The 141,931-nt window shown below is 39.7% G+C and overlaps 5 protein-coding genes and 1 pseudogene across 9 annotated transcripts in view; 3 read left to right on the forward strand and 3 right to left on the reverse strand.

Moving 5' to 3' along the window:
• Positions 1-257: 257 nt before the first annotated feature.
• LOC129728140 (multidrug resistance-associated protein 1-like) lies at positions 258-12,081 on the reverse strand (annotated as a pseudogene).
• Positions 12,082-12,688: 607 nt separating this feature from the next.
• On the forward strand, positions 12,689-13,543 carry LOC129728141 (uncharacterized). The gene has a single exon (XM_055686557.1). It carries the CDS (start codon positions 12,689-12,691, stop codon positions 13,541-13,543), a length of 855 nt encoding a protein of 284 aa, XP_055542532.1.
• A 92-nt stretch (positions 13,544-13,635) lies between these two features.
• On the forward strand, positions 13,636-16,543 carry LOC129728142 (uncharacterized). Its single transcript, XM_055686558.1, has 2 exons — positions 13,636-13,820; positions 15,802-16,543. Exons 1-2 carry the CDS (start codon positions 13,636-13,638, stop codon positions 16,541-16,543), a joined length of 927 nt encoding a protein of 308 aa, XP_055542533.1.
• Positions 16,544-18,428: 1,885 nt separating this feature from the next.
• Positions 18,429-25,280, reverse strand: LOC129731995 (multidrug resistance-associated protein 1-like). The gene is made up of 7 exons (XM_055692441.1): positions 25,173-25,280; positions 23,582-23,881; positions 22,859-23,514; positions 21,228-22,801; positions 19,792-21,160; positions 19,353-19,734; positions 18,429-19,297 (listed from the first exon to the last, which is right to left on the reverse strand). The coding sequence occupies exons 1-7, from the start codon at positions 25,206-25,208 to the stop codon at positions 19,103-19,105; spliced, it is 4,512 nt and encodes a 1,503-aa protein (XP_055548416.1). The 5' UTR covers positions 25,209-25,280; the 3' UTR covers positions 18,429-19,102.
• Positions 25,281-30,878: 5,598 nt separating this feature from the next.
• On the forward strand, positions 30,879-110,056 carry LOC129727027 (uncharacterized). 4 transcript variants are annotated; one of them, XM_055684393.1, is made up of 3 exons: positions 30,903-32,348; positions 82,972-83,143; positions 101,256-110,056. In XM_055684393.1, exon 3 carries the CDS (start codon positions 101,341-101,343, stop codon positions 107,170-107,172), a length of 5,832 nt encoding a protein of 1,943 aa, XP_055540368.1. In that variant the 5' UTR covers positions 30,903-32,348; positions 82,972-83,143; positions 101,256-101,340; the 3' UTR covers positions 107,173-110,056. The 4 variants fall into 4 exon arrangements, with proteins under 4 accessions (XP_055540371.1, XP_055540368.1, XP_055540370.1 ...); XM_055684394.1 differs by having other exon boundaries at positions 30,969-30,991; XM_055684396.1 differs by lacking the exon at positions 82,972-83,143 and having other exon boundaries at positions 30,879-30,991.
• Positions 110,057-133,926: 23,870 nt separating this feature from the next.
• The window catches only part of LOC129730283 (uncharacterized protein Rv2082-like), a 15,800-nt gene continuing 7,795 nt past the window's right edge, over positions 133,927-141,931 (reverse strand). For both annotated transcript variants that reach the window (XM_055689483.1, XM_055689484.1), the window contains exon 2: positions 133,927-135,908. In XM_055689483.1, the coding sequence (XP_055545458.1) occupies positions 134,190-135,461 (1,272 nt within the window). In that variant the 5' untranslated portion in view covers positions 135,462-135,908 and the 3' untranslated portion in view covers positions 133,927-134,189. The remainder of the gene's footprint in view (positions 135,909-141,931) is intronic.

The raw sequence follows: 141,931 nt of genomic DNA on the forward strand, positions 1-141,931 counted from the left end.
ATGATTTCCAATGCTCCATTTATGTGCATTTGAAGAAATGTAATTTTTTTTCACTGTGTAGGGCAATATTTGTCACTTTTGTCGACAAGTTTTATCATGCTCTTCCTTCATAGAATGAAAACATTAGGGTTGAAAGGTTGCAAAAAGCCAACCTCAAATTCAAAAATCAATAACATTAACAAAAGAGCAGTATTCACAAACAAATTTTATTCACTCTAACGAACTTTAGCAATAATTTATTGTTAAAAAGTAAGTAACTAACTAACGATGCCCGCATTTTTGGCCATTTCGTAGAAGACTGACTGCTTGTTGGCAAGCAAGTTCTGCGGTGTATCACATTCCGCTACTAGACCTTTGTCCAGTACCAACACCCGATCCGAGTCCAGAATGGTGTTCAAACGATGCGCAATGGTGAGTATTGTACAGTCGGCGAACTCCGTTCGAATAGTTTTCTGCAAAGAGACGTGAGTTTGAATAGAGCTAATTATTTTACACTCGGCTTAACACCTGAATTAAATCATCCGTCTCTAAATCAACAGCTGCAGTGGCCTCGTCCAGGATTAGTACCTTAGTTTTTCGTAAGACCGCTCTAGCTAAACAAACCAGTTGCCGTTGACCGACGGTCAGATTTTCGCCGTTTTCCGCAATTTCATGTTCCAGTCCTGCCGGCAAGCCTTTCACGAACGTTTTCAAATGAGACAACTCTAACGCCTTCCATACTTGATCGTCTGTATAGATTCCGAAGGGATCTATGTTCATTCGTAGACTACCGGAGAATAAAACAGGGTCCTGGGGAATGATCGTCAGTCGGCCACGTACTTGATGCAAACCAATTTTCGCAATATCAACTCCATCGATGATAATCTGTCCTCCAGCAGCTTCCACAAGTCTAGAAATTTACATCTAATTTAAAATCTGGATCGCGTTTGATCCATCAAACTTACCTAAACAACCCTATTGTTAAGCTGGATTTTCCGGCTCCAGTTCTTTCAACGATGCCCACCTTCTCCCCTCCATTAACGTGCAGGGAAATTCCTCTGATGACAAGATCCAGTCCTTCGCGATACCGCATTTGCAAATCCTTAAACTCGACGGTACCCTCGGATGGCCAGTCTTTGCTCACTGATCCTTTCTGCCATCCCGCCTCCCGAGGTAGCTGCGTGTATTCTTCCAACCGCTCAACCGCCACAATGTTCGTTTCAACCTCGGCAGTCATCCTGACCATGAAACTCAAGGTGGCGGATATCGTAGCGCGTAGGAAATCGAAAGTCCAACCGTGGCTGGTCCAATCGTTTCGCGCGCCAGCACGGCGAACAATGCAGCAAACAGCACCACTAAGCTGCCAACAATTTCCAGCCGAACTGAGAGCCAACGATTTGCTAGAATGGTCGGATACGACACTTTTTGGTTGTAGTCAACTTTATCCTCCGATTTTTTGGTGAAACGGTTTTGCTCATTGTAGGCGCGGATGGTGGACTGACCGTTAATGCTTTCACCGAAGTGTGAATATATGGGACTTCTAGTGACTGATTCCAACCGCTTCAGTTGTCGGGATGTTGCAATGTAGATCTTCTGGATGAAGTAGTAAATTACAGTTATGCTGGTGGCTTTAGTAGTAAATGGCTACTGCAAAACACTTAAATTGCTGGAATTCTGGACGGACTAACCAAAAAACAACAACATAATCGGCAACTGGCACCTTTTGGTGCCTCGAAATTTTGGTACAGAAGCGGCTAATTTTATTTTCTGTTTTACCAAATGCTGCTGCTAGCGGAAAAAACCTTGCAAAAATGCATGTTTGTGTTGGTGTTAATTTTACGACAGCGGCCGGCGCAGCTTTCAAGAAACATTTGTCTCTACCATTCCATCATCTAGGTAGCCCCTCCTTCTTTCTAATTATCTGACGAAGCCTTGGTATAAAACGTATTGTTCGAACATTTCACCCCATCAGTTTCATTAACCGTACCGGATACATACGGACGCTCGGTGTTAGCAGCTGAAAGGAGGAAAAACAAAATAGTACCGGTCATCTCGTGCCGGTTTCACCCGTGATGCTGGTGGCTGTTAGTAATAAATAGCTACTGCAAAATACTAAAATGGCTGGAATTCTGGACGGACTACCAGTAAACGAGAATAATCGGCAACTGGTACCTTTTGGTGCCTCGCAGTTTTATAATAGAAGCGGTTAGTTGAATTTTATGTTTTACAAAATGCTGCTGCTAGCGGAAAAAACCTTGCAAAATTGCATGTTTGTGTTGATGTTAATTTCACGACAGCCCTAGGTGTTAGCAGCTGAAAGGAGGAAAGACAAAATAGTACCAGTCATCTCGTGCCGGTTTCACCCGTTATGCTGGTGGCTGTTAGTAATAAATGGCTACTGCAAAATACAAAAATGGCTGGAATTCTGGACGGACTAACCAGTAAACGAGAATAATCGGCAACTGGTACCTTTTGGTGCCTCGAAATTTTGTTACAGAAGTTTTGTAAAAGAAGCGTTGCAATTCCCTCTACTATTTGCTTCAATGGAATATGTTTTTTTTTTATAAGAATACGGTAGTCAACGTCATGCGGTCGTGTCTTGTATACCACCCTCCTACTTTTTACCAGCGCTTAGCCTAGACTCTTGTCGGTTGATTTGCTTCTGTGGTTTGTGTTCATCGGATTGGCTGGATTGAGCTGAGATAGTCCGTTGTACGAGTTGACGAGCCGATTCATCCGTCAGCACTTCCTGCAGCAGTTTCATTTCTGGAAGAGGGATAGAAAAAATATTCGAGTATGATTTACGGAAATGTAAATACAACCTTTATCTTCTTCGTCCAACTCTTGAATGTGTTGAGTAAGGAATTCGGCAAACGCTCCTTCCTGATCCAGCAGCCTTTGGTAGGAACCACTTTCTGAAATCTCTCCATCCTTGACAACGAAAATTTCCCCCACAAACGGTAGGAAGGATATACCACATGTCACCAGCAGTTTTGATTTTCCCACTAGCATTCCATCCGGTCCAATCACTTTCTCGAAAATGTGCTTACCAACATGCGCATCGACGGCACTGAGCGGATCATCGAAAAGGTAGATATCAGCGTCAGCGTAGACAGCCCGGGCTAGTGCAACCCGCTGCTTCTGACCACCAGAAAGATTGATACCTTTCTCGCCAATTTCGGTAAGATCTCCTCTCGGGAGCATGTCTAAATCAGGCTTCAAAGCGCAAGATTCGATGACTTTGTCGTACTTTTTCTGATCGAAGCGCTTTCCAAAGAGGATATTTTCCTTGAGAGTCGCATTTTGGATCCACGCCTGCTGAGGAACGTACGCGATCGATCCATCGGTATTCACCGATCCGCTGATCTTCTCCATCTCTCCCAGCAGAGCCGATATGATTGAACTTTTACCCGTTCCAACACTTCCAACAATTGCCGACAATTGACCTTTCTTTAAAGACAGGTTGATAGATTTCAGTGTAGGTGCCTCATCACCCCAAGAAAATGTTCCATCTTCGATGTTCAGTGCATATTCACTTTTCTTGTGACTAACATTATTTGGGTCCAGCTCGGCACTGTTCATGAACTTATTGATACGTTTAATTGAAACCCAAGCTTGCATCGAGAAGGTCACCATCATAGGGAGCCATCCAAGAGGAAACCGTAAAATATTAAACAAAGCCAACGAAACAAACGCGGTCTGCGAATCCAGATGGTTGCTCTCGTCCATCAGAACATACACCGCAAAAGAAATAAGTGTGACCAGGAATGGGGTCATCGTGAAGGTGAAATAAACTCCCGCTCCGTAGTATGCCATCTTCTTAAGTATTCCGATTTCTTCACTGCGAACCTGTAGTATCGAATCCTGGAAGCTCTTCTCCCAAGCTTACAGTTTCAATACTTTGATGCCACCGAGAATTTCATTCATTTGCTTCACTCTGTCGTCCTTGATTTTCATTTGCTTAACTTGTAGATCACATAGCTGTGTAGCCATAACACCGGATATCGGTGTCATCAATAACATCACAGCCAAGCCGGCAAAAACAGCCACTCCAAGAATTTCATATAGCAGATAAAAACAGAGCGCGATAATTAGTGGTCCATTCCGCGTCGAACACTCGACAGAAACGGACGTGCAAAGTGGTCGTTCTATTACAATCCGGTCCGTGTGTACGAATAGCCAAACAAAAGAGTGTATTATTCGCGCTAAAGGCCAACTAGATGGTGAGTTGTGTCGCTACGTTCTGTACCCGGCTCGCAACTTTGGCTGTATTGGTGCAAAATACCAGCTGCAGTTTTGATCTGTGCTCAGTGAATAGATCTTTCTAATTCAAGGCCATCAGTTGACAGTCGAGTCGTGTCGCTGTGCTGAGTGATCTCACACCCAGCTCACTGCTGGTGGCTGTATTGGTGCTGCTGTACTGGTGCTGCTGGCTGCTTTGGGTGCAGCTTCGAACGATCGGACAACCACTGCTGGAAGGAAGAAGTAAATAGGTACGTGTTCTTGTCGGCGCTAGTGCGCTACATTTAGCGCGATGGATATAGATCCCTCGCCTCCCGTGCCACCATCCCCTAACCCCCCTGACCCTGACCCTTCTGTTACCCCCTCCCCTGTTCATTCTCCAGTCCCCCTCGCCACACGCTTTACCCGGACGGGTCTCAACAGGGCAGCTATACTCTTTATTTTCGTCCAAAGGCAGGAGTGAATTCAAAGCGTTTAAACATACTGCAAATTTCTAGGGGTACAAGGCCGTGACCGAAATTTCCAAGGTCCGACCTAACAAGCTCCGTGTCGTGGTCAGTGATCTGGCACAGGCCAATGCTATGTGTTAATGCTATCGCGTTTACATACCCGCACGACACGTGGAGATCGACGGTGTCATAACCGATTCGAGTCTGTCTGTCGAGTGTATCCTAATAAGCGCAACCGGTTGCTTCAAAAATACCGAAACACAGGCGAAGATTTTGGATTGTAAGCAACTGCGGTCCATGTCTCTCGTCGGCGATAAAAAAGTTTACACTCCGTCAGACTCGTTTCGCGTTACGTTTGCCGGATCTGCACTCCCTAGCCACGTCTCGATCGACCGGGTTCGTCTGCCTGTGCGATTGTATGTACCCCGTGTTATGAATTGCACCAATTGCAAGCAGTTAGGCCACACAGCCGCCTACTGCTGCAATAAGCCACGATGTAGCAAGTGTGGGGAGACTCATGCGGAAGATTCTTGCAGTGTTAATGCTGAAAAATGTATTCACTGTGGGGAAAACCAGCATGAGCTCTCCACATGCCCGGTGTACATGCAGCGCAGAGATAAAATCAAGCGGTCACTTAAGGAGCGTTCAAAGCGATCTTACGCTGAGATGCTGAAGAAGACCGTGACCACTTCTACCATAACATCGAACCCCTTTGATCTGTTGTCCTCTGATGAAACCGATTCTGACGATTCATCAGCGGGAACATCTTATGCCAATCCTGGGGAGTCTAGGAAGAGGAAAAATGTTTCTTCTCCTAAACTTCCCCGTAAAGGTCCTAAGATTTCCCAAAGTGCAATGAAAAGTACGAACAAACCAAACAGTGCTGCGGAAAAACCGAAGCAAACTCCTCCTGGGCTTGCAAATTTAAAGTCACAGAAGGAGTTCCCAGCACTGCCAGGAACATCAAAAACCCCAGTTGTTCCTTTTGCACATCCAGTTGATGAAACAAACTCTGGATTAGTGAAATTTTCTGACATTGTGGACTAGATTTTTGAAACTTTCAATGTACCCGATCCAATTAAAATTTTTCTTACAGCATTCCTCCCAACAGCTAGATCATTTTTGAAGCAGTTGACTGCCCAATGGCCCCTCCTTGCAGCGATTGTATCCTTCGATGCCTAATTCATCTGCGTATACGAAGGATTCTATCTCTGTCTTACAGTGGAATTGTAGAAGTATTTTACCAAAAATTGATTCGTTTAAAGTTTTGATAAATAAAAACAAATGCGATGCATTTTCCCTTTGTGAAACTTGCCTTACTTCAAATATTGATCTCAACTTCCATGATTTTAATATAATTCGCCTTGATCGAGACACCCCCTATGGAGGAGTACTTTTAGGGATTAAAAAGTGCTATTCTTTCTATCGTATTAACCTCCCCTCGATTCCAGGCATCGAAGTTGTCGCATGTATTGCCTCAATATATATTCCTCCCAGAGCACAGGTTGGGCAACGGCTGCTCTTTGATTTAATAGAACTTCTTCCCTCGCCACGTTTGATTTTGGGAGACTTCAACTCGCATGGTGTGGCTTGGGGTTCCCCTTACAATGATAACCGCTCCTCTTTGATCTATAACCTTTGCGATGACTTCGACATGACTATTTTGAACAACGGTGAAATGACACGTATCCCGAAACCTCCAGCGCCCCCAAGCGCTTTGGATCTATCCTTATGTTCGACGTCGCTACGGTTGGATTGCACATGGAAGGTAATCCTCGATCCTCACGGTAGCGACCATCTGCCTATTCTTATTTTAATTAATAACGGGTCAACTCGCATGCGACCAATTGACATTCCGTATGACCTCACACGGAATGTCGATTGGAAGTTATACGAGGAAATGATTTCAAAAGCGGTCGAGTCGATTCAACATCATCACCCACTTGAAGAATACAACCTCCTCGCGGGCTTGATTCTCGACGCCGCGTTGCAAGCCCAAACGAAGAAATACCCCGGCGTAACGATCAAAGAACGGCCTCCCACTCCGTGGTGAGACCAAGAGTGCTCCGATGTCTACACGCAAAGATCCGACGCGTTTTTGGCCTTCCAGAAGGAAGGTATACATGGCGACTATTTACGGTATTCGGAGCTTAATACCAAGCTTAAAAGTTTGGCTAAAGCAAAGAAACGCGGATATTGGCATCGGTTCGTGAACGAGACGTCGAGGGAGACATCGATGAGCACTCTTTGGAACACAGCCCGAAGAATGCGGAATCGCGTAACGGTCAACGAAAGCGAGGAGTCTTCTAGTCGGTGGATATTTGATTTTGCCAGGAAAGTATGTCCGGACTCTGTTCCTGAGCAAAACATTGTTCGCGATGCGTCTCCGGGCCACGACGCGATAGAATCACCTTTTACGATGGCAGAATTTTCAGTTGCCCTCCTGTCCTGTAACAATAACGCGCCTGGGTTAGATGGAATCAAATTCAACTTGTTGAAGAATCTACCCGGCAATGCCAAGAGGCGCTTGTTGAACTTGTTCAATAAGTTCCTGGAGCAAAACATTGTACCGCAGGATTGGAGGCAAGTGAAGGTGATCGCCATCCAAAAACCAGGGAAACCAGCTTCTGATCACAACTCTTATAGGCCGATTGCAATGCTATCCTGTATCCGGAAATTGATGGAAAAAATGATACTCCGTCGTTTAGACCATTGGGTAGAATCAAATGGTCTACTATCAGATACTCAATTTGGCTTCCGCCGTGCCAAAGGGACGAATGATTGTCTTGCGTTGCTTTCAACAGATATTCAGCTGGCGTATGCTCGCAAAAAACAAATGGCGTCTGCGTTCTTGGTCATTAAGGGGGCTTTTGATTCCGTTTCTATTGACATTCTTTCGGGTAAACTTCACCGACAAGGATTTTCTCCAATTTTGAACAATTTTTTGCACAATTTGTTGTCCGAAAAGCACATGCATTTTACGCACGGCGATTTGGCAACTTTTCGCATTAGCTACATGGGTCTTCCCCAGGGCTCATGTTCAAGCCCCCTTCTTTACAACTTTTATGTAAATGACATCGACGAATGTCTGGCAAATTCATGCACGATAAGACAACTTGCAGACGACAGTGTAATCTCTGTTACAGGAGCCAAAGCTGCCGATTTGCAAGGACCATTGCAAGATACCTTGGACAATTTGTCTGCTTGGGCTTTACAGCTAGGTATCGAATTCTCTCCGGAGAAGACTGAGATAGTAGTTTTTTCTAGGAAGCATGAACCTGCTCAGCTTCAAACACAATTAATGGGTAAAACGATTTCTCAGGTTTCGGTACACAAATATCTTGGTGTCTGGTTCGACTCTAAAGGCACCTGAGGTTGTCACGTGAGGTATCTGATGAAAAAATGTCAACAAAGAGTGAATTTTCTTCGTACAATAACCGGACAATGGTGGGGAGCCCACCCAGGAGACCTTATAAGGCTTTACCAAACAACGATATTGTCTGTCATTGAGTACGGGTGTTTCTGCTTCCGCTCCGCAGCAAACACACATTTGATCAAACTGGAGCGAATACAATATCGTTGTTTGCGTATCGCCTTGGGTTGCATGCAATCGACCCATACGATGAGTTTGGAGATCTTAGCTGGAGTACTACCATTGAAAACCCGCTTCTGGAGCCTGTCTTCTCGTATTCTAATCAAATGTGAGGTCTTGAACCGTCCCGTGATTGAAAATTTTGAAAGGTTAATCGAACTTAATTCTCAAACCCGTTTTATGACATTGTATTTCAATCACATGTCCCAAAATATTAACCCTTCTCCGAATATTCCAAATCGTGTCAAATTATTAAATACTTCTGATTCTACTGTGTTTTTCGATACATCCGTGATAGAAGAAATTCGTGGAATCCCGGATCATTTACGCGTGCAGCAGATCCCTAAAAATTTTTCCAATAAATATTGAAACATCAACTGCGACAATATGTACTACACTGACGGATCACTTCTTGATGGGTCCACTGGCTTCGGTATCTTCAATAACAATTTAACCGTCTCCCATAAGCTCGATAATCCTGCTTCTGTTTACGTCGCAGAATTAGCTGCAATTCAGTACACCCTAGGGATTATCGAAAAAATGCCCACGGACCATTATTTCATCTTTACGGACAGTCTCAGTTCTATTGAGGCTCTCCGATCGATGAAAGATGTTAAGCACTCTCCGTATTTCCTGGGGAAAATACGGGAACATCTGAGTGCTTTATCCGAAAAATCTACTCAGATTACCTTAGCGTGGGTCCCTTCTCACTGCTCGATACCGGGTAATGAGAAAGCGGACTCTTTGGCTAAGGTGGGCGCAACAAACGGTGATATTTATGTAAGACCAATTGCCTTTAATGAATTTTTCGCATTTGTACGTCAGAATACGATCATCAGTTGGCAAAATTCTTGGACCAAGGGGGAACTGGGAAGGTGGTTACATTCCATAATCCCCAAGGTATCGACGAACCCGTGGTTCAAGGGGTTGGATGTAGGTCGGGATTTCATTTGCGTGATGTCCCGGCTTATGTCCAATCACTATAGATTTGACGCGCATCTCCGTCGTGTTGGGCTCGGGGAGAGTGGTATCTGTGCCTGTGGTGAAGGTTATCACGACATAGAGCACGTTGTTTGGTCATGCCCTGTACACCGTGACGCCAGGTCTAGATTAATAGCTTCCCTGCAGGCCGATGGTAGGCAGCCGGCTGTTCCTGTTCGTGATGTCTTGGCGAGCCGTGACCTATCCTACATGTCCCTTATATACGTTTTCCTGAAATCCATCCACGCCCCAGTTTAATCCTATTCCCTTCCGCCTACATCCAACCAAACGACAAGAACACGTTAAGACCCCGGATCCGGAAACAGCAATCAGACCCGCACGATACTCTCAAGGCCCGATGGAAACAACCCAATATGCCAGTCCGTAATATCTTGGCCCAGCAGCGGAACAAATTCAATATGCTGCTTACCTATGGCAATGAAAACCATCAAACAGCAAACCTGTGCTTTTAATGCAAAATATTCTAGCTTTAAGTTAGATTTAGTTTCAGCTCGTAGTCGGCAGCGAGGATAAAAAATTTGCTTTTAGTTATTAAGATACTTTAGAAAGTAAGCTACCAGATATAATTGGCGCCGTTAAACATTGAGTTGTATTTGTGCCGTGTCAAATAAACTATAGATGAAGAAAAAAAAAGCTATCGTTGTAAATCTGGAGTTTTGTTCAGTTGCCAAATCACGTTGAAATGAACAGGCTCGGAAGCTTGTTCATTGTGATGGCCAAGACCTCTTCCAGTGTCTCTGCAGAACTTACTTAGCCCTGGAAAGATAATCTTATTTTGACGTAAAATTGATGCATAAATTTCGAATCATTTAAAATGCAAGTTTTTGTTTAAAATTTAAAATCGAGTGATCATTATGGTGTTAACAAATCGATACATAACAAATACCAGAATTCAGTTTTTTGAAAAACGTGAACATATTCGCACTATTTGAAAACGGAGAGGGTAATGTCACTAAAGCGAGGAGTCAAGTTCGCAGACTATCTTTCTAGGGTTTTTTTTTTCTTTTCTTTTTTCCTGTATGGACTTCCTCATTGCGACCAGAAACATAGATCTATTGTGAGATATGCCCGGGTGTCTGCTGTAACCCACACTTCTGTTAATAGCAATACCGCTATTGAGAAGTGGCATGCTTATTATTATTGTTCATCAGTGCTCGTGTGTAATGTGATACGCTTCCTTATACGCTTACTGTTCTACTATACCGATACTCTTCCTCTTGCCAAATATCACCAATTATAATTCCCTGGAGAAGTTTCGTCGTGCGTCCTTCTGGCCAGTTTTATTGATAAGAGGGACTTATTTTTTGTTAAGAGGAAGTCACGCAAAGGTATTGTAGATTACAGCGTGAAGGAAGGGTAAGTGGTGCGGAGCCTGAGAATAAACCCATGCTTAAGTCCTTTTGACATCGGATGACCTGGTTCTACTAAGATTCGAACCCACGACCATCCGCTTGACAAAGCGGACTCTGTAACCTTGCGGCTACGCAGCTCCCCTCCTTCTTTCTAGGGTTAGTGATGTGGTATTTTAAAAGGAACGGAAGTTGTAGCTTTTCTCAGCTGCTGACAAAATCAGAAATTGTCTCTTTGAACCCGTGCTCGAGACAAAAAGAAAACCAGCGGGGCACCACCGTGGGAGTGGATTGGAGGTGATTGAAGCAATGACGTGAACCGATACATTGGGGCGTGTATCCATTGTGCATATGTGAAGGGGAAAGTGGGTGCAAAAGAAGACCTACTACAACCAATTGAAAAAAAAACCCTGTGCCATTTGATATAATGCATCTCGACCACCTGGGCCCGTTCATTCGTTCCAAACTTCAGAACGAATATCTGGTGGTGTTAGTGGATGGCTTTACGAAATATGTAGTGATCAAGGCAGTAAGAAATACGAAGCCGGAAATTGGAACCATGATTTAAAGGGTCATACGTTATCCAGAAAGTGCTAGGAAACGATCGGTACTTAATAACCGACGTTGCTGGGGTACAACTAACACAGCGGCGAACGTCGACAGTTTTCGCCGCAGAAAGAATGAAGCCATGGTCAGTGAACGCATTAGTCGAAGACGGTAACGATGATCAGAATCAATCGGATGTTTCAAATAAAGAATAGGTTATCGCCGGGTGGGATAATATCTATGGTGTCCGTTGTTGAAGTAATTAAAATTTCATATTATGAGAAGGACCACCCGAGCTTACAATTTACTACTACTACAATAAATACAAGATGGGCAATGGATTGGGGAATAGAAGAAATAATCAGCAATTGAAATTCTATAGTCGATCTGTGCGTTTGATGTTTCTGATCAGTGCGATCCGAAAGCAAATCCCTCTTACAGTCGTAACACTGTTAACAGTCTATATAATGTTACGTAACAATGTTGACCGGGTCATACGTATGGCTACTATCATTATAAGCCAAATTACACCCTCAGCTGATAAGATTACCCTACTCCGCCAATCGATGGGCTCGGAAATGGCAAAACTCAATGAATCAACCGATCGAATAGCATAAACTAAGTATGTAAAAAATCATGTATTTTCTCTTGTAATACAGCATCATCTACCCATACCCATACCTTCAACGATACACACCCAGAAAGGACTTCCGCAAAACTCCTCGAAAGCCATGGACAACTCTCTAGGCTGCTGATTTACTAACACTACACTGGAAACTTCGTACACTCCGTAGTATCACTGAAAACTGAAACGCGCGACTGAGCCCTCACCACCTGTCGGTGGTTTCTTATGTAGATCGCCGGCCGTTATCAGGAGGACCCCGAAGTGTTGAATTGATAACCAATCCGCCGTGCTCTCCATTCTCGCCTTTCTCTCTTTCACAATATTGACAATGTGCCGATAGGAAGCACTATTGTTGATTATCTGCACCGATTGACTGAATAAATTATAAAATGGATTATAATATCTAGCAATGGATACTACTGATTGCTATATCTTATAAATTATGAAGGCATGCATCAGCTGGTCTAGAATTTGGGAGAGTAAATACTAATTACTGAGTAACAATTGCGAAATGATATCAAAAGATAGCTTATTTGACGTTAATTTGAACGGGGGCCAATGAATCATTGGATCATTGGACAGGTACAGCATTGAAAACCCTTGCTCTGGACCAAGTGAAGTCTTTTAGAAAACAATTGATTTGAAAAATGAATCGAATTAGTTGAAAGTGTTGCAGTGTACAACGCTGCAAGCAATGCAAATCGAAGTAATCGCTACATATAGCATAGAGTTAAAAAGCATTTAGTTCAAATCAAACAACCGTTGAATAAAGACATACTTATAAATTGTTCTTCAAGATATTTTAAGTCCAGTCCGATTATTCCACTTTATCAGCCAATAGGTTATGGGCTTTTGCGACCGGAGTCGGAACTGGTGAAGAAAATTCAGAAGTTTGGAAGTCAAGATGGCAGAAAAACTGGTGTCGTTTCCGAAACTCAATGGTTCCAACTACGATAATTGGAGTTTCAGAATGAAACTGTTACTGACGAAAGAGGGCAATTGGATTGCTGTAGCGGGCACGAAGCCAGAACCGGTCACGGAAGTATGGAAGTTAAAGGACGAGCAAGCGCTGGCATCAATAGGATTGGCCGTGGAAGACAACCAGTTAATCCACATAAGGAAGGCCAAATCGGCAGCTGAGGCGTGGAAAGCTCTTGAAAACTTTCATGTGAAGAGGACGTTGACGACGATGGTATCCGTGATGCGGAAAATCTGCAGTCTACGCCTGGAAAAACACGGTGACATGGAAGCACACGTTTCGAAGCTGGCGGAGTTGTTTGAGAAGCTTCACAATCTGCAACCGGGAAAAATCCTTGACGACGAGTGGTTGGTTGCTATTTTGTTTAGCAGTCTACCGGAGGAGTACGAGACGTTGGTAACCGCTCTCGAAGCCCGTCCAGAAGAAGATTTGACCCTCGACATGGTAAAGGGTAAGCTTATCGATGAATGGCATAAAAAGAAACAGCGCAATGGCGACGAAGACGACTCTGAGGCCGTGCTGTATGCTGATTCGAAAACCGAAACGGATCGGTGTTTCTTCTGCAAAAAGTTGGGGCACCAGAAAGCAAATTGTGAAAAATTCCGAGTATGGAGAGCTGCGAAGGAAAGTGTTAGCGTAACCAAGCAGCCGAAAGCTGGGACTAAGCAACCAAAAGTGGTAACCAAGCAGCATAAAGCCAACAACGTGTCGCAGCGCAACGAAGATCACTCTCGTTCCTTACTGGTTGCGGCAATCAAACGGAAAAACTGTGGATATTAGATTCCGGTGCGACTTGTCATATTGCAAATTACCGGGATTTCTTCGTAGAACTGGATGATGCAGTTACAGAAGACGTTTGGGTCGCTAATGGAATGAAAATTCGTTCAAAGGGCCGCGGTGCTGGGCGGATCAATGTCATCGATGGCACTGGTCGAGAGCGTGATGTGCCGATAGAATGTGCCTTGTTCGTTCCGGAAATGAAGTCCAATTTGCTTTATGTGAAAAAAATCGTGCGAAAAGGATTCGTTGTAATATTCGATGCCATCGGAGCGAAAAGGTTTGTGCAACGACGGAGTCCGTTGGAAATTTGTTTATGATGCGTCAATCAGAGCGTGTATCCATGACAACGACGAGCAGGGATGCCACATGTACAGATTAATCTGTATTTTACAGATTTTTGGCCGAAGTAACGATACAGTATTTGTATATACAGATATACAGATTTTCGTCGAAAAGTACAGATTTCTCGAAATTGACATGATTTTAATAATAATAAATATTAAGCAAATTGAACATATTTTCAACTCCTCACACGTTTTAAGCTGAAAATTTTGTTTATGTACCATAAAAACTTGAAAAATACAAAGTTCTTAATGTTTAAACAATACAGATTTTTTTTACAGATATTTTTGTTCCAGATACAGATGCTTAGATTTTTTCAAGGGGAAAACACAGATTTAAATGTGGCAACCCTGACGACGAGTGATGAGTGCGTTCATGTTTGGCACAGGCGGCTGGGTCATAGAGACTGCGAGGCCGTGTTGAAATTGCAAACGGTAGCTGATGGTGTGAAGGTGAAAAGATGCAGTTGCACCGATACGTGTGAAGTATGCATTGAAGGAAAAATGTATAGGGCACCATTTCCAAAGGCATCCGAAAGTGTGACATCATCAGTAATGGATTTAGTGCACACTGACATTTGAGGGCCAATGCGTACAAAAACTATGCACGCAAAAGTTCAAGCTTCAATCATCCAATGTGTCCTTTCAATTCGCACAGAATTAGCTCTGACTTCGCACAACCAATGCGTAACGCAAAAGTTGTACAAGGAATACATTGACAGAGATCAAAATCAAAAATCGTAATGTCTCGGTAAACTTCGGCTTCGGGCGAACGATCAGTTTCGAGGCGCTCGAAAAACCGTTCTTTACTTTCGCGAGCCGGTGCGTATCAACGGCTCGTGCATCCCTAAAAATCGTCAGCAGCCGAAACAGCCTAAAGCGAGTCTTGTTGCCGCGGAAGTTATTGACGCTGGTGCCAGTAACGCAGAACCGAATGCATGTGAATGAAACCAGAGTCATAATTAAATGCAAAATGTCAGACAATAATGATCAACAAAAAATTTCTTCAATGGAGTCAGTACCCAACTTATCAGTATTGATTGCTGGTTGCACTGTTTTAACGATGCCAACCTTCTGAACATCGGCTGATGCTTTATAAGTGTAGTGGTTTGGAGCTGCGCAATACTTTCAAAATACGCTAGAGCATCAAATGCGTTATGCCCAACGCACATGCGTTGTACTGGTTCCAATTTTAATCAGTAAATTCGCTAATTTCGCTCATAAATGATCTGGTTACGCACACTTCAACTTTTGCGTGTGGGCGGCAGGCGATACTTTATAACATTTATCGACGATCACAGCAAGTACACGGTGGTATATCTCTTACGTGAGAAATCAGAAGCGCTCCAGAAATTCAAAAAGTACGTTGAACTGGTCAATACTGGGCATCGAAGGCATACCGCCTGGTGGAACAGGGAAAGTGACAATTAGCCGTGATGTGAAATTTTTAGCGACTTGCGATCCTGAGCCAGGGCAAGTGGCAGAAAATTTGGTTATTCCATCTATCAGTTTCCAGCAAGTGGATTCATTAAATGAGAAAGAGTCAACGGATTCTGATGACGATGATGTCTGGGACGATCCTGAGGTAGCAGCGAATGAGGCGCAGTCCGATGCCGAAGAGGTGCATATTACTTTACCTCGCAGGTCAACAAGGTCCAATTTTGGTATTTTTCAAAACCGTTACGCGTGTGCGGCAGAAACTTTGGTTCAGGAGGAGCCGAAAACATTGCAGCAAGCGTTACACAGTCCAGACAGCAACGAGTGGCGAAGTGAGGCAGATCCGTGCCTGTATACTAAACAAGCTCATGGCAGGTGGTGCTATGTTTTGGTATACGTAGACGATTTAATTGTGGCCAGTAAGGATGAACGTTAGATCAGTGCATTAGAGCAAACACTTGCTAAGAATTTCCAAATCAGTAGTTTTGGGGATATCAAGTTTTACTTGGACATTGAAGTCGAGCGAGATAATTATGGAGATTTCTTCATCAGTCAGCGGAAGTACATTGATGATGTCGTACGTTCTGTTGGTTTACAGGATGCAAAAGTTTCAACCGTGCCAATTGATCCTGGATATGGCAATACAGAAGAAGATGAGCTCTTGTTACCTAGCAATCAACAATATCAAAAGGTGGTTGGTCAATTGTTGTACATTGCAGTCAACAGCAGACCAGATATCGCAGCGGCCATTTCCATCCTTAGTCGTAAGGTAAGTTGCCCGACCCAAAGAGACCGGAACGAGCTGAAAAGAATGGTTCGCTACCTGAAGGGGACTAGTGGTCTGAAGCTTAGACTGAGCAGCAGAGGTGACTCTTCTGCCCTGATTGGATTTGCTGACGTCGACTGGGCAGAATGTCGTAGCGATCGAAAATCTAACAGTGGATATATCTTCAAGTACAGCGGCGGCACTATTTCATGGGCTTGCCGGAAACAATCTTGCGTTTTATTGTCTACAGCAGAAGCAGAATTTGTAGCGCTTTCAGAAGCATCCCAAGAGGCAGTTTGGCTGCAGAGACTGTTACATGATCTGGGAGAGAAAACCGAAGTTGCGTTGTTCGAAGATAACCAGAGTTGTTTGAAGATGCTGGAATCCGACAAGTTCAGTAACCGTACAAAACACATTCCGACGAAAATCCATTTTGCCAAAGATTTACAGAATTAGGGTGTTGTTGAATACAAATACTGTCCCACGGAGCAGATGGCAGCAGATCTTCTGACAAAACCACTATCACGAGTACGTTTGGAAGTACTTCGACAGCAGTGTGGCTTACAATAGCTGCAGCGTTGAGGAGGAGTATTGCAGTGTACAACGCTGCAAGCAATGCAAATCGAAGTAATCGCTACATATAGCATAGACTTAAAAAGCATTTAGTTCAAATCAAACAACCGTTGAATAAAGACATACTTTTAAATTGTTCTTCAAGATATTTTAAGTCCAGTCCGATTATTCCACTTTGTCAGCCAATAGAAAGAATATTAGTATTAGAGTATTCTAGTGCTGTTTCTTTTGAGGGATATTATCCACCAAATGCTCAAAAAACAAGGCTTTTTTCATGATTTCTTTTAAAGGACCTTTGAGATGTAAGGTATATAAATAATATATCATTGGATTGAGCAACTCATGCAGAATAGAAAAAATGTTTTTGTTGCTATTTTTGTTACAAAATGGCGGCAAATGGATTGCCGTGAACTGCTTTATTTTTGAACTGTTCCGCAGCGAGCAGAAGAAGTCGTGCCCAATTCCACCTTTAACCACAACTATTTTTTTAATTAGGCGACATCCATAAATTACGTAACGCAAAAAAACCCAATTTTTGGACCCCCACCCCCCCGTGTGTAACGAAACGTAACGCCAACACCTTCCCCCCCATAAAAATTACGTAGCGCTGCAGAAGGATTTGATTAAAATGCTCGTTTTTGAGAGTCTCTCCAGAGATTTTTCGTTTCGTAACGCTGAACTCACCTCCCCCCATCCCCTCTGTAACAAATCGTAACGCCCAAGCATACTCCCCCTCCCCCCTATGAGCGTTACGTAATTTACGGATGCCGCATGATTATATTTTTAGAATTTTTCTTCGCAAAATGGCAACGATTTGAAAAGTTTCAAATTGCTATAAATTTTAAGAATCGCAACAGTAAACCCCTAATAATTTTTTACCCTCAGTCAGCTATCCCTGCGCCGTAAAGTTATCCTTCCTGGGCCTTATTTTCCTTTTCTTCCTTTTTTTTTGTCTGATGTAAGGTTGCGCCTAGCCTCTTTCGCGTCATTGGACATGCGTTGCTCAGCGACTTTGACGCAGTTGGTGTCCGATCCCACGCAAAACTCGTACATGTTCGGTCCAACGGTTAACCCAAGAGAAGGACAGTTAAAAATATCGGCATCACCGCAGTTCGAACAAGACACGAGAATCTTGAAGTCTAGTCCACGCTTGCTCGACTGTAGGGACAGTGGTAAATCGCGATTTCGTGGAAGCCGCGAATTCCGCGAAATCTAGCTTCGACCGCGAAATTCACGAAAACCCACGAAATGCCGCGAAAGTAATAAAAAAACAGCAACATTCTATGACAATCATGAAACATTTCGATTTGCAACCTACGAAATTCATGAAAACCAGCATCAAGGACAAAGCTAAAGATTAATGGACAACTAGATGGCAATGAAAGGTCGTTTTCTACGTAACCAATCATGGAACAATACTACAACCGCTCTCTCGCAACGCGATTTTGTCAGTCCTAATTGAATTTTGCGATTGGTGACCTGCATTCCTGAGAATTCCTGAGAGTGCAGCCATAAAGTCTAAGTTGCAAGATGAATGAGAGAGGCGTACAAGCCAGCATCTTTTTTAAATTAAGGACGTTTTCCTGCTTTTTCCCGGTTGGCAATTTAATGTTTATCGATTTCCGGAACTCGGTAGATACGGAACGCAGCGTGAGCCAGTATAACATGAATAATGCGTGCCTACAGAAATTATAGATTGTGTGGTTAAATTACCGTACATTTAATTAAATAAAACAGTTGTTTCTTGTTCTTGCCAGAGAAAAAAATACTTTATTCAGTATTTTCGGAAGAAAAAGTGTGCCGCGAAACTACCGCGAAATTTGAATATTGTTGAACGCTTGGCGGTTAGGATGGTGTCGATTACTAATTTCACTCCGGGTTGTTCTGGTACTTTTTCTTTTGTTGCTATTGAGGCCACTGTACACCTTGTCACTCATATTTAAGTACTTTTGAATATGACTCGCAATTAAAAAGTATAGAAAAACTCAAACAGAGAACGTACATAATGAGAACGGCTTATCGGCTAAACCCAGTGAAATTGTGAGTAAACTCGTGCTGTAGAGACGCTGTAACGGTCTAAACTTGATGTAGCGACCTCTATACTTGAAATTTGAAACACGATATCGATTATAGGTAGCAGAAGTTTACAAAGCCTAGAAATAAAAATAAAAACGAGCATCGCCAAAAAAAAAGAAAAATGTTATTTTGGAGCATAAAAGTTGTTCGGTAAAAATTGATTTAAGCGAACTTTGAGTTTAGATCTGTACTTGAGCGATGTAGAGTTTGATTCTAGGATATTTTTAGCATGATTTTGGCCAATGAAAAAAATGGCGAAAAGAAAATTAGTAGATATTACCCCTTAACAAATGAGCAGCATTCACACAACAAATTCTATTAACTGTAACGAATCTTAAAAATACTTTTATGCCAAAAAGTAAATCTCTAGCTAACGATGCCCGCGTTTTTGGCCATTCCGTAGAAGACTGACTGCTTATCGGCGAGCAAGTTCTGCGGTGTATCGCATTCCGCTACTAGACCTTTGTCTAGCACTAACACCCGATCTGAGTCTAGTATGGTGTTCAAACGATGCGCAATGGTGAGTATTGTACAGTCGGCGAACTCCGTTCGAATAGTTTTCTGCAAATAGAGATGAGTTTGAATCAAGGAAATTTTTTCACACCTGGCTCAATACCTGAATTAAATCATCTGTCTCTAAATCAACAGCTGCAGTGGCTTCGTCCAGGATTAGTACCTTCGTTTTTCGTAAGACCGCCCGAGCTAAACAAACCAGTTGTCGTTGACCAACGGACAGGTTTTCGCCGTTTTCCGCAATTTCATGTTCCAATCCTGCCGGCAAGCCTTTCACGAACGTTTTCAAATGTGACAACTCTAACGCCTTCCATACTTGATCGTCTGTATAGCTTCCGAAGGGATCTATGTTCATCCGTAGACTGCCAGAGAACAATACTGGGTCTTGAGGAATGATCGTCAGTCGGCCACGTACCTGATGCAAACCAATTTTTGCAATATCAACACCGTCGATGATGATCTGTCCTCCAGCAGCTTCCACAATTCTAGAAATTGACTTCTAATTTAAAATCTGGACTGCGTTTCATCCATAAAATACACACCTGAACAACCCTAATGTTAAGCTAGATTTTCCAGCTCCTGTTCTTCCAACGATGCCCACCTTCTCACCACCATTAACGTGCAGGGAAATTCCTCTGATGACAAGATCCAGTCCTTCGCGATACCGCATTTGCAAATCCTTAAACTCGACGGTACCCTCGGATGGCCAGTCTTTGCTCACTGATCCTTTCTGCCATTCCGCCTCCCGAGGTAGCTGCGTGTATTCTTCCAACCGCTCAACCGCCACAATGTTCGTTTCAACCTCGGCAGTCATCCTGACCATGAAACTCAAGGTGGCGGATATCTGTAGCGCGTAGGAAATCGAAAGTCCAACCGTGGCTGGTCCAATCGTTTCGCGCGCCAGGACGGCGAACAATGCAGCAAACAGCACCACTAAGCTGCCGACAATTTCCAGCCGAACTGAGAGCCAACGATTTGCTAGAATGGTCGGATAGGACACTTTTTGGTTGTAGTCAACTTTTTCCTCCGATTCTTTGGTGAAACGGTTTTGCTCATTGTAGGCGCGGATGGTGGACTGACCGTTAATGCTTTCACCGAAGTGTGAATAGATGGGACTTCTGGTGACCGATTCCAATCGTTTCAGTTGTCGTGATGTTGCAATGTAAATTTTCTGTATAAAGTAGTAAATTACTGCTAACGGAGGTACAACGGCTAAGAAAATGGGCGTGGAAATGCCTATCACAACAAATACGCCGATTACGCTGAGGAAGAAGTATAACCACGCACGAATCGTCGCAGGTAAAACATTATCCATGACGTCCACGTCCTTTGAAAAGCGGTTGATAATTCTACCAAGTGGTGTAGTGTCAAAAAAGGACATGGGCATACGCATCGAACTCTCCAGCAGTTTGTCGTGTAGTTCTTTGGCCGCTTTCAGACAACCCAAGCCGAGAGCGACTGAACTGATGAAAAGTGCGATCGATTGGAATCCACCGAGTGCACCGTACACTCCCAAGTATACATCTCGCACCGAAGTATCAGTGATTGCCTTCGGATCCTCTGACCAATCTGTTAACCAAAGACTAGCGTATATACCGCTGCCCTGAGTAAGAACGCTAAAAATGATCGACCAAAGTCCGAGCGATAATCCGATTGCTTTGATGTATTTCAGGTACACTGTTAATGTTACGGCTCCCGTTGCAGACTCTTCCTTTTCGATGAGCGTTGATTTATCTGCTTGGGTGGCTAATGCGGTAGGTTTCTCTTTACCAGCACTTAGCCTAGACTCTTGTCGACTGATTCGTTTCTTTGGCTTGCGTTCATCGGATTGGCTGGACTGAGCTGAGATAGTCCGCTGTACGAGTTGACGGGCCGATTCGTCAGTTAGCACTTCCTGCAGCAGTTTCATTTCTGGAAGGGGGATAGATAAATACAGATTTTCAACTTTGTGTATAATTTGTAAAATGGCGAATACAACCTTCATCTTCTTCATCCAACTCTTGAATGTGTTGAGTAAGGAATTCGGCAAACGCTCCCTTCTGATCCAGCAGCCTTTGGTAGGAACCGCTTTCTGAAATCTCTCCATCCTTGACTACGAAAATTTCCTCCACAAACGGTAGGAAGGATATACCATGTGTTACCAGCAATCTCGATTTACCCACTAGCATCCCATCTGGTCCAATCACTTTCTCGAAGATGTGTTTACCAACATGCGCATCGACGGCACTAAGCGGATCATCGAATAGATAGGTATCAGCGTCAGCGTAGACAGCCCGGGCTAGCGCAACCCGCTGCTTCTGACCGCCAGAAAGATTGATACCCTTTTCGCCAATTTCGGTAAGATCTCCTCCCGGGAGCATGTCTAAATCAAGCTTCAAAGCGCAAGACTCGATGACTTTGTCGTACTTTTTCTGATCGAAGCGCTTTCCAAATAGGATATTTTCCTTGAGAGTCGCATTTTGGATCCACGCCTGCTGAGGAACGTACGCGATCGATCCATCGGTATTCACCGATCCGCTGATCTTCTCCATCTCTCCCAGCAGAGCCGATATGATTGAACTTTTACCCGTTCCAACACTTCCAACAATTGCCGACAATTGACCTTTCTTTAAAGACAGGTTGATAGATTTCAGTGTAGGTGCCTCATCACCCCAAGAAAATGTTCCATCTTCGATGTTCAGTGCATATTCACTTTTCTTGTGACTAACATTATTTGGGTCCAGCTCGGCACTGTTCATGAACTTATTGATACGTTTAATTGAAACCCAAGCTTGCATCGAGAAGGTCACCATCATAGGGAGCCATCCAAGAGGAAACCGTAAAATATTAAACAAAGCCAACGAAACAAACGCGGTCTGCGGATCCAGATGGTTGTTCTCGTCCATCAGAACATACACCGCAAAAGAAATAAGTGTGACCAGGAATGGAGCCATAGTAAAGGTGAAATAAACTCCCGCTCCGTAGTATGCCATCTTCTTAAGTATTCCGATTTCTTCACTGCGAACCTTAAGAATCGAATCCTGGAAGCTCTTCTCCCAAGCGTAGAGTTTCAATACTTTGATGCCACCGAGAATTTCATTCATTTGCTTCACTCTGTCGTCCTTGATCTTCATTTGCTCTACCTGTAGATCACGTAACTGTGTCGCCATAACACCGGATATCGGTGTCATCAATATCATCACGGCCAACCCAGCAAAAACAGCCACTCCAAGAATTTCATACAGCAGGTATAAACAGAGCGCGATAATTAGTGGTCCAGACCACAAAATATGCAGGTAGGAGGTGAGTTCAAAGAATCGCTGGGCGTCAACTGCCATCAAGTTTACGATTTCTCCCACCGTCGTATCCTTCTTCGCTGAGCTGGATATCCTCAGAGCTTTGCGGTAGATCCCACTAATAAGTCCAGTTCGAATGCGGAATCCGGTGAGGAATGTGTTGTAAAAGTATTGTCCGTTCAATAGTGCAATCAACATAGAAGTACCAAACAATCCAAAGGTCAATATAATTCCTTGCCAATCTGGACCTTGAAGAGCGATCCACGCCATTAGCTCCCTAAAAAGTAGGTTTGAACTATCAAATTTGAAAATTGATAATGTCACTCAGACTTACTGCATCAAATACGGTGAGGCGAATTGCAATCCCGAAATGGCCAACTGAAATATACCAGCAAACCAGAATGGGCCTCCGTAGGCTTTGACAATAGCTGGCAGCACGGATCCGTTTGTTTGTCCATACGGTTTAAACTCTGACGTTGGCTTCCCGGCCTTCTTATCCGCTGCCTGCTGTTTACGATGACCCTTCTCCACACTCTCGTACCAGTATTTATCAAACGGCGGGACCAACTCCTTGGAAGCATCCTGTGGATTGATGTCATGCATATCTTCGATCTCCAGAGGATTCCGAAAGCCCTTCCACGTGTAGGAATCGAAATAGAAGAAAAACAGCCGCACGAAAAAGCTTGACCGCAGCTCCGGATTGGGGTGTTTGGTCTCCGGGAAGTCACTGTATTCCGGTTCCTGATCCGGGAACAATTCCATCACAAAAATAAGGCATATGAATGCGTACTGGATGATGTAGCTGATGTATTGGTACTCCCAGAAGTTCACCGTATCACCGGAAACCTCTCCACGAATTTCTTTGTTCTGCACTTCGGTACGCAGTTGAATAATGCCGAAGAACAGTCGCATAAACCAGAAGATGAAGATTGTTCCCGAGCTTCGGATGCCATATTTTCTTTGGAAGAAGTAGAGCGCTAGAGTAGCTAACTGAAAAATTGAAACAAAAAATTAGCTTTGAAGCGCAGTGTTCAACAAACGGGTTCAGTATGCTCACATAGGTAACGGCATTCAGGACAGCGGTCACGATTTGAACATCAAACAGTCCTTGTTCGTGTTTATAGTTCACCACCATACCCAGATCGATCCAATTCATGCACATTAGCGTAAAAACGATCAGCATCTTGCTGAGATTGTACCAATTCCATGGGATGTCTCGAAACCGAGACGTTCGGTACTTGTGAATTTCATAGATGGAAAAAATGAACAGGAACAGACACGGAATCCACTGGAAAATCACTCGCTGGAAGCAGAACGTCAGGTCCGGATTGCTCTCGCGCCATTCTAGCGTGCCGTCCTGAGGAAGAGTGATAAATAGGATAACCGTATGGATATTTGCTGTTAATAGGTATTAGGAGATTGAAGATTAAAACATTTTCTTTGTGATTCTCTAAGCTTTCAAACGCTAACGATTTGCTTGCAGTTTAAGGTGATTCAATCGGGATTTTGTTTTTTTCTCATTTGTCATCGTTAGCTACTGCCGATAACATTCCTGTGTGATGCTTTGAGTGAATGCGATAAGCTGTCAATTGTTTTCATTCTGCAGAGACCATTTTGCTAAAAGTGTGAAAGTAGGCAGCGCAGTGACAAGCGCGGTATCTGCATTTGAAGTGTTTATTTTTTTTGCCTTCCATTCTTCCGCAGCTGTGAGTTAACGCATTTGAAAAATACGCATGAAAGAGGTTAAGGTTGTTTAATCCTTTTTACACTTATCTGTCAAAGTCTGTACGCAGACAACTGATGAGCTTGCAGAATTTTAACTGCGTATCTGAAAAGATCGTTTTGGTTTAGGTCTCTAGGTTCAGGTTAGAAGATAGATCTCTCATAATCAACCGTTCTGAAAGTTACTACTAATGGTAAATATTTTGTTATTGTAGAGGTTTTTTGCATCATAGCTAAGACACACCATTGTCTTTTAGAATTGCTGTTCGTTCATGTTTATGATACCATTTCTTGTTCTTTTGTCCCGTTTTATTCACTACGTTCCAATACTACGCTTATGGGCAATTATCCTGCAACTGTATCACACTCTGGGACAACATAAGTAATTTCACTAGACAACATGACCGATAATCGCGATGTAAATCACTATTGTAGAATTGCTAATCACTGATAACCATCGACAGAGACATCGAAAATCGTCTGTTTATTGCACCAGGAAAAGTGCCAGTTGTTCTTTTTTATGAGTTTGTATGGCGCACCAAATTGGCAAATCATCCTCTATCAACAAGGTGACAGTTTTCGAAGCGATTAAATTGATTACACCAAGCATGTTTTCACGTGGCTCAGTTTGTTTCAGTCTTTTTCAAATATAGATATTTTCACGATACTTTGATTAACACATAACACGATTTTTCTAATATAACGAGTTTATGAAAGCACGCGTTTTTATGTAACACCCGTGCAAAAACCCATGTGAATACCCTCATACGTATGGCAAATATCATTATAAGCCAAATTACACCCTCAACTGATAAGATTACACTACTCCGCCAATCGATGGGCTCGGAAATGGCAAAACTCAAAATCATGTATTTCCTCTTCTGATACAGCATCATCTACCACCCACTATTTTCAACGATACACACCCAGAAGGGACTTCCGCAAAACTCCTCGAAAGCCATGGACAACTCTCCAGGCTGATGATTCAGTACAGCAAACTGGAAACTTCGTACACTCCGTAATATCACCGAAACCTGAAACGCGCGACTAAACCCTCACGACCTGTCGGTCGTTTCTTATATAGATTGCCGGCCGTTATCAGGAGGACCCCGAAGTGTTGATTTGATAACCAATCCGCCGTGCTCTCCGTTCGCGCGTTTCTCTCTTTCACAATATTGACAATGTGCCGATAGGAAGCACTATTGTTGATTATCTGCACCGATTGACTGAATAAATGGATTATGATATCTAGCAATGGATATTACTGATTGCTATATCTTATAAATTACATCATTTCTATTGGAGGCATGCATCAGCTGGTCTAGAATTTTGGGAGAGTAAATACTAAATACTGAGTAACAATTGCGAAATGATATCAAATGATAGCCTATTTGACGTCAATATGAACGGTGGCCAATGAATCATTGGATGTAGAAGCAGGTACAGCATAGAAAACTCCTGGACCAATGATTCGAAAAATGAATCGAATTGATTGCAAGAACAATAATATTAGAATTTTCTAGTGCTCCTGCTTTTAATCACGTTTTCAAGCGTCTCATGAGACCGATAACAGAATAACAGTTTGCATAACAGATAACGGCTAGTAGATTTATCTAGCCATTTCAGCGTTTGTTTAACAACATCGTCTGTCGAAAAAAATTATATCATTAAATTTATCCAAAATCTGCAGGGAGTAGGTAATCAAATGTTGGAAAAGAATAATAGGAAGAAGAACAATAACTAATCTTATTTTGACTTCTTTTAAATCGTATAGATACATTACAATAAAATAGATACCTAACAGCATTCTAAAGTATGATGTAACAAAAGTATGTAGCAATCCCAAAGCGTTACCGTACAAAATATTTTATTACATTGTATAACGCCTCCACAACGATGTTTTAAATTACTCAGATGAAAAATCGTTTCTTTTAGCAAAATTGCCGTTTACTAATATCTGCCAGCATGCTGTGAGTGTTATAAACCCAACAATAAAATATGTTTAATGGTTTCCACTTTCCTACACACGGTCGGTACATATTCGTAACATACCGTAACGCACAGAGCTAGCAAAGGAAACAAACACAGTAGCGAATTCGATCAGAAGCTCTTCCCAGCAAGCTTTCGTTTTGGCTGTGTGAGGAACAGGGGCAGGCAGTCAACGCACACTAGCAGAGCGAGAGCTTTGCCTTCATACAGCAGAACTCACGTGCTGATATGATAAAGCAAAACCAATTCAAAACAGAAAAGAAGGAAAAAACACAAATAAACAGTAGACCACGTTGTCGTTAGCAGAGACGCGTGCTCAAAAGGGAGAGAAAGAGCAACCGAATACAGAGAGAATTTGTTTTGATTATGTTGAAAACAGAAAGTGTTCGGCGAAGGAGTAGAGGCGGGTAAGTGGAATTACAATAAACCTATTTTTTATTTTAATATGTTTTTTGCTAGAAATTGCTATGGTCGGCGATATGAAATCACGTCAAAGTAAATCGAAAACTATTCCACGACATATAACAAACAAGATCGATGCATGAGTTTTACATTTTTCAATCGTTTTACGAAATTTTTAGATTTTTGAGGACTATTATTTTTGCTGAAGATTGTAAAACGCTATCTTTAAAAATAACAAAGTTATTTGAAAAGCACGAGTCTTCATGCAAAATATTTTTCTTTATTAAAATAATCGTAAGGACTCTATTAGATCTGGACCGGTAGTTGATGTGGATAGTATGGGTAACAGTACTCACTCGAAATATGTCCCTGTGGGTATTTACCCACGGTAAATTATCGTACAAAATAAAAAAAAATGTAATGTTGAGCGAGAAATAAAGCAACAAATTAATGTACAGTTGAAAAGTTTCTCAGGAAAAAGGATTATTTTTCAAATCGTTCCCAAATTGTTTTTTTCTGATTAGTCATGACAATACCAGGCTTGTTGTAACGAAAGAAGGGTTTTTCGTGCCGAATTAAAAATTATTTTATAACTGCAATTGTTTAGAATCGACTCAATCACGTAGCGATTCTCTATTCATATCCAGGTTTTCAAAACTGTAGACGCAAAATAGAAATTAATATTTTACGCTTTTTAGGCGAGGGATACGTCATGCGTACGAATATCCGCATGAAAAATAATGCGACGATTTTGAAATCCACGTAAACACATTCAATGGTAACAATTTTTATTATACCTGCCAAATTCTATTAAAACAGGTTCCTTTCCTAATCTTAATTTTTTTTCTTCACATCCGACTTTTTCTAAACAATAAAATATTTTGAATGTTGACTCCTAGAAAAGATATAATGTAGTTACCGTTTGGTGGCAATTTTTTATTCTTAGATTCAATATATTTTAAGTTTTGTACAAATCTGAATAATTTTTATTTTCAACATTTTTTTATTCTTAATACGGGTTTTCAAGAAGATCGACTTTGCGAATTTCATTCAAGATAGGGTTCTAAAGTCTTTTTTTTTATTCTCGTTCATTTTCTGTCGGTCTAGTTCCGCCACTGTTGTGGCCAATCACCGACGCCCAGGGAGGCGACTCCACACCCAGGACCCTAACTCACGACCCGTTTATTAACGGACCGGCGCCAACGGCTTTACTTCCTCATGCGATGGAAGGCGTGATCCCAGAGATTTTTCGCCTCAGAAAATCTCCCGGTGTCGGCTAGGATTGAATCTAGACCAGTTGGGTTGGTTGTGAGTGGATCACGCCACCTCACAACCATCGACACCTATGTCGGCGGTGGGATTCGAACCCAGGCGTCGAGCGTGGTTGACGGAGACGTTACCAACCACACTAGGCCCCCGCTCGGGTTCTAAAGTCTTGTCTTCTTGTAAAAATTTCCCATGCAAATTTTGAGCTTAGTCGGATTTCGGAAAGTAGAGCCTCAAAGCGGTCGAAGTTTTAGTTTCTTGATTGATGAAAAAAGGGGCAGGAAACTGGAAACTCTATTTAATCCCATATATCTTGGAAATTTTTTCAGCTCTGCGATTTAGGCAACGTTCGAGCTTGAAAGAGTCTTCTATGTGTTCTGGTGTAAAGCTATTCCGTTCAGAAGCGTGCGCGCCCAAAGAACGTTACCCCGTTGCATCGAAAACGAAAAAACGTGTGCAAAAAAGACGCCAGATACGCCCGTTCCGGCAACTACAACATCCTTGCATTATTGGACCTCAATCAGAGCGTCAAAAGAAAGCCCAGTTCCGGTCGGCCGACGACCCTGAACGACAAGAAGCTCCACAGGATGCTAAAAAGGAAGACCGAGGGAAAAGCGGCTACAATGCGGCATCGCTTAACCGGGAGGTCGGTACAACCGGCCAAACAGTTAAAAAGTACGTGGCAAACATGGTCATGCATGTCACGAAGCGGCAGTACTATTCACTGGTCTCGAAACCGCAGGCCGCAGCGACTGAATAAGATGGTCAAGTCGATTTTCCCAGAGAATCGCGACGTAGTGATTGACGATGAGACCTATCTCACCCTGGATGGCAACGACTGGCAGGGCACTTCCCCCATTAAGGAAGTGAGGTCCGAGATGAACTTCATCTCACACACCAAGTTCCCTAAGGTGTGGCTGATATACAGCGTGAAGGGGATGTCTAAGCCGGCCTCTGGCTTCGGCCCACTACTCGAAGCGATTGTGGGAGGAGAATATCGCCCAACGTGCCCTCGGTGTGCCCCATTGAGAGTTCCAGGGCAAACCTGAAGAGTAAGATCTACTCCAACAATTTTGTCGCGAAAACTGAGGAGGAATTGATAAATAGAACGAAGAAAGAGCTCAAAAATATGCCTACACGCATGTTTTCGTCTACCATGGCGAATATTCCGGTTAACTGCCGGAAGGCAACTAGCAGGCACATTGAATTTTGAAAGCAAAAATGTTCAAAAGTAGTACAGTTTTAAAAGTATTTAAATGTTTTCTCACTAAAAACGTGGTTGACATCATAGTTTTTTGCTCAAATCAAACGTTTAAAACCGCTTTACAGTTCGTTTCTCATCACAAAATTTTTATCTGCTTCAATTCTTGAGCAATTACATAAGTGCTATATGTTTCATGAAAAAATAGTAAAAAAAAACTCCTTCAAATGGCTCGACATGTAATTTAATGTCATTTTAAGGAAAAGTATTCAAGAAACTCAAAAGTCAAAAAAAAAAGTTATAAACACTCAGTATAGCATTATTTTACTGAAAAAATTGGCATCCTTGGTATAGTTCAATTTAAAGGCAGATGGAAAAGCGCTTATTTTCTGCCTGCCTTTAATGCTGTAAAAATTTGGAATTTGTTCGCAAAAAAAACCTGGGTATACTCTTCAAAAAAGTTACGACATATTTTCTAGTTTGTTTGTGGAAAGAAAGCCTCTATGAAAAATGGTTTGCATTTAAAGTTGAAAACACTCCATCTAGTAAATTCGTTTTTACGCCAGATATAGCATGATAAACACTCCAAACAACGTCTCTACGAAAGCCGATTGCCAAAAAGTGTATTTGGAGAGGCCGCAAATGTCAAACGATTTTGGCTAATATCCAACATAATTGAGAAATTGTCTAATATCCATTGCCGTATATTGTTTTGTCAATGTTTCGAAATGGTCTGGTGGCCTGGTGGTCGTAAAATTCTCTTGCATTCAGCTTCTTTCCGAAAAATATTTGCTGCGACGAGAATATTATTCGGACCGCAAAACTAATGTTAATGTTCAAAAAATCGTTATTGTTCCATTGTGTTATGAATATTTATATTCTAAGACACGCTCTGACTCACCACTTTGAATAGAAAAAAATATTGAGTTGATAATATTATCATGAATTTATACTGTTATTGTTATTTTTATCGTTATAATTATTCAAATAATACATGACATGGTAATAAGAGGTCTCGTCGTCCTTCTCATCCTCACCTGCGCTTGCATACTGTTTCAAATGGTTTAAATCGATTTTAATCACAAACCAAGCACGATATAATTCTCAAAGTATCCACATTAGCCAAATTGCACACGGGCTCGTCAACTCTCCTTGTGTTTGTTATTTAAAAATGGATTACAGCGCTTAAAATACATGACGGATGGAATTTTGCTGCGGATTTTTCCGTTTCAACTTAACGGCATGGTTCCAGCATATATGAGGGGTAGACTAGACTAGACTAGACTAGACAGGAACAATAGAAATGCGTTTTTCTCGATTTCTTCTCTGTGACATATCTTCGATCATGGGCGGTAAACTTATCAAATCAATTTGATGTTTTGATTTCAGATAAACCACTTTTATTTCGATACATCTCCAATGTTAGGCTTAGTATTCTATATTATTCAATTACATTTTCAGGAAAAAACTTTGCGAATGCTGTCCCTAATAAATATCAGATTTTTCTCAATTAGGCATGCAATATTAGGTTAAATACAAAGAACAAATATTTACAAAGAACACTTTCACCAGGCATGCTTTTGCCCCACTCGGCGCCGCACGTTAAAAGTTCTTGTCTTTTACACACTGCACTAGATTGCACTGATTGCAAGAGCGGAAGCTTTCGCTCTAGCTTTTGCGCTCTAGCCGTCCGGAGAGAGAGAGAGAGAGAGTGATTGCTGAGAGTGGGTGGTAATTCTATTTTCCCAACCGAACGCCTCACAGAGCAGAGTAGGCTTCGCGCCGAACAGACCGAACGGTGTGCCACAAGTTTCAGCTATGGCGTTGTAGCGAGTGGACGTGTTTTTACGCCTTCGTCGGTTTCGCGGTTGGCCGTTTAGACGCGACGTAAGTACGTACGTTTGTTAACCACCTTGCACGGGCAGGCGTTTCAGTTGCCCTGTTTGTTATCTCCAATTGTGCCCTGCTACGTGTTAACAATTTGTGCTTTTGCCATTTCGTAACAGCACAGAATCGAAAGGTTTTGTATGTGTAAAAAATTGATAAAACGGCGACAGCAACGAATAGTGTGCCTTTTTTCCGGGTCCGGATGGTCTGTTATTATTGAGGTGAAGTTCGCCTACTGTGTACGTGGTGGTGTGATACTTATAGAACAACTAGACGCGACGCCGGGCTGATTGAGGGGAGCGAAGTTCTCTCCTGCTCTGCATACCGTGTGCACCGTGTCTCGCCCTTTCCGACCGTTTGGGTGGCGCGCACTTTTTACTACCACCCCACTTCCTGTTTATATGTGTATGACGGCAGCTTTTCGCCCCCTTTCAAGAGAGCGTACTCGACGGACGGGCTTGAGATTCTAGTGGACAGAAGCCTCACGCGGAAACACGCTCTACGGTGCTACGTCACCAAACTTCTTGTGCTTTTCTTCACAGTACGTGTTGAAAAAGTTACGAATACGGTTTACTAGTGCATGTCAGCAGCAACGATCAACAGTTTCCGCGGAAAGTGCACCTATGCCGTACTTCTGAAGTGAAACATTTTCACTTTTGTCCACGTTGGCAATTCTGAGCCGTCGACAGAATGTTGAGTTGGTCGAATTCTCCCGCTGGGTAATGATTTTTCATCAACCATATGGTAGCTTCAACGCAGTGAGTGATTTTGCTGAAAGTGTCGAAGACTAATAGAAAAACGGTTTTTAAATCGAAACAAACCGCAGTTTCGTTATCAAATCAAATGAGTATTAAACCCGATATTTCAGTGTACGGCGTTGGCCCTGTAGATGCTAATAGAGAAGGAAAATAAATTTGAATATTGTCTGTGTCTGTTTTCTCATACAATTTGCCGTGAAACGTCACCGCAGTTTCAGTTGAGCTGTTCGTGTGTTTTTTTTTCGGTGTGCTGCCGTGACTGTTTGCCCGTTGGGGGCCTCTTGTACGGGTGTTTTGTAAATAGGGCTTGAAAAAACGAGGTACTGAGGAAAAATGGAGCTTTCACTGTCGTTGTGCAGCTAGCTGTGAACCTTATGGTCTACATTGCTGTTGGTTCATGTGCCATTCAAGTCTGTCGCAACTGTCACAGTACTATCAAAACTTAAGTGACAACTAAGCACAGAACCGATGGTACGCAAGAACAGTAACAAAACACATCACCGAGGCAAAAAAAGGAAATTGTTAAACACTTGTGCATCACAAGCAACGCGGGAACGTTGATGTAGAGATTTGTATTTTTCTTGCTGCTGGAATTCAAGGTGAGTCTAACGAAGGGGTACTAATTGTAATGATTTAATTTAATAGCCTTTGCCGATCCACGGAAAAAAAGCTAGCGAATCGTTTGGCCTGTGCATGATCATTATGATATGTTTTTTGTGTATCCCATGAAACAGCGAAGTTAGTCGAATCGTCGGCATGTATTCGGTGTCTAAGTTTAGCCAAATAAAATTCTTAGTTATAAACTTTGGATATTTTGATACCCTGATTTTTTCGGTTAATCATATTATTCTTGATCGTTCATGACGGTTTCTACTCACTGCTCAGTTTATGTCTTAGAATTTCGAATATCGTGTGTGCCAGATCACAAATCCGATTTCCGTGTTTGCGAAAAAATCTGTAACCTCGCGTTAAGTTATTCGAAGAGGTAACAATGGTCACTACTAAATTGCAATCATCATGACTCATCTCAACTTTGTCCTTAAACCGTCAGAATACACTCTTTGAAATAGCCTTGCTGAAACAATTATCTTGGTAATTAGTAAGAATAGAAAAAAAACGTAAAAGGACCCGTAAATGGTTTTGGTAATACTTACTCTGTAACTTCGGTTAGAGCAAAAAAGCTAGCAAACATTGAATTTAATCGCACCGTAGCGCCTGGCTCACATGTATCTTAAGTCCGAGGTAAAACGCTTATAATTAAAAGCTTCACTGCATTCATTGCTCGACACTTGGCCGCAACCTGCCGACGATCGAAGAGAACCACCCCTTGCGTCACTATGTCACCACCCTTGCGCCCCCAGGGGTCGCTGCAATGTGGATGTATGCGCGGTTCGCTGCGACGCGAACACACAGCAGCCAACGACGGCATCTCGCAGGTTTGCCCGTACTTTAAAAGGTCGTAATCAAATTTGATGGCACGGTCATCAGCGTCATATCGTCGCTGTTGTCGAGTTGTCGTCTACTGTACCACCGTGAAGCGTGTACACTGCAAAAAACAGGCGCGCCCCAACTTCTTTTGCTTGCCATTTTTGTCTACTCAAGTGAAGCTTCAATGATGACGCAGAAATATCGTAACAGGAATTCGTTTATAAACAGTACGGTTAATTTATGTGTTTTATTGCATGAAGCTATATTGATTCAGGTTAAATTTTGGGTGCATATTCAGCTGAAAAAGAAATACAGGAGACTCTTCGTTGCAAGACTTGCTAGAGTAAGTGGTAGTATTTGCGGCACATTGAGTATCGCGCCGATCATTTAGTTTCCACCCGGAGATTCCCAACACAAAACATTATCAACTCATATGGATACATACAAATGTAGTTTTAAAATCTACGTTCGGCCTCTCTTCCCTGCTTAGAAAGACACACACGCACATACTTACTTGCACCAGCTCGTACACGCGGTGAGTCCCCGGATCGTTGGAGTGATGATGATTGCCAGCAGCACTTCATGATTGGCTTTAATTAGGAGCCAGGGTTCGCTGAGATTAGCTTTACCACCGCTCTCTGGTATGGGAAGAAAATTGTCATTTACAGTGTGGTTAGCAGTACGGAACTGAGCCACGTACGCGTTTGCGTAAGTCAAAATGGGTTTCGCTTAAATGATAAAAAACTTGGTATGACGATGCCTAAGCAAGACAATATTGAAAGCGCTGAGATTTTTTCATCTGCAGTTCCCAACTACAGTTGGAAATAATTGATTCAGGATCATAAATTGAATATTTTAACATGTTGCATAGTTCTTCAAGAGGAAAACGTACAAAATTTAATCTGATTCACAGCCATTCAGGAACATATTGAATCCAAATCAAAATCCATTTCAAATCCAATCCAAATCCAATCCAAATCCAATCTAAGTTTAATTCAAATCCAACCCACATTAATCCAAACCCAATCCAAATGCAATTAAAATCCAATTCAATCAAAATCCGATCCAATTCAAATCCAATCCAAAATCAATCCAAATCCAATCCAAACCTAATCCAAATCCAATCACGATCCAATCCAAATCCAATCCAAATCCAATCCAAATCAAATCCAATCCAATCCAAATCCAATCCAAATCCAATCCAAATCCAATCCAAATCCAATCCAAATCCAATCTAAATCCAATCCAAATCCTATCCAAAATCAATCCAAATCCAATCCAAATCCAATCAAAATCCAATCCAAATCCAATCCAAATCCAATCCAAATCCAATCCAAATTCAATCCAAATCCAATCCAAATCCAATCCAAATCCAATCCAAATCCCATCCAAATCCAATCCAAATCCAATCCAAATCCAATCCAAATCCAATCCAAATCCAATCCAAATCCAATCGAAATCCAATCCAAATCCAATCCAAAACCAATCCAATCCAAATCCAATCTAAATCCAATCCAAATCCAATACAATCCAAATCCAAACCAAATTCAATCCAAATCCAATCCAAATTTAATCCAAATCTTATCCAAATCCAAACCAAATCCAATCTAAATCCATTCCAAATCCATTGCAAGTCCAATCCAAATCCAATCTAAATCCAATCCAAATCCAATCCAAATCCAATTTAAAACCAATCCAAATCCAAATTTCAATCCAAACCAAATTTAATCCAAATTCAATCCAAATCCAATCCAAAAGTTAATCCAAATCCAATCAAAATCCAATACAGAACCAATCCAAATCCAATTCAACCCAATCCAAATTTAAGTCCAAACCAAATTCAATCCAAATTCAAACCAAATCCAATCCAAATCCAATCCAAATCTAATCAAAATCCAATACAAATCCAATCCAAATCCGAACCAAATTCAATCCAAATCCAATCCAAGTCCAATCCAAATCCAATCTAAATCCAAATCCTAACCAAATCCAATCAAAATCCAATCCTATCCAAATCCAATCCAAATCCAATCCAAATCCATTCCAATCCAAATCCAATCCAAATCATATCCAAATTCAATTCAAATCCATCCAAATTCAATCCAAAGCCAATCCAAATCCAATCCAAATCCAATCCAAATCCAATCCAAATCCAATCCAAATCCAATCCAATCCAAATCCAATCCAAATCCAATACAAATCCTATCCAAATCCAATCCAATCCAAATCCAATTTAAATCCAATCCAAATTCAATCCAAATCCAATCCAAATCCAATTCAAATCCAATCCAAATTTAATCCAAAGCCAATCCAAATTCAATCCAAATCCAATACAAATCCAATCCAAAACCAATCCAAATTCATTCTGAATCCAATCCAAATCCAATCCAAATCCAATCCAAATCCAATCCAAATCCAATCCAAATCCAATCCAAATCCAATCCAAATTCAATCCAAATCCAATCCAAATCCAATCCAAATCCTATCCAAATTCAATCCAAATTCAATCCAAATCCAATCCAAGTCCAATCCAAATCCAATCCAAATCCGATCAAAATCCAATCCAATCCAAATACAATCCAATCCAAATCATATCCAAATTCAATCCAAATCCAATCCAAATTCAATCCAAAGCCAATCCAAATCCAATCCAAATCTAATCCAAATCCAATCCAAATCCAATACAGAACCAATAAAACTCCAATACAAATCCAATCCAAATCCAATTTCAATCCAATCCAAATTCAATCCAAATCCAATCCAAATCCAATACAAATCCAATCCAAATCCAATCCAAATCCAATCCAAATCCAATCCGAATCCAATCCAAATCCAATCCAAATCCAATCCAAATCCAATCCAAATCCAATCCAAATCCAATCCAAATCCAATCTAAATCCAATCCAAATCCAATCCAAATTCAATCCAAATCCAATCCAAATCCAATCCAAATCCAATCCAAATTCAATCCAAATCCAAATCCGAATCCAATTCAAATCCAATCCAAATCCAATCCAAATCCAATCCAAATCCAATCCAAATCCAATCCAAATCCAATCCAAATCCAATACAAATCCAATCCAAATCCAATCCAAATTCAATCCAAATCCAATCCAATCAAAATCCAATCCATATCCAATCCAAATTCAATCCAAATCCAATTCAACCCAATCCAAACCAAATTTATTCCAAATTCTATCGAAATCCAATCTAAATTCAATCCAAATCCAATCAAAATCCAATCCAAGTACAATTATCTCAAGTTCACTTTTATTGATTCCGGCTTCCAATAATGAAATTATTAATGTCATATGCGAAATGAAAAGCTGGAATGCTAAAGTTATTGTTCTATAATTAACAACACTTCTAAATTTGTCAATGGAAAAAGGTGAATTTCCGGATAATCCTAAAAAAGTCAGAATAACACCGATTTTCAAGAAAGGTGCTAAATATCAAACTGATAATTACCAACCGATTTCCACCCTTTCCGCGTTGTCAAAACCTTTTGAAAAAATTTTACATAATCGATTAGCGAGCTTTTTTATCAATCACAAGTTAATACATAAAAATAAATTTGCATTCCAACCTCGATCAAATTCTACTAGTGCAACAGTTAGCTTAATTAACAATATCCAATTAAATATTGATCAAAGAAGAATGTGTTCTACTATTTTTGTCGATATTTCTAAAACATTCGATTGTGTACCTCATGATATGTTGTTATTGAAACTCAGTAGATACGGAGTACGAGGCAATTCACAAAAACTGATTAAGGCATATCTCTGTAATAGGAAGCAAATTGTTGAGATAAACGGTCAACAGAGTTCTGAGCAGAGCATAAAATATGGAGTACCACAAGGTTCCATATTAGGACCACTATTGTTCATTATTTATATCAATGATATTTTTGATATGCCATTACGAGGAACACTTCAGTTGTTTGTTGACGATGCTGCTCTTGTTTATAGTACAGATAATATGTATCAACTATTTATAGATATGCAACATGATTCAGATCTAATTAATAATTGGTTTTTTCATAATGGATTAACTGTCAATGCCTCTAAAACCAAATACATGATTTTGTCAAGTACCGATCGATTCAGCAATATAAACCATCAATTAAAATTAGGAAATGATCAAATAGAAAGAGTTGATTCCATTGTATATTTATCATTAACAATTCAGCAAAATCTCAAATGGAATATACATATTGAAAACATGCTCCTCAAAATAACTAAATTTCTTGGAATGCTTAGAAGACCTAGCTTTATGTTACCTTTTCAAGAAAGAAAAAAACTTTACTATGCTCATGTCCATTCACAAATCCCTTATCTCAACATAATTTGGCAGAACGCTTCAACTTACGTTATCAACGAAATTGATACAACACTAAATATGTTCATGCGCATAATTTTCTGGGAACAATACACCAGTCCAAACTTGAGAACCACCGATTTGTACAAGAATAATTATATGTTCAACTTTAAGCAAATCAAATACTATGAGTCAGTTATATTTGTATACAAAATGAAGAATTACCTACTCAAAAGCAATATAACTTTGCAAAGTAATGGTAATGTTCATAGGTATGAAACGCGATCAGTTGACCATTTACGAGTATTGACTCCAAAAACAAATTACCTACGGCTGGGCTGCATCTATACAGTCGTAGTTAACTTTAATAATCTTCCAATAAACATAAAATGCGTTTATTCTAGTCTATAAGGCCCTTGAATGCAAAATGATTATGATTGGAAGACTCAAAGATCAGTCAAATTTAACTGCAATGGGTCTATCATCTTTGAACACAACCGCATAAATAGGAAATCTCTGAATATGTATAAAAATAATTTAATTGTGAAATAGTTTAAAGATATATTGTATTGCATTTATATGAGGGGTTTTTATGCCTATGGGAACTGTGGCTTTTCCCCTTCCCGAAAAGAATAATGAAATAAAATAAATAACCATCAATCCAAATCCAATCCAAATCCAATCCAAATCCAATCCAAATCCAATCCAAATCCAATCCAAGTCCAATCCAAATCCAAATCCAATCCAAGTCCAATCCAAATCCAAATCCAAATCCAATCAGAATCCAAATCCAATCCAAATCCAATGCAAATCCAAACTTTATTCAAATCTCTCCGTTGCAATGTATGATTGGATTGGATTCAGCTTGCAGTGAAATGTTATTACGTTGCACTTCTGAACACTTAATGTTAATTAATACTACGTGTACCCTGCCTCGAACTCGTTGATCAAAAGTTGTATTTCCAGACAATCGGATAAGGCTTTGGTTATCGCGAATATTCTCACATCATCTGCGTAAAGTAAGCGACACCTAGGTGGTAGTAAAGTGGATACATCGTTGATGAGAAGTGTGAAAATTAGGGAACCTAAATTGCTTCCTTGTGGAACACCAAAGAGATTGGTAAATTATTCCGACTCTTTCGAAGTAGTTTTCACGCAGAGATTTCGGTCTGTCGGTCTGTGATGTCTTTCGTTTTATGAGATCAGCAGAAATCCTAAGTTTCTTAATATTAGTATTCCGTGGTCGACTCGATCGAAAGCAGCTTTCAGGCCTGTGTAAACAGTGTCGATTTGTTACCCGTCTCCCAGACGACTCAAACAAAATGAGATGAATTGAGTCAAATTTGTAATTTTTTGTGTACTGGATACATTACCGATTGCTTCTTCAACGAAATAATTGGTCACGTGAGAGATATTGAACTGAAGACGAACACGCGGATTGTTCGCGATAGTGGAGTTTATCTATGCGTCACTTTTTTCTTCGAAGTTACAAAATTAGAGATCACTGTAAACAATTTGGTGAATTTTTGTTATTTCTATTATGAGGCGGTACGTCAAACCCCAAAATGAAAAAAAGCGCACTCCAAGAGCTCAAACCGGGAAAAAATGAAAGATTATATTTATTCAACCATTTCTATTAATTTTGGTGCCACCAGCTATTATCAAAACTCGTCAACTCACGTGAGAGTGTCATATAGAAATTGCTCCCCGGGTTCGTTGCTTCAACGTTATAAACATAAACACGAGAAAACTCATTAAAGTCTCTGAAAAAAAGTTAGTGGCTAAGGACGCCAAAATTTACACGGTTGAATGGCTATAATTTTACATTTTTTTCCGGTTTGAGTGTCTGGAGTGCACTTGTGTTGACCAATGAAATGAACCAAATGTTTACCAACTGTAACTTTTCTCTCGAATAATTCTTTGCGAGGTTATAAGCAATCTTTAGAGATATGTACTCAAAATGGTGCTTGTCGGGTAGCGAATATACCACAATTTCTGAACCATTTTTTGTGTTTCCCATCAAATATTGCTTAGGGTATTTTATCTATCTGAACAGTTGTTAAGTTTGAATTATCATTCTTCTTTAGTTAGTATGAAACTAGAAATATTTACAAGCTTTTGTCACTCAATAACAATCGAACAATGGTTTTACGAGTCTAGAACTCGAATAAAGAATTGATCGCAAATTTTGCATCAAAACAATTTTTCCCTGGTTCTGGCATCAAGAACACTATCAATATATCTACATCTTGTAAACTAAGGAAAAACCAGCCATGAACATGAAAATCCAGTACAAACACGCAGCATAACTCGAGTTGTGTAGCAAGGAAAAACACACAATTTTACAAGACTTTCCATGCGAACTGTTTTCTCCGCGGATGCCGGTCTGTTCTAAGCCTCCCACCAAGCGTTAGATCGCAATGTGTAAAACGTGCTGTAAACATGTGCAAACCAGATTTTTCCCATTAAACAATCACTTTCCGAATGCGCACGGGACGATAAGGGTAAATAATTGCGTTCTACCTGTCTACCTGTTTGCCTGCCCAGCATGCCACTCATTTGTACACATAGTCTTAGAAGTAGCAGGTAGGCTAGTGTAAGGGCCATTCTGCCCGTGTATGTGGATTGTGCACGTTTGCCCATGCCTTCTCATTGCATAACCGGGACTCGTAGAAACTGTCGGAAATGATTTACGAATGTACAATTTAGTGGAATGTCAACCCGAAAGCACCGTCCGTTTAATCAGCTAGTAAACGTGACGTCTTAGAGCACTGAGCTAAATAGCAATTACTCTCTCTCTCTCTCAGTCTGTCGTTGTTGATTTCGCTGTTATTGTCGTTGTTGTTGTATTTGCTGTTGTCGTCAAGTGAGGCCCTTTTATACGTAATTGACCCTCAACTCATTGAGTAATAGCATGGCTGCAACCGGTAAACTTATTCGAAGATATGCGAGTCATTCATGATTAAATGAGAATTTAAATTTATTTCTCTTTATCAGCCGGCGGTTCGTGTGTTTATTTATGTAAATCACGACGGCCAGACCGGATAGCCAAACAATGAACTGATTGCATGCACATCGTTCACGAAACTTCAGCGACGAAACAAAAAACGCTCGAAATCGTCCGCAGTGTTTCGGTCCGTTCGTTCAGCGGCCGAAGTAATTGATTAATCACTTAATTAAATAACAACCCGCGCACTACGCGCAGTTGTTCGCGCAATCCGTTTGCAGCTGCACTACCACCGATCGACCGGGACAAACCGGCGCTGTTCAGTGTGCGCGTACTACAGAGATGCGTAAGTGAGCTTCCGGCTATGTGTGGTAGTCACAACGTTGGCAACTGATTGCCGACTCGTAAAGAATTAAAGTGCTTGCAGTGTAGGCCGTTGGACAAGCGAACCAATAGTCTGTACATAAGGCACATAAATAAAAAGTGGAATTTACCAGGCGTGGTTGCATAATCTGCCAGACACAGTGCCGAAATTAGTGTCAACACTTGTTTAAAAAAAAACGAAACCTTCAAAGTGAGAAAGAGACACTGCGAATGGGAAGGCATGGTCGAAGCAACGATAGCGCCGTTAGATTCTGGATTGTAGTGTGATTGACTCACCATCGCTATCTACAACTTTTATGACCATGCAACGCGTCCAATTCGATGCCGTACACGCATCATTAGTGCTCACACAAAACGCCCCCTGCTTTGAAAATCCGTCTCAGTAGTTAACGAGTTTGGCTGTAATTACATATTCATCACAAAATCCGGTACCAATTCGACACTGCAATACAGTATTTCCCCCTTTCCAGTGGAGTCAATTGTCAGAATAACTCGCCGTTTATAAAGCAATAATAGTACGTATGAATGTCGTTTTTGGAGCCCTTCGCAGCTCTAATCGACCTCCTGTTAGTTATTTCTCAATCTATGGGAGACATGATGGGGCGCGTGAAAAAAAAAATACCAGCAAAATAAAATTATCGACGATCATTAAAGCTCGATCGTTAAAATTCACTTACCAATAGAGTATGTATAAAGGACCAAATGTGGGAAAGGGGAGGGGTGGGTGGCTGCAATTGAAATGAATGAGTAGTCATTCGTATTGGCACTCAGTGGGATTGATCCAAACAATGGGGAACACCAGCTGTTCGCGAAGAAACTATTGGTTTAATTTTACACTAGTTCCAGGTTATTCAAATTTTGTTCTGTAGCACAAAATATGCTATCAAAGCAATTTCGAACTAAACATAAAACAATTCTCGTTAGGAAAAAACATATTTTCCAACAACATATTTTCCAGGTTTACCAGTACAGCGCCTTCAAATTTCGGTTAAAGATTACAGTCGTATTTATATTGTGTTCCTCGTAGAAAATTAGCAAATATTTGAACTTTCTTTCATTGCCATTTCCTGCCATGTCTAACACCCGATCGCTCACTCCTGGGTTGTGTATAATTCGTTCCGGCCTCCCCCGAAGTCGCGTGCTATCAATCTACATAATTACAGCCAACAGCGACGGCCGCCGGCTCTTACCTTTTAGTTTGCTTCGGCACTGACCCAGCGCTTAATTTACGACCTGATAGCGTTGTATTCTAATCGCCCCCTATTCGAGCACCAAAGTGGCAGCCAACAGGTAGGTTCGGTGTTTTCGTTTGCTGTCGCCGGTCGTCGTCGTCGTTTCGCAGTTCTTTCCGACCCCCGACCGACTGTACCGCACGGTATAGTGTTAATCGTTTGGAAGACGTGCGAAACCTGTTGCTACTGACTGCACACTCCACTCTGCCAGCCAGTCTCCGGCTGAGTGGGGAGTTGTAGTCAAGAGTATGTACGCGGAGCGAATTCGGGCTCCGGTTGCTCTCAGGTCGAAATAGAGATGTTTACGCAGTCGGATGCTGTGTCATGGGATGGGATGAGTAAGGGGATGTGAACCGTATCAAGTTCACGGACGTCAACAGGTTGCCACTGGGCGAACGAAACGTTAGGATTGATGGTATGAGTGCTCTCACGTATTCCACGGTAACTCGTGCTGTTATGTTTGGAATTGTGAAGTGCTCGAGAGATGGCTGCTCTCTGCTGCTAATATTTTACCAGAAAAAGGATCACAGCAGAACATACTCACAATGAAGAATTGCCAAAAATTCAACTTTACCAAAAGCTAATTTATCTATTTGCGACTGAATCTGCCTGAAAAATATCGGCCTAGAAACAACATCTTCGGATATTCTAGGCTTAGAGATGATGTCAGCTATACTTGAGATCAATTTGTTCTTCAGACATGCAAAAATTTCAGGTTCTTGTTAGTAGAAGTACTACTAGGTTTTCTTGGGCACAACTTGAACAACTTTGAAATATGATGTACGATAAACTTGCACTCCTTAAGTAATGCTACATGTTTGTCAAAGAAAGCAGTGCTCTAACTCTTATGCCTAAAGTGTGAAGGCCCATATTCAGTGTGCTCATAATATTCACCGCGAATATTGGCTGAATATTGCGCTGAATATGGGCTCTCACAATAGAGCATTGCACTATTCGTCTAACTTATAGTTGAGGACTACAAGTTTATCATATATCATTTCTCAAAATTGCACTTGTGGAACGAGCTATCAGCACGCGGCGAAAAAGCACCCCAAAATTTAATATGCAACCTTGGTCTCATCCATTTATGGAACCACTTTTATAGAATCAATTTCTGCTATGCTATTTCCTTTCATTTAGAAGCGTTCTTTAACCATTAGGTTGAAGTTGAATCTTTTTTCTTTTCGGCGTTCTTTTCTCTTTAAAATTACTGAATTGATTTGAACCACCATTGAAATCATTTTCTTTTACCTTTGTTATACTATTACCTTTGTTATACTAAACAAAGGTTATAAAATCGGTCGAAAAACGCAAAATAGATCCATGATCCGGAGGGCCGAATCGTATATACCATTCGACTCAGCTCGACGAACTGAGTAATGTCTGTTCGTGTGTATGTGTGTGTGTATGGGTGTATGTGTGTGTGTATGTATGTTGTTTGTATGTATGTGCCACAAAATACTAACGCACCTTTCTTACAGAACGCAATATCCGATTTTAATGATCTTATACGCAAACGTGCGCCACTGTGCTCCCCCAGAATGCTACCGAGTGGATTTTTGATTAGTGGCTTAAATTTTAAAACTTTTTAAATTTAAAAAAAAAACTCTCTTTACAGAACGCTTATTCCGATTTTGATGTTCGCATGCTCAAATGAAAGCCCCAGAGATCTTTGAAAATCATACTGAGTGCGATCTTTTATTGGTTGCTTGAACTGTAGAGTTTTGACCAAAGTATATTTTAGACTAATTTTTCTCTCTCACTGCTCTTTCCTTTTCTCTATCCCTTTTTTTTTCGTATCGCTATTTATTTCTCAAAGGAAATCAACAATTATGGACAACTTTTCATAATCTTCACACTCTTCGTAGTGCGTCTTAACTGGTGCTAATAAATTACCCTTAAGCTTTTTCTTGGAAATTTGAACCAAATTTTAGAAGAAATTGCAATGCTTACTTAGCTCCTTTTCTTTTGAAGCTCCCGTCCTCACTACTTAAAAAATATATACTAAATTGTACGTTGAACCTAGATTTGCGAAGAGTAAGAAACATTTACAGCTATCGGGAGCCAAGCATTGTAGCAAAATCTGATCTCACAGTTTGCACATGTAACACAATTAGCGATGCAGATATTTTGAAAAGCTTTACCAAAGATGTTAGCGGTGTTAGCGCCACCCGTTGAGAAAAACACAAATAAATCGCTGTTTTGTTTGCAATATTACTAAAAACTTGATGCTGATTCATAAATCTAGGTCCTGCGATTTCTAAAAATAAAGCGAATAAGGCGCATCCATAAATTACGTAACACAAAAAACTCAATTTTTGGACCCTCATCCCCCCCATATGTAACGAAACGTAACGTCAACACCTACCCCCCAAAAAAATTACGTAACGCTGCGAAAGGATTTCCTTGATAAAAATGCTCGTTTTTGGAGAGGCTCTCCAGAAATTTTTCGTTACGTAACGCTGAACCCACTCCCCTCCCTCCCCTGTGTAACAAATCGTAACGCTTAAGGATACCCCCTCTCCCCCCTATGAGCGTTACGTAATTTATGGATGCCACCTAAGTAGAACCGCATTAAACTAACATACATGTTTGCTGTTCTAGTGTGAAAATATCAGCATCATTGTTATCTATTTACCGTTTCCCCACGTTCGATTATCTCAAAAAAAAATCAATTACTTCTAACCAGCATTTAAAAATTGGTTTGTGATCGAAAAAATAAGACTCATGTACTCCAGTGATAACATTCATATTCTTTGCAAAAACCACGTCAAGCTTTAATTCAATGATCGTCTTTGGTTAACTCTCTGAAAACTATCTTTCAAATTCATTTCATTCATTATTGGAATAGGACTTATGATGGTATACGATTTGTAAGTGACTGGCCAAATATGTATAAAGTAATAGTTAGTTTAACAAAGGTTTCTGCACCTCTAGGTGGATCAATTTAGGTTTTTTTTTTGCTTCTAGAAACGTTCTCATGCAGATTTAGTCAATTCGGAATAGTTTTTTTTCTATCCAGGGAATTTTTTAAACATATTTTAGACGTATTTTCATTTTCAAAGTTTTTTTTTTGTATTTAGAAAGTATTTATTAGCTCTGTTTGGTTGAAATTTATTTTTATTTTGACCTTTTCTGTCCAATTAAAGCGTTTAAAAGTATAATTTCCATTATTGGCTTTTCCAAGCCTTCATAAACGTTATAAACCGAAGTGTTTTCGGATGTTTCAAGCTTTATTTACGAGTGTTTTTACGCATTTTGTATAAGGTTAAGTTTTGACGTAAGACTACGCCGTTTTTCATACTGTGATGCATTCTGTTAAGGTGAAACTGAAACCAGCCGAATGATACGTTAGCTTTTAAACGGTGATTACTGTTCATCCACACAATGGATTTGAATACAGTGCCGTTTTGATTTTATCACGGGCAAAAATACACTTTCCTGTGAATCTAGCGAGGCAGTGGACTAGAGTAAATTATGGTGGTTAGTAATTACTGTCGAATAGCATTGAAATCTAGCAAAAATACTGATTTTTATCATTTCACCAAGTCCACAGTTCCCTTGGATTCAGGGGAAGATGTTTTTCGACCGTGATAAAATCAAAAAAGCACTGTATTCAATATGTCGTTGGATATATAAAATGATGGACAGTTTTGAAACATGTCAGTTATCATTGTTCAACAGCGAGAATTGTAAAAAATTTTGAGGTTGAATTTCCACGAACAATGAACCAATCACGTGCAAACACGCTTGGCACGGACGCAACGGGCAGACTGGTGTCTTTCCGCTGTGATATCGTTTTCATCAGTAGGGGTTCCTAGGGTAAAACGCAGCATTTAACGAAAGCAGCGTATATTCTTGCTAAAGCTGAGAGATAAAACCAATGTTATATACTGATCAAAATATGAAAATCCTTATTTATTCGGTCAATCTCGTGTCTGATGCTGAAACGTAATAGACATGACATACATTTTTTTAAGTACCTAAGTGTAATAATTTATAAAAGTCGCCAATCGAGGCAAAATACACCCTTGCTGGGGTAAAATGCATCGCAACAAAGAGGCGAGAAGCACCATGCAAATGAGGTAAAATGCACCCCGTCTACGGGACAGAATGTACCACAAAATTGGGGCAGTACGGCTCATTTTGTCATCTAATAAATAATGACATAATGGTTTTCTTCGCTGCTCCATATTGTTGCATACTGTTCCATAGCTATTTAACGGTTCATGACCGCCGATTTGACTTCCAGATAATGCTGGAAACGAGGTGAAATGTGAGCCGAGCTACGGGAAGCATTATGCCCCGAACGTAACAAAAGCGTGTTTCTGGTTACATAACAGTAATTCTCATTGAAACTTACCGATATTTCATCAGAAATTCTCTGGTGGAAAACAACTACTGAAGAGCTAAAAACATTTAATTCAGCTGAGAAAAAAATTAGACCGTATGCAACGAAAAGTTTTTTTTTTGTATTTATTTACATTTTCTGACATTGTGGTGCTGCCAAATTGATAGGGTGACTATAGAAAACGTAGAATCCAATAATAGAATTATTGTTTTGTTATTAAAATGTTTCTCCATTGTAAATCGAAGGGGGTGCATCTTGCCTCAACGGTACTTATTACCCCAGGCACCCCAACCATGAACATATGTTTATGTCTCGAAGGAAAAGTTTTTCTGAAAAACTCGCAACAACCAAAGATCTGCCGTAAGACGTTATTCAAACTGATATCTTAAAAGGAAACATGCTGATACAGATACAGTGCTGTTTCCATTTTATCACGGTAAAAAAAAAACAACTTCCGGTTAATCTAGCAAGACTGTGGATTCGAGAAAATGATGAACGTTGGTATTTTTTGTTGAACAGCATTGAATTCTTACTAAAAATACTGATTTTTATCATTTCACCAAGTCCACAGTTTCGTTGGATTCACGGGAAAATGATTTTTCGACCGTGATAAAAACAAAACAGCGCTGTAACAGCGAACTTTATAAAGGGCACACAGTACTAAGAGTGGCGCGTGCTGCACCTAGGCGAGTATGAGGCAATCGGTGTCTGATGCTTGTCTCGGCTCGGCACGCAACGATTGAAGAACAGCACCATACACAGGTATGCTTCATTTTAATCTGTATATTCGACATTTTCTGGGAATGTTTTCCAACATAAACTTTTATATGCTTTATTTACACTTTTTAGAGACATCCAGTTTTTTAAAGTTAATTTTAAATACATTTTTGATAGCAGCTTTCGGTCTTTTCATGACGTAACATAATTTAGGTTAAATTTTTCCGATTTTCCTGTTCTTCTGAGAACTTGATGAATTGAAATTTGAATTTTATATTCGTTGTTACTTTTCCTTCAAAATGTTTTAAGTCAGTTTGCTTCTTGGAGTGCTCCCGTGCATTTTGAGTTCAACTTTTTTTTTAAATTTTTTCTAGCTTTTCCAAGAAAAGTACGGAATCTTCCAGCCATATTCCATATCTTTTGAACCTTTTTTGTTTGTGGTCTTCTATTTGGTTTCTTCGAGCGGTTTACAACTTTATTAGGAACTATCTGGACTCGGCAAGCGTTGTTTTGCCTCAAACGAAAAACGAAAGAAGCTTTAGGGATCGCAGCAAGCCAAGAGCGCGAATAGACGTAAATTTTTGACGTGGTTTTAATTTTACCATAAAAATTCGCAAATTATGTTCTTCGTGTTACATTTCCTTAATTACCAGTAGTGCCAGTGGTGTTTTATTGTTACGTGCTTGAGGTGTTGTCATTAAAGTGTTTCAGGAATAGAAAAAAATGCCATCCCAGATCGATCTGGCATAATTCAGCGAAATAGTTGAAACAGGCGTTCGTGGTAGCATCAGAGCCCCACGTTTGGTAGTATTTCTAGATCAGAGTCGAGTTGCTTTGGCACAAAAGCCATCCCAGAAAAAGTGAAAGTGACAACAGTTAAAAATTTGGAAATCAAAAAGATTGACCACCATCATTTCGTCGCTGTCGCTGCGGGCGTTCAAAGTCAAAGCATTTTTGATTTCGATTTCAGTGGCAGTTTGGGTCCGTCAAGGGTGAAAGTCGACAAGAACGGAATCCTGGATGGTGAGTTCGTTCCATTTGATCTAGGGAACCTGTATATTAGAGAAATGACAAGACACTTACCGTTAAGGCAACTGTTAACATCAAAACGGATAACGGCAATGCAAAACTATACAACTCGCCCGTTTTGATGTTGACAGTTGCCTTAACGGTGAGTGTCTTGGCGTCTCTCTGGTGTATAGGCTGACTAATTTGATCGTTCTCAAGCAAAGGGAGCCATAAATTTTGGCTTAAGAAACAGGGGATATACACACACTCTTAGCATATATTGAACTCAAATATATTTTCCAATTCATATTCCTTTTAGAGAGCGAGTAATGACGCTATAACCATAAGCTAAAAATGCTAGGACTAGAATTAGTACTCAAGTTCCGACCGTAACAGTTGAAGCGAGTACAGCCACTATATCCTTGGTTTCTAAACCCGAAAATAAGGAGTAAATACCTATGTTCCATCCCAGGAGATTCGTCAACAAAGGAGTGTACTTTCTTAGCTTTGTCACTGCCAACGAATTATATTACATACGGATCGGTTGGTACGGATTGTCCCCGTTCTTAGATGAAATTGTATTATATTGCGCTACACAGTAGGCCTGGCCGTTGACAAGAAAAATGTATGGAAACCATTTTTTTTAAATGGTGGATCATTTTTCAGGATCCTTTCAAGTACTGGCTGTGTTAGTGTAGACTAGACTAGACAAGACTAAACGAAAAACGAAATACCAAATGTGATCCGTGGTTACTTTTTGGTGATTATTCTCAATTAGCAAAGAAACAATTTGTGTTTCATTTGTACGGGACCCCTTCCATTCAGAGGAAGACGGGGTATCAAACCAGCATAACAACCTTCCCCGGTCCCAAAAATCCCTACATATGAATTTTCACGCCGATCCGCTGATCCGTTCCTAAACTTCTGGCATAAAAACAGCTTTGAATTTTTATTATATAACGTTTGCGGTAAAACAATGGACAAAAGTTGCCGATTTTTTATGGGTTCACCTTTAATCGCACTGACGAAACTACTCATGCATCATCAATCATAGTAACCCATGAGTTAGCAAAAAAATTTGACAGCTCTATCAGTCAAACTCTAACTGTGATGGCGAAAAAAGTGAAGCTACTCCGTTCAGAAGTGTGCGCGTTCAAAGAGCGGTACCCCGCCGCGTCAAAAACGGACATCGTGCGGCAGTTTGTGTACACCGGGTCTACCCGTTCCGGCATCTACAACATCTTGACACTATTGGACAACGATCAGAGCATCGAAAGGAATCCCGGTTCCGGACGGCCAACGACCCTGAGCGACAAGAAGCTTCAAAGGGTGCTGAAGAGGAAGACCGAGGGAAAAGTGGCTAAATCGCTGCGTGCACTTGGCCGGGAGGTTGGTGCATGCGGTAAAACAGTGAAAAAGTATCTGGAGAACCTGGACATACATGCCAGGAAGCGGCAGTCCCGTCCACTGGTCTCTGAGCTGCAGGCAATGACGCAACGACAGCGGTTGAATAAGATGGTCAAGTCGATTCTCCCGGTGAATCGCGACGTGGCAGTGGTGATGGACGACGAGACCTATCTCACCCTGGATGGCAACGACTGGCAGGGTACTTCGTATTTCACTTCTCCCATGAAGGAAGCGAGCTCCGAGGTGCAATTTATTTCACACTAAAAGTTCCCCGAGAAGGTGGTGCTGAGGCTTACAATCAGCGAGAAAAGGATGTCAAAGTTGCTCTTCTTTCGCTCCGGGCTGGCCGTTAACGGGAAATTTTATAGTACGAAGTGCCTGCCAGAAGTTGCGTTGGTCATCAAGAAATACCATAAGGGCGAAGACACGGTGCTCTGGCCAGATTTGGCGTGGGCCCACTGTTCGAAGCCGATCGTTGGAGTAGATGGAGAATATGTATTCCTTATGATTTGAACTCAAAAGACGTGTTGAACCTGTGAACGTCTATTCTAGTGGCAAAGAGCCGTTTTTCCATCGATTCGTGATGGATGAAGTCATGAGGAAGGAGGAAAAGAAAGTCATGAGGATTGCATGGCCAAGCTTCTACGTCGTCAGCCCGGCCGAATGTATACGCTGCGCAAGTTATGCTGTGTGGGACCAGCTTTTTAGTCTAGGTCTTTGCAGTCTGTTCCTTGTCGTATTTCTAATTTCATTGTTCGTGCTTAGGAGAGGTTTCGGAGACCCTTACCTGCGCGATACCTACATTCTGCTAATCGGGCTGCCAGCTTAGGTGTAGCGGGCGGGATACAGCATTTCATGATTCAGCTGCCCGCTCCAGGTCAGGCACTGTTCTGCCGTGGGCTGGGGTTTTGACGTAAGCGCCAGGAACACAAAATCGCTCCAGAAGCATCGCAGCACTCCTATCTCATCGTCATTTCTATATAAAATGGCGCTACCGTCACATCTTGTCTTTGATATTTCTCAGCTATTTTTCAATATTTTTAAAAACGGCATCTAGCATTTTGAAGTGGTCTATTTATATTATAGTATAACGTAAAAAAACGAAATTTGTAAATTTGGCGTTTTCGTCAAAATCCCAGCCCACGGCAGTGTTGTACGCCGCCCCTTTTGTTAGGGAATTAGAATAACGTTGTCCATTGATGTGAACTTTTGTGAACGCCGCCTCTGACATGGGGACACAGCCGTGTACGACCCTCCTTCCCAGTTGGCAGACGACCAAAGTTTTCACTTGATCTCCGCTAAGGTTACCCTCATCCCGGTCGGCACCTGGTGGAGGTTGGGATAGAAGTTCTTAGACAGAGGTGAATGATCACATTAGAGTCTCAAGTTACACATGTTTAACCTTAATGGGACCTGATCGGTGATATTTATTATAAACCATTGAAACGAGACGAGCCATCACTGGGAAACTTGAATTGAAGTGTTTAAGCCGAGCACTTCGCAAAAAAAAACAGCCACAATACGAGCAGAACAAGTGCTTCAACTGCATGACAACGCTCGGCATAATGCCAGAGTCATTACATTAAAACTTACATAGAAAGGCTCGAATTGATTAATGTCTTGTTTAGCCCGTCAAATTCTGCATTTTTATTTAAAAAACAGAGAGAATTGAATTGCGCACCCAATATGAATACGATTTGTTGAATTTAACTATTATCAAAGTATTAGCACGGTAATTATTATAAAAGTTAAACGTTAAAAGGTAATGTCATTATGTTAAATTTCATACTTTCATCTGAAATTCAAACCTGTTTCTTTCGAACGTCCTCTAAATCTGCTATGATCAATGAGAAATATATACAGTTCTTGTTACGACTTCTCAGTATGTGAGGTAAAACCCTTGGACACAAAAAAAATCTAAACACATTATACAGTTGGAAATCATTTTGTTTCCGTTGTAGATTTTTGATATTATTTCGATTGGAGCAACCAATGCTATGAACACACGGCGAAACCATAATTAATTTTGTCTGGAGCTCCATAATAAACCGTGACGGATTGGATTCCTCGCGTTTTCATTTATCCACGGAAATCCGTTTCTATATTGATTTACTGCGTGTTTATCAATCGATTGAATATTACTCCGTTTTCATCCTTAAGATATTATTTATTAATCGTATTAGCATTTAAAGACACATTTTGTCTCGAGTAAAGTAAAAGCTCCTTCTTATCTTGCATCCTCGGACGGCGATGGCTTTTTTCGCCACCTGAAACCGCAACCAATCCAATTTGTTCGCAACTTTCATCTGATTTTCCGGGCGGGATTACTTTCGCTTTTCCGCTCGCGATTTTATGCAACCGAACCGAATCGAAACAGATAGCAATATTGTAGTAGGTTTGGGCGCAACCGTACGAAAGGTTATGGCATTTCAGTCGGATTCTCGCATGTTCAATTCGTTTGCAGAGTTTACAGAATGCATTCTCCTTTCTACTTTAGTTTGCCCCCTATCCATGGTTGGTGATTCGGTCTCACCTGGCCATGCCCAATCAATCACGATCGAAATGCGAAATAAAATTGATTAATTAAATTGCCTTTCGCAGCTGCGATGGTTGATGTGCTTCCGATGGCGTGGCGATAATAAGGTGCACTACAGTAGCGGGCGAAGCGAGCGATCGTGCTACCAGTTATATTCTTTTAAAAGTTGTTACTCTAAAGAACCCAAGTTGTGTGTATATTTTCATATTCCAGCTACTGTAATTCCTGCTACGGCGCCACAACAAACGCGTTATTTTGGCTTATTTTTCGTGCGTCTCTAGCTATTTATCGCGGTTTCTTTTCGTGTTTTTTTTTTTTTTCAATTCAACCCAATCATGGTTCGTTCGCTTGGTAATCGATGCAGAAGTAAACAGGCAGGCGGACGGTGCAATAAAGAATCAGCCACAAATCGGACGAAATCGAAAGTGCGCCGCAACGCAAGTAAAAGTGTGATTGCGACGTGCTGGAGAAGGCGAAGCTTTATGCGGTGCGGTGGCTGCTGCTTAGCGGAGCGGAAATATTGGGTAAAATAACGGCTTCATGGCTTCATTGATAGCCATCGAAATTGAGTTGCACCGATAACGCGATTGCAAATTGACCCTCTCCAAGCTGCTACACGCGGCTTAGAGGCCTGCCTACCTCATTCATTAGATGGTTATTATTGTTTGTATTTTTCCTACAAAATCAGATGTTGCTGGTGTCTAAAATTATCTTATTTTCACTATGTACGCGGTACGCACAAACGTTCTTCCGGTACATTAATCAAACGACACGAACTCATGGAAGAATACAAAACAACCCAGTTTTTCTCCCTCTATTGTATGACGTCGATCTGAAACCCTACACAAAAAGGCGAAAGATTGCACTGGATACTCAACAACAATCCGACCATTTGCGACGTGTAATTCACCGCGATACGACTACAGTGCGCCAGAATGAGAGGCGGAATGGCAAATTGAGCCACCAAATAAGCAGCTACCAACAGCAAAAACAACAACAACCTGCACCTACTTGATGTGGTGAGTGGTGATAAAGAGCATCCTCGACGCGATCCCGCGATATCGTATCTCGCTCGGTGTGGTTTTTGTGCCAGACCACACGTTGATGGTACGACGAACACACTCTCGGTGTATGTGATATTTTTTACTGACGATAATGGCGTGAAATAAAAACAAAAAAACATTGTTTTATGTGCACTTAACTACCGCTTTCTTATCTGGGCGGACGAGAACTGATCGTAAGATACTATGAAAACAAATTGCTTGTAAGCGTTGGCGCTGCAGTGTGAAACAATACAAGCTGATAATAATGGCTTTATCGATGCTTACAATTACTTCTTGACCAATTGCCAAAGGAAATTCAGCGCGTAAACAACAATATCGCACGCTTAGCCTTGGGGCTAATAGCGGTCTCGATCAACTAGATTAGTTGAGAGAATTCGTTATCGATATTGTTTTTCGGCACATTTTGCATGTGTAGGATAAGTACAACGATACACCGTGCCCCAGTGCTGAGTCGAGAAAATTTCCAGCTCGAAAAGATCCTCGACTCGATCGGGAATCGAGCCCGATATCACAACCGTGTGGGAGAGCTAGTCGACCGACATCGCTAACCACAGAGCCACGGGGACCAAATTCAGCGCGTGTGTAACACAATTTAATTGGATTCGTGATGAAATAAGTTTTAATTTTTTTTTGTGTTGTTGAATTTATTGACCACCGGAAGCACATTTTCAATTAACATATTTTAGTTGCTTTAAAAACATATCGTTCACTGATGTCACTGTGACGTGATGATGAAAAAATCGAAGGAATCAATCAATGAAAAGCGGAAAATCATTTCAATCCTCACCCAACACAAGTCAGGTATGCGCACCATTCACGCCTTCCACCGCTGCTTCCCGCTGCCTGACGCAGGTCATCCGAACAACTATTTTCACAGAGAAGCTCGAGGAGGCAAGACGGGAAATCGCCGAACTAGAAAAAAATAACCTATCCATTTGTAGTATATCAAAACAAACAAACCCCTCTCGGGTGGCCTCCCCCGTTCATCACCCTGCTGCCGTCGACGAAGGCCTTATGTAAACTTTAAGGCCATCCGCAACTGTTCGATGCGCTGGTTGTGAGGTGGTTGTAGTGGTGGGTGGCACACTGGTGGTTGCTCGGCAGAGTACGGCAAAAAGTGCGAAAAGCAAAGTCAAGCGACGGAGCGCAGCGAAGAGAGGAGCAAAAAAAATCTGCGCTAGAAAATGAGCGCAAGCCTAGTCAAGGGTAACGAGAAAAGCAAAGCGGGCTTAACGCGTGGCTGTAAACAAATACTTATCTACAGGGCACACAGTAAATACGGCGGAGACACTGCCAGCATGCACTGTGCACATACAGGAATGCGTATACTAACTAGGCAACCCCTGTAGTATCTGTGTGTATATACAGGCTTGGCTTGATGAAGCCCCTCGACGATGTGAACGATTTTCCGATCCGAATGGTGATTATATACCTACCTACTGCCAACAAAGTATAAATCCTTCAGTGCAGCCTACGGAGAAAAGAAATTGTTTGTTGATGTATTAGTTTAGAGGCTGCAGTTTTATTTTAAACTTATTTAGGTATCAACACACAGTAATTCTGTAGCGGAATAAGTTTCCTGGTAGATTTTAAAATTGAACTCTATCGTTAATTTCAGTGAACCAACTTTTTGTGCTAAATTAAAGGCCTTTTTTCTTCTTTATGGACTCACAAATTACATAACAGTTTGTTCTTTAAACAATTTTAAAACTATTTTTTTTAACGGCTTGCGATAAGTTTTAAAAGTTTCTAAATTAAAAAGTCGAAAAAATGCCATTTTTGCATTCATAAGAATTAAAAATGTTTCAGATCTCAGCATTTCAGTGAAATTTTGGTACAATTATTTAAAAAGGAAGGATTTTATAAGTGTAACGTGCTTAAAATCCGATTTACCTAACAACGTATTTAAATATTTTCTCGGGTTTGGAGCTGGTTCCACGATTCAGACGCACTTACTCCAAATTGAAAGTGCTTTGAGCTTCTCCAATCTGGAGCTTCTAACCAAATGTTATGTTTCTTTAAATTGTCTGTTTGAACACCCATAACTCGTTCTCTGAATGTTTTTCCTCTCTTATGGTTTTAGATCTGCATTTTGTTTTCCTTACTGAGTAAATGTTGTAATAACGCATCACTAGTGAGATTTTTGGTTAGAAAGATATGTGTCACATTTAGCAATCGGCGCAGTTTTGTCAGCTGAGCAAATGTTTGTGTCTGTTCTCAATAAGATACAGAAATTTTTCAGTAACAGCTGAAACTATACGAGCGCTTACAATTGCTTCCAGGCGGGTTCCCAACCTAGTTCAACAGTATTGAAGGTTATAGAGATCGCCGGCTATTTTCAATAAGTACGTAAAATGTGTTGAATAAAATGGGAAACTAGTTTAATTCAATGGGAAACAAGCAACTCATTAGATTTTCTCAGCAATGACCCAAGTAATTTGAACAGTGAGTTAAAGTCAACAATCTTTGTTGAAAATAGTTATTTGAATAAAAGTGCAGTTTGAAAGTTAAAAGCAAAAATGTGGAATAATATCTCTTATGTATCATTTGTAGTTATTGTAGAGGCGCTCGAATATACAATAGATTCAGTAAGATAAGTACAAATTTTTGTTTCAAATTTGTTGTGTGTTGACACAAGAGCACATACCCAGTAAAAAAAATATTCGACGCCCCACCTTACCGCCAAACACACAGTGTAGGAGTAGATGTCGCAGTGTGAATTGCAATGTCGGGATTGTCGGGAGCCCGAGAATGGAACGTTTTTTTTTTTTTTTGCAAATCTGAAATTAAGTTTATCAATTAAAAGTAACAAAACCCGTCTAAATTTTGTTATCATTTCCTTTGAAAAACGATTCAAAAGAACATAATATATTCAAGTTTACATCAGAAATTCGCGATCGGTTTTTATTGCAAATTTTTTCGAAGCATGTGGGTAAGCGATTGAGTGCAACAACGATACTTTCGTAAGAAGTAGGTATATAAATTTAGATTGAATAACTGGAATGCTATTTCGGTTTTCTGTAAAACTCAATCCGGTAGAAAACGATTGTAAACTGAATAGTTACTGAAAACTAATTCTTACTGTGTGAAGGAAGAAAAAGAATTGTTTTTTTTTTGTTCAACACAAAAAAAAATTTATACGTACTGAAAATACCAGTTCGATACGATTTATAATAATTCAGCTTCAGAGCTTTTGAATGACTAGGAACTTCCCTGTGAAGATGATTTTTATAATGATATCGTGACAAATTTCAAGAACTATGAGTTATTAAATTATTTATTTCATGTCGAATTAATTTACGGGTTAAAAAAACATATTATTTTTTCAACATTGATCATAGACAAAATGCATCTTCCAAACAAAGGTTATACGAAAAATGACTTGTAAGTTGGTTTTAAATATTTTTTACGATTCAAGAAACCTTTACTAAATCGAAAACTTATCAGTTTCACTTATTCCAAAAACTCCAAGGTCTAGTCCGCGTTGTCAAGATTCCAAACAGTTGATTTAAAGTGATATACTGAATTTTTTTGCTGTAGTTCGCTCATACCAAATTTCAGTATGAACAAAAAAAAGTTCGCTCAGGAGAGAAAACAAGAAGGACAATAAATGAATCAAATATTTGCCAAATTTTTAGTTAGGCCAATTTTCTATCAAACATTGAAGCAAATAGCTTGATATTTCACACCGTCGTTTCAAGCAAACATTAGCTTCATAAAATGCCCGCTTTAGCGCTACCATACCGTTAGATGACGGCAGCTTTACGTTTCAATCGGGTATTTAGGTTGATTGCACTATTGTATAAGAAACTATGATAAATCATGAGGAATTCATGGGGAATTCGAGAGTCCCGGGATCTCTGAAATCAATATATTTGTTTGAAACCTAACCCCCATTAGTTACTAGATATGGTCGGGTTTGATGTTTTTCAAACCCGAACCCGACCCGAACCCGAATTTTTTTTTTTCGGTTGAAATCCGAACCCGACCCGAACCCGAAACTTTTATTTTCGATCAAACTGGAACCCGGGGATTTTCATTCGATGAAACCTGATTTTTTAGTCGAGTTTCGGGTTTTCAAATCTAAACCCAACCTGAACCCGACATTTTTTTTTAACCAAACCCGAACTTGACCCGTACCCGACATTTTCAAAAATTTTCGAACCCGAACCCGATTCAAACCCGGTGGGTATGGGTCGGGTTCGGGTTTCAGATTTGAAAACCCGAAAATCGGCCATCTACACCACTGAACCGCACAAAAAAGCACAAACCACGAGGTGATAAGTGTTTCTTACGTAAAGTTTTCCGAGGAACACGATGAAATTATCAAATTTAAAAATAAATAAGCTGCATTTGCTGAAAAACGCAAGTTTAGTTTTAAATGCAAATTATGTATCTGGCAACACTTCCGGTCAAATATATTATTTTTTCCTAGAGTTAACTTAACAATGTTATAACTTGAGACTGGCTCATATTAACTCGGGGTGATAAATGTTTTTCACGTAAAATTTTCCGAGGAACACGATGAAACAATCAAACTTTAAATTAAATACAGTGCCTCCACAATTAGGGTCACTTTCACGAAATTACGTCACGAAACTGATCAAATTTCATTAGCAGAGTGGTATTTTTATAACTCACTTGTAATCGTTTTTAAACGAATGAAATGATTTGGAGTTGAAAATGTCATAAAAAAATAATTCTGCTCGGTGCAATAAGTGAAGCGACCCATTTGTAGTAGTGTTACACTTTGTGGTGCTTAATTGTGGGTCAGACCATATTTGGCCTTTTTATAACTTTTGCATGATAATGCATCAAAACTGAATTGAATAACTCATTATCAAGTTTTTACAACAATAAAATTACTTTTGTAATGAATTTCGACGATTTTATACGACTAAATGATCTTGAATGCCAAAAGTGACCCATAATTGTTTCTCTGGCTATGCAAGTATTATTTTTCTTCTCAACCGATTGACACACATCAGCAGCAGTGAAACTTATTATCGATCGAAAGTATACATCAGAACACAGAAATAGATAGTAAAACATTCGTAGTAGATAATTTTTCCGATTTTATATTCATTTTTGAACATTCAGGCATCATGTTGACCGACCCATAATTGTAGAGGGACTGTAGCTGCATTTGCCGAGAAAGCGCAAATTAGTTTTTAAATACAAAAATTATTTATCTGGCAACACTTCCAGTCGAAAATAATATTTCTCCTGGATTTCTTGGTTAATTTCCCTCAAAAATTATCAATCAGTATTTTTCGGACGTCTTATGTCTATAAAATGCAAGAGAGCGTGGGGTATTCCATTCGACACCAGAATTAGGATTTTTCCAAAGTGACACTAGATGAATACACTTTGTATGGAACGACCCAGCGTATACCTTATATTTAGGTCCAATATCTTCGTTTGGTCCATATTTATATCGTCGAACTTTTGTTTTTTTTTTTTTTTGTTTTTTAATTCAAATCACATGTTTTGAAAAGCTCTAGAAAGTAGAGAAAACAAATAAGTCTTATTTTCTGAAATCCTTTGGCCTGTCGTGTCGAGTGAATAACAACTGTGAAAAGAGCGTTCTCAATATTGAAGAAAGTAAGGAATATCATTCAAAAAGTTGTACCCGGGGGGGTTGCAAATTTAGTTTAATTGATCCAGCCAAACCTTCGCTTGAAACGAGCAGTTTGATGTAACAAGCGGTTTACAAAATTTGCTTTTTTGAAATTGTATTACTAGTAGACCTATTTGCCTTTACAACACTGAAAGAACTGGAGAACTGGAAGAAATTCCGATGCAGATCTACGTTTTGAGCGTTATGCTGCCGTTTTTTTCTGTATACACAAATGTTACTATCAACAAGAGAGTAATCGCTTGTCACAAGAACACACGCGTCGAAATTTGGTGTTAGAATAGCAGCTGACATTGACTTAATTGTATTGACTTTATTGTACATATGGATAGGTATACATATGTTTATAGCTCCCGGCTTCAGTCAGTATTATTTGTTTATTTCTCACAATTATTTCTAAAACATTACAACATCAGAACACTATTGAGTTTCAACAAGAACGAAGAATGATAGAAGGTACAGCGCAGCTCTTTCCAACCACAGGGCCTACTATGTACAATCGACCCGCAAACAAGCTCGCGGTGCGTGTATGTTTATTAAACTTTCAATCTCGCTGGTAACAGAAACCAGCTTGTGCCTGATTTGTTTTGGCAGATACTCGATGTGCAAAGCAAACCGCTTGCCGGCTTTATCTAAACTACGGGTATAATTAAAACATAAAGAAACAGGCAAACAGAGGGAGAGAGAGAAAGATGTCGACAGTGGAATGGTGTTGCCATTGATAGTGAGATCATATTTTGAAAACATGACTGACTGGGCACAATGTCCCGACTGCTGACGCCATGAATAAATGTGAGAAGTAAGCGGTTGCTTTGCTTCCTAGGTCAGTTATCGCCTCCTGTGGTTTCACAACCGGGGTTGAAACTTGAAGTGTAATTTTTTCAACAAACCGAACCACAAAGAGATTATAAAATTAAAATTTTCCATCGAACCGAACATTTTCACGCGAATTAGATCCAAATTCGTCACAAATTATATATACATCAAATGATTATCTTCCTGTTCGTCGTTTGAACATGCAACCCAATCATCGCAATCAGCATCCGTAATTAGTGATAGACAGGTTTAATGATAGATAATGGGGCTCCCGAGCTTATTCGATATCCGCTGGCGGCTGAAAGCGGCCGGAGACAAGTTTTCGAGCTTGCCGCGCAATCTAGTTTTGCAACCTTAAATTACAAGGTTTCGTTACTGTAAGGTGTGACGACGGTGTATCCATGTCAACAATTCGCCTTATCCAGCGCGGGACAACATTTTGCTTACGTGCCAGCAGAGCCGACCGTGCAATTTATTCCCTTTGATGGCTGCTACCATGATATGACCGGCATTGTAAATCCCCCCAGACTGGTGGAGAAAAGGTTTGAAAAGAAGAAAAAAATGAAACAATGCAAATGACATACGCGAAAAAATAGCAGCATCCTTTTCATATTCAAACTCCCGCTGTGGCATGATAGTGACAGAAGAATGACGACGACCCAAGGTCAACTAAAGCTACCATGGAACATGTTTCGCGTCTGGATCTACATCATGTAGCAAAAGTGTGTAAGACGGGTCGGTTGAGAGCTTTCTTCATCCCAGCCAGTAAAATACGAAAGAGCATTTGTCGCCGAACCAAGCACAGCATCCCTGCTGACAAACAGGGTAGGGTAGAAAAAATCTTATTTTGTTTATCATTTCGCTTACTTCATCTCACAACTCATCACCAGCTTCCTATATCTTGGGTATAAATTATGAGCACATTCGTGAGTCTGTTTCGTGTGGCCGACAGCACAAACAGCCATTTACACTGTCCCCTTTATGAATGGCAGACAAAAAGATACCGGCGAGACGTGACGAGGGGTCAGTCAATAGAGCCACACAACCCCATCATCATTATCATTATCGTAGAGGCATGAACGGTCGCTTGTGTGTATGTACCTGCACCAAGTTGGTAACCGTTGTTTGAAGCGATGAACACGGTAGGAAAATGATCTGAGAAACAATCTAACCGGCTATTCAGCGGTGTTTACTCACTGCAATATGGAGTGGCTGCTTGAAAGAACGATGTTTGAGTTCAGGAAGTGGAACTGAGAAGTGCGGATCCGGCACACAGGTAGCACAGAAGAGTTAAAGTTTTCTACAACCCGCGTGAGTGGTCCGCTTGCGGAATATGCTGTGGTTGCTTCTAAGGATGTGTATAGCATGCAAAGAAACGTGCATGGTATACCTTTAAACTAGGAGGAGATGAACGATTTGATGAAAGCAAGTTGCGTTTTAGAGTTGTTTGCAAAAGTGCCATCGAAAGCTATTTTTGTACACCGGCGAATCACTCAGTGACTGATGACGTAAAAAATAAATTGGTTCTTGATATGAAAGATGCTTGAGTTATTTACTTGATTTTTATCGTAATACCGCAACCCATGTTACTAGAGATGTCTAGCTTGGTCGTAATATTTATAATGACTAATAGTAACATAGACTTTTATGTTTCTGAAATCAAATTAAAACGGAGGCAATTATCTTAGACAGTGATTTATTGGATTGGTATTTCTCAGGCATAAATCTTGAGATTCAAGATCCTTGTTGAAGTATAATACTCTGATCCCTTTTTCGATTGAACTTTGAAATGTCACATAGAATAAGATAACCTCTGCTGTTAACTGAAACAGTTACGACAAACGTATGGACAGTGTCCATTTCACTACTTTGGAAAAATCTTCTACAACCTTCCATCGTATAAAGTTATCGAAACAGAGCCTAAAGCCCGCTGACAACTAGGGTTTGCAATCCCGGTATTTCCTGCACAGAATTCGTCGATATGAATTGTGAAAATCTAAAAACAAATGCATAAAACTTCGCGACCTAGCGTTGTCCCAAGAAATTCTTCCGAAAATTTGTTTTAGAGAGAGAGCATCAGATCTCAACAATTGATACATTTCTGATGCATGTGGCATTGAAAAAATCGTTACCAAAAATTTCATGCATTTTTCATCAGTCAAAAAAGTGAAAAGTTGACAACTTTGAGGCGCGACTTCCGGAAGTCCGATTACAAAGGCTATGTTAATTTTCAAAATTTTTGCCATAGTTTTGTAATACATAAACCCCTTACGTGCGGAGAAAACAACAACCGCCCGGAATCAAGTCAAATTGATTTTATTGAACAAATTTTACTTAACCGTCTGAAACCCCGGTAAGAAACAACACTCTTTTCAGAGTTTTTTTTCGTTTTTCAATTCTTAGCTTTGTTTCTTTCACCTAAAGTTACCCAAAATGGAAACTTCATCACTACTCTATTTTTGTCGCCTACTTATGTCGCTACCATACGGCCGTCATTGTTTCTCCCATGAAACAAGGTGTCTAGGACCAGAACTTTATTTCTGCGAAGAAATATCGAACAAAAGGCTGCTTAGAATGTCTGTCTGTGGGAGTACAGTAAAGTTTTTTTTTACACGAGTGCAAAAAAAACCGTGTAAAAAAAACGCGTTATTTGGAAAATCGTCGTAAAAAAGAACCGTGTAAAATAAAACCGTGTAGAAAAACCGTGTAAAAAAAGACTATACTGTACCAATTTGTGACTATACCTGGCTCTGGGTAGGAGGCTACTGTGCGATGGAGCTGGAATTTTCATGGGACTTTTTTCTAGAAAATAAAACTTTTAATACGGAAAGTCGATTTCCATTGGAACCCTACTGTTTGTGTCATGCGATAAACAACAATTCTAATGTTGGTCATAGACTGAACTACGCTACGGTTTCTTCAAACAGCACGCGCGTTGCACGGTAAGCGGTATCGCTAAAGAAAGCAAGAAAACACTTCATGTTTTGCGTTGTTCTCTCTCTCCAATATTCTCACGCACTCTCCCGCACTATAATGCAACCCGTATTGAGAGTGAGTGATGCAAGCGCCAAACCACTGTTTTTTAAATCCCATTTTGTTACATGTCAGTCATTGATTTAGGTTACAAGATAAAATCTAAAAAATGTTTTTTTTTTAAAAATGCTCTTTTATAATAATCGCAAGGCATTTATCCATAATACTAATAACAAGTGGACAACAATTCAATGAAAGTAATATTTAGAAATCTTACAAATAATCTTAGCTTATAAAAAGTCCATCTTGGAATCCCAGGACCAAAAAAATTACTCTCAAAAATTTTAACGGATAAGAAAAGTTTACCAAACAAATACACCCACAAAATAAAAATTACTATTTGTTTTTTCATAACTTTTTGTACCCATAGCATAAATAACTTGGTATATTGATACTTATTACGGGAGTTGCTGCACGGTGGAATCAGAGTGAAGTGAATAAAGCCCTATCACGGGACTCATTTAAGGGGGAAAAACTTCGCAATGTGACATCTGCCGTGAAATCTGGGTTATTATAAGTGTCATATGAGTGAAGTGAAAACGGAAAAAGCGACGTTTTGCGTGGAATTATTTCACGACTATTTTGAACTGTTGAATGATTTCACGAAGATGGTATAGGTTTTGAAAATTGATATTCTAATATTTATTTATTTCGTCAAGCAAATGTACTACAATATTTCATTACAGTTGTTACTTAGAGTGTTTGCAATGCCCTTCTTACATGCTAAGCATTATTTTTAGTATATTTCAGACAGTTTTTAATTTGTTCTTTTGACATTGTTATGCCAATGCACAATGGTCCAGAAACCAAATTTAGGGGGAAATTTTGGTCTAGAGCTCTATAGCAACATTTCAGAGAAAAACTATCTTCTAAAAAGTTGTTACATATGATAAAGCGCTTTTTAAAAAATTATCAAAAATAAGGGTGACCAACATTTTCGATACAATCAAGTATCTAACTTTTTTATCTTTATAGATAGAAGAAAAATTTGTTCTACAATGTTATAGTTCTATTAATTTAAGTAACTTTGTAAAAGTTTTATCTGTTTTTGAAATCAACCGATTTATATTGAAAAACACATTTTGCGCTCTAACTTTTTTATTTCAAGTTCATCTCAAAACTTTCTTTGAACGACTTTTAGAGCTTTTTAAGAGAAACAATTTGCAATGCTGACATCGTACATATCTCTTTTTACTCAAAATTATTATTATTTTTCATAAAAAATATGCGTTTTTCATGTGTATGTCATTTTTTTTTTTTTGGGGCAAACATAAAAAATATCTCTTGGTCTCATTTTTAAACATATGTTATTTTTAAAATTTGAGTAAATTCAATTTAAAAACAAGACGAAAATTTCAATAATTTAATACATTATGCATATAAAAGCATCCAGATTTATTTTTCGGTATTTTTTCTTATAACTAGAAGTAAATACCTTTAGTTTGACCCAAAAAGATTGAAAATCGATCAACCGGTTCAAAAGTTATGAATTTTTTGGAATAAAATACATCGAATATAGCCGTTTTTTTTCGCCACCCTATTTCGGAGATAGTTTCCTTAGCAACGCAACGAAACAATACGGGTTTTATTATCTTCAACATAGATGCATCCCTGCGATTTTGAGCACAATTGAAGCCCTTTGCGTGACCAACTTCGAAATAGGGTGACCATAAAAAAGATTTTAAAAGTTACTTAAAAATAATGGACCTATAACATTGTAGAACAAATTTTTCTTCTATCTACAAAGATAAAAAAGTTGGATACTTGATTGCATCGAAAATGTTGGTCACCCTAATTTTTGATGATTTTTTAATAAGCGCTTTATCATATGTAACAACTTTTTAAAAGATAGTTTTTCTCTGAAATGTTTCTATAGAGCTCTAGACCCAAATTGCCCCCTAAATTTGGTTTCTAAACCATTGTGCAATGGTTTCACAATGTAGATTATACTGGGGCATCATTCAATTGGGACCATTTTCTGCATAATTTGTTCTGCACTGTTTTTCTGAAAAAAGTTTTTTTGTTCTACGATGCCGTGAAGGTGTATAAAAGCATAGTTGTGGTAGTAATGCAGATGAGTCTACACGGTGTGAAATAATGTCATTGACGAATAATAGCATTGCGAATTCGCGGCGTTGTTTAAGTCTTTGCAGTTTAATGAGCATGCAACGTGCTTCATACGATGGCAGAGGAAATGCAGTACAATTCAAGTTGCGGAGCGCGTATAGAAGAAATTGCTTTCGGACTGATTCTACACGTTCTTCGTGTGCGGCAGCATAAGGATATCGGTCAAACATGTAATATACAACAGTTTGATAGTTCACGGATCTAGAAAATTGTGGCAGAACCGCTTAGTAAAACCCAGTATACTTTTTGCTTTACTTATGATGGAGTTATATTGTTCTGTCACGGTTAGCTTGGTGCTTAGGATTACTCCTAAGTCTCTAAAAATCTTACATTGTTGTACAGTTTGGTTTCCTAGATATGTTACTATAAATAAATTAAATTGTTCGACTAAATGTTGTTGCGTTACATTACTTGACATTGAGTTGGAATAGGCTTTTATTGCACCAAGTGTAGAATAACTTGACTTCTTTATAGAATTCTTCTGCGTCGCTAGAGCTGCTGATTTCCATGAAGAGTTTCATGTCGTCCGCCGTAATTAATCTGTTTATTTTTTTATATAAGGGAAATGTCATTTACATACAAGATAAAAATAAGTGGACCCAAATGCGAACCCTGGGGCACCGCAGAGGTTACTGAAATGGGTTTTGAGAGTTTGTTTTGGAAGCGCACTATTTGTTTGCGGTTTGTTAGATATGACTGGAGCCAACTCAGAAGTTGAGGCGCCAATCCAATTTTTTGCAGTTTGAAGAGTAATAATGGTATGTCGATTCGGTCAAATGCTTTACTCAGTGTAAAGTCAGTGTAAAGGGCTTCTACGTGCCTACCATTATCCATTGCGTTGAGAATAAAAGTTACAAATTCCAAAAGGATTGATTTGAGATCTAATGATTAATATTGGATTTATTTTTCGGTTACAAAACGAATTAGAATTCGATCCGTGCCTCAAAGCGGTCGAAGCTTCAATTTTTTGACCGTTGAAAGAATGCGCAGTAGTTCATGAAATTGTCGAAACCGACAAAAAAATTATTTTGATGTCAAATATCTTAAAAATGCAGAAAACGTCATGATTTGGTGTTATCTAAAAAACGGAAAAATCGACTTTCTGGGACTTTTTGAGCTGGGAAAAATGCTCTTTTCATTTGTCCTATTCTCAATTTTACTTCACGAAGTTAATTTTCTTAACCTCACTTGAGGTGGAATCGGGTATAGGTCTCAAAAAAGTGAAGTGAGTATGAGAGTGAAATATATTTCACCGTGAAGTGACTCCCGTAATAAGCACTTTTTTCACAGATAGAGACTTTCCAGACATTACTCGAGGACAAAAATAGCATATCCTGAAAAATTTTACCACCTAAATCGATGGTTATCCCCACGAAGAAAAACTAAAAACATTTAGCGTCCAACCAAATTTCATGGAATAATTTCGCATTCATCTTTCTCTTCTCATTCGCACATACCGGTGCACTCTGAATTTGTGCATGTGGGAATAATCTTGCCACGCAGCTCCTGATAAGTGGGTGAAGTCACAAGCCTTTGCGATAATATAAACACGGTTTTCTGTGCGGTTGATAAGTGGATGCTGATGTTTGTATATAAACAAGGAGGTAGAGAAAAAATGCTGAGGTATTTATACACAATATTCGAGTTCTAATTTGGCAGAATGAGGAAGTTATAGTCCTGACTCAGGGATTTTTTTTGCATAGTAAATCAGCATTGAACTAAATGTAAAAGAGCAAAATAGAGAAGCAAAAAATGTAACCTCATATCACTCGAAGCATTCTTGGTGTAGTTCAGCAATGTTAATCAATTATTTGTCATGTCAGGTTCAATCACTTGCAGTGTTGTGAACATCTGCACTGCAAAGTAGTCAATAACGGGGGACATCAAGCCTAATAGAAATTGAAATTCACTTGTAGCACAGTATTTTGTACAAACGAGCAATTAGCGTAACCAGCAGCTAAATCGGTTACCTCTTGTTGACTTCGACCGATCCAGCAAAGAAACAGTAGACATACTTGTGCAGAGGCATTGCAGGTATACGCTTGCGTCGATGATTGGAAATTTATGGCTTCCCCGTGGCATGCGTACAGTCAGTCAGTCGTTGCACACACATCTTGGTTATCGATGGTGACATCGGCCGCGGGGGTGGCATGGTGTGTTCAACAGAACCGCAATACATGTTTGTTTCGAAAACCGAAACGTCACTAATCGTCTACCTTGTCTCATTCGAAATATAGATTTCTGTGCCTCTGTGGTGTGGTGCGGGTCAGACTAGCGAAGAAAAACGCGACGCCCTGACTGTATATAGAGCGTGCCGCAATAATGCTTCTGTCTGTCGCGTCCGCTCGAAACGAAGCACAGTAATATGACACTAGAATTGGTTCCGGCAACAGTTCACTCAGGATGGTTCGGAAGTGGCACAGGTAATGAATGAAGAACATCTATTCGATTTCATGTCCGCTACGTGGGGTGCGATCAACCGGCAACAAAATGTCGTTTGAAACTCATATTCATCATCAAATCCGGCCTGGGTCGTACAGTTTTCGTTACGGTTATTCTTTAACTTTACCTCAATTTGCATTGTTTATGTTGGTTTGTGATAAACGCTCCACTCGATACAATTGGTTTTTAAACGGTCATTCAAATTTATTGTAAATAATCACATGGAAGTTGCTTGTTTCCTTCGTACGGACTATCTTCAAATCAGAAGTTTTCACACTTATGGTTCTTCGCTTGTTCGTATACATGCAAATGAAGCATATCGCCAGTACAAAGTAAATAAATTATCCAGGCAACAACAAGACATAAAAAAAAACCGTCGACGTCTGCCGGGTGCTGAAAAAACGCGCTTTCGATTCGTGGTGTACCACAGTCGTCGGATTGGAATGCTTTCTGGGATCGGTACGCAACTTTTTTTTGGTTGTTATTTTCGTCTTTCGGTTCAACTAGGTTATGCTCCTTGACCTGTGAGGATATATGTTGACTGTGCGGTTTCGGAAACGGCTGTGAAGAATTTTCGAAGTTGTTAGCCACGGGGCGGATTATCTAAAGTAGTGAATCAGCAGTTTTTCTTCGTTGAAAAAAAATGTTCGCCATTCGTGAACCGATTGTCATAAAAAACAAAAAAAAAGCGTATTCAACAATACTTCACATATATTTCATTTTGTAGCAAATTGTCTTTCGATTTCTTATCAGTTCTTAGTCAAACAATAGAATAATTAAGGCTTAAGCGAAACAATTACCAGCCAAAAAAGCAATCGCAAAATAATTCCAGAAGCCTTGTTGGGATTATCACGATATTTTTTTCTACATCGTTTGAATAAAATAGAAAAATAGGTGCAAACCCCCGCAGAAAACAAAAAGACTTAGCAATCAAATCGAAAAGTACCTCTAGATATATACATGTATTGGTTTTCCTTGCAAACATTACGGGTTGAAGTGTTGCCTCAAAATCGAACCGATAAAACAAAACACAACAGATAACAGTCACTACAAATATACAATACAACCTAGCGAATGTCGCCACTGAGTCCGAAGTAAAATAATACTACTAATGACATGCGAACGGGTATAGAATGTTACAATTAACTCTAAGCTTGACAGATCATTACTTAAGCACATACTCTTTACACTGTCGAAGTATCAGTGATAACGCACCACGTTGCATCACTTTACCGTGACCTTAGACAACTCAATCCTCCAAGTGCGTTTTACATCAATATACCTGCTACTTCATCCGATTGTTGTAGATAAGAAGGTTAAAATTTTGTACATATTGATATTTTATTTTTACTCCAAGAATTGTAACAGTGCACATGTAGTTCAGTTGAAATCAATTAAATTCCGTTTGTCACCTCCAAAAAAAAATCTTCCATTCATTTACCAACTAAACACAAAACTTTTACGAAACAGTCATCGAGCGCGGTATGACGTCTATCGGCGTGTCAAACTGGTCTGGTATCTACTGTTTTGGACAGCACAGCTCAGATAGTCTGAGATAGTCTTATCAAGCTGCGAGCCAACGTTGCCCGCTTGCGAACTGGAACTTCGTATGGTTTCTCAGTAAAAACAAACAGAACCCTCAATTTAGCGTAAGACACGAGCAGAGTGCTTTGGTTCAATTAAACTGCTATCAGTATCAATTATCAGCGCGACGGCATGCTCTGCTGCCTGCAGCCGTCTAATCTCTAAAAAAAAGAAGGATGCAAAAAGAATCTGCTGTCGGTTATGTTTCACTTTCAGTTCTCAATAAAAATTTGATATGAATTGGTTCGACGGTTGGCGGGCGTCCCCTGGCTCGGGCGTACGAACGAACGAACGATAGGGCTAAACAGGGTAAGACCGCCCTGCGGGGTAAGACCGCCCATCGTAGTTTTACTACCAAGTTATAAAATAATTGAAAAATTTCTTTAACGTGTCTATTACAGTATAATTACATAAAATTTTGCACGTTTTTCTGTTTTGATAGTGCACGAACGGTCGCAGAAATAATCAAAAACAACCTTTCAGCTGGCAACCAGTCAATGCGCTATTGTTTTGCGGCAACGGGACTTTTTCAGTCTAAAAATCTATTGTTTTGTTCGTGAATATACGTTTAATCGCTTGCCTGAATCTATCTTCTTTCGGAAATATCGAAGGCTGTGAGTAATCTTGTAATTTTGACTACTTTTTCGGTCAAATATGAAAATGTTCCACTGGGGGTAAAGTCGCCCACTATACAAGGGGTAAAACCGCCACGAATCCAACTGCTTGTTGTTTTACTTCAAGACCCAAATGCCTCGACACTACAAAGGGAATATTTACAGGATCAGTAAAGCAACTTCAAGCCACATAAGACATCGATGTTAATCGACCATTTTCGATTTGGTTTAAGCTTTTCTAGTAATATATTTTAACAAGACTTATTTTTGAAAAAAGTAAACCTGTGTGAAAATGATGTTAATGAACCAAAACAATTTTAGAGCCAGGACGGTGTGTTTGATAGGTATGACGTCTCCGGCAGAATTGAAAATAGTAGTTTTTTACTTTCGAAAAAAGTACACACGCTAAAAAAAATTTAAAGAAAAAATATAGAAATAGAATTAAAAATATTTTTTTTTTTCAAATTTTTTTGAAAAAACATGTTTTTGCCTGTAAAATCTACAAAAGGTAAGCTAAAATTTTATGGTTGTTGGATCATGGAGTAATTGAAATATTAATAGCTCAATTTTTGTGAAGAATTTTTTTTTTGACGGTTTATTTGGTGTATAGAGTCGTTGGTAATTTTGTTCTTCAAAAAAAAAAAACATAGAAAATTGAAAATATGAATAAAAGAAATAATAATTATTAGTATTTTTCTATACATAATAAGTCTTCAAAGAATCATACAGATAGGTTTAATGAGTTTTAATTTTTATCTTAAAGAAAGGTATATTATGAATTCAATATCTTGAAAAACCCCAATTCTGAAAAATCTATTTATTTTGAAAACCAAAAAAGTTACCTAAACATTGATTTGAACATGAATAATCAGAAAACAAAATAAGTTGAAACCTAGAAAAAAAAATTTTTCAGATTTTTCACAGTGTATATTTTATTTAAAAAGAAAAAAAAATACCATCTACAACTTTGTCAGAGACACTATACCGATAGAATCAACCGTTTCGGCCCTGAAAATATTGTTTATCCTCAAAAAATGGTGGGCGATCTTACCCCGCTGGTGGGCGGGCTTACCCCGCATTAAAAAGATCTGCACATTTTCAATGATTTTTAAAAATTTAAAAAAAACCTGGAAAATAAACAAAAATATTTCAGTTCTTATTTTTTAAATGCGGGTATTGAATAGAAGAACCTCTTAGCGAAGAAAAAATGAAATTGCAGCCGCAACTTTTTTTTCTATAAACAGAATTGCTTAAGGGGGCGGTCTTACCCCGCTTACCCCTACTGTTGTTATTCGAGCAGTAGCATTATTGTAGGTTTTGTCATTTCACTACTTCTTCTCCCAGCGGAGGTTTCTGATTGTTTCGGTACTGGTTTCAATCAGCAATTAACGAATAACGTTACATAAACCCCTGTGGTATCGAGCCGGTATTGCGTGGTATTGTTTTCTATTAAATTTGTTAAAGGTGAATTTCTGCTGGCCGCAAATAATTGCAACTGGAGGTGGCTTTTGCATCTAGCGTTATGAGGTACTTTTCCGTACGAGTCTTTCTCCGGTAATTTTCCTCTGCAGAGGGGCAGTGGACTTACAACTTCACAATCGAGTGTGTGTTGTACGAAGTTCAGAAAGGTGCTAGTGTTTACTGTCGTGAGCTAGAACTGCAAGCATAACACTCGCTGAACAGGCACAGCATTCCAAATTTAGGCTCAGACAACCAACTGCCCTTGATACATGGTAGTCATATTTTGAAACATGTTTCGAGTTGTTGGTGAAAAAAGGGTCAGAAATTAAATTCATTGATTATTATATCGATGACTCATATTTTTAATAACTGGATAGTTTTAACCAGTTTTATCAGTACCATAGCATAGAATGTTCCTGCAAGAATTGTCCGTGATCAATCAGAATCAGTTTCAATATAAGCAATTCCAAAAAATGTCTCAATTTTAATTGTCATTTTCGATTTGGCTGAAACTTTGACCACATGTTTCTAGAAGCTAGTGACGAAATTCTGTGCTGTTAGTTCGTTTTTTAAATCACGAATTATTCTTGAGAAAAGCTTTTGTAAGAAGTTATTGATGGTTATATTTCCTGAGCCAGAACGGTTTCTTAAGTCAGTGTGACGTCTTCGACAAAATTGTAGACAATAATTGAAAAAAAAAATATGCACGTGAAAATATTTATTTTTTAAAAATATTTAAAACAAAATTGGGTGTCTCAAAAATCTCATTTTTTAAACATTCGATTTTTTATGAAAACTACAAAAGGTTAGCTAAACTTTGACCACCATAATCATGGTGAAATTAGAAAAAAATATTAAAATTTTGTAAAAATAAAGGAAAAATCGTCAGGGTTTTATTTTATTGCTTCAAATTAGTGTTTAGCACAAAGCATACTTTTTACTTAATGTTATCATGGTTTACACCTTTCACTAGACAAACTTGGCCCTCTCTACAGCAGCAAAAGGATTTACTGCTTCAACAGCTGGTGCCGCAGGACGAAGAAAGGTGCCCCCAAACCGGAACCGAAGAACGCAATAAGCAATATGTGAAGCCACGACCGCAAGGTTGATGTAGAGCTACTTGACAAATTTCAACAGCAGGTGCAAGCAATGTTTAATCTTCAATTCATTTATTTGGTTGCCCTAAAAAAGACAGTTTGTTGTTTAATTCAAAATCATATAAGATACTGATCGCACCTTTTTACTACCCCGACAGTGGGGATTAAGGCACCTTAACAACACAGTGGAAAGCCCGGATTCGGAATACTTGTGTTGCCAAAATGAGGCAACGCTTCACCGGAGAAAATGCCGATGCCGCCACTGATGCCACTGCTGGTTACCCGCTGCTGCTATAGCTGTAGCCACTCGCTAGCACTACCAAATTTTGTTCGACGGACGCACCATTCAAAAGCAACCAGCGGAGAAAGGACCGACTGTTGGGCCTAAAAGGCCAGGCATCGTAGGTTCGAGTCTCGGCTCGAGAGAGACTGGAACAATCGGCTTAGACCTAGGCAACGAAAACTGACTAACGATTGGAAACTCGGGTCATGGAACTGCAGGTCTCTTAATTTTTAGGAAAGTACCCGCATTCTTTCCGACTTATTGAGAGTCCGCAAATTTGACATTCTCGCACTACAGGAGGTATGTTGGAAGGCAGTATCATACATACGTACAGAGATGGTTACACCATCTACCAGAGCTGCGGCAACATACACAAACTGGACACAGTTTTGATTGTGATGAGCAAAATGCAGAAGCGCGAGATTGGCCTAGGAAGTAACGATGACAATAAGGACGCCTTTTACGAGAGCATCTAGAGTGTGTATACGATAGCTGCCCCTTCAATTCGATAATTGTCCAACCGAACAAAATTTAGATTTTCGCAAAACTGACTTCGACACTTGTTTAGTGTGTTCCTGTTCGCCGGCCAGTACCCAAGCCCCCATGGTCTTATACATGGCGTTCCGCAGGGTAGAAATTTAGGACCACTGCGCTTTGCGTTGTACATAAATGACGCATCTCTAATGTTGCCAGAAAATTGCCGAATGTTTTTTGCAGACGATGTCAAGTTATTCAAGACAATAAGAAACATTGCAGACTGCCTCGAACTCCATCCGCTAGTCGACGCTTTTCTAATGTGTTGCTCCATTAACCTGTGGACAATTAGTATCCAGAAATACAGTGTAATTTCGTTCCACAGGAAAAATGTTCCGAAAGCCTCGGATTTTCATGAACAACTGTGCCTTCGATCATTATACTACTCTCTGGTGCGATCTGTTCTTGGAACAAACTCCGTAGTATGGTGTCCATTCAACGCAAACTGGATTGCAAGAATTGAATCCGTGTAAAGGAAATTTGTACGGTCCGCTTTCGGCTTTCTTCCGTGGTGAGGCCCGCAGCAGCTGCTGGCGTACTCGGATCGCTGCCAGCTTTTGGGCAAGGCCACACTGCAGCAAAGACGTTTGGTTAGTAATTTATTTTATTATTAACCCATTCCCGGCGGGTGATGCCGTATGGCATTACCTGACCTAAACTTTGATTGAACCTTAACAATTATATTTGCAGTTTTGAACAACGTAACTGTTTGAAACGGTTAGAGAATAGATCGATCTACAATATGCAATACAGTTTGTGTCAATTGTGCATGTAGTTGCTAAGTAATACATGTTTGAAGATAATTTTTCGAGGTAATATCTGATTTCTCTTCACCGGGAATGGGTTGAGATCACCAATGTGTTAAATGATTTAACAACAACAATAAACAATATTCTTGGATATTATTGACGTCCGACCCTACCGTTCCGCAAACGTCGATTCTTACCACTTTCTCCTGATGGTCAAAATGCGCCAAAGACTTTCGGTTGTTAACAACATCTGCTACCGTCACCTGCCACGACGGCATGATCAGGACTTGAACTCCCCGAAGTTGCTACTAAGGCAGCGTTGCCGGTTGAAAGAGAACTCACCGAAGCCCTCTGGAGGACTGCTAGAGTACTGTGAAAGCAGCTATTAACAACGCAGTAGAAGGTGCTGTTGGATTCGTCGTGAGGAATCGACGTAACGACTGGTTTCGAGGAGTGTCGAACGATTCTAGACGAAAAGAATTCAGCGGGGGTATTGATGATGCAGCAAAGGACCCGCTAAAACGTAAGTCGATACAAACAAAAACGAAGACAGCAGACCCATTTTTTCCGGGACAAAAAGCGCTGCCTGGAAGAACTGGAGTGTGAAAAAATGGAGCAGCTGTAGACACGTAGATTCCACAAGAAACTAAACGCATCCCGTGCAGACTTTGTGCCGCAAGCTGAAATGTGTCGCGATGAAGATGAAGGAATCTTGATGAATGAACGTGAGGTGAGCGACAGGTGGAAGCAGCACTACAATGAACATCTGAATGGCGCAGAGGAAGAGGAACAAGACGGTAGGAGGAACGACTTCGTCAGTACAGCGGATGAGAAAGACATGCCGCCCCCACGAAAAGTGAAGTTAAGGATGCTATCAAGCAGCTCAAGAACACAAATCAGCTGGAAAGGATGGCATCGCAGCGGAGCTTATCGAGCTGGGTTCGGATAGGTTGGATTCCTGTCTGCATCAGCTGACAGTTAGGATCTGAGATACAAAACAGCTACCCAGTAGCGAGTGGAGTGGAAGTAGGGAGTAATATGCCCAATATACAAGAAGGGCGACAAGTTGGAATGTGAGAACTGGCGAGCGATCACGATTCTCAACGCAGCCTGCAAAGTGCTCTCCCAGCTCATCATCGCCGTTTATTGTCGCTATCACGAAGGCTTGTGGGAAGTTATCAAGCCGGTTTTGTAGATGGGTGATCAACAACGGACCAAATTTTTACGCTGCGGAAGATCCCCCAAAAATATACGATACTATTGACCGTGTAGAGCTATGGGAATTTATGGACGAATATGGCTTCCCTGCGAAACTAAGAAGACTGATTAGGACCACGATGGATGGTGTACAGTGCTGTGTGAAGATTTCGGATGGGTATCAAGCCCGTTTAAAACACGCAAGGGACCTCGAAAAGGTGACGGTCTTCCTGCCTCCTGTTTAATATTGCGCTTGAAGGTGTTATGAAACGTGCGGCCTTTAACATGCGGGGCAGCTTCGGGAGGACGTTCCAAGCGTTTGCTAAACAGTAGTACACCAAGCTGGAACGTCAAGCAGAAAAGGTTGGATTGAAGGTGAATACGTCGAAGACCAAGTATGTGCCACTAACAGGCAGGTAGTAGCGTAGTGATCGACGGAGATGAGTTCGAGGTAGTTGACGAATTTGTGTACCGTAAAGGCGGCTAGCTTTGATAGCTTTTTCAAGTATCACTTGAGTATATGTATCATCAAATTGAATATATGTATCATCAATTTCACTGGGTTTCGCATTTCTAAAACAAGAGCTGGATACAAATTTTTAACCGAGTGCTGGATTTAAAACAAGTGCTGCGGCAAACTAGAAAATGGTGTTAGGCGCAGACGCATGAACCATGAAGTGTACCAGGCATACATATCGGTGGATATAGTCAAGCGGATAAAACACGGCAGGCTTCAGTAGGCTGGGCATGTAGCGAGAATGCCGGATGAGCGTCAAGCGAAGGCTATATTTAGCACGAATCCCGATAGAGGTCGTCGACTTCAGGGTAGACCCGCTCTCGTTGGATGTGTGCTGTCGACGAGGATGCACGCAAAATAGGTGTTAGGGGCGATTGGAGGATAGCAGCCCAAGACCGAGGGACATGGATTCGGCACTGGATCGATAATCGGTCTCTCGCGTTAATAGTAAAGTAAGTAAGCTGGATACAAACAACAACAAAAGCGATCAATATTGATTTTTTTTGTAACCAGTGACTATTTTTTCGTGTTCGGGTAACTTTGTTAATGCTGAAATAATACAGGGAAAATGTATGAAATAAATCAATTTTTTTGCATTTTGAAATGTATTGAGATAAAATGTTGTCAAAGTGCTATCCACAAGCCACGCAAAAATAATTTGGATCATATCTGGTCTCGTTCCCCTCTAATCCCTACAATTTTTTAGAATAGATTTTCTTCAAACCTCCTTTTTATCTTAATAGTTTACGTTTTTCGTCGATAAATGCCAGGGAGGCTATCCTTATTTTTCGTTGGTGTATGTTTTTGGTGATTTTATTTGATGGTCTGTTTCTTACAAGTGAGGTAGTCCATGACAGTTTTGTATATTATGTAGAAAAGTAAGCGCAAGATGGAAGGGCATACACACAAGCACGAATTATGATATTCATATCACTTACTTTTATAAGTGATATTGTCAATAACACTGTGCTATAGCGATTTAGAACTTTTGAAGAGACCTAGTGTAGGTTGTAGGTCTTGTTGAGTGTAACATTAGCTCATACTAGAAATTTTCCAAACACCCCCAAAATCTGAAGTTTTGGTTTTTTGGACCTCAGCTCATATATATTTTTTCAACTCAGTCATTTATCAACCGATTTTCGATATTTAAGCAGTTATCGAAAGGAGACAAATAGAGCTTTCAAAATGTATACGAGTTTGTACTAATATCAATAAAATATGTTGAGTTATTTGAGTTTAAGTCTAATTTTTTAGACTTTTTCACGCAATTTTTCAATTTAATTTGAAGTTTGTCGTCAATTTCCGTAAGATATATACCACAAATATAGTAGAAGTTTGAAAGTATATTCAGTTCCGAATCAAATGAAAGTTTTTTTTGTGGAAATCGGTTGATATTTAGCCAAGTTATATATTTTTTAAGAAAACCAGAATTTTTGGCTTCTGTCGCACAATTATTCCACGGTGCTACAAATGATAAAAAAATGCAAAAACTTCTTATATGACTTAGTGTGGGTTGTAGCTTTAGTCAAATGTTACTTGCGCGTTTACTTGAAGTTTTTCAAATACCCCAAAAATTATAAGTTGTAGTCAAAACCCAGTTTTTTGACTCACATTTTTATGCTTAATTCGGTTATTTTTCAACCGATTTTTTATATTTTGGAAAGGCGAAAAGTAGAAATTTTGAAACGTATAAATATGTCTAAAGAGTTTACCTATAAGTGATGAATAGTTTTAAATAACATGAGATGATTCATATATATTTTTTTTCAAATTTTTTCAAATCTTTTTGCAATTTTTCACATATTTTTGTAATTAACGTGCTTTAATTGCTGTAGAATTTGAAAAGTACATTTAGTGCCAAACGAAAACAATAAGTGTTGTTTATCAAAAATTTGTTATAATTTGGCTGAGATATTATTTGATGATTTCCACCATAATCGTAGATTTCATCAAATCATTTCTCTGCCAAATTATGTCAGATTTTCATTAACAACACCTATTGTTTTCGTTCGGCACTAAAAAAATCTTTCAAATTCTACAGCAATTGAAGCTCTCTCATTACAAATATGTGGGAAAAATTGCGAATAAAGTTGGAAAAATTTTAAAATAACATGAACCATCTTATTTATTTTCAAACTATTCATCACATATAATAAACTCTTTAGACATTTTCTATGTTTCGAAAGTTTTATTTTTCACCTTTCCATAACAGACGAAATATAAAAAATCGGTTGAAAAATAACCGAATTAAACATAAAAATGTGAGCTAAGCTTAAAAAACTGGGTTTTAACCATAACTTATAATGTTTTATTGATATCAGTACAAACCTGTATTTACTTTGAAGCTCTATTTGTCTCATTTCTAAAACTGCTTAAATATTTAAAATCGGTTGATAAATGACTGAGTTAAAAAAACTTATATGCGCTGGGGTCCAAAAAACGTATTTTGACCATTACTTCAGATTTTCGGGGTGTATGGAAAATTTCTAGTATGAGCGAATGTTACACTTAACAAGACCTACAACCTAGTGTAGGTCACTTCAGCAGTTCTTGCATTTTTTTTTTCATTTGTAGCACAGTGTAATAGAAGTGCGCGATACAGCAAACACACAGGCGATATCACAAAAGATCAATGTGTTTCTGGTCGCAGTGATGAGTCCACACAAGAAAAAAAAGTATTGTACTCTATTTTCTTTATTTTACTTAGTAAATTCAATATATGTTATGTATCCTATAAGCTTAATTTCGATCGAAGATCAATCTGTTCCTTAACGATACGGAATAGTTTCATTTGCAAGTATTGTATGCAAGTAAAAGATGAGATCTTGCAAGTATAATTGTTGAACTTTAATCAGAGTTTGACTGTCAGGTGATGACCCGCCGTTAATTTGTTAAGGCCGAACGAGAAAGGCCCAGAAGTTCAACGGGGCTCAATAATATTCTACACCGACTGTTCTTATATAAATAAAATGTTCTCTCCATTGTACTGTAATATCTTTATTTTTTGTTTGTTTTATCGTTTTTTTTTATCTTCACTCAATTCAATCTTTCAATCTTGCGGAAATCAATGGATGTACCAGGATTCAGTAAAATAAATATTAGAAAGTCTTCTCTATTAGAACCAGAGTGAATTAATCATAATAATCATGTGTGCGCAAAAATTTACCCCTCGTTTCGAGGGCATGTTTAATGTTTTACCACTGATTTACATACAAATCGTAAAATTTTCATCATACACCGACAGCAGAACAACAAGTATCAAACATTTTTGGAACTGCCGCATTATGACTCGTGCAAGTAATGAGTATATTTCAAAACAACTATCGCCAACCACAAACTACGCAATCGCGGTTTCCTCATAAGATAAAATAAAAAAAAAAAAACAAAAACAAAAACAAATCTGTGCCTACACGCAAACGATGAGTTCGCCCTTTCTTGAAGATATCTTTCCGTATCCCTCAATATTATGCGTTTATGAGCTGAGGTACAAAAATTATGTAACGCAAAAAACTAGATTTCGGACCCCACCCTAACATCATTTGTTAGAACACCCCTTTTAAAATTATGTAATGCTAAACAATTATCCTTTCTATGATTATTCAATTTAGATAAAAATATATCAGCTCAGTTTAAAATGATTTTTATTCTCAAGATCTCTTAAGCTGCAGTAAAACGACGGACGCTTGATGGATACGTAATTTGTGTACGACGCCTTACTCTGTCACCAGTACAATAACGAGTACTAAACATTATTTTTTTGTACAGCGAGGCAATATTACATTACAATCTACAGCGAGGCAATAAAAAGTATCTATCTACATCATGATACGCTATTTTTAGTGTACATTGTAACAGTCTCGCGCGAATGATTCCTACTTTGATTCCTTCTAAACGTTAGTAAATCCGAGTTAGCGTGACAATGATAATTACCAGCTCAAATCCAAGATGAGCAACCCAGAATGCGACCGATAACTAACTGTAACTTGGAGACCACATCCGCATTTACCAACACCGGGGCTAAGCTAGGCTCGTGTAAGTAAACCACCCCCCGCGTAATCAGTGCATTTCGCTAATTGAAGGTGCTCTATGGGCTCCGGCCTACTAGTTAACTGTAATTAAGGCCGCCACTACCGCCCTGACAGCGTGCATGATGTCGGCATGTATATGCTGTCTATGACGTAGCGCACCAGTCAGATCGCTATGAAGACGGTTGTCGTGACGACGTGGTTAGCGTCTGCCAAGAATCGACGGTGTACATACACGTGATCGGCCGCCGGTATACGGGGGAACTGGGGCGTTGGATGGCTTTGACTTTGTTTACGCTCTGCTGAGCTGTTAGAATTACTAGAAAATGATGCTAGGTTGTCACAACGGCAAGCTTAACAATTTGTCTTATATTGTTGTTTTACGATGCCACCCAGCACAGGTGCATAGAAAAACTAGTTGTGTTCCTGGGGGAGAGGGAGTATATTTCACGCAGCAGTGAAAATCAGTGAATGGTTATTGCGCTTAACACTAATGATTAGAAGTGATATTTCTGGATTCGTCATTATCTCTTAGCTCTACGAACATTTATCTGGTAGATTTTTTTTTATTTATAGTTATTTCTTCAGATTACTGTATCTTGGATACGGTGTACAAATTGAGTTTACTCATATATCATGTAGTCAGGTTCTCTCAGTTAGTCTCAAGGAAGATAGGTGAAAGTTCAATACCCGCAAAATTGTCATAGAACTCGAATTTAAATTTGTTTAAATAAGTGGTAAAAAGAATTGTAATGACAACTCATGAATTGACCAGATCCGCGGTTTTAATAACACTATTTCCGATATAAAACATGGTGATAATGGTACATACAAAATGCACCATTAACTTTAATATTTACAATAGTAAAGTTGTTCGTGCTTCGGTTTACTTGCTGCCAACAAAAGGACATGCACTGTTGAATGTTTGCTCTTCTTTTGAAGTAGAATACTTCTCTCAGGAAGTTCGGCTACATAGGGATGTGAAATGAAAATCTAAAACCGAAAAAAGTGAAAAATATGTCCAATTTCAAATGCTAATAAATCGGTTAGTATTCGATGGATTTCCTTCGTTCTTGCAGCAATAGATTGGAAATCTTCTAAGATTCTTCCTAAATGCAGATTATTGTAATTTTATTTTTCAAACTATTGTACAATTGAAAATAGTCAAGTCTTGTCAAAACGAAAACTTCGGCCTCTGATTGGTCGTTAAATGATTGCTTCCCAAGCACGGTCGACAGAATCATAGACCTTGCCATTTGAAATGTGCTATTTGGTCTATATAAGAGCCTGTTTCACCCGAAGCCGCTCATTATAATTCTAGACTGCAACAACAGCAGTCCTCCCTTAGCAGCAGCAGTGCATACAGCAGCAGTAGCAGTGCATACAGCAGCAGTAGCAGTGCAGCGGACAACGGCCACAGCTGTTGTATGGCAACGGATAGCGGAGTACAACAGCAGTCCTCCCTTAGCAGCAGCAGTGCATACAGCAGCAGTAGCAGTGCAGCGGACATCGGCCACAGCTGTTGTATGGCAACGGATAGCGGAGTGCGCCGCAGCATCGATAGCAGGACCAGGTGATACAGGGCAGCGGATACCAATGGCAACGGAAGCGTCCACTACTGTGGCAACGGTGATAGCGCAGCGGTTGACGTTGGTCTCAGCATCAATATAAGCAGGGCCAGCTGATGCAGTGTGGCATTTTAGTGAAATGCTGTCTCAGAGCGATAGCAGGCACACTAGCAAATGCATCCAATAAAAAGAACGTTCTGGGAAGTTTTTCGGTGTTTATTTTCCCCCAAGGAATATTTTATTTGCACTGCCAGTGATAACGCAAAAATGTGATCGGCATCTTATCAGACATTGAATTAAGGAACAAATTGTTCATTTCAGGATGAAATAAAAACCTAATTGAAAGGTTAATATTTTCTCTTGAATCAATTTACACTTTCAAGAAATTCGGAACAGATATATATATTTGGTTTCATCTCCGTGTCTCAGAACGTATTGAATTGTCAATCCTTGTTGAAGCGCAAAATTCGACTGATCTGATTAGTCGTTAATATGATTGCTTCCCAAGCACGGTCGACAGAATCATAGACCTTGTCATTTTAAATTTGCTATTTGTCTGTATAAGAGTAAGGATGGGAAATATCAACTGAAATGGCTATCGATAGTTATCGATGATTTCCTACTGCTATCGATAGGTTTTTCATCCCTATATAAGAGCCTGTTTCAGTCGAAGCCGCTCATAATAGTTCTAGACAGCGACAACAGCGTGCGATAGCGGGCACTAATAAATGCATTCAATGAAAAGTTGACTCATTTTGACAACACATGAGCCGTCTAGTTTTGAGTGTTAAATCAGCTTTTCATTGTTTATTTTATCACAAGGAATACTTTATTCGCACTGTCAGTAATAACGCCAAGATGTGATCGGTAGCTTATCCGATATTGAATTGAACAACAAATTAAAAAATTACTGACACGCAAGCAGCCGGGTTTCATTGTAAAAGTATTCTACTTCATCCTTGCGGTCGTGGCTTTGCACACAACCCTCCTGTGATTTTTCAACTACAATCAAATTATTGTTCCGAAATGTAAACTATGTAAATGAATATTTGTAAAGAAAAAAAATTCGAAGTTCACTTTTACACATCATACAGATTTACCATAAAAAACACTTCCGATAAAAAATCACTCCAGACGTGAGTGAAAGCTATTCTCATCCGTCGGTAGCTCATTACTGCATTGGTTCTGAAGCGTAAAAATACCAGGAAACGGTTGCTAAGCGAAGCACTAAATACTCTAATCAGAGCATGAAATGTGTCCCAGCAAATATTACTACCGGTCACGCTTTAGCGGCACAATCACGCCGCTGCTGCGTAATTACATCAAATTGCACTCTTCATCACCATGTACACAGCTGCGCTTTGCTTTATTGAATAAGAACTCGCTGCGATCGAAAACACACATAAAAAACACGGTGTTTTTGACACGTTATTGTCATAAATGTGTGATTAAAAAATCACGTAGCTCCGCGATTCATTGTGCGCGTTTTTATGGTACTTTTCATCTAATTACATAGAACCATACCCGTCAAAAACCATTAAAATATTCGCTCTCATTTAATTAACCACGTGTTGAAATTCCCAAGTCTGTTAATACTTCAAGTTTAATTTATTCTTATAGATATTGTACACGTCTGAACACAAAAATTCCAAAAACCGTTAAAACGTTGTTTTTTATGATCATAAATTATCTTTCAAACACGAGTTTCAGCTCCAAACGGCATTCTCTCAAAAACGGCTCGATTTATCCTAACCTCGGTTCGGTCCCATGCGATTAAAGTCTTAATATAGTCAAAGTTACCGCCGAACACGCAATACGCTTTCCGCCCAATTCGTAATTGAATCCTTATGAAATGGGCAATCCTTTGTCCCCAAACTGTCATTCTCTCCGCCGGCCGGCCACCCCCGTTGGGATGTTGGGCAATAGTACAACTGTAACGGAATGGTAAATATGCGCCTCAATTCCCGCTACAATTTCATTTCCTTTGCGATGATACCGTCTGTACCTATTACTGCGGTAAATTAAACCTAATGAAAATTAATAGAAAATTTCTACCACCCACGGCATTTGCCACGCAGCGAAAAGTTATAGTTGAACAATTCACCAATATCCGGCCTTTTTCGTCTCTCATCGGCTCTTTCCACAGACACTCGTGCAAGGCCCATAAATCGTTATTCGTCCTGGAAGCGCAATCGGACGACCGCATTCAGTACGGTTGAACCGAACCAGGCCAGGACAACATGCGACGATACGGTGTGAAGACAGCAGCAACTACAACGTACAACTAGGGCAGAATAGGCAGCAGCGCGGGCCAAGAGGTGAGTTTCCGTGGTACATCCATCAATAAAACAGCGAGGCCCAATATTGCCTGTTAGAAGCATGAAGTCAATCAATAGAAGAAGGTGGAATCGATTTCGAGTGAAGACTTTGTGTATACCTTCTACACGATACGATTCGACCAAACTGCCACAACATGACTCTCGCAGACTGCACCAGGTTGTAATGCCTTTATGTAGGTCAATCGCTAACATTTCAAAGCGTGTCCCATTTTTCCGATAAAGAAGAATGTCATAAAACTGTAAACAATCGCGTACATATCCTTACGCAAATATCGAAAAAAAAAAAAACGAAATAAAAATAATGAGCCGATGAAATAAAAGAATTGAAAAGGGATTCAGTTTGAATTCAAAACAAATCATTAGAGCAGGATTTCAAAAAATGTTTGGCACATTCTATCTTGACGTTACAACGTTTTGAGTATTCTTTCGCCGTAATTTTTGCTCCAATGTAGAAACTTTTATTTTCGTATCGTAACATTTTTTTAGCGTTGTAAAGTCACAAAAATATTCAGAATAAGTCGATATTCATTATTTATCGCGTATTTCTTCACATGAGAAACAATTCAAAAACTGTTTCTTTACTTTGCTATTTGAGCCGTTGAGAGCAAAAGTGGTACATGTGACATTTTTCCACTTTTTGGGTTTTTTGTATAAATTGATGCAGAACGCAATAATATATTATAATATCAAAAAAAAAAACCGAGATCTGATAACTTGTTCCAGAGTTAAAGCTTAAATAATTTTCCTCTTCTAGGTTTTCCGGTGTTTCTGAATCTGGAGGGCAACCGGTAGTCTACCGAAAGTAAAACCTGGGTCCATAGTGTAGTTATTAACGGCCAAATAACAATCCTAAAGATATCAGGATGTTTTCCCTTGAATTGGCCCTAGTCGATCTAGATTATGTAAAATTTCTTCTGTTACCAAATGCATATACACTAGCGCCACGAAGTGACCGAATTCTTTAACAAACAGCTCATCATCCTATAGTACTCAATCACTTGGACAACTCTGCTGAAGACATGAATGTTCTATATCCTAAGATTAGCGAGCTATAATGCATCCTTCGTGCTCAGACTGGACCTGTACCACTTTTGCTCTCAACGATTTCTGGTTGTCATTATTTTTCCCATAGAACAAAAGTGGTACGTGTTTTTCCATTGGAGTTTCTGTGAGTTTCTCAACCAGAACTCGTTATGCTTTCATGTACCGTCTTTTGAAACCTTTCCAGCAATTATTTATTGCAGTTATGTTGAAAAAAATTATTGAAAAAAATTTACTATTCGAGTGTTTTCGTTTATCGCGTCTCCTGAAAAATTTACCTAATGGCCACATGTACCACTTTTGCTCTCAACGGTTCATTTCTACTTTATGCCCTTAGTTTATGGGTTGTTTATAAAATACGTAACAATTTTGCTTTAGCGTTTTCCTCGTATAAGGCTACGATTTTGATCATTCGGGTGCCCTATCGGTTCGTAGATTTATGTTTATGTAAATTCCTAAATCTAAATATATGAAAATGCAGCTCTGTCTGTCTGTCTGATTCATATAGGCATGGAAACTACCGAACCGATCGGCGTGAAATTTTGTTTATGAGATTTTGGGGGCCGGGAAAGGTGACTAAGATAGTTCCCTCTTCTGCAAGGGAGGGGTCCCATACAAATGAAACACAAATTTCTGCACGTCTCGAAAACTAACCAAGCAAAAATAACCAAATTTGGCAAGTGGATGTTTTTAGGAGTAACAAATATGTCCATGTTAGTTCGACACCCTTCCCTCCTCTGGAAGGGAAGGGTCCCATACAAATGAAACACAAATTTCTGCACATCTCGAGAACTTACCAAGTAAATGGAACCAAATTTGGCATGTGGATGTTTTTAGGAGTAGCAAATATGTCCATGTTGATTCGACACCCTTCCCTTTGCTGGAAGGGAGGGGTCCCATACAAATGAAACACAAATTTCGCACAGCTCGAGAACTAACCAAGTAAATAGAACCAAATTTGGTAGGTGAATGTTTTCAGGGGTAACAAATATATCCATAATGGTTTGACACCCCTCTCTCTTCTACAAGGGAGGGGTCCCATACAAATAAAACACGAATTTCGCACAGCTCGAGAACCAGTCAACCAAATACAACCAAATTTGGCAGGTGAATGTTTTTGGGTGTAACAAACATGTCCATAATGTTTCGACAGCCTGTCTTCTTCTGGCATGTCTCAAATACCATTTCGAAATCTAAGATGGCAACTTCCGGTTTCTGAAAAACAGCGGCAAATGACCAAATACCACCCAATATGGGTATTTCCAGGATTGTTATGATGCACTGAAACCACAAATCGACCTCAGACAACATTTTGAATTGTAAGATGGCAACTTCCGGTGTCTGGAAAACAACCGAAAATGATCAAATACCACTCAATATGAGCGTTTCTTTAATCAGATTGATGCACGGAGGCCAGAAATTGTTCCCAGATGCCATTTTGAAATCCAAGATGGCGACTTCCGGTTTCCGAAAAACAGCGGTAAATGACCAAATACCACCTAATATGGGTATTTCCGGAATTGTTATGACGCACTGAAGCCACAAATCGACCTCAGACAACATTTTGAATTGTAAGATGGCGACTTCCGGTGTCTGGGAAACAGCCGAAAATGACCAAATACCACCCAATATGGGTGTTTTTTTAACCAGGTTGACGCTCAGAAGCCAGAAATTGTTTACAAATGCCATTTTGAAATCCAAGATGGCGACTTCCGGTTTCTGAAAAACAGCGGCAAATGACCAAATACCATCTAACATGGGTATTTCCGGAATTTTTATGACGCACTGAAGCCACAAATTGACGTCAGACAACATTTTGAATTGTAATATGGCGTCTTCCGGTGTCTGGAAAACAACCGAAAATGATCAAATACCACTCAATTTGAGCGTTTCTTTAGCCAGACTGACGCACGGAGGTCGGAAATTGTTCCAAAATGCCATTTTGAAATCCAAGATGGCGACTTCCGGTTTCTGAAAAACAGCGGCAAATGACCAAATACCCCTCAACATGCGTATTTCCGGAATTGTTATGATGCACTTAAGCCACAAATCGACCTATCAAACTCAGACAACATTTTGAATTGTAAGAAGGCGACTTACGGTGTCTGGAAAACAGCCCAAAATGACCAAATAACACCCAATATGAGTGTTTCTTCAACCAGATTGACGCTCAGAGGCCAAAAATTGTCTCCTAATGCCATTTTGAAATCTAAGATGGCGACTTCCGGTTTCTGAAAAATAGCGGCAAATGACCAAATACCACCCAATATGAGTATTTCTGGGATTGTTATGATGCACTGAAGCAACAAATCGACCTTAGATAACATTTTGAATTGTAAGATGGCGGTGTTTCTTAAACCAGAATGACGCTCAGGAGCCAGAAAATTTTTAAATCCAAGATGGCGATTTACGGCTTTTTAAAAATAGCTCAAAGTGACCAAATTCCACCCAATATGAGTATCACCGAATCCAGTATGATGCAAGGAGCTATAAATTGACCTTAGACAACAGTTTGAATTGAAAAATGGCAACTTCTGGGAAACAGCCGAAAATAACGTAATACTACTACATATGGATATGTCCGTAATCGAAATGATGTAGAGAAGCCAAGCATTGACCCTGGACACCATTTTGAATTAGAAGATGACCACTTTCAGTTTCTGGAAAACAACGAAAATAGCTGAAATGCATCCAATATATATATATATATATATATATATATATATATATATATATATATATATATATATATATATATATATATATATATATATATATATATATATATATATATATATATATATATATATATATATATATATATATATATATATATATATATATATATATATATATATATATATATATATATATATATATATATATATATATATATATATATATATATATATATATATATATATATCCGGAATAGAGGTCATGTACAAAAGCCAAAAGTCTAGGATGTTGTCATTCCGATAAAACAATAATAATCCAATAATAATCCAATCGCAAGGAATCAATGAATACGAAATGTTTAAAATTATTAAATTAAACACTAAAATATGCGACGAAGTTTGCCGGGTCAGCTAGTAATATATAAAAACGTAGACATTACCCACTGATTGATTTCTTAATTGAGTGTGATTTATTTCATTAGAACGCAAAACTGTTTAGTTTTCTAATTCAAGACCGATACAAACTAATAGATTACGGTATGCTGTTGGGGCCATATAATTTAAAATTTTCAAATTCAAATGAACTTTTAATGTACTACGGAGCATCTAAAAATGCCTCGATAACCAAATCCTCAAGCTAATTGAAAACAAACATTAGCCACTTTAAGGAGTTATACACCTTTTTGCTCGAGAAAAAACAGCAAAGTTTGGAATTTTTTAAAAGCGTGTAGCACCTTTTCTATTGCATACAAGTAGTAATTTTCTGCAAGTTCAGTTATTCAACAACAATGAAACACGTTTGTTCATAAGAAATACCAATTATTTGGCGAGTAGTGACCGTTTCCCCGAAACGCTTTTTTTGGCAGAGGTTTGCGGTATTTACGATAGCGACGCAATGGATCAACTGAAATAAAAAAACTCATATGTTTTCATTAGTTTAGAAGTTGGCCGGGTATCTGAACGATCGCTTCCACGAGTATTTTGTTTTCAGTGCAAACGGGAACGTTTTTCCCGAGAAAAACATGTTTCCATTGCTAAAAATTGCAATGAATTTATTTTTTAAAGTTTTTTTTTCGGCAAAGTTAAGCTTTGTGTTTCAAAAATCGATCGTTCATAGACCAGGGAATTTTACAACGAACATTTAAAGAAAAAGATGAGTGAGTCCGGATTATCTGGATTATCAAAGCTTGCAAAATCTAAATATTGTTCAATAAAATAATTTATTTTAATTAATAAATCTTTGCAAAATAGAACCGAACATGATCAAAGAATAGATATTTGTTAGTGATTTTAATGACTACGATGACAATACTCATACCATAGCAACGTGAACGACAAGTTAGTTTAATGTTTTTAACGCGAAAATTTTTCTCATAGAATCAATAATGCAGGTGCTCCGCCAAATATTTCGGTTTGAAAAAGTGCTCCGCCGAACAAAAAGTCAAGGAACCCCTAGCTTAAGAAAACAAATCGAAAAAAAATATGGCTCCTGCCGTGGTTGGGGTCATCAATCAATCGAACTTCTGACGTGGCTTGAAAAGTATGAAACAAAATAATCTCATATATAACTTATTTAACTTATAACTTCAAAAAGATTACATGTTCAAAAATCAGCCACATTACCTCAAAATCTAGAAAAGTTCTCAATAGGTCAACAATGGAACATGAGCGAAAGGGAAAGATTTTGTGCGTGTAACATTTGTGTGTAACTAAATTTGTGTCATCGAGGACCAGATCTGCTCATTAATTTCGGTTCAGTTAATCGTTTGCTTGCAGCATTCTGTTATGCGGGGTTTTCCAACCAAAGAGAATACACGTAAAAGCATTGAAAATACCAGTTGAAAAAAAAACTCTACAGGAATCCTCACGTGCGTGTTCGTAAAGCCAGTCACCTCGATTTCCGAATTCAATATGTACCCTAAACGGTTTCGATTAGTTTCGCCACAAAAGTTGGTACCAAACAAAGTTTACGTATACATGACCTTCAAACGGGAATTTCCACGTTTTATTCCTCACAATTGTTAGCATAGAACAGCGCACTGATAGTGCCGTGTAGTGACACAAGAAATAATAGAGCATTCGCGCTCCGGCACACATTATCGGTCATGTGGGGGGTTTCCCACTAGAGCGGTGTACAGATAATAGTGAAACAAATTGTGGCTGATGTTGGCTAAAACCAAAGCCATGCGTACAATTGTTTCATTTGCGTATATCAATATTTTGAATAAATACACTTGTCACACTGCGGTTTTGCATGTAAAACGTAGAATTTTGTTTTGGTTTTATCACGAATAAGCCTGATGAAAGTAACATTGTGAGGTATATGATACCGACGAAGAAAAGCGAAGGAGCACGTGTTAAGTAGGTTTATGGACTAGGGAGGTGATTAAGCGCAGAAATATTGACAGGGAATCGATCGAATGTGAAGCCATGCATTTTATTTCCGTACTAGCTATGTATCAAATATGTAGAAAAAAATCCTAAAGATCCAAAGTGTTAGCAGTACGTGTAAACTCATGACTGGGGCGCAGCTGGCCGTCATACCTAATGAGTCGAACGCTACACAAGCCTCCGCACAGGTAATGATTTTAATGGCCCTAGCTGATTACCAGAGCAAACGCATTACACTAATGGAGATGCGATATCAGTCCCACTGTTAACGTGGTGCACTCTTTTTATTCAGAGTCTCCAATATCTTTGTTGCTACTCCTATTGCTTGTGCTAGTAGTGGAAGCGTGCAAAAAACAGGCAAGTAGATTAGTTTGATTACAAAATTGTAGCAAATCAACTCGACCTCCACCCGCCCGCGAGGCTTGAAGGCCTGGACGCAAGGTCCGTGCTCGGTAGCAGTAGGAAAGGTGGACAGATTTTGATAAATTACCGTGGCTTCTTTACTTGATTGCAACGCGCCGCGGTCGCCTGTTACTGTCAGAGCGCAAAAGATGATCTGCATCGTGTCGTGAGCCTAGAGCCTGGGTGTCCTCAACTTGTCGGCCATGTTTGGTTAACCGTTTGTCGGAACTAATTGAAATTAGGAAGCCGTCGAGTGCAGCCACTGTTACAGCAGTTGGGTGTAATAAGACGAACAGGCAGACACTGTCGTCGTTGAACGATTTACGGCGCTTTGTTGTTTGAGCTGCAAGTGCGGTGCGGTATGCCATTTGTCCTCAATACAGGTCAGAATAACACCCATTCGGAATGGTAACATCAACGGATCGATTAATTAGCATTTGTTCGCTAAGTAACGTGAAGATCAATGCTAACGGTGTGCTCGATATCGGTTTGAGTACATAACTACGCTAATAGCATTTGTCGTTAGCAAGCAGCTCGTTGCCACTACGCTTTGCTCGGATGATTCACGCTTAGAAAGTGTATGAAAAAGTGATACCTACTTGAGAAAAAAACGCACCAGTAAATTCATTTTTTTACGGTTCGTTTATTTTCGTTTTTTTTTTATTCTTGCATTGTATGCTCTAACCTTTTCTTTTTCAATGTATTACCATTGTGGATGTATCAATCGATTATATGGGTGAAAGTATTTTACTTCAGTGCCGTCAAACTGCAAATGACAGTACATGTCACATTCAATTATAACAAAGTCCAACGTGTGACGGAGAGGATCTAAATATGGGGTAGCAATTTTACCCATTTGGGTCAAACCTAGAGTCCATCAGTGGGATTGAAAGGCTTTCGCTGTCGATTAGGCAGGTATGCCTGCGCGCTGTGCCTCCGCTATTTACATATACGTGTAATCGCTTAATCGCTGATGCATGGGGATAGTCCCTGCCCTCATGACACGTGACACGCGAAACAGATGTCTCGCTAGTGACGACGGCGGCAGGTCGCCGGCGGCTAGATGTTGTTCGTGGCGTGTTTGAAATTGCTCTGTTTCGGTGTCAGAATGTCAGATACACAGATTATTGTCTACTGCTGTTCTACATTGTTTGTTTCATTGAATGTCACTTTAAGAACGAAATTTGTTTAAACTATGGAGGTAAATTGTCTATTCGTTGTGTAAAAGTGACGCAGTACTGTTGTACCCATGAATTGTTCGAACTTTAAAATAAGTAAATATATGCGATTTTAACAAAAAAAGTGCGTTAGCGTTAAGCTACTGCAAACCAAAAATCATTAGCGCTCAGACTATGCAAAATACCTGCCCATACGAAGTTTATTATTTTTAAATTTTTTGACGTAGAATTTTGTCTCGCGACAACATTCTGAGAGAGGGTGTTAAATGAAATTCTGAACATGTCACGAACATTTCAAATTTTAAACGATTACAACTCAGTCCACATATGCACTGAAGAAGACAACAAGCCGTAGTTCAAAATACGTATTTACTTTTGAAGTCGATAGTAGAATTTAATGAAAATTTTTCATTTTCGATATTTTATATCATTCTACTAATACGAAAATCAGAACGATGTTTTCAAAATTGTTTAACTCAGTCGGTTTCCATCTATTGGAAAACTAGTTACGTGTCCACGAAAATTGTGATATGATAATGCAAGTTATTGAAGAATGTAAAGCCTTATTCTGAACGCAGATTTCGACGTAGATTTAACGTAGAACTACGTCTCTCAGGAAGCTCGGCTAGTAGTTTTCGATGGATTTCCTTCGTTCTTGCAGCAATCAATTCTAAATCTTCTGTGAATTCTTCCAAATGTAAAAAACTGTAATATTATTATTTGAACTATTGTACTACTGAAAATTGTCAAATCTTGTCAAAACGCAAAATACGACCTCAGGTTGGTCGTTAAATAATTGCTTTCCCAAGCACGGTTGACAGAATTTTAGACCTAGTAGTCCGGAATGTACTATTTGGCCTATATAAGAACCTGTTTCAGCCGAAACTGCTCATATTAGTTTTAGACAGCGGCTACAACAGTCCTTACTTAGCAGTGCAGCGAATAGCAATGACAGCGGATAAAATAAGTTAAATGCCTAATTGAAGAGTAAATATTTTCTCTTGAATAAATTACACTTCATTTTAACTTTTGGAACAGTTATGAATTTGATTTCATCTCCATGCCTCAGAACGTACTGAATTATATTTCCCTTCAGTAATATGCAACACCCGAACAGTTATCCTCAAAAAAATTAGGTTTTCACATAATCAAACCTTAAAAATTGTCAAGCCTTAATAAAGCAATCAATTATACTATTGAAAATGGTCAATCCTTGTTGAAACGCAAATTTTGATTGCTCTGATTGGTCGTAATATGATTGCTTTCCCAAGCACGGTCGACAGAATCGTATCAGCAGCGATAGTGGCAGAGCCAGCTGATGCAGCGGCACTTTCTTTAGTAAAAGCTGCCTTTGTGCGGTAGCGGGCAGCACCAGTAGTAGAAACATCCAATTAAAACTTGCCTCTTTTCAACAGCACACTAACGTTCTGGAATGCTGGCATTTAAAATACACGAGTCGTCAAATTTACAGTGACAGCACTGTGTTATCAGAATGAATATCTTATTCGCACTATCAGTGATAACGCAAAGATGCGATCAGCATCACATTCGATATTGATTTGAATAGCAAATTGTTCTTTTCAAGATGAATTGAGAGCCCTAATTGAAGAGATAATATTTTCTTTTTCATTTTATACGCTTCATTTTAAATGTAGGGGTGGTTAAAAAATTGGCTTCATCTCCATGCCTCAGAACGTACAGAATTATCTTTTCTTCAATAAAGGTGTAGCAACCGTGGGCGGTCAATAATGCTCATGCTCATGCTCAATTTTATTTCGCTAGAAGTTATTTTAGAGTGTATTTAGGTAGTTTTTCTGGTGTTTAGAAATGTTTTGTATTTTCTGGTTTCTGGGCTTTGGGTGTGGCTTATGACTATTTCCAACTAAACTGATATGTGTTTTGTAAGAACAATAAGTGTTGTGTCCTGTCTCTCGTCGCGTTCCGTGAGTGTTATCGGGGTTCTTACGTTGGCACAAACCAATGAATATTGTGAAACTGATATATTTGTCTTATTGACATTTAAGATGAGATGTTTAGCCATTTCAGCTTGATTTGGAAGTTGCTTCTAATTTCTTATTTCGTATTTTTGGTTGCGTTGACAATGATTTTTAGTGCTAAACTTGTGTCATTTTTCTGTATTATTTCTTTCGGCTGTTTTAGTTGTGTAACAAAATGTAACGTTTGGTAGAAGCCCCTCCCCTAAAATTATGTATTATAACCCCCCCCCCCCTTAATGCAACAATGAGTAACGCAGACTCAATGCACTCCCCACCCCCCTTCATGAGCTACCATCACTATTATAAAAAAAGGTCAGCAAAAAATAGCGATAATCTGACTCTGAATTTATTTAGCCCAAAACCACGTAGACCAGAAAAGCCATTAATGAAAAGAATCCCATCAAAATGCAGCCTAAAAGGGCTGTGATCAAAAGATCAGGAAAGGGCAAAGCCGAAATTGATTTCAAATTTTGTTGTAATTGGTTCCGAAGTTTAGAGTAAAAACAGAAATGATTCCGAACGTTACAGAAATTTTTCTGTTCATTGAGCGTTAGGAAAATGTCGACAACCTTCATCAAAAATTAGATTTAGTTTCCAAATTACGCTCATAAAACTGAAGTTTCTTGAAGGTAGTAATAAAGCATACAAAAGTGTATACTGAGAAACATCCCCAAAATTTAGAAAAAGAAAAAATTTTACATACGCATTTCAAACATTAACCCGAGTTCAGCTGGAATTAGTCTGGAAAAATTGGGTTGAAAAAAACAAAATTCGAAGCTTCTAACTCTTAAACCAAAAATAAACATCTAAAAAATTTATCTCAAATTAGTTCCAATAACTAAAAAAGCAACTATAAACCAAAAAATACCAAGCTTAAGGAAATTCAATTCAGAGTGCATAAAAACTCTCGTAGATGTAGCTAAAAACATTTGAAAATACTTCGAAAGGCTTGAAGCAATGAAAAAGAATGAATGAAAAATTCAGCTCGAAATTTTGCGTAACGTCTCTGAAGGATAGAAAAAGCCAACAATGGAAATGATAGTTTAAAACTTTACAATTAGACAGAAAAAGTTACAATAAAATGTTACCAAAACCTAGGCAAAAAGGGCTGAAAAATGCTTCTTAACAAAAGAAATATCCCAACCTCCACGAGTTGCCGACTGGGATACGAGTAACCTTAGCGGAGATCGGGTAACCAACCCCCGGTGGAAACTTTGGTCGTATGCTGACTGGGAAGGGGGTTCGTAAGCGGCTGTATCCTCATGTTAGGTACGGCGTACAAGAACGTCTGACCTGGAGCGGGCGGCTGAACTACGAAACGCGGTGCCTCGCCAGCTATATCTAAGACGGTAGCTCCGTCGCGAGACTGTTATCGCAGCGCTAGTAAGGCAGCATACCGAAGGTAAAATACTACGAACAATCCAGACATCAATACGGAACGGAATAATCGGCATGAACCTAGCCGAACGAAAAAGGACAACCATCATTGGAAACTTGGTACTTGGAATGGATGGAGTCTACTCGAATCGGCACGTGCGGCACGAGTTTGTTGCCATACAGGAGGTGAGGTGGCCGAAGATGGGAGAACGTGAATTCCGGGCAGTAGCTCCTAATGCGGGCACTTCATTTAAGTACCACATCTACTACAGTGGCGAAGTGAAAGCAGAAAGGGGAGTCGGTTTCGTGCTCATAGGGAAACAGATGAAGCGTGTCATTAGATGGAAGCCGATCAGTGACCGTATATGCGTGTTGAGAATTAAGGGTGTTGAGAATTAAGGGGATGAAGAGAAGAAGGAGTTCTATGAGCTCCTGGAAAAAAAACGTATAGTGAGTACCCAGAACACGACATCAAGATCTTCATCAGGGATGCAAATGCTCAGGTCAGGCAGGAGAACTTCTTCCGCCCCGTGATTGGTAGAGAAAGCCTCCACTCTACTACGAACGACAGCGGCCTGAGGCTTGACAATTTTGCTGCAGCCAGAGATATAGCTATTTGTAGCACTTATTTTGCACGCCGGAATATACGTAAGCACACCTGGAGGCTCTCAAATGAAGAGGCCTGCTCTCAGATCGTCCATGTTCTGATTGATGGTCGACACTTTTTAGACGTTACAGACGTGAGGTCGTTTTGAGGACCAAACGTTGACTTGGACCGTTATCTCGTGTAATTCAAGATTCGCGCCCGGTTGTCCAACGTGTTAAAATCCAGGACGACAAGCAGGATACAGTTGAACATCCAGCGGCTATTACCTGGAGAAAAGGCTACAGAGTACCTGCGGAAGGTTGATGAGCGGATCGAGGATCAAGTTGGAGGTAGCCTGAACTAACAGTGGAGGTATACCCATCAACAGTGTAATCAGCACCACAACGGGAGAAGTGGTTTGACGCATAGCTCCAGCGAGCGACGGATGAAAAGAACCGCGCCAGAGTTCACATGTTAGCCACAGCTGTGACTCGTCAGAGCGTAGGAAGATACCGGGAAGCTAGAGCTGCTAAATAAAGACTCCATCGCCGGAAGAAACGACAGATTTGGGAGCGGATTCTTGTGGAAGCGGAAGGTTGCTTCTCTAGACACGATGCAAGAAGCTTCTACAAGAAGATAAATGGAATCAGGAACCAGAACGTGTCAGCACCAGTCATGTGTAACGATAGGGAGGGGAACCTGATTACCAATAGAATGGAGGTGGCCAGGCGTTTGAAGGAACATATTAGTGTGCTGTTGAATGGTGAAGAAAACAGCGTAGTCGAAAGAAGCAGGATGATGATTGAGGATGATGGCAAAGCTGTGGACCAACCATCCATGGGCGAGGTTAAGGAAGCAGTGAAAGAGCTGAGGTGGTGTTAGATAAGGAAACTTTTGAAGTAGTCGACGAATTTATTATTCTGGGTACATTAGTAACATGTGACAACGAGGTTAGCCTTAAGATGAAAAGGCGGATAGCAGCTGTAAACAGGGCCTTCTAAGGAGTCTCTTGGTGTTTTTGAGCGTAGGGTTGAGCGTTCAATCCTTGGCGGCAAACTAGAAAATAGTGTTTGGCGCAGACGCATGAACCATGAAGTGTACCAGGTGTACAAATATAGTTAAGCGGATAAAACACGGCAGGTTGCAGTGGGATGGGCATGTAGCTAGAATGCCGAAAGAACGACCAGTGAAGAGTATATTTAGAAGAAATCCCGATAGAGGCCGTCGACATCGAAGTAGGCCCCGCACTCGTTGGATGTGTGCTGTCGACGAGGATGCAGTAAAGTAAAGTAAGCAACAAAAACAAAAGAGAAGAACATAAAAATTCGTTTTGCAATATGTTAAAAGTTCTTTGAAAAACCAATGAAGCAAACTACGTATTCCAAATGATTAAAAAATGCTTAAGAACGCTCCTGGAATCCAGAAAAAAATAAAAAATGATCTTTAATTTTGTTCAAAATAACCCGAATCAGCCCAGAATTCTTTCGACTTTTTTCAACTTTGGATAGCTACTGCGTCCACATACAATTCTAAACTAAATTGAAATGATTTTCTCTGTCAAGCGGCATCTATTAATGTTCATAAAACTATTGCCAAATGATGAAAATATCATTGATTTTCATTTTAAGTCGAGTAATGTTTAATCGAAGAAAAATTCTTAAGAGGTTCTCAACATGTCTGAAGAACCTTTACAAAAAACGAAGAGATCACGTATAAAATAATCTCAAATTTATCTAAAATATAACTAATAATTACTCTAAAACCAGAATATCTATAGAATTTTTATTATAGGTAAATGTATATTTTTGGCAGATTTCCATTAAATGGGAAAATATCGTGTCGACGTGAACATTATCATTAGCACCTACCAACCCCCTCCCCCTTTTCCGGGGCCAAGTGTTTTCGTTGGAGTATCCCCCCCCCCCCCGTAAGGTGTCTACTTGAAATGGGGACGGCCCTTACAACACATTATACAACACCAGTACTCATTAGTCATTTTTTTACACGGATTTATATACGCGGATTTTTTAATTAACGAGGTTTTTTACGTGGATTTTCGAATTAACGCGACTCATTCAGTAAAAAATTAAAATAGGAAGGAAGGATTACAATTTCTCGTAAAACTATGTAAACTACTCATTCTGAATGTACGTTGCATCATGTGTTTCAGAGCGAATGAATTCATTACAAATGGTCCCCTGGCCAGTGCTCGGACCAAGGTGCTAGAGGGTGGCCCTCCGAAGGATTTTAATTTAACGTGTTCTAAAATGATGATTTTTCTGTTCACGTGGAATGAGGACGGCCCCTTAGAACTCAATGCTACCTGATGTCATCTCGGGGCATTAAGCATTAAGATTTGAGATAACAATTGGAATCAGTCAAAAAAAAAGTATCGTTCTTCGATTCATTATACTATTATTTTGTATAAACTATATTCTTATACATAAAATAAAGTTACATATATGTGCGACCGCCCATAACTATACAACGGAGCGTCCGATTTGAGCTGGATTTGTTTTGTTGTGTTCGTCTTTGTCCAAGGCAAATTGTTACGGCGAGAAAACTAGGAAAAATCAAAGGAAAATGGTAGAATTCACGAAAATAGACTTTTCATACAAAGAAGAAATGAGATCGCAGAAGGCGTAATGAACAACAATAATATGACAGCAATTTAAAACAGGTGACTATCGACAGTTATTTTGGAAGCATCCTTTGAAAGCTACCACCGAAAATTTAATAAAATATAAGTGCGCTCGACTGGTCGCTACCGTCACGGTAATCGGTTGAACCATCTAAACATATAAAAAAGCAGCTCTGCCTGTCTGTCTGATCCAACTACTGGGAATCGAAACCGAGAAACCGACTAAACCGATCGGCGTGAAATTTTGTGTATAGGGGTTTTAGGGGCCGAGAAAGGTGACTAAGATAGTTCGGGATCCCTTTCTTTTCTGGAAGGGAGGGGTTCCATAGAAATGAAACACAAGTTTCTGCACATCTCGAGAACTAACAAATAAAATGGAAGCAAATTCGACAGGTGAATATTTTTAGGGGTTACATATATGTCCATAATAGTTTAACACACCTCCTTCTTCTGGAAGGGTGAAGTTTCCTACAAATGAAACTAAAATTTTTTCACATCTCCAAAACTAATCGAGTAAATGGAACCAAATTTAGCATGTGGAGGTTTTTGGGGGCTAAAAATATTTTAATGGTGTTTCAACACCGCTCTTTTTTCTTGATAGGAGGCCTCTTATACAAATCAAACATAAACTTCTATGGTGGTTTGATACTCCTCCGTACTCTGGAAGGGGAGGCAGGTCTCCCATACAAGCTAAACAGATATTTCAACCAGGTTTTCCTGAAAACAGCCTACAATGATCGGGTCGATGCACAGGAGTCAAAACTCGACTCCATACGCCATTTATAAATTTAAGGTGAAAACTTCCGGTTTCTAATATGGGTATTTCCGGAATCGCAATGGTGCTCTGAAGCTACAAGTCGACCTCAGACTACATTTTGAATTGTAAGATGGCAACTTCCGGTTTTTGGAAAACAGCCGAAAATGGCTGATTTCAATCCAATATGAGTACCTCCGGAACCAGAATGATGCACAGAAACTAGAAATCGATCACATACACCATTTTGAATTTTAAGATGGCGACTTCCGGTGTCTGAAAAACAGCCGAAAATGACCAAATACCACCCAATATGAGTATCTCCGGAATCAGAAGCTAAAAATTTACCACATACACCATTATGAATTATAAGATTGCGACTTTTGGTTTCTGGAAAACAGCCGGAAAAGACCAAATAACACCCAATATGGGTGTTTCTTAAACCAGAATGACGCCAGAATGGGGCCAGAATTTGTCTCCAAATGCCATTTTGATATCCAATATAGCGACTTCCGGATTCGGAAAAACTGCCGTGAAGGACCAAATATTGCTGAATATAAATATTTCCGTAATCGAGATGATGCATAGAAGCCAAGCATTGACCCTGGACACTATTCAGAATTCAAAGATGACCACTTTTTGTTTCTGGAAAACAACAAAATTACTGAACACCACCCAATATGGGTATTTGCGGAATCAGATTGATGCCAGAAAAACAGCTGAAAATGATCGAATACCACTCAATATGAATATTTTCAGAATAGAGGTGATGTACAGAAGCCAAAAGTCGAGGATGTTGTCATTCCGATAAAACCAATCATTTCAAACGATTTGCCTTTTGACTTTGATCATATCCTATGGCCGATTCGACGTGCATTTTTAGACTATAAACAAATCGCAAAGAATCAATGAAAATTATTAAATTAAACACATAAAATGGGCGAGACGAAGTTTGCCGGGTCTGCTAGTTACATATAAAAGCATTATCTAAACTAATTCAAAGAAGTTCATACTGCGAACTCAATCATCAAAACTATACTGTCTAAGACAGTGGCCCTTACAAACAAACCCGTGGTTGTTATAGACTTGCTTTGTGATTCGATGTAAATTATCTTCTTTTATCTTTTCTGCGGAAACATATTATTACATTAACTATTTCCTTTTATCTTTTCTGCGGACCTTTTCGTTTCTCGTTTAGCTGCCTTAGGCAAGAGTTTGCTAATCAGCACCAGAAGTATCGCTGTCTTCAGGAATAACAATCGCTTATACAAAAGTCGTTCCGGACCGTGATCATGTATGAAATCGCCGAGAGCCACGGAAAACGAATCTGTCAACATTAACTCCACTTTTCGCGTGCCGCCATCAAAATTGTTTCTACTTGTTCTCGTTAAGATACCATAAGGGGCGCGCTTTGTACTTTGTTCTCTTATAGTTGATTCGAGTTCTAATAACGCTCAAAGCTAGTCCATAGTTCTTCAAACATTTGATTAGATTTTCATGATTTGACATTAGATAGTTACTGAGTTTGTAGAAAAGGTGCTGTTTTTGAAAAGTGATAAGTGAAGAATTGATCGACACTAGGGAGCTCTTAGCATAAAAGGGCTGATTCGCGAGCATATTGCTCGCAGTTTGTCCTTGTTCTGCATAGGATCTAGTTTTTCTTAGATTTGTGAACAATATTGGGACACGAATTATTATTATATTCTCATTAGCCTTTAGACATCAAAGTGTACAACTGTGAATACTGAACATCTATCAGGTAACAACAAGTCAAGTGTATAAAAAAAATTAATCTTCAGAGCGAAGAGGTGAAGTTACACATCGTTTACAAAGCCGCATCCAATGGTAAAATGTGCAGCATTGAGCAATAACAGTCCAGCCAACTTCTATTCCTTTCAAGACTTCTGCTTGTCAAATAAAGCAATCCGGCTTGAATGGCTGCACCTAGTCGGAACCTAATGAAAGTTATTGATTTTCCACTTAAATCAACCAGCAGTTTTCCGTGCAACTCGTTCGGACCAACTGCAAACAACATCGCCGAGCCTGTTTCAGTTCTCTGCTGGTGCGATATTGAACGAACCTTTCGACACATCGTTCCTCAATCGGCTCCGTAAGGGCGGATGGATGGAGCACAAGAGGAGCATCGAATGGATGGTTATTTGACTTACTGGGTTGCAAGGATAAGGATTCACTGCGGATAGCAAACGATTAAACACGGTTGTGTGGCCCCGACAGGCGGCAGCGAATGTTGACAACCGACTGCGAGGAAGTCAGAAAGAAAAGGCGGGTTTAATACTCGCTTCCATTCTACGTTCAGGAAACTGAGTTCATTTTATAAATCGAAGAACCTCTCATTATAGGATTTATTATTTGGCTTGCAACTAACACGCAGTTTTGAAATTCTGTGTGGAAATTATACAATACAAGCCATATCATGTTGCACTAGATTACGGCGTATTATCCATTCTCTACACTGGAAATAGAAACTAATCAATATCTGAATCCCCCGCGACGATAACGGTCGATAATTTCTTCGGAGTCCTTAATAGCGCAACTTTTCAGCCACAGCAAAGTGACTGCTTCCCTTCTCATTAATATTCCTCTGACATTACATTATATCGCACCGACTGACTGAGGCTACCGGGCGTTACATGCCAATCGCCCCGTGTCGCGCAATGTACATACATACATATACATTATACATGCCAATGTCATATACCTAGCCGCGTCTAGGGGATTTCCTCAGCCGGAAATCCTCACGCAACGGCCGTCGTTGAACTATTCCGCATGCGATTGAGTGCAGGCAACATATGTGTTGTATACACACACACGCGCGTCCGCCTTCTCACAGAGATAATAGACCACCTTGAATAATTCATCATAATTGGTTTGACATATATTTTGAATAATTACAATGCCGCTGCTAGTGTGGTTTCGCTTTTCCAGTTCTCATATACCACCAGCACGAGACTGGAGTAGAATTTATGGAATGACTTTCGCTTTTGTTTTCTGCTGCACTGATCATTTCTTCTCGGTTTCATTTCAGATCACGCCATTTTACCAATGACCGTTGAAGACGGTAAAGCCATCTGACCTCGGGAGGAACCTGTAAGGCTGTCACTGTCACCGCAATGGAACATCATGGGATGTACACGGACATATCGAACAGTTTCCCGGGCACTGGACTTCTGCCAAACACTAATGTGAAGTACCACCAGCATCACTTTCCGCAAATCCCTCCCCAACCGCCGCCACAGGGCAGCAACATCAACGGGCAAGGCGCAAACCCGCAGCAGGTATACCATTCTCAGTCGCAACAGCATACTGCAGCAGGTTATGGTCATCAACAGCAAAAGGTACAAAGTCAGAATTTCGATTCCGACTCGATAGGCACTGACCTATATCAGGATGCTGCTGGATTATTCGACACGAGCAACGCTCTGTGCAGTACCAACAGTAGTAATAGCAGTAGTAACGGTAGTAGTAACAATAGTTATAGTAACCATAGCAGCGACAATAACGTTAACAATAGTAAGACCATCGAGTTCACTTCGCGAAAATTCGAAACCAATACAGGCGACAGTATAACGTACAATATCAATAACATAAACACGAATATCGTGAACAATATCAGCGGTGGCGGTTTAGGAGCAAACGGTGTTCAGGGACTGAACTCCGGACAGGCCGCTATCACCGGTGGTGGGCCGACGACGGATTTTCTCGGAAACCCCCAGTTCTTGAGCTCCGGTGGCAACGCTCAGATCTCGTTTAGAAAGAAAAGTGATACCAATCCAACGATCATTAACATTAGCAATAATAATCATAATATTATGGCACCGCCCATTCCGTATCCGTACCAAACAAAGATCTCCGGAATGGGTGCGTTAAATGAACTGAATACAAAATTTGGCCCCAGTCCCGTCTGGGCAGCCGGTGGAACATCCCACAGTATCGGTGATTTCAATCACGAAAACACTATTATTAGTAATTTTGAAGCGAAAAACCCAAACAAGTATCATACGAATCGTGCCAACTACCGATACCAGCATGATTTCGTTCAACCGAACCAACAGCCTCAGGCTGCTACCCACTACCAGCATAACTATGGTCTCTACCATCCGGAAGGAGCCCAGGCAACACCAATTCAGCAACCCAACGGTCACTACGGTTACGAACCATATCCACATATCGTTCGTGGAAAGTATTCCTCCCTAGAGGAAACAAGCCGCTATGGCCGCAACCATCAGCACATTTCCGCGAAGCATTCTCAGACCTATCCCGACCACATGTACAACGAAAGATCTCGGTATCCAAATAATTTCACCAGTGGCTATGTAGCGTCGGCCCCAGGACATTACCCAGCTGCCCAGCCAAGCAAAAACATTCTAAATCCGAATGTTGAATATTACAACACTGGGTACATCAAACAGATGCAAGCAATGAATCATCACGCGGCCAACGCCTTCGTATCCAATCGGCCTACCTACCCACATCAGGCGTCAGCTTTGCCAAACTATCATCACCAAAATTATCATCTAAGCCATCAGCCCACCTATGAAGATCCCTATCACCACCGAGCACGAGTTCCTAGCATGTCCCACCACCTGAACGAACCCCACCTGCAGCAATCCTACCCAAACTATCCCAACCACGTGGCTAATCTACCGGTCTATCCACCAAATCACAAACTTACCTTCAGTAAGACCTCCAATGACTTCTATACTCCCAACATCCATCAAAACCCTTACAATAATCCCCTGTCGCATCCGACGGCGCAAACTGTTCATCACGCACCACAGTATAACATCAAGTACACCTCGCAAACCATTGTACCGCCAATGAACCAGCCGAAGACCGTTGGTCATGCCATGCCACCCACCAGCCATCAGCCATCGCAGAAATCCGCGAACAACTGCTATTACGACACACCAAACCCTATAATCGACATGAACCATCCACTGGTTGACCTGGAGGAACAAATCAACAGTGTAAAGATACTAAAAACCAGACAGGATGCAAACGCGGCTGCTGCATCGAATTACAACAACAATCAAGCCCTTGGCTATGACTGTCAGCAGAAGTATCTAATGAATCACTACATGCCCTCGAAGGCGTCCTTAAACTCGATCAACTATATCGCTAACGGCTTAGCCGACAGTCATCCCGCCAATCCGACCAACTACGGGTACACCACCATGGAAGATCTTGGCCTCGGTCCACGTAGCTTTACGCTGGACGAAAATTTGAAGGACAAAAACCTCCGCGATTACCTAAGCAGTTGGAACGAAACAGAGGAAGAGGACAACAGCAGCGTTGCAGCCGCTGCGGCTGCAGCTGCTGTAGCGGGAGCACTGGAAGCGAAGGAAACCAACAACAACCAGCCAACGCACCACAACTTCGAATCATGCAAATACCTGCAGGAAGCACTGAACGAGCAGCTTCCTCCTCTGCACAGCGGGGTGATTGTAGCGAACACTCAGAACGGAACCCACCTTCCGGATATTCTTTCCGACTTGGACAAAACCAAAGAAGAGCTGAAAACTGGCCAAGAAACAACCGAAGTCGGTGAGAAGCTATACATTTTGGAAACGTACGACGTGCCACATTCGGAATTGAACAAGTACAGACATCTGAACGTGATCAACGAGTTGCCTAAAAATGTTGTCCCCATTCACGATAGTGCCGATTCGTTGAAGTTCTTGGAGGAAATCGAGTCCAACAGGGAGAAGTACTATCAAACCGAGCTGGAATCGGAGGTAGTATACGATGATCGAAAGAAAGAAGAGGACAAAAAGGAAGCTAAGGCAGCCCAACGACCGGAGAACGTTACTTCGCCTGTCCCAGAGCCAACGGTGAAGGAAGAGTCGCCAAAGGATCAAAAGAAAATTACTGAACCAATCGTAAGCACCAAGAACGACGAAGATGCATTTAAAGTGCCCAGCTACGTTCCGAAGTACCGAAAGCGAAGACACTATTATCAGGACTATCCACGCTTTCCGAAACGAGCTCGGCGGTCCAGTATTGAAGATTTCCTGTACACGGACATACCGAAGCCGGTAGAGAAAAGGAATCCCAAAAGACTGTTGACCCTCTGTGTGGCTACTCTGAATTCGCGAGCATTTAGACGGTATGCGAAAGAGGATATTGCTAGAAGGAAGGAAGCTGAACTTAACGGGGCTTCGAATCAGAGAGATGAAACCGACGGGCCCAAAATGGAAGAAAGTACGGCTGTTGTTGATGCGGAACCGTGCGATTCAGTTGTTGTTTCGGAACAAACGAAAGAGGATGATGTGGAAAATTTAATGCCCGTTGAAGTGTTGAGTGAGAAGGACTCAGACAGAAGCGATTGCAGACAAGAATTAACTGAAGCTAAGCAGGATGAACAACCGTTAACAGAATCAGAGGAATTGTCTACCACAGCCGATAATCAGCAGGAACCGGAGCCATCGGTGGAAACTAACAAAGATCAGGATCAAGGCTCGGAGTTACCAGTAGAAAAAACAAACGAAGAGCAAGAAACTGTTCCAGTTTCTGAAGACGAAGTTCACAACAGCCCTGTACAAGAGAAAAATGACACTGAAAGTGACGATTTGTGTGAAAAAGAGGAGGAAGCAATTCAGGAAACAACGGAAGACGTTGTTATGCCATCAATAGATCTCACTGAATCCGACATGGATAACGATGTATTCGAAGACCATGTCCCAGCTGTCCCCCATCCTCCGACTGGCAGTACCGATACCGAGCATACCGAAGAAGATGAGAACAATGCTGAGAAGAGAGACTCGGATTTATCATCCGAATACTCAACATCGTCTTGCTCAAGTTCATCGGATGACGAAACGGACAGTTCATCGGATGAAGATACTGACTCGGAGTCCGAATCAACGAGTGAGCAAAATCCGTCTGAAAAAGAGAATGCAATCGTTGCGGTCGTCGAAGCGCATCAAGTACCGGTGATACAAAAGGTCGAAAGAATTGCTTACGAAGAAGATGAAAACAAGCAATTGCGTACATTCAACGTACCAAGTCTTCGTGACATCGCGAGTGCCGCATTCAACAAGTACAAGCATGACTACGATTATCAGCGAGTCCCGACTTTAAGAAAAATGTGCTATGAATTGCTTTTTGCAAACGATCTCCTACCGCAGCCAGAATCTCTGCAATCGCTCTGCGAAAGATTCATCTGCGGTAATCGGCATATGTTTATCATCGAAGAAGTGCGTCATCAACCGGAACGGTTGCAAGATCTGTGCCAACGAGTTGTCGATGAAACGAATATCATCATCGATGTTAATGATTTCTGCATCTATGACGATGAGGAGTTGATAAACGAGCCGGACAAGGAAGAGGAGAAAGGTCGTGTGTTCATTGTGGAGGATGGCCGCGGATCAATTGCGGATCTACTGGCAGATGATGAGGATACGGAACCCGAAGTGTTGACGGTACCAGAGGATGTCAATGAAGAGCATGATATATTTCTGGACAGGGCAGCTAGCGCCGATAGTTGCAAAGTAATCATGGAGAGCCATTCGCTTTCGGACAGTGAGAACGAAATCTACAAAAAAGTGGAGCTAGAAATCGAAAAAATGATGACTACCAGTTCCGACGAGGAAGAGGAAGGGGTGAAAGAATGCCAGCCAGTGGCCTTAGATGCTGAGCAGTTGAGGAATGAGTTTTTCTCATTTGTGGAAGACGATTGTATTCAGTACGAGGAGGTGATTCCAGTGGATAAGGAGGCCTTTAGGAGGGATAGTTTGATTAAAGATTTAAGGGTGAAGTATATTGGCGCGAGGTGTATGTCGGGAACTTTTCGACTAAAGCTGCTCAGAAAGTATATGCTGTATCGTAGGTTTTTTAAGACGAGAGATAACAAAGTATTATTGAGAAGTCGGTTTTCTAGTAGGTTATCTGCTTGCTTGCAAAAAAAGGTTGCCACTATGCTGCGACAAAAAGTAATCATTGAGGACAGTGATAGTAACAGTAGCTCAGCGTCTAGCTTAGTCAGTTCAGATGCCAGTCGAAGCAGTAGCAGTAGTGCCAGTAGCAACGCTACCAGTACGGAAACTATCAGTAGTTCCGAAAACGAGGACATCAATACAAAAACCGTATTGATAGAGAAATCCTGCGAGAGTTTTTCGGATGAGCATTCTAATCAATCGGGAAATTCCGTTTCCGAAAAATTGATCGAAAACAATAACAATCAGCCCCAGGAGCGTCGGGAAATAAAACAACCGGTGGCCAATGTAGAATCTCAGCAACTCCACAATGAGGACGACAGTAATAGCAACAGCTCCGGTAGCCGATGCCGTTACGGTTTACGCAGATCGCCAAACGTTCTGCTGCCGATGCTGAAGAGAAAAAAACCTAGTTTCGAAGAGAGTCTGCTCAGCATTGAGCAGATATATAAGAAAACCGGTAGCCCAACTCCATCCACAGCTAGCTCAAATTCAACGCATTCCTCAACTGCTAGCCGGAAGCGTCGCTACTCAACAAACTGCCGTCCTAATGTGATTGTCAATGTGAACAACAATCGCGAAGCGCCACGCAAACTTATTATTCCTTCGTACAAAATTTTCGACCAAACGCTCACAAAAGATCTGTCCAATAACAGATCAACGAGAACAATCAGTCGGACGCAAAGTCGAAGCAATAGCAGCAGTAGTGGCAGCAGTACAAATAGTAAAATCCAAGGAGGCAGTGTCAACCGGAACAGTGGACTAATCCGCATCAACTACCCTAATAAACCTGCAAATTCGACGAAGATCGCAGTAGGTAACGGGGCACGTTCACGATCTCGTGTTTCACCAACGCTCGCCTGCCTAGATCAGCGCTTTCCCTACGTCCAGCTAGAACGCATCGATTACGTGGAAAAACTAGCAGAAAAATATCGCCAACAGCAGAGGCAGCAACAGCAGCAGCAGTTTTCGAAGCAACGGCAACGGCGGAAATCGACCTTCACGTAGTCATCCGTAATCACCGTTACCATTATAGTTGTGTAGTGTAGAGTGTAATCGTCGCGGACGTGGATGCCGCATGTGTTGCGTGTCCAACGTGCTTATCAAGGGCTGTTTGTTTCTGGTTATAGTTGTGCAGTGCGGCAATTTGTTGTTGTCGCCAGCACTGGCTGCTGCTGCTGCTGCCGCAAGATATGAACCTTTTGTTTCTGTTCTATGTTATTGTTTGTCCCTACCTACATTAGTGTGATATCAAAATCTGCGCCCGACGACGACGACGACGACAACCAAAGCGCATCACATTGGCAACCTGGTGGCAGAGAATTCGTTCGTATAGTGAGGGGCGGTACGTACCTACAGTATGTAACCTTCAAAGCGTGCGAACCGCGAGGCGGAAAATGGGCTATTTTCTGCTCGACCGTGGACTGATTAAGCGTGTCCCTAATGTCGCTGAGCACAAATTCTGGAGCGCAGTTGTTAGCGCTGAGAGTTGGCATTCGTTTTTTTATGGTCGGGCGTATCAAAAAATGCGGTGGCGAAATGTGTCGTGCAAAATCAAATTTTCTAACTGGAAGGCTTTCAGCTTAAGGGTTTGACAGGACCACCTTCAGTGCAAATAGTCAACAAAATCTCAGATCTAAAATTTTAATTAAATGTATTCAATTTTGATTGTGATTGTTGAAATTACCTATTTCTTTCTTTTTTGCCTAACATTTCTTAGCACGACAGTGATGGAAAATATTCAGAATATCTAAGATCACAACTTTTAGTGTTTGCATCAGGTGACATGATCGATTCAGAATCTGGTTTTTTTTTCATTTTCTCCCATATAAAATTGTTGGAAAAAAAACATCAAAATGAAGCAGTATTTTATAGCAAATTTTAGATATTTTTCCCTCGTTGTGATTTATTTAAATTTATAATATTTATTGTATTTTTAGCCAACTCGACCTGCAGTTCAGTATAATTTGAACTATTGTTACATTGGCCTACCTGTTGATTATAGACACCTTTCTGTAGTATGAAAGTAGAAGAAAAGAAGAAAAAATATTAACCTTTCGGAAAACATGCTAGACACGATAGATTCAAATTCAATCTCAATGTACAATCGCAGCACGCATGGAAATTTGACACCTGCAGCTCCAAAGTTTTCACTTGCCATGTTTCGATACGTTGTCTTTCTATTATCAGTGTCGATGAACTTGTAACGGTCGTATTATTGTGTATTTTTCCAGTTTTCAAAGGCCATAAATAACTTCAACTACATGTTATAAAATGAGAAAAACTTTTCTTCGCGAATATTGTAGATATCATGGGATTTTACAGTGTTTAGGAGCCCAATCCACCCACAAACGCCAACTCTCCGTGCTAACTTGATCGATAGATTTATCACAAATTGAAAAAAAAAAAAACACATCACTATGCTCTAATCACACTTCACAGACCGGCGACAAACACAACGCAGATTTTGCATTCATTTGTATTTATTTGGCGCGACGCCCTGCACGAAACTAGGTATATATAGGTACATATAAGCGCGGGTTTGTACTTACAGAGCCAAACGTGGGATCGTTTCCAATGAAACCCGTAAAGCTCCATACAAATGAACGACTGCCACTGGCAGTTTTTTCATTCGAGCAGTCTTTGGACACTTGCGCTCGTGCCTGCTTTGGTGGCGTTACCACTAGTTACTGTACTCGGTTTGTGTCTACGGAACACCGTTTGCTCTAGCGTTACTACCGCCTGATTTCACAACGGATATACGACCACGTGTTTGAAAATATTATGCAGGCATATGAAAAAAAATATATTTAATGAAAGAGTATACATTTTAGTACATTGTACGGTATTAAGGATATTCGCTAGAATTTCATCCCAGATCATACTTTCGACTGTCATCAGACACAGGACAAATAAATAAAAAAAAACGGTTACTTTCATTCAGCTATCCATCTAGTCAGTAAAAGAATTTAAATATCAAACAAAAGAGAAACCGAAAACGTTTCATTCTCTGAAGCTGTGGTGTTGTTGGTAAGATTTTTTAGAATAGTATATGTTAGATTTCCCAAACCTAATCACAAACTGTAACAACAAATAAATGCATTCCGATTTTAAGTTCCTAGGGCGTAAGTTTTTTTACATTATGAACACACCGTGTTTTACCACCAAGAACTAACTGCGTAAGATCATTATCTGATTCAAGCAGATCGTCATAAGCTGTCAATATTGTGCTAGAGTACATGGTTTTTATTTCAATTCGAACTGCTACAGAAACTGTAGTTGATCGTAAAAATCTACAAAAAATCAAATGTAAGAGAAATCATTTACACAGTAGTGCCTTGAATGCCACCAGGTTTGAAGACAACAACGGCTGATAGGATTCAGCAACACAAATTCGATGTTTGAATGTACAAGTACGAATAGCTTTTTTACAACAACAAAAAAACCGTGTAATGTTGATATTTTATCTATATACATAGGAAGACTTTTTACGGTCAAACAAAACATAAATACAACGCAAACTTGTCGCTTGGTATAAATATATTGAAACAAACAAACAAAAAAATATGCGGTGGCATTTATCGTAAGGGAAACTATTACAGACATCACTTACACGAAGAAAGAGTTGATATTTTAAACCCAATAGCGTGCGTTCACGACCAAAAGCAGAGACGCTGAATACAAGACAGCATATATTAAATAAATAGTAATATTAGCCAATCGTAAGCTTACTTATCTCTTGAAAAGTACAGCTGGTCCCCTTTTCGGTGGCCAGATTTCAGACGTGAGTATTGTACATCTATTTTTTATCGTGTATGGTAAACCTGTTGTTTGAGGTAAAACAAAACAAGAATAAAATTAAGATTTTCATTTTTGAATGTTGGTTGAAAAACGCTTTCGATTTATTGAACTGAAGAAATGTTCCCTTGCTAACTAAGAACTATTGAAAGAAAGTTGCCAGCAAACTAAGAGTTATTGTGGCGAGAATCAAAGCGGTCTTGAAGTGTGGTAGGGATCCTCCGGAAAAGTCCATCATTTCAACGTCTTCCAAGTTACTTTGCGTAGATGCCAACGGCTTCTTCAAATCATCAGTTTTGATGACCTTGTTAGATAATCTTCGAACATCAACACTTGGCTGCAACTCACGTAAAACTTCATCAAACAGCTGCATAGCAGCCATCCTGCGCGGACGAATTTTATTCAATTCCTCCGAGACAATTTTATCATCATCCACATCGGTGTTGTTTAACGCTTTCTCTCTGTCGCCTGTTAAACCAGCCGATTTTGGTTTGTCGAGAAAAGGACTCAGCACCTTCGTCAACGCTACGATGCCGTAGTCGACAGCCCGGCGAGCAAGTTGTTCGACGGATTGTGCATCCTCGAGCGAACGGCCAGCTGGAGTCCCAGTGCTCAGAAGGTGCACCATGTTGCTGAACCAAAGTATCGGACGAATTCTGTCTTTTTCTTTCTCCCCATTCTGGGGGGAATTTTGCACCTCACACACAATCAATAGTAAAACAAACAACGCACACCTCATGTTCAGCAGCTAGCAGCTAGTCTTGCTTCAGTGGATAGAAAAACCGTACTGAAATCGCCAAACCAAAGTACGACTGCGGGTCCAAGTTTACCGATGAAACTAGTTTCTAAAGATGCACCCGATGCTACAGTTTTGCCTTTGGCAATTGGACTAGGCCTTGTGTGCAGTTTTTACAATAACCACGGCATATCAGTCGGCGCTTCAATGTGCTTATTGACGCGGAATCATGCGGATATGTCGGATATGTCTGATTTGTACACACACAAAGAGTGCACCTTGAGGTAGATGGACAGAACCAATGTAACACGAATGGTGTACAATTCCTGGTGACTTTACGAGAAACATGCGTGCAAACTGATCATTCGCTTGCTGAGCGGCCAGCCACGTGGCTCAGTCAGTATTCAACGGTAAGTACTTTATTAGTGTTCAGAAATGATTGAAACACTCAAACCGGTCAGTGTTATCCGCTTATCAATAGTTTTCAAAAGACTAGTCTTCTTAGAAGACGAATACCGGAATCGGCAGAATTTATCACCGGTGTTAGGTTGGTTTATTTTTTTGAAACACGGCTCATTTTTGAGAAGCTACTGAAAAATGCCATGTTGGGAATGTATTGATGATTACAAATATTTTTGGAGCCAAAACAGTTTGTTTGATTGGCGTTACGTCTTCGGCAAAGTTGTAGATAATTAATCTGTCTCCGAAAAAAAAATACTTTCTGAAAAAAAATATTTTTTCTTTCAATTATGCAACCGTTTTACTAATTTCTGGTGATTCTAAGCTCAATTTTGGATCATTTTCATTTTTCAGCCGTTTTTTAACTTTAGATGCACTTTTCAGCTATCCTGAACAAGCCTGACTAGGGCTTATTTCCTGTCATTATGTTTGCTGACCTTTAGAAGCGCTTTTTAGCAATTCTAAGCTGAAATTAAAATCGTTTTCTTCTTGCTCAGCTTTTAGAAAGGCTTTTCAGTGATTCTGAGTTTGATCCTATCCTATTATTTTCTATTTCAACTTTTTCGACCACCTTTTGGCGTTTTTGAACTTGGGATTATATTTTATATTGTTTTTTTTTTTTTGACGTTGACTAACGTCTATATCGAAGTTAGGCACCTGAATTTTAAAATCTAGTAATTCAACCAGGGAAAACCAGGTAAACGTTGTCAGGTTTTGAGCGTTTATTTTTCAGTCATTTATAATCAGGTTTTCAAGGTTTTGGCATCAATCGATCAGAAATTCTTCTACGGTTAAAGTTATGTAACAAAAACAAACTATTGTTTGAGATACACTATTGAAAAATTGGTAATAAATATCGATTGTCTAAATCATACCACGCAGCCAATCACTATCTCTCTTCCCAAGCACAGTCGACACTAACGGATACAATCGATCTGACTTTGTTGTTATTGTTGTTGTCACTTTCTGTTTCCGATGCTTATTTACGTTCCTTGTCATTTCATTATCTACTTAGCCCCTCCTTCTTTCTAACTAACTGACGAAGCCTTGGTATAAAAGGTACCGTTCGAACATTTCATCCCATCAGTTTCATTACTAAACCGTACCGGTTAAATACGGACGCTAGGTGTTAGCAGCTGAAAGCAGGAAAGACAAAATAGTACTGGTCATCTTGTGCCGGTTTCACCCGTAATGCTGGTGGCTGTTAGGAGTACATGGCTACTGCAAAATACTAAAATGGCTTTAATTCTGGACGGACTAACCAGTAAACAAGTATAATCGGCAATTGGCACCTTTTGGTGCCTCGAAGTTTTGTAAAAGAAGCGTTGCAATTCGCTCTACTATTTGTTTTAATGGAATATGAGAATATGGTAGTCAACGCCATGCGGTCGTGTCTTGAATACCACCCTCCTGCAATTTTTTAGATGGAATTTTCAGCTCAATTTGAAATCATTTTCTATTTGTTTTTATTTTCCTGGCCTTCAAAGGCACTTTTCGGCGAGTATGACCATAATTTGAGATCATTTTCTTTTTAGGCCTTTTCTGGTCTTTGGAAGCCCTTCTCAGCGATTCTGAGCTCGATTCGTGATCGTTTTCTACTCTGGCCTTTCACGCCTTTAGAAGCTCTTTTCGGTGATTCTGAGCTTAATTGGTTTTCTATATTGACCTTTTCTGGTCTTCAGAAGGGTTATTTCTGCGATTCTGAGTTCAATTTGTGATTTTTTTCAGCCCTCTCGATCACTTTTTTCGCCACAGAACGCCAGTTGGCCTTGAACTGCATCTCGCTGACAACTGTCTTTCGTCTCTTCTTGAAGTTCCGCATGATGACAGCCCAGTATTTTTCTAAAGCGCAAAGCTCTGGTATGTTGGAAGGATTCATACCCTTTGGCACCTTCTGAATGTTGTTTGCGGCATACCACTCCATAGCCTTTCTTTCCGTAATGGCAAGATGCCAAATCCGACCAAAACAGAACGGAACAACTGTGTTGCTTGAGGAAAGGCAACCCAGTTTTTCAAGGCACCCATGCACATAAATTTCCTGGTTGAAGGAACCTTTCACGATGAAAATGGTGCTCTTCAAACCACACTTGCCACACGTGATATTTCTTTGCAATCTTCGACAGCTTAATGTGTTTGAAACTCTCTGCCACCTTTCCTCTTTCAGTTGCCGTATAATATTCCTGTCCAGAAAGCTGTTTAAAGTCTGCTTTGAGGTAACTTTCATCAGCCTGTACCACGCAATCAAACTTCGTTCGACTTTTCACATACAGCTTTCGCGATCGTTGTCTGGCCGACTTGTTTTGCTTATCGTCACGATTAAGAGTCACCACCTTTTTGTATGTCGACAGTTCAGCTCGTTTTTTAGCTCGATTCACAGCGGCTTTCGGATTTCGATTTACTAGTGACGGTTGATTTGGTCACATTCAACAATTTTGAGCAAAATGTTGATGCGTTGCTTCTCTTGTTTCGACCCACAATTTTCACAACTGAAGAGCAAACATCAAAATCAAACATAGTACATGATGTTATACACACACATCTTCAAACTAAAGGGTGTTCAGGTTTTCAATTTAATGCATGATAAAAATAATACGGCAAATTGAAGTTGACCAATTATTTTACCGTAGCACCCATCATTAGAGTTTCTGTTTTTCTGTTGAAACATAGCACGCACATTTTCTAATCAAATATATACTTCAAGCACAAACAAGCAGACACCAGCGCACAGTGGTCCTTAATTCTATAGCGCCTTTCACCTTTATCCAAGCTTAGTAGTGTCTTCGAAGCAATTGTTTGTATGAATGACCAGCATAGTCGCAAATTGTCAAAAAATATGAGAAGTTTACTATACTAAAAATAAAAAAAATTAATTTAAGTAAAGCGGGTAATATATGCAGTTTGCGGGGATGCGAAAATGAACGGAAATAGAAGGTGTGACTTTAGGCTTAGAAAAATTTTTCCCTCGTCCAGACGGGACTCGAACCCGCAATCTCCGTTGTCTCCGGCAAGGTATTTTAGCCAATTAAACTATTGGGAAAGGTATAACTAGTTCTAAACCAAAGTCGAATCACCCTCTACTATTGTGTTCCCGTATCTCAGCACGCCGCCACGATGAACTGCACACACTGCCCGTCGGGAGTTTATTTCTGTAAGTGAGAGAGTGGTCTCTTCACGCACACTGTGTATAACGACTTATTTTATCTACAGCGACGCAAGCGATGAGACACTTCAGTTGGTGGCCAAACCCCAAATGCGTATCACGAAAGAGCTCCGTTGGCTAATGAACTCTATGAGCTCTATGAACATGGAGTAACATGTTTTCCATCTTGTCTGCATGGAAATAAACAAGATAATACCTCTATTTTTTATAATTAATGAAATAAATCATCGCTTCAGTTTCCTTCAATGGGCCACCGTTTCCTAATTTGGACCACAATAATTTCCTAATTTGGACCAGGTCTCCTTCAAAAAATTTCTGATCCACTGTGTATCAGGTGTTTCAGTTGTGAATAATTGTACCGTGCTGAAAATTGCTTCGAATTATAAAGGATCATCCATAGACCATGTGGCCATTTTTTACCGGCTTCGTAAGTCAATCCTCTAAATTAATTCTAAATATTTCGCATGGACCATGGTCATTTGCCAACCTTGTATACGACCGCGTGGTTAATGGAGAACTCCTAAGTTAATCACATTGTTGGAGTGCTATATATACAACATGCATTTTTTCCTGACCGCTTCCTACTTGCACGAAACATTACGGTGGATCATGAGGATCATGAAACATTGTAGCGCCTTCAAGCTTCTTTAGTTGACATACCACTTTTTATAGCTTGAAGACACTCAGTAACAGCAGCGTCACTATATTTTTCAGCAGTTTTCGGCGTTTTTCCCATTTTAGCAGCAATTTTTTACAACAACACGATCAAAACACATCTATGGTAACTATGATTCGAAATAAGGAAAATATACTTTTTCCACCCTTAATTGAACCACTAATTTTTTCAATATTTTAAGAATTTTTCTAGTTTAATTTATTCCATATCTTTTAAAGACACTATTATTCTACTCGTTCATCAAAAATCAGGTAATTTTCGCTCGGAAAGTGTGATGTCAGTACAGTTTTTGGTGAAACCATTTCTTATGAAAACGTTAACGAACTGGCAAAGCACCAATCAAAATAAGTACACTAAGGTCGTTTTTTGAATGGGCCCGCGGAAAAAAACAACTTTTTTGAGTTGCAAATATAACAAAGAAAACCGTCATAAAACGTTAAAATTTCGTTTGAATAAGATAGTGGCCAATCTAGAGACCAAAATTCAATATTTTAAATTTTGAGTATTTTCACGAGAAATTGTGATTTTTTTTGTAAACTGATATATGATCACTCGTGGCCTAAAACGGAAAACGTAATTGAATAAGGTCGATATCTTGTACCGTTTTTGAGTAATGGAGGAAAGCAACCCGCGTAAAAAGCGATTACTGTATATTTATAATGTGTCATTTGGTGAAAGTTCTCAGGTGGTCAACTAAAGGAAGTGGTCTATATTAACAAGATCTACCCTATATGAGATGAATTTCTACAAATCCTAAATTTCAACTATATGTATTTTCATCAGTTTTCACTGCGCTGAAGAAAATCAAAAGTTGCCAAATCAGTTTTTGGTAATACCAGGATTGCCACCCAACCGGGAAAACCGGGAGTACCGGGAAAAAAACTGGAATTGTTTGGAACCGGGAAAAACCGGGCAAAACCGGGAATTTCACTGAATATTACAAGCCAGGGTGAGATTGTCAGCTATCTCATGGCGATCACTAAAATTTCTTGAATAAGTTTTCTCGAAAACTTGACCAAGAAAGACTGGTCTTCTGACCCGGAAGAGATGGCTGACAGGTCACGGGCTGGATGGCACAATCTCACCCCGGCTGCCAGTATATTCAACTCATTTGTCATAGTGCTTATATCAGTTTTGATTTTATTCATCTTTCTCGAAAAAATGGCTTTTTCCACAATCCCCCATCCCCTCGTACATAATTACTACATAATTCTCATTAAACTATGTTCGGACACAATATCCGGATATCCGGATATCCGACTATCCGAAAATCCGGATATCCTGTCGGATAATATCCGGATATCCGGTTGATCCGGATTTTGGATATTTGTCGGATATCCGAGGTCGGATATTCGGATATTTTAATCCGGATAGTCCCAGCACTACTTGATACTTTCTGTAGAGATCTGATAGCTGGTTTAGGCAAGAAACTTCCTAACTTGACCGTGTTCATTAAGGAGATTTTGATCCAGCAGTTGGTGTACGATGCAGTACAGAATGCCGGTGGTGAAGACGAAATTGATATCAGATCTTGCGCTTCAAGTTTGCCCAGAAATTCTCGATGGGACGCAGCTGGAGGACGTTGGGCGGATTCGCCGACTTCGGTACCACATCGATATTTAGCCGCTCCATCTCCTCCAACGATCGCTTCGAGTAGTGGGCCGACACCAAATCTGGCCAGAACACCGTGTCTTCGCCCTTATGGTATTTCTTGATAAACGACGCAACTTCTGGCAGGCACTTCGTACTATAAATTTCCCCGTTCACGGCCAGTCCGGAGCAAAAGAAGAGCAACTTTGACATCCCTTTCTCGCTGATTGTCAGCCACAGCCGCACCTTCTTAGGGAACTTGGTCTGTGAAATATACTTCACCTCTGTGCTCACTTTCTTCGTAGGGGAGGAAAAATACGAAGTGCCCTGCTAATCGCTGTCTTCTAGGGTGAGATAGGTCTCGTCGTCCATCACCACTGCCACATCGCGATTAGCCGGCAAAAACGACTTGACCATCTTATTCAACCGCTGTCGCTGCGTCATTGCCTGCAGTTCCGAGACTAGCCCCAGTGGACAGGACTGCCGCTTCCTGACATGTATGTCCATGTTCTCCAGATACTTTTTCACTATTACCGCATGCACCAACCTCTCGGCCAAGTGCACGCAGCGATTCAGCCACTTTTCCCTCGGTCTTCCTCTCCAGCATCCTTTGGAACTAGGCTTTCTTTCAATGCTTTGATCGTTGTCCAATTGTGTCAAGATATTGTAGATGCCGGAACGGGCATACCCGGCGTCTACAAAGTGCCGCACGATGTCCGTTTTTGACGTGGCGGGGTACCGTTCTTAATATGCGCACACTTCTGAACGGAGTAGCTTCACTTTTTTAGCCATCACAGTTAGAGTTTGACTGATAGAGCTGGCAAATTTTTTTTGCTAACTCATGGGTTACTATGATTGATGATGTATGTGTAGTTTCGTCAGTGCGATTAAAGGTAAACCCATGAAAAATTGGCAATTTTTGTCCTTTTTTTTTCACCGCAAACGTTATCCTCTTGGAAAAGATGACGTCCGTCACATTTTTCGAATTTCTGCAACTATAATCTGGATTATAATAAGCCTGAACACGCTTAAGAAGTGACTATATTAGAATGTAAATCGATAATGGGATGTAAATCGACAGTCACGCTTTTTTAATCCTTAACTGTATGAAAAATGCAGAACTCTGAAGTACAATTAACCGGGAAAAATATTTGAACGAACCGGGAAAAACCGGGAAAAAACCGGGAATTTAATTTCGAGTTTTGAGTGGCCACCCTGTAATACGAGAAAAACATTTTGAAAATGTTAAATTATTCCGACATAATTGACATAAATCTACAGCACTGTAGTGGTTACCTAGGTTACCCACTTTGCACGTGAAGAACTGCAGCTGAAAATGTGATTCATTCATGATTAACAGTGTGATGAATATTGGGACGTCGTGAGCATGGTGTATACACGCAAAAGTTGGATGGTGCGAAACCAGTACAAAATTGTGCGTTTTTAGCGCAATTGTTGATGTAATTCGGAACCAGTACAATAATTGCGTGTTGGGCATAACGCAATTAATGCTCTAGCGTTTCTCCAATGTATTTGGCAGCTCCAAACTACTACACCTAAACAGTTTCAACTGGTATCAAGCAGCATTGCAAAGCGAGCGAGAAGCAAAACCATTCTCCTCCTTTCTGCTTGAGGACGAGACATATGCTACGCTTTTCAAGTCTTTTGCACACACGCTTTCGAGATACTTTTTCTTCATCATGCATTCCTCCGAATAGCAGCAAGCACGCACCGACAGTATGAGTGAGACTAACAACACTGGTATCAAGTATGTACAGCACGGGTGTCTCGCTCATTTCGTGAAGCAACGAGATATCGCCTTGCGCGTGGCAATCCGAACCGAAAGAGAAGCGAAAGAGCAACCTGCAAATTGTATGTGACGTGTCTAGTCTTGTCGCACATACATGGAAATTCTATGAGCGAGAGAGAAATTTCTCTCGTCGCTTGAGAAAAAAGCGCGTGCATAGAATGACAAATAATAATTATTCACAATTTACAAGTGTTCCCCTATAAATGCAGCAACGCTTTTGTGGCTTTGTGGAATGGAGGGTTTCGCTAGTTTTGCGGTGAAGCTAGCGTTGATTGCAAAATGTTGTGTACAGAATTTTGTTTCGTTTTTTTTGCAAATCATTCAATGGTACTTTTAAATGACCAAATCCATCGAGATGAATCGATCGAGTATTATAGCTATTCAAATCTAGTGAGTTCACAAGTTGTAGTTGGCTGCTTGCTCTGCTCCATGAGTAGCAGTCACTAATACACTCGACGTGAGAAATAAAGTGTCGGTATATGATACATATTCTGATTTCATTCTATGTCAATGTATTCGCAGTACAACTGTTGCGTTATGCGTTTCACACATTTTTTGTGCGATTTCTGTGCAACATTTGTGCGAATCGGGAAGACACAATGATTGTACAAGACTTCAACTTTTGCGTGTAGATACATGGTGTAACGGTATGTCAAAAGGCATAGTCAGCCATGTTGAAAAATCAGTTGACATTGCGATGGATGAAGCAGTAAAATTAAGTATAGATGTGATTTTGCCAGGGATTTTTTCTGGAAATCATGCTGATAAAGGTTTACAGTAGCAACTGGTAGTAAGAAACTACTCGTGAGGAAATGAAAAACCAAATCATTTAATAAAACTTATCGATTAGGACTCGTTTTTTCTATTAACGAAATTTGGATTCCAACCAGGTAAGGCAACAGTAAATCTTAAATTGTATAGTTTTTTGAACTAAAATTTTCATTTCATTTTTCAGATTAGTTCAATACCCGGCAAATCTAAGGCACTATACGGCACCAAACTGCCGCTGGAGAGTTCCTTTTATGTTATATCCGGATAATGTTTTACTAACTCGTTGGAATTATTGTTGATGAATTGTCTCATTGAAATTGATCAATTTGGCTATTTTATTCGAATAACATCACACTTCATGTAATTATAAATAAAACACATACGTAGTTAAGAAAAATATATAGTTGAGAGAACTTCTAAACACTTAAATTTTTTCAAAAAAATTCCCTGTACATTATTTTCCCAAACACTTGGATTTATTTAACACCTAATCACTAAAACGACCAAGAAACTCTGCTTGAGACTGACTAGGTTCCTGCTGAACCAGTTACAAACTACCAGTTCTATCATTACTGTCACGGTGTGTTTATATGTTGGGCATACTTGACGACTGCTGACTCGCCCTTTGGTTCCTTGTGTTTGGCTACATGGGTCAGTTGAACTGGACACCGGATACTGGCCGTTGAAAGGTGAAGACTATCATCTGGCTTCTCGTGATTGAGTGTGGCGATGGATCGGGTGAGCTGGAAGTCGGATGTGCTTTTGCTACGTCAGACTGGAGCTGTTGGTATGTGATAGCAATCTAATACTGTACTAAAATACGGCATCTGAAAGAAATAAACAATCGTTTTTCCAATAAAAAAAAAATACTTGCAGCCTCTTCTACGATGATGTGTAATTATATTACGTTTAACAATTTGCAATGTACTTACGTTTCACATCATTTAACTCAGCAAAATGGCACTTTTCGCCGCTAATATATTATCCACCTGAAGAAAATCCGAAAACGAATGACCTGTTGTTATTCGAAAAGTAGCTGGCTGTCACTTAGAGACGTTTCGTCTCCATCCTTCCAGCGCAAAAAAGCTACCTCACCGCGCGCCTACTTTTTGATCAAACTGTTGCACCATGTTCTACTCATCATGGTCGTGAGATGAATATTTGAGCAGTGATTCAAGTTTTGAGATGGATATGGAAGCGTTGTGAAAATTAGTTTGTTTTATAAAATATTCAGGATAAATCTAGCTAACTTTACTAAATATACAATGCTAAACGATTCCATAAGAGCACGTAAACATATTTAGTTTATTTGTTCAATGATTTCGTAAAAAATTGGTGTTTAATACGTGCATTCTTCGTGAATATCGGCTTAATGAGATGAATAATGGAGCAGTTCCCCTACAAGGTCTAGTTGTCCCGAAGATTCTAAAATATTTTTTTACAGTCTCTAACGAGTAATTTATTTTATATTAATTTATTATGTGAGTGACTGTTTAAAACCAACTGCTAAAAATAAAATATGAGGCCTCGACATCATTTTCATTTGAGTTGAACGTTCTCGGCGTTGCTAGGAATTAAATTGTTCAAAATTAGGATTCATTTTTTTTTTTTCATTTTACTACCTTTTTAGCACAACTCATTTCATTTTTCATATTACATTAGATTTCATACAGTATACTTTTAGCATTATGAAATTCATTTACTTGAAATACAACATCACTATATTTTGGAAGCAAAGAGTGGAAATACCTTCATTGGATCGTATTTGGCAATACTTGGATGTATTCCCAAAGATGGAAGCTGCAATTTCGGATTTCAAAATGAAATCATCTCAAGAGTCAACAAGCAGTACAATCTCAGCAACTTCAGAATTGCCGATGTTTTCCGCGATTGTACTGTGCCCTGGTACGTTCGATGGTTGAATCTGCTGTTGGTGCTTGGTGTCCATTTAACAATATTTAGATTGACCGCATAGAAGTTGTCCAGAAAAAAATCCTGCGTATGGCACCAAGGTATCTTCCCAGGCTCAATGCCAATAATGTTGGCCAATAATGAAGGAGATCCAACGCACAGGCCACGATCAGGCTAATGTCAATGAGGTTCAACGAGGTTGCAGAGCTGTTTAATTTCAACGAGCCCATCAACACGTTCTTGCATCGTCTACAGATCAGCTAAGATGTTTTTTTGTCAATCGTAACTTCATTCATTAAGGCAAAACATTGTGAGAAGAAACTTTAAAAATAACTTAACATAACAATCCAACAAATATTGTTTGAATCGGTCATTTTTTAAGCTTACATAATCACCTTTATATTTTACATTCCTGCATTTTTTATTCCTGTCAATTTATTCTCTTCATACAAAATCGTAATTAATCTATAGGAAAACAACTTGGTTACTTATTCTGCCAAAATACAAAACAAATTTTGCAAAAGAAATCCATTAATAGACTTGATACAACAAGTTATTTATTGTCTAAAGTTTCGAAACGCTCAAAATTCGGAATGCATAACTAATCTCACTTATTTTAGAGAACAAACAAGTAAACCCACCTCTATCGGAATGCTACTATCTACATTTCCAATCTCCGAACACGAAACAGAGAAACTACCTCCATCCGCTTTGTTCGACTCATAAATAAAATACCTCCCCAGCACACAGCACCGAAGGTTATCCTGTATTGATTCAAAGCTAAACCGCAAATTAAATTCCACAATATATCAACTTAAATCGATACAGTCCGTACACATTCTCGCCAGGGGGGCTCGGTCGCGATGGTAAAACGCTTAATGAAAGTTGCTCCCAAATTTTCCCACAAAATGTAACAATAATTTATTACTTGCCCGCATACCTTCCATTCTGCCACGCACGCTGTCTCCCCACCACTAAAGGACGAACAAACAAATTCAATCCTATCGGCGCACACAGCCGTTTGGCAGCTTCATAAAAAGCAGTGATATTCTAGCCTAGACTAGGGCTATCCTTGGGAGGCGCTCGGCAGATGCTGATGTTCTGCCGGTGGAAAACGAAGGTATTTGGTGGCACTGGTGGCGCCACCCGGTCTACAGGAATTATTGATTTCATTCACTTCCCATCTGTGCCAGCACCAGTAGCGAGCAGAGCACAGCATCCGTGGCAATACGCAGTAGAGCTGCGTCGTCGTCAACCAGAACCAGAATCATCTCGGCAGCGACGACAGCAACACACGCGCGCGGTTTCAAATGAACGGCTTGATTGGAGTCCTGGTGATTGCGATTGTAATCAGTGTACTGTGCAGTGCTCAAGTTGAGGGCAAAAATCTGAATCAAGTGCAAAAGTGGCAGCAGGGTACGTGGAAAACGCGCTTCGGAAGCACCCCCAGAAGAAGCTGGAAATTTGATACACACACGCGAGAGGAGCCTCATCCTAGAAACTTGTACGCTATTTCCCGGTACGGATCTCCTCAATCGAATCGGCACGAACGGAATGCGTTGACAGGAAGGCACATTCCAAACGGGTACTCGAACTTCCACTATAGATTCAATGAACTAAAATCACAACTTCGGGCCTCTGGCAAGGGGCACAAGAAAAAGGAAAAAATTCCGCTCAACCAGAATCACGTGGAGCAGTATCGTATGAAGCGGTTTGCATTCCAGGATGTCAACGATGACGATGACGTACGAGAGCAGTTCGGAAATCGTTTTGCCAACACACCATTTGTGTTCCAAACTGGTGCCAGGTTGAAGGACGAAGATGAGTACTCAGATGAAGGTTTTGGTGACGACCTTGCCGACATCGACTTTGTCCGTGACGACAGCACCGTTGACTTTATACCAATCCATCCTGGACCGAACCAACGATACATCACGGTGGAGGAGAATGATCCTTTTCCACACGCGGCACTACCCAACGGTGGAAAGAGGAACGGCACACGAAAGGTTCAATATACACTAATCGTCCATCATGACGCTGGCGGAGAGGAACAGAACGGAGCCGCTAATGATCTACCGGGAAGAGGCGCTGCCACTCTGCTAGCGTGTTACGGCTGCTGCTGGTTGATTTGGCTTTTTGGGGTCCGCGTATAGAAAAATGCGGCACTTTCGCCTCCCCGTTTCCCCTATCTTTCCTGTAACAGCTGATTGTGATTGTGATAAGCGCTTCTGGCTGAAAGCATCCTTCCATTGTTATAAGCACAATTTATCGTCCGACAATAAAAGACTTTTCTGTTTTTGGTGTATTTAGTGGAGTCGGTTTGCGTTAAAGGAGAAAAATCAATACTTTTCAACACTGGTGAACTACTGGTTATTTTTGTGGTGTTGAAGGTTTCGAGCCCGTCTCCCTCCGAATCACGCAAGGTTACAGCGAGGTTCAAAAAGCGGGTTATTTTTTCTAAAATTATGAAGAATAATCAATTTTTATATATTTGCATAACCTGTAGTTGTTGAAAAATTAATAAACTATTGATTATCAATTTGAAATACATAAATTAAATTGAGATTGTTTCTTCGATTATAATTTAATTATAAATACGATCGAATAAAAAGTAAAAGTATTTTCTTGGCTTTCTCGCTAGAAAGTTGCTGTACTTCACTTGAACGCGTGAAGCTTTTTTTTTAACACACATGATTTTCAACCCGTAACCCGTTATTCCGAGGGCTCTACTTAAACTCTTTCTTTACACTGAAAAAGAGTAGCTTACTCTCAATAACGGTCCAAGCAATAGATCAGTTTTAGTCGCCGCGATTAGTGCAATCGGCTTTGGTTTTTTCTCTTTAATTATTCTCTTTAGCAATTTCTTTTTTGTTGCAGGACAACTTTCGTAAAACGCTTCATAGTAAATTTTACCAGAAAATCCATTCCGTTGTTTGGTTGATGGTTTATACTTCACGTTCTCTACTGATTCGGCACATTTCGTAGCAGCGCGATCTCTTGCATGCGTCTCCTAGTGGCGACTAGCTACATCACGGCTGGTTGCTCAGAGTAACGCTTGATAGCGTTTTTTTTTTTTGTTGATCATATTTCAAAGCTTACCAATATTCACAGTTCATACTTGCTAAATAGGTACATGTTTTAAACAGAAATAATGAAGAAACATTGCAATGATATTCAGAATAAGTAGTTCTAATCATGATGAGTAGAACATGATGTAACGCTTTGATTAGAAGTTAGGCGCGGAGTGAGGTAGCGAAGGTTGGAGACGAAGTATCACTATGCAACAGGAAGAAATATTTTCTTGTTTATTTACCTATGTTTTCGTCACTAGAAAAAAAAATGTCTCAATTTTCAGTGTTTAACTTGTGAGGAGCTTTCAAGAAGCACAAATATTGATAGCAAGGTATGTGGCATTGCCATATATCATCAATTTAAAAGCATAAAAATAATATATTTAACGATACCACAGACCGTTATTATGAAAAAATTTACCAAAGAATCTGAGTACACCATTCGATTCGTTATGACGTCCAGAATCTCTGGTCAAAATTTCAAAATCATCGTACGGTACATTTTTGTGTAATGCCCTTTTGAAGGTCGTTAAGTGATATAAAAACGACGAAATACTTATTGTAAAGCACGTTTTTCACCCAGCATTTTATGAAATCACTTCCAAAATAGTTTCTACACATTCCAAGGGTTATATTTCAAGACATTTACAATTGGTGGAAAGATTTATTTGAATATCCCACAGTGCCCTGTGGTCTACACTCGAAAAATAGTGATCATTCTAGATTTGACTGTGAAAAATTGATTTTATGTACTCAATGTCTTCAGCAAAATTGTTTCATAGAACAAGGCCTTATTTTTGGCGTTTTTAGTTTTTTGATCAATCCACCTAACAGTTAGAGAAAAGAAATATTTTTTCTAATTTTCAATAACCAGATAGCTTTCTTTTACAAAGTTGTGAAAAATTTTAAAAGATAAACAATTGCTGAATACTGCAATGTCCTATCTGCACGTTGGCACTACAAAATAGAGTTTTTTGTAGAACACCTCCCTTTAAAATCAGTTTTTTGTTCGATTAGTCAAATTTTGGATAGAGACTTTTTCGATAAGACAAAATTGTTGAGCCCCAATGTTTGCATTAAAATCATGCTCAAAAAGTGCCGATTTTTCGTGGGTTTACCTTTACACGCACTGACGAAACTACTCATACAGCATCGATCATAGTAACCCACGAGCAAAAAGTTAACCCGAACTCTAACCATAATGAGGAAAACAGTGAAGCTGAGTGATGGGAATTATCACTAAAAATTGTTACTGATAACTATCAGTAATTTTCAACTTGTTACTGATTACTATAAGTAATTGACAGTAATTTACATTACAGTTTTAAGCAAATCATCTTCATTATATTACATTAGTAAATGAAAAATGTGGTTATTACAATACATAGTGTTCCATCATTGATAAATGGATTGCACGAGTAAAATGTATTATTTGTATAAATATTTTAGTTCTTTCGAAAAATAAAACAATTTTTCTGTAAAAATTCCGGAACTTTCTTTTCGATGTTGTATTTCCTGGAGTGATTTGTTCGGAGGGTACAGATCACAAAATTGCGATGTATTTACAATACTTAATGTTTTTCAGTATTTTCGCTGCAACCGTGTGCATTTTTTTTGTTTGAACTGTTTGGTACCAAATTTTTCTAAGGACTATGGACATTCAATCCACCGATGTAATTACAAAGTTAGAAATGAGCTACAATTATCGAAATTTTCGCTGTCAGTGTTGCTTTTATGCAGCTATACTTTTAGTTTAAGCATCGTTGGTTTGACATTGTTTTTCGTTGACGGAATTTCATATGTTTGATGATTTGGGTTTACATGTAGGGGAAAGTAGGTAAAGACGGACACTGCGGGTAAGATGGTGTTTTCATTTGTTCACAATAGTAAAGTGATTAATTAGTCTTTCCTTGGTTTTCTAGTGAAAATCCAGCAGATTTTCGATGTTCCGATGAAGAGCTAGATAGCTAGAAGATCGTTTGAAAAATTTACAACTCGGCAATTTTAACACACGTAAGTACTCGGCAGAGCACCCGGATACCCACCAAAATGAAATGCATCTTACTTCTTCAATTCTTGACCGATTTTCGATCTTAATCCATCAAAAGATTGGAAAATTTGTCTATTTTTAGTATACGGGACCTTAAGAGCCATTGGTCCCACATGGTTCCCGTAAATCCGGATCTTCGGGACCATGTTCAAGATCGGGAATCTGCTCCGAAATGGCAATTTCGGACAAATTTCGAGATGGACTCAAAATGAATTAAAATCAACTCCTGGAGTGATTTCGGAAACTTTGAAACCAATTTTGTTCGGTTTTATTTAAAAAAGTACTACTTCGTCTTATCGGAACATGCTCCCGAAGATCTGGATTTACAGGCACCAGATGTGGTCACAGGTTCATGTCGGTCCCGGATTCTGAAAGTAGACAGATTTTCCGATCTTTTGACAGGTCAAAATCGAAAATCGGTTAAGAAATGAAAAAGCCTGAAGCATTTCAATTTGTGGGTACCCGGATACCCTGCCAAGTACTTATGGGTAATAATATTCGAAGCCCCCCCTTCCGACCCCCTCTGCTACTAAAAACAGTCTGATGATGGAAAATGGTTTATTTCCACTAGTTAGGTGCATTCCATAAGTTTCAGATGGCTAAGTTGAGGTTATCCTTGTTTTTTTTTAAAGCGATAGAGTCTAAAAAGGTACCCGGGGACCCTGCCGAGTACACAACGGTTAATATTTAAGTATGTTTTAAATCCATTTCTGTATTGTTCATTCTAATAAAATTTAATCAATCGCCTACAATGGTTTCATTCGCTTTCGGACACAACAGCTATCAAATGTATAGGGGTATAGAGCGCTCCCACGAGAAATAAGTTTTGCCGATTTAGGATGGCGTTGGGATTATCAATTCATTAGTTCAGAGATTCAATTCCAACAAATCCTGACAAAATTACTAACATGTCCTGACATGTTTAGCAATGCTTTACAGTACTGCAGTCAACCGGTTGAATCGCGTGGAACGCTGAGTTCGAGTTCGCCGGCTCAGTCTAGTTGCGCTAAAATCAGCTGCTGCGCTGCTGGTTCAACAACTCTACATTTTTCTTTAGTACAATAGTCAGCATAACAAAATTGCTTCAAGAATAAAGAAAATTCTTTGGAAATGAATTTGCCGTGAGACGTCATTCTACGTCAACACGTAAACAACATCAGTGAGAGACAAACTTTACTGATAGTTATCCCATTCCTAGAAGCTACTCCGTCCAGAAGTGTGCGCGATCATAGAACGTTACCCCGCCGCGTCGAAAACGGACATCGGACGGAAAAGGGACGCTGATTACGCTTGTTTCGGTATCTACAACATCTTGGCACTGTTGGGTACAATTAGAGCATCGAAAGAAAGACCGGTTCCGGACGGCCGACGACTCTGAGCGACAAGAAGCTCCAAAGAATGCTGAAGAGGAAGACCGATGGAAAATGGCTACATCGCTGCGTACGCTTGATTGGGAGGTCGGTGCAACCGGCCAAACAGTGGAAAAGTACCTGGCGAACATGGACATACACGTCAGAATGCGGCAGTCCCGTCCATTGGTTCGGAGCTGCAGCCCCGTCCATTGGTCCCGGAGCCAGCGTTGCCAGGTCATTTTTAAAAAAATCTGGAAAAGGCAAAATAAAAATCTGGAAAAAATCTGGCAGTCATTTCGTGGGGTGAAAGGTTAATTTTTCGGATAAAAGTCTTGGTGTACGCAAAATTTGAGGTGACAAAATTGCAAAATTTCGCGCTAAAATTGAAGTGATGACCTTTTTGCGGAACAGAGAAAATAAAATCTGGATAAAATCTGGATCATCCATGAAAAATCTGGATAATTTGACATCAAAGCTGTTTACCTGGATACATGTCCAAAAATCTGGATAATCCAGCTAAATCTGGATACCTGGCAACGCTGCTCGGAGCAATGACGCAGTGGCAGCGGCTGAATAAGATGGTCGATTCGATTTTTCCGGCGAATCGCGACGTGAATGTGGTGGTCGACGCCGAGACCTATCTAACCCTGGATGGCAGCGACTGGCAGGGCACTTCGTGTTTAATATTTAATATTTATTTATTTCGTCAATCATATGTAAACTGGTTACATTAGTTCCTTAACTATACACAAACATAGCACAAATTAATGTTGTGTCCTCAGCCTCAAGAACTTGAAATACTGTTTCAGTTTATACCGGGACATCGTAAAGTCAATAGCTTCGCAGTGTTGATTATAAGAATTCATCATACTATTTATAGGTCCATTTTTGGCGTATTCTGTACGATGATGGTTAAGAGCAAATAAGCTACGGTGTCGAAGTTGACGAATGGGTACATAAAAGTTCAATTTTGTACGTTTTGTTCAATTAGTACTGCTGAGTCAACGTGCTGCGAAACTATATCGTTTACAAATGAAGCCATCGGGTACTCTCGCCGTTCTTTTAATGTTTGAATGTCAATCAACATGCAGCGAGCTTCATATGACGGAAGCCGATGTGAGGTTCAACCTAGCTTACGGAGAGCTTGTTTTTGTACTGATTCTATTCTTTCTTCATGTACGCCAGGACGAGGAGACCACACAATGTTACAATATTCCAGTATTGACCTCACATAGGCAATATACAAAGTTTTGATAGTGTACGGATCTTGAAAATTGTAGCAGAAGCGTTTGATATACTCTAACATGTTGTTTGCCTTGTGTATGATAGTAATATAGTGGTCGATGAAATTAAGTTTAGAATCTAAAATTATTCCTAAATCCTTAACTTTTTCACATTTTTTTACATTCTGATTTCCAAATGCAATTACAATTTTGGGCGATTTCAATTTTCGGCTAAAGGATATTACATTGGATTTTTTTACTTTTAATTCCAGTAGGCGTTTCTTACACCAGATGTAAAATTTGTGGATTTCATTCTGAAATACATTGGTGTCTTCTTGATTTTTTATTTCCAAAAACAGCTTCATGTCATCTGCATATAGGGTAAATGACCCAATAGTGGAGGAGCTAAGCACGAGTTATGCATGTTTAGCCATGTTTTGGCTAAGATAAACGAGTCTAGCTGGTACTTTTCATTATTGTCTGTTGAAATGGGCTCTACTCGATAGTTTTGCACCTTAAAATTGACTTTAAACACGTTTTGAGGCTTGAAATTAACAAAAATATGCTGTACGCTTTTGCTCCAATAGTTGCGGTAGAGTTCCTATAGTTGCGAATGCGTGTTCCTATAGTTGCGGTATATAAAATATTCGTGTTTGCTTGGTTAAATGAAGGTTTTCAACTCGCTTGAAGTGGTTTTTAATTGTTTTAGTATTTATCATGTTGTTTTTAATCGGTCGACTAGTAGGTTGGCAAGTGAATACAAAAATGCACGAAGTTAACCAAGAGACGGATTATGCACCAACTTGATCAGATTTTGGCAGAATTCAGTGAGAGTTTGTGGGTGTGTAGGTTTTATTAAACTAAACAATTTTGCATGCTTTTCATAACATTTCTCTAGACTAACATTTAAAAAGGGCTGACGTTTTTGAGCAGTTTTTTTATAAACCAACGTATCCGGATATTGACTGATATTGAAAAAAGTTGTAAAGGAATGACTTTTAGAAAATTGCTTGAAATTTCATATAAAGATATTGGGAAATTGAATTTGAGATCCTACATGCATGAAAAATAAAAGTGATTTCAATTTTGATTTTTTGGATAGTCAATTTACCTAAATCTTTTTTGAACGATTTAAAAAGTTTTTCTAACAAAAATTCAGTCATGTTTATGGAACATTTTCAACGTAAAACAATGTTGGACATGAAAAAGACTAATAGGGCTCATTTTGAAATGCTTAGATGAATTTTAGGCGACTAAAGTGTTTGTCTATAAACCTTGGTATCAACTCACTTTTTTTTTAAATCTTTTTTTTTTGTTCAAGTAAAACTTTAGACACTTCCCTACCGTCTCTTTCTCTTGTGTTTCTCTTGAAAAAAGCTAAAGTCTATCACCTCTGCTTCGTACCATGTCTGTGCCTACATTTTCTACGTTAGTGTTTACTGAAAGAGCTATCTAGTTTCTGACTGTACATACTGCGAAAGGCTCGTCAAAAGAATTACAAGACCATAAGCAGTGAGTAAGCATCTATTAAGAGGTCATACATAAGTAACGTAGCATTTTAGGGCTGAGGGCGGCAGACTTTGTGCCCGATCATGTAAACGCGGGGGTAGGGGAAGGTGTGGTAATTTTTGAACCCAACCTTACCCTTCCACAGTGATAAGTTACATAATTTAAGTATGTCCCCTAGTACCTACTTATCCTTAATATTCGCAATTAGTCCCACATAATCTTTTTAATAAACGTAAATCAGAAATGCGGAACAAACCGCAACTACAGGAGAACAGTATATCCTGTGATCCAATAGTGGAGGAAGTAATTTATAGATAATATGATCACCAATTAACGAACTTCACCTGTGAAACAGTTTCTATAATAATCTACTATATGGGAAAATAATTATATGAGCATTAATCGTACTAAAAACACACACATATCTTAAAAACTTTGTGGACAAAATAAGAAAATAGGTAGTGAAGGGTGCCTTCCAGGTAAGTTTCTGAAAAATACAGTTTTTTCCAGTAGTTTGGATATTTTTAGTACCTATTGATATAGTAACGTATGTACTTATGTTTAATCTATTGTTTCTTCAACATGTAGCATAAGCAATTCACCTCTTATACCGCAACTATTGGTGCTACCACAACTATTGGATCATCTACCCTATTAAAACTTCAATATTTTTGAGGATGAAGGAAATGTCGTTTACGTACAAAATAAAAAAGTGGTCCTAAGTGGGAGCCTTGAGGAACACCTGAACTCGAATGGGATTTGACTTCTTTCCATTGAATTTAATTATTTGTTGCCTGTTTGTTAAATATGATTCAAGCCACTTCAGGAGACCAGACTCAATTCCTTTTTTTTGCAGTTTTAAAAGTAGCATTGGTATGTCAATACGATCAAATGCTTTGCTACAGTCTGTATAAAGAGCTTCTACATGGTTCCCATTATCCATTGCATTCAATGAGTAAGCTACGAATTCAAGTAAATTGGTGGACGTAGATCGGCCTTTGAAAAAGCCGTGTTGTTTGTCTGTTATTCGATTTTTCACTTGAGCAACCAGAGGTAGCTGCGTAGCCGCAAGGTTACAGAGTCCGCTTTGTCAAGCGAATGGTCGTGGGTTCGAATCTCAGTAGAACCAGGCCATCCGATGTCAAAAAGGACTTAATCATGGGTTTATTCTCAGGCTCCCCACCAGTAACCCTTCTTTTACGCTGAAATCTACAATATCTTTGCGTGACTTCCTCTTAACAAAAAATAAGTCCTTCTTATCAATAAAACTGGCCAGAAGGACGCACGACGAAACTTCTCCAGGGAATTATAATTGGTGATATTTGGCAAGAGGAACGAGTATCGGTATAGTAGAACAGTAAGCGTGTAAGGAAGGGTATCACATTACACACAAGCACTGATGAACAATAATAATAAGCATGCAACTTCTCAATAGCGGTATTGCTATTAACAAAAGTGCGGGATACAGCAGACACCCGGGCATATCTCACAAAAGATCTACGATTCTGGTCGCAGTGAGGAAGCCCATACAGGAAAAAAAAAACCATTTGTTCATTGATAATTGCCTCAAAGAGTTTAGGAATGCAAGAGATAAAAGCAATTCCACGATAATTACGTATGTCAGATTTCCGCCCAGATTTGAAAATAGGCACTTAAAATGAGCTTTTTCATATATTTGGGAAGACTCCAGTTTTTAACGACATATTGAACAGCCAGAACAAGGGAGATTTAAGTTCCTTCGCAAAGTTCTTCATGAATGCTGGAGGAATTCCGTCAGGTCCAAGTCCTTTAAAAGGGTCTAAATTTTTTAGACCCTGCAAAACACCCTGTACCTGGATAAAATGCAAAATAATCGCGGTCGCGGTCGATTTTCTTCGGAGAATTTGGTATAGATTTCCTGGAAAAATTTTGCAAAAAGATTACAAATTTTCTCCGAGTTATCACCAACATGATCGTCGAGTTGCACTATTGATGGAAAATTGTCTGATTTCAGTTTCGTTTTGACGTAATTAAAGAAGTTTTTTGGACAAGAACTACAAGAACTTTCTAGCTCAGATTTTGCATTGAATTCTTCAAATGCATTACTGATTGCAAAGTTCAATTGATCACATATTTCCAAGTAAATTGCTAGTTTTTCACTGCTATTGTGTTTTTTGAAAGTTTTGTGGGCTTTTTGTTTGCGGTTTTTTTTTTTAATTTTTCATTTGTTTGCTAAACCAGACTGGATGTTTAGTGTTAGCGTGGCGTCGTTTTTTCTTTAATAGAATCTCTTGAGAGATAATGGAATTTTGTAAAAGACTTTTACTTCCCCCACGAAGGAAGTGAGCTCTGAGGTGAAGTTCATTTCACACACCAAGTTCCCAAAGAATGTGCTGCTGTGGCTGACCATCAGCAAGAAGCTCTGTACTGGCCGTGAACGGGGAAATTTATAGTACGAAGTGCCTGTCGGAAGTTGCGTCATCCATCAAGAAATACCATTGGGGCGAAGACGTCGATGTGGTACCCTGGTCGGCCAACCTACCCAACGTTTCTCATAATAAATATTTAGGTAACTTTTCTAGAAATATTCAATTGTTTAGTATTTGCAAAAATATGCAAGAAAGCTTAAAAACATAAAGGAAAAAAGTTTATTTATGCTAATTTATTAGAAATCTCACTTGAAATTCACTTTGCGATAAGGTATTCATAACACAGTTGTCTGTGTATTTTATTTTTGACGTCATTTTAATTGTGTTTGTAATTTTCATGTTACAAAAAAATCATATAAAAAAGATTCCGTCATAAGAAAAAAAGTTATGATTGATGAAAAATGCAACCCTGTATGCCAACATATCAGTAAAGTTCCATTCAAATCTGAGAAGGTTTCGAGCTGGAAATGCATCTACCGAACAAATACAAACACATAGGACCAGAAGTGATAAGGATGCAGCGTGTTTACAACATTGGAAAACATAAACAACTCATTATCACTCTCCTCCGTTCGAAACCGTCCATAACAATCAGTAGTCCAATTACTTCTCGTCTGGAGCGTCATAAGCAATCACAATGGGAAAGTATATTATCCTAGTGTTTTTCGTACTGATTCTTTCTGCTGTATCCATTAGCAACGGGAAAGCAATCCCAGAAGATACTGATGCAACAACCTTAAATGCTGTAATTAGTACCACCGTGAAACCAGAGGTACCATTCGATCCTGTGAGATGGCTGATTTCAAAAACCGGTTCTTTGTTCAGCCGCCATGTGCATCTGTGAAATTTGATTTAACTAAAATAAAATAAAATATAGTGTGGAATGTTTTCTGAAATCTAATATTATTTTAACTATAATCAGAAGAAATAAATGTTTTTGCACAGTTAAGCTAAAAATGTTCAACTAAAATAAGCAGCATTGTTAATCAAAAATAGAAATGCTACCATAGCATGGAATGCTGGCCTAGGTATAGGTCACATCTACAATACGTCACAACATTGCGCAACATCAGCTGGAGTTTCCCTTTCTGCCAGGTTATGTAAAAAAGCGGTTATGTAAAAGCGTTCTGATTAGTACCATAGCCGTTTTTACCCAGAAGAGGCCACAACCAGTCGCAGAAAGCGAAATCCAACAGCACATGTTCGGTACGGTTTAGAACTGAAAAGCCACCAGCGCCTTACGTGTTGTTTTCTATCAACATGTGATTTATTTCTTAAAAACTTGAAACTATACTATCTGAATGGCAACGTGTTCACCAATACTTGTACAGAGTCAGTTCACTACGAAAAGAAAGAAGAAGAAAAAACATTTGATGTTCTTACATTCGATTGTTCCCGAAACAGTTCAGCCTGATTTTTGGAATGATTCACAATCATTGATGTTTTCCTAAACAGCAAATTAATCACCAGGATATGAATTCCCCGAGCAAACTTTCGTCGCTTACCAAAGTAAGAACCGACACAGTGCTGGGATCACAATGAGAAAACTGGAGAAACGTACGTCTCGAGCACTGCCAGCAGCGGGTGCTGCGGCTTGTTGTGGAGCACTCGTGGGTTCTCCAGCAGCGGCCATCAGCGGGACGGTGGCCGATGTTGTCGTTTCCGCTACCATGGCAGTCGTCGAAGTGCCATTTTCAGAAACCGCAAACGGTGCCAACGGTACTGCTTGATTGGGCTCGACACTTAAGGCGGCATTCGGAACTTCTACAGCCGCTGTGCTAATAGGAGCATCCGAAGAGGTACCGTCAGCGGCGGACATAGTTGCCAGCGGAGCCATTCCGAGTGGGTTATCAGAAGACATCGTCGATGCTTCCGTTGGCATTGGCGCCAGAGAAACATCACCATTGGGGTTTGCAGCAACTGGGGCCAGAGGAGCATCTCCATTAGGATTTATCGGTGCTAGAGTGGTTGTAGTTGTTGTTGTGGTAGTTTCCGTGGTTGCTGGTGCAGCTTCTTTGGAATCTTTTGGTTTGAGAGCATCGTAAAGAGCAGCTCCACCAGCACCGGCAGCCAAACCAGCAACTCCCGCTCCAAGCACTGTTCCTAGACCGCTACCACCAGAAGAAGGTTGTTCGTAGTGATGAATGACCGTTCCTGGCTGCTGGAAACCGCCACCGGGTGGTTGAAAACCAGGCTGCTGCGGGAAACCAGCTGGTGCGAAACCACCTGCCGGTTGATAACTTCCGGGATAACCGCCAGGCTGTGCTCCTGGAAAACCTTGCGCGGGTTGAGGATGATAACCGTACGCTGGCTGGCCAACACCGCCTTGGAAATTGGGAGCTGGTTGGAATCCTTGAGTGCCAGGAGAATACGCTGGTGGAGGTTCGTTAAATCTTGTGTTCATATTTGGATTAGCTTGCGAAGCATACGGCGGCGGTGGGCCTTGATTCGTGTGTGCCGAGTATGGAGGCGGAGCATTGTGCGGAACATTCCACCCGATTGGAGAATTTGCTGTTTGTTGAACTGGTGCGGGGGCGGCAGGTGCAGCTACCGGTGGCTTAGGTGCTGCAGCATAACTCGGCGAGTAACTCAGCTTGGCAACATCCGGATTTGCATAGCCCCGATTTGCAGTAGGTTTTGTAACACGCCCACCTCCAACCACTTTCCGTGCTTCACTCAGCTCTGGTAGACTAGCTAAGCAAAGCAACAAACAAATCGCACAAGCTTTCAGTTTATTTTTGGGCACCTTCACACTCCGATCGTAGATCGCCATTTCTCTTCAATGGTTGCTATTATTACGTACTTCACTGTTCACTGTTGCATGCTCTAGGTCGCCACTAGCTAGTCTACACTTCTCACCGTTGAATTTAACACTGATCGTTGAAGCGCTATAGTCAAGCAAACAATCGATGCTAATTTAAATATTTCTCACTCACTTTAATGTTACTGGTGTTCCGTAGTGTGATTCACCCGACCTATCAAGGTCGTACCGAGTAAGTAATGCCGTTGGTTAATGGATCTCGTGACCAGCAAATTGTTGTGTGATTGATCTTTACCGAGCAATTTTTAATCGAAGTTACACTTTCTTCTGAGGCACTGAAACACCATCGAGGACGCACAATTATTTCCGGATTTTCTCGAGATATCGCACTCTCGAGTGGTGTTTTCACGGCGAACAAATGATGATCACTAAACCACCACGTTGAGTGGAGATGGGGACCTGAAAAAAAACAGACAAGAGAATATCAAATGTGAGAACCCTATTTTTATCAACCGTTGTTTACGATTTGCATTTAAAATAGCTGCACAGCTAGGTAAAACTGCAAAGGCATTTTGAGATTCTTCTCGCAACACGTGGCTATCCAACGGCAGCCAATATGATTAATAGGCAAATTGTTTGTCGTGATTGATGTTGTGGGAAAAGTAAATAAATTAAATCTTACGCTACAATGTAAGGTTATTTACGTAAAAGTAAGCTCTTCCAGTTATTTAACGCAAAATTTTGCAAACTGTGATGCTCTGTTTAATTGCGACCGCTTTTGCACCACCACTGATAGGGGCGGTCGATTCGAAACTGGCATTATTTTGAGCCCAAATTAGCACTCTACTTAGAGCGTTAGTGCTAAAAGTTGACAAAATATTTCATGCGAAACCACGGCTGACGAACGCAAGTACTGTAAACACTGATGTCATTTCTTTGTCATATTGATGGACGCTACCTGCTGTGCTGCGCTACCGATGTGATTGCCGTAGAAAAAAATTGATTTTGAATAGGTAGAATTGTCGAATTATTGGTATACGCTTGTGGTGCTTAGAGCAGTATTTTTTTTTTATTCTGACGAAGTTTCTATCACATGACTCTACTTAGTTCTGGATCGGTGTTATTGTATCCACTTCATCAAATCTAATAATCTAACAATCATTGAGGAAACGAAACAGCAGGGTCTAGGTGTTAAATTTCCATTTTGGTACTTGACCTTCCGGTTATTATTATCGAATGCTAATAACTAAAAGGTTAACATTGGGTGAATAAGTCTTACCAGTTGTCAATTCAAATCTATTTCTGCTCATTACGAAACATAATTAAAAAATATTTTAGTTAAACTAGTAAAACCAACATCATATATAAGACTTTATTAACAATTTATCCGAAATTAATGCATACTGTTTTTCCAAACTCTTAAACGAAATAGTTTTGGTTGCGAAAATTGAATTATGATTTTTTCCTGCAAATTAAATAACGTTAAATCGAAACCGGTAGCTGAAGGTAAAATAAGTTCTGCTGGACTCGCGGGGCAAAGGTTTTTGCATCACTTGAGTACTTTATTGTTAACCAAAAACCTGACTAAAAATTATGTCCAAAAGGATATCCAAAATATTGAAAAAGACTCCTGATAGTTTCTGCGATATCAGGGGGAAAGCAGGAGCAATTACAATTTTTTGTCGAATGTATTTCCTTTAGGCGGCATCCATAAATAACGTAACGCTTATAAGGGGGAAGGGGGAGGCGGTATCCTTGCGCTACGATATGTTTCATGGGGAGGGGGGATGTAAGATCAGCGTTACGTAATAAAAAATATCTGGAGAGACTTTTAAAAAACGAGCATTTTTATTACACTGGGGTCGCTTTTTACGCGGGTTGTTTTTATGCATTTTTTGAAACGGGAAATTTTTACAATAACGCGGATTATTTTTACTCGATTCAAAAAATCATTTGTACGTGGTATCAAATAAGTTTAGTATAAGTATATCTAACCTAATCTTTTAAATGCGGTACAACCACCCGCGTAAAAAACGACCCCAGTGTAAGCAAATTCTTCTACAGTGTTACGTAATTTATATGGAGGGGTTAGTGTTGGTGTTACGTTTCGCTACATATGGGTGGTGGGAGTCCAAAAATTGGATTTTTGCGTTACGTAATTTATACATGTCACCTTACTGCATTTCAACTGATACGAGTCACAAGATGAACCAAAATGATTGACACTTTTACCTACACAACATTGTTATCGCATAGATACTGTCAAATTGTTGAACATTGCATGTTAGCTAAAAACCATATTAACACTTATTGTACTAATAGATCCTTTTTAGTTCTATTAGTGTTAATGTGGAAACTTTCCCTTTTTAGTTTATATCTTTTCTGTTCAAGATGAAACGAAATCAAGTTCATAGTTAGAGCCAGATTTTTGAGAGATAAGATTGATGTGTCCTGTCTCTCGTCGCGTTCCGTGAGTGTTATCGGGGTTCTTACGTTGGCACAAACCAATGAATATTAAGATTGATGTTATTATATGTACTTTTAAACTGTCAGTGGTGGGAACCGCTTACTGAAAAAGTAGCGATGCTAATCGCTAATCCGCTCACTGGAAAATTTTGCTCGAAAATCGCTAAACGGCAAACTTAAAAAGGGTGAGTCATAAGTAGCGGGACTAAATTCATGTCACGATTTCCGCAAAACCCGCAAGAAAGAGACGAACAGCTGTGGGTGGTGAGGTTCCAGACTGATCTGGATTATCCTGGTTTTTGAACATGTTTGCAGATAGGCAGATTACTGCCGTTCTAAAAACATAGTAGTCCCATGCTATAGGAAACTCCATAGAAACTAGGACAACTATGCGTAGAAGGGTAGATTGGATGTCCAATTTTCCAGATTTTATTTTCTCTGTCTCCCGACAAGGTCAACACTTCTAACTTTGAACGAAATATTAAAATTTTGTCACTTCACATGTTGCATACCTCAAAATATATCCGAAAAGATGATGAGATTGACCTGGAAGCTAGCCAACAAATTGACACATCGCTGAGCCCCGTTGTCTGCATTCTGAAGGCAGATAATTTTTATTTCTTTTTCCAAGACAACTGAAAAGAGAACTCAGAATATGGGGATGAAACTAGGGGAGTAATGCTGGGATAATTACACTCCTCCAAACAACTACCCAATAGACTCATACTAAAAAGTCAATTTCCACCTGACACAGATCCTGTCAGACCATGGTTGCATCAGGCAGTATCTGCTTTAGGGCGGGGAAAAATGATCGATTTTCCAGAACCAAGTTTGTTTGGTTCCTTTTGGGGCCCCACACAACCCTAAACTTACCGGGAGTCGATTGGTTTTGTCTTCGCTTGGCGCATTGCATTTCAAATTTGTATGAAAATTTATATGGGAAAACCCACTTTTTAGCATTTACCTTTCTAGAAAGCTCAATAATGCTCTAATAATGCACTACATTATGTTAAAGTATAGTATTTTAGATCAGTGCGTCTTGAACTGTCCTACAGATCAGACGTTTTTTCGGTTGCTTGTGGACTGGTCTTTGACTGCCTATAGCTTCAAAGTTTGTGTTTTGTCAGTGTGTCTTTTAAAGACTACCTGAAAGTTATTTCCCATCAGTCTTTCTCAAGACTACCTACTTTTGAATTTAACATTTGTTTTAACTTTTTTCGTATCACCTGAAATGGCTGGACGGGAAAAGAAACCTCGCATCGCTGCGGGGAGGAAAAGAGAGGCATCTCTTTCTGACACATCGAGTGTCTGTAGTGACAATCCTTTTGATATTTTGCCTGAGCAAGAAGCTGGTGAAATGGAAGTTACCAATAATGAAACTATACAAAATATAAAATCTTTAAAAAAGGGGAAAGTTCCACCTATTGTGGTAACTATTTCTTCTGAATTTAATATATTCAAAAAGTAACTTTCAACGTTTGTTTCTGACGTTAAAGTTACCTATCAAATTGGCCGTAGAGGTGAATGCCGCTTATTAGCCGACTCAGTAAAGGGTCGTGATCGTCTTGTTCAGTATTTAACTGACAAGATGTACAAATTTTTTACATATGACACCAAGAACGCCAAGCCGTTCAAGGTTGTCTTGAAAGGTCTCACCAACGATCAAACCGTTGATGAGATCAAACTTACTTTAACAGAATTACTTGGCATAGCCCCTACCCAAGTAATTCTAATGAAACAAAAATCACGAGGCGAAAACAGTCAGAGAACTGGAATTTCCCTTGTTAATTATTTAATTCATTTTAACCGCAATGAGGTTAACAACTTAAAATTTTTTGAAAAAGCACATGCTTTGTATAATGTGCTTGTAAAGTGGGAAACTTATAGGAAGTATGGCGGAGGTGAAAAGCATATCACCCAATGCCGTACTTGCCAACGTCATGGCCATGGTTCCAAATTCTGTAACATGGACCAAAAATGTCTTAATTGTGGAGACTCTTCTCACAAAAAGGACACATGTCCTGTGAAAGAGAGTAAAAATTTTCGCTGTGCGAATTGTAACGGCAACCATATGTCAAATTTTTATCAATGCCCAGTCCGTTTAGCAATTGTTAAGGCAAGGCAAGGTAAACAAAATTCAATTTCTCAATTAAAACCAACTTCAAAACAAAATTCTCCAAGCGTACCAGTGACGCATAGTTTACCTACTCCTTTGCATACCCGTTTAACTTATGCACAGGTTACAGGTAGTTCGAACATTATACCGCCTAGTGTTGGTAGTTCGAAAATGACCGTTAATATGGGTAAGCAAAACACGCTAGAAAATAATTGTACACCTATTACTCCAGCTAATATTGCTGCCGAAAATATTTTTTCTAATGTCAACTGCCTGGGGCCTATTACGGCAGGTAAACTTTCTTTTTTGCAACAGGCAATGTTCGATCTTATGAACGCCATGTTGCAGGCAAAATCAATGTTTGAAGCCATTCAAATAGGCACAAATTTTACTATTAAAATTGTTTCTAATTTAAAATTTAGCAATGATTTTAAATAAAACAATTAAAATATTAAATTGGAATGCTCGCTCATTGAAGGCCAATGAGAATGAGCTTTTTAATTTTTTAACAGTAAATAATGTGCATATTGCAATTATTACTGAAACATTTTTGAAACCTAACATAAAATTAAAATATGATCCCAATTACGTGGTTCATAGATATGATAGGATTCAGGGTTCCGGCGGTGGAGTTGCAATTGTTATTCATCGCCGAATCAAACATCGTGCTCTTCCCCATCTTGAGACGAAAGTTATTGAAACTTTGGGAATTGAAGTTCAAACTGAACTTGGGATTTTATTTATTGCCGCGGCATATTTACCATTTCAATGCACACGCGACCTCAAAAATTATTTTAAAGGTGATTTACAAAAACTCACCAGAAATCGTTCGAAATTTTTCATAATCGGCGATTTTAACGCTAAACATCGTTCATGGAATAATTCTCAAAGTAATTCCAATGGCAAAATTTTATTCAATGATTGTTCTTCAGGATACTATTCTATTTTGTCTCCGAATAGTCCTACATGCTTTTCTTCTGTGAGAAACCCTTCAACAATTGATTTGGTGCTGACAGATCAAAGTCATGTATGTAGTGATTTGATCACACATGCTGACTTTGATTCTGACCATCTTCCAATAACTTTTTCTTTATCACATGAATCAGTTTTAAACCCTATGAGCTCTGTTTTTAATTATAACAAAGCTAATTGGGAAAGATACAAAAATTATATTGAGAGAAATTTCAATAATGAGCTTGATTTGCAAAACGAAGTGAATATTGATTCCGCTTTGGAAGCATTAAAATGTGCAATTGTTGATGCCAGGAATTATTCTGTTCCAAAGGCTCAAGTGAAATTTGATTCACCAATAATTGACGAAAATCTTCAACTTCTAATTCGTTTGAAAAATGTCCGCAGACGTCAATATCAACGTTCTCGTGACCCTGTTTTTAAAACTATTTATAAAGATTTACAGAAAGAGATTAAACATAGATTTACTCTTCTGAGAAATCAAAATTTTGAGACTAAAGTTGAAAAATTGAAACCATATTCAAAACCATTTTGGAAGCTGTCGAAGATTCTTAAGAAACCTTCAAAGCCTATTCCAGTTTTAAAAGATGGTGAACGTTTTCTTGTATCCAATGAACAAAAGGCTCAAAGACTTGCTCAACAGTTTGAGAGTGTTCATAACTCAAATTTGAATTTTGTGAGTCCAATTGAAAATGAAGTCACACGTCAATTTGATTTAATTTCTTCCCAGAATTTTTTACCTGCAGAAATAATTGAAACTAACTTGAATGAGATTAAATCAATTATTAAAAATTTCAAAAATATGAAAGCACCTGGTGACGATGGAATCTTTAATATACTAATCAAACATCTCCCTGAGAGCACAATGAATTTTTTAGTGAAAATTTTCAATTGCTGCTTCAAAATTGCATATTTTCCCAAATTATGG

This window comes from Wyeomyia smithii, chromosome 3 (assembly GCF_029784165.1).
Source record: "Wyeomyia smithii strain HCP4-BCI-WySm-NY-G18 chromosome 3, ASM2978416v1, whole genome shotgun sequence".
Lineage (NCBI taxonomy): Eukaryota > Metazoa > Arthropoda > Insecta > Diptera > Culicidae > Wyeomyia > Wyeomyia smithii.

Excerpts from the sequence above, each read along its gene's own strand:
- LOC129728141 (XM_055686557.1), top strand. The coding sequence starts at position 12,689 with ATGGCAGAAAAACTGGTGTCGTTTCCGAAACTCAATGGTTCCAACTAC.
- LOC129728142 (XM_055686558.1), top strand. The coding sequence starts at position 13,636 with ATGAAAATTCGTTCAAAGGGCCGCGGTGCTGGGCGGATCAATGTCATC. Across the intron at positions 13,821-15,801 it reads GATGCCATCGGAGCGAAAAG|TAGTTTTGGGGATATCAAGT; the intron begins GTTTGTGCAACG and ends TTTCCAAATCAG.
- LOC129731995 (XM_055692441.1), bottom strand. The coding sequence starts at position 25,208 with ATGGCTTTCGAGGAGTTTTGCGGAAGTCCCTTCTGG. Across the intron at positions 23,515-23,581 it reads TCCTGAATGCCGTTACCTAT|TTAGCTACTCTAGCGCTCTA; the intron begins GTGAGCATACTG and ends TCAATTTTTCAG. Across the intron at positions 19,735-19,791 it reads TTAACATTAGGGTTGTTCAG|AATTGTGGAAGCTGCTGGAG; the intron begins GTGTGTATTTTA and ends GTCAATTTCTAG.
- LOC129727027 (XM_055684396.1), top strand. The coding sequence starts at position 101,341 with ATGGAACATCATGGGATGTACACGGACATATCGAACAGTTTCCCGGGC.